Below are 143,496 nucleotides of genomic sequence, written 5' to 3'. Positions count from 1 at the left end.
AGGCGCACTGGTGGGGAGCGAGAGGCGACCCCTGGGACCCCGCATGGGCGGTGCGACAACCCCCAGCACCACCACCTCGGGGCGCCCTCTGGGGGCTCCAGCTCGCCCTTTCCCAAAATGTCTGCCACAACAACAGCAACAATTGTTTAGTCGTGTCCGAGTCCCAAGGACCAGACAGTCAGGCATTCAGCCTCTGAGCCTCCACTCATGGTTTATTTTGACCAATAGCCGCTCTATGTGGTCTCCTGGATAGGTTTTTGTTCTGCCCATTTAACTGAAGACTCTGGCGATAGAATTTGGGATCATCTGCATATGACGCATGTGCTCTAGTACTTTGCTACTGCCCCTTCCAAATCCAAAGCCCTATGCATTTTGAGCTATACTTTTTGAAAAAATAGCAGAGCAGAGCTAAGAAATATCTCTGCTTTAGGCTTAGAGAGCCCCAGCCAGTCAAAGGGGGTAATTCTGGGTTTTGTTGTTTAGTCGCTTAGTCGTGTCCGACTCTTCGTGACCCCCTGGACCAGAGCACGCCAGGCACTTCTGTCTTCCACTGCCTCCTGCAGTTTGGTCAAACTCATGCTGGTAGCTTCCAGAACACTGTCCCACCATCTCGTCCTCTGTCGTCCCCTTCTCCTTGTGCCCTCCATCTTTCCCAACATCAGGGTCTTTTCCAGGGAGTCTTCTCTTCTCATGAGGTGGCCAAAGTATTGGAGCCTCAGCTTCACGATCTGTCCTTCCAGTGAGCACTCAGGGCTGATTTCCTTCAGAATGGAGAGGTTTGATCTTCTCAAGAGTCTCCTCCAGCACCATAATTCAAAAGCATCAATTCTTTGGCGATCAGCCATCTTTATGGTCCAGCTTTCAGTTCCATACATCACTACTGGGAAAACCATAGCTTTAACTATACGGACCTTTGTTGGTAAGGTGATGTCTCTGCTTTTTAAGATGCTGTCTAGGTTTGTCATTGCTTTTCTCCCAAGAAGCAGGCGTCTTATAATTTCGTGGCTGTTGTCACCATCTGCAGTGATCATGGAGCCCAAGAAAGTAAAATCTCTCACTGCCTCCATTTCTTCCCCTTCTATTTGCCAGGAGGTGATGGGACTAGTGGCCATGATCTTGGTTTTTTTGATGTTGAGCTTCAGACCATATTTTGCGCTCTCCTCTTTCACCCTCATTAAAAGTTTCTTTAATTCCTCCTCACAGCAACAATGCAACAGCAGAAATCCCACCAAGCTTCTGTGTTGTGCATACAGAGATATAGGTGGCTAGAGAGAGAGAGAGAGAGAGAGGTATTCAAAATGTACATGGGCGTAGGCAGGAAGGGCACCCCCCCATCAAATAAATAATAATAATTAATTTAGAAATTGTAGAAAGATTTTGGACAGGTTTTTCTGAGCACTTGGAGTCTAAAGAAAGTACTGTAAATTAACTGTTGTTGTGAGAGTTCATTTAAATCTTCTAGACAGAGCCAGACAGAGGATGATGACAGGTGGTGGTCCTGTCCCCCCAACATAAAACCCGGCTATGCCCATGAAAATGTATATCCTTATATGTCAAGTTACATAGGGAGCCTACATGTGAGGCGAGGGTATGTGGCGATTATGCAGCTTGCATTGAAATGCAAAAGGTAACGCAGAGGCAGTGCTTGTTAATTCAAAACCGCAAGAGAGTCTTGTTGCCTCTTAAACGTTTATGATGACATGCTTTGTTTGTGTGGTCTAGAGCCCATGTCATCAGGTGCGTCAAATGTTAGCCCAGGTTAGCTGGCGTAGGCGCTTGGGTGTAAGGAGTGAAGCATGGGGGAAGCAAAATGCAAGAATGCAAACTGACAATTATGTTAAAAACTTGCATATGTGTAAAGCACAGTGATAGTCACAAAGAAGTGTTTGATGAGAACACAAACATTCTGGCGTTTGTAGCCTATTTAACAACTGTAATAGGATGAAAAAGACTTGCCACAGAGACACACTGGTCCTCAAAGCTATTCTTCCTGTGGCATGTTAAGCTTGCTGCTGAAGAGTTCTGGGAATCTGAATTCTTGCTCATTACTTTGTGATCTTTCAGTTGGTCTTAACTGAAAGGTGTTAATTAATCCTACTGCTATTTCTGAATTGTTTTCTAATTAACCAACAGAGCTCACTGGCACCTCAGTCAGCTTACACTGAGGCTATTGGAATACGTTTTATGTAGTAATATGTCAAATGGTGTCTAATGCATCTCTTGCATCAGGTCAACAGTGAAGCATACATGTTTCCTCTTTTAGTATGAGTGCATCTCGGTATGAGCACTGATACATGGCATGCATATAATGTGTGACAGGGAAGGGATGCATCATGCATTGTGACTAAAGTGCTTTCACCCAGAATACATTCAAGAGTTATAGGCAGGCAGTACAGCTGTCTGGGAGCTGGCAGAACTAGGCTGTTGAATGCTTCTTGTTTGTTTCTCGTGGCTTGATAGCTATTCCCTTGCAGCACACCTTTTGGGAATTAGTGGTTGATTATTTATCTGTTTCATCTCATTCCTAATTGGAAGGCAGTGTCAGTCACAGCAATGTTCCACAGTTGCATGTTTTTCTTGCTCCCCCTTTCTCCCCGAAATGGGGAGTGCATTTGTCTGCTTAGTTGACTTCCATCTTATATACAACCCTCTGTAGTTCTCTTGGCCACCTGAGTTGAGTAAAAAAGAAGGAATGCTTCTGACAGTATTTTATGTGTCACTGAGACTGCAGCATCTATCTCTAGGTTAAGATACTGCAATGTGTTATATGCCTTTAAAGATGGCTCAGAAACTGCAGCTGTTGCTTACTGGCACAAGTAGTTTCTGAGCTTAGTTCAAAATGCTGGTTGTGACCTAGGAAGCTTGGTGCTTCTCTGGACCTTAATACTTCAGGGACTGCCTCTCCTCACATGAACCATTCTTCCCTCTGCGTTCTTCATCTAAGGTCCTTCTCCATGTGCCCCCTCCAAGGGAGGTGTGTAGGGTGGCAACAAGAGAAAGGGCCTTTTTAGTGGTGGCTCCCCCTTTATGGAATGTTCTCTCCAGGGAGGCAAGCCTTGTGCTGTCTTTGTTCACACATGCTGGGCAAAAACATTGTTATGAATTTGGATCTAAATTTTCAGCCTTGTGCCACCCAGTTTTTCATCTTGTTTATAAAAACAAATTACTGAGATGATGCTTGCATCACATATACTATAACTTAATAGCCTTGGGTGCTACTTGTACACTGACAGCTTGCAAAACTGGAGCAGATTATTGAAATTAAGGTGACTTCCTGAATTGAATACTTTTATTCTGGTTGCAAAATTTGCAGGGCCTTGCATTTTTTCTTTAAAATTTGAAACCCTTCTAAAACAAGAACAAGAATGATGAAAAAGGAAGCACAATGTATTTTAGAAGGTGGCTAGTCTAGGATGTAACACTTGCACAATAGATATGATTGCATCATGCAGTTTGGTTTCACGTTTTGTTCTTCCAAACATGCAAATAATGCAACCGGATTCTCCATATAAAAGGAGTTCTGTTGCCTGCTGCCACAGTGTGCCTTGAATGTCTGCTATTTTTTCAGTATTGTTGCATTGCATATGAACTCTGTTGGCAAAATATTGAGTGTTTGGCATGCTTATATCCTAGAATGGGTTCCACACAGATTTCTGTTGTGAAGTGACTGCCCCAAAGACATCCTGCATGAGAAAAACAGTTACAGTAATCTGCCAAAAATAACAGAGAACATCCGTCGAGAATAAGCTTACCACCAGCTCCCTTCCCACTTTTAGATGCTAGTTTCCCCTTTTACTCTTCCAGTTCAATACCCTTAGTTAATCCCCATCTTCTTATCTTTTTCACACTCCTCTCTTGTTGTCACTCAGTTGTTTCTTGAATGCCTCGGTGTACATTTTGGCTCCTGAATGCCGAAAACCCAGAAGTAAGTGTTCCAGTTTTTTAACGTTCTTTGGAAGCCAAATGTCTGACCCAGCTTCCGATTGAGTGCAGGAAGCTCCTGTAGCCAATTAGAAGCTGCACCTTGGTTTTCAAATGGTTCTGGGAGTCAAATAGACTCCCGGAACGGGTTAAGTTTGACAACCAAAGTACTGTACCAGTGTACTTGGCTAACCAGGTCCCTTTAGAAATCATGCCTCAGGTCCTGATTGTTTTAATTAGCTGTGCACTGAACAATTCAGAAGAGGCCATTAAAAAAACACAAAAACTCCTCTTCTGCTTCTGTTTATCTCTAGATTATTATCCCTGTGGTCAGGGTCCTGTTGCTTTAAAAACAACAACAGTACAATGCCTCTGTTGACTTTTAGGTCCTAAATACTGCAGGTTATCAATATTGAATTTTACAGTGCAGAACGTCCTACTCACTTAAGTTTCAGATTCATCCATTTTGCAGTTTGCCATACAAACCATATTGGTTCACTGTGACCTCTGTTTTATAGTAAAAAATACCCACCTTTTCTCTCCCCGTTGTCACAGTAACTTCTCACAGAATGATTTTCAGCCTTCTGTTTGTAGTGAAGTTGGGTGTAACGTTGTACAGGTGTTGGATGACCTGTTTCTTAGCAAGTGAAAGGAAGATCAATACCAAGCAAACCCACTACACACAGTGACCCAGTGTTAATCTTTTAAAGCTGTATTGAGCCTGACTGGCCATCTTAAGAACTGTCGCAGCATCTGCCTCAGTTTGTTCTAGCCAAAGTATTAATATACCAGTCAAATAATTGGCCTTTCTAACCCAGAATTGTCAATGACAAACCTAGACAGCATCTTAAAAAGCAGAGACATCACCTTGCCAACAAAGGTCCGTATAGTAAAAGCTATGGTTTTCCCAGTAGTGATGTATGGAAGTGAGAGCTGGACCATAAAGAAGGCTGATCGCCGAAGAATTGATGCTTTTGAATTATGGTGCTGGAGGAGACTTGAGAGTCCCATGGACTGCAAGAAGATCAAACCTCTCCACTCTTTTTTAAAAAATAATATTTATTCAAGTTTTAAAGATTACAAAAAGAAAATTAGAAACAAAAAAAAAATACAGAAAAAATACAAACAGTTAGGAAAAGAAAAACAGCTCAAACTTTTACATAACTTTCTTTCCTTTGCTTATTTCCTTGACCTCCTCACACCTCCCTTTTTTGTATTCGAGTTCAATTAGATATTTCAGCAAATCCATTCCAAATTTGTTTTTATTCTAATAATTTATCTTAATATACTGTAATTTTACATTCTCGTCTTTCACCAATTAAAAAATCAATTTTTACCTAATCCTTTATATCATTTCTGCTAAAACCACATTACTTCATTCCAACATCCTTCTAACATTCCTTAATTTTACAATGTTTCTGTAGATAAACTTTAAATTTTTTCCAATCTTCTTCCACCAACTCTTCACCTTGGTCACGGATTCTGCCAGTCATTTCCGCCAGTTCCATATAGCCCATCACTTTCATCTGCCATTCTTCCCGGGTGGGTAGATCTTGTGTCTTCCAATACTTTGCGATAAGTATTCTTGCTGCTGTTGTTGCATACACAATCCTCTCCATTCTTAAGGAAATCAGCCCTGAGTGCTCACTGGAAGGACAGATCCTGAAGCTGAGGCTCCAATACTTTGGCCACCTCATGAGAAGAGAAGACTCCCTGGAAAAGACCCTGATGTTGGGAAAGATGGAGGGCACAAGGAGAAGGGGACGGCAGAGGACGAGATGGTTGGACAGTGTTCTGGAAGCTACCAGCCTGAGTTTGACCAAACTGCAGGAGGCAGTGGAAGACAGGAGTGCCTGGCGTGCTCTGGTCCACGGGGTCACGAAGAGTCGGACATGACTAAGCGACTAAACAACAAAACCCAGAATTACCCCCTTTGACTGGCTGGGGCTCTCTAAGCCTAAAGCAGAGATATTTCTTAGCTCTGTTCTGCTATTTTTTCAAAAAGTATAGCTCAAAATGCATAGGGCATTGGATTTGGAAGGGGCAGTAGCAAAGTACTAGAGCACATGCGTCATATGCAGATGATCCCAAATTCTATCACCAGAGTCTTCAGTTAAATGGGCAGAACAAAAACCTATCCAGGAGACCACATAGAGCGGCTATTGGTCAAAATAAACCATGAGTGGAGGCTCAGAGGCTGAATGCCTGACTGTCTGGTCCTTGGGACTCTTCCCAGTCCACACCTTTTGCCAGCCCTACTTTGTACCCCACTTGGGTGCTTTTGCCCAACTGCAATATGTCCTTGATGTGATCATGCCTCTTGCATGCCTGGGTGAGGTAAGTTGTGGGGTATGTGCACCTGAGTGTATGGAAACCTCTCGGTTTTGCATAGCTAAGTCACACCTGTTGCCCCATCCACTTCTTGCCTCTGGCGCCACCCACCTTTGACATGCAAACCATCACTTGATGCTGCAGTAATCTTGTGCTGGGCGAAATGTAACAAGAAGCCAAGTCTTTCCTTATTCACAATTTTTATTATTAATAGGTGTTGTTCCCTTGAACTTCTGTGCGCTTTCTTCCTTTTTAAAGCTTTCTTCTGCGTTTTTCTTTTGTCTCCACCGCAGGCAACATTGAGCATGTGAATTAACCCAAGGAAACTTGAGTTCCAGTATGTGGTATATTATGCAGAGCATTCAGAGTAAATATTCTTTGTCGGAGCGCTTGATCCGGACTATTGCAGCCATCCGATCCTTCCCGCATGACAATGTCGAAGACCTTATCAGGAGGGTATGTTGGAAGACTACAGAGATGTTTTAGCTCTGGAAGTTGTGCTTTGGAATCTCCTAAAAACCTCTGTATGTCTTGGTTCAGTTATATGGCTCAGCTACAGTCCTAGGCAGGATTTCCTTTGGGCTGCTGTTGGTTTCACTTTTAAACCAGGGTTAATGAGTTTAAGAGGTGGGGACCAATCCTGTGCATCCACAGTAATATATGGTGCATTTTTCTGCAAACTGCCTTCGGGGTGAGGGAGAGAGAGACACGGCTTTAGTGGTGTAACAGTTTGTTTCCCCTGTGGGATGGGACGGTAACCATTCATTTTATACTTTTATAAAAGTAAAGGAATGCACTTGAGGCCACAATAGTAGGAAGAAGAAGAAGAAGAAGAAGAAGAAGAAGAAGAAGAAGAAGAAGAAGAAGAAGAAGAAGAAGAAGAAGAACAACAACAACAACAACAACAACAACAACAACAATTTATTTGTACAACAACAACAACAACAACAATTTATTTGTACTACTACTACAACAACAACAACAACAACAACAACAACAACAATTTATTTGTACAACAACAACAACAACAACAATTTATTTGTACCCCGCCCATCAGGCTACAACAACAACAACAACAACAACAACAACAACAACAACAACAATAATTTATTTGTACCCCGCCCATCAGGCTGGGTTTCCCCAGCCACTCTGGGTGGCTTCCACAAAGACCAAAAATACACTAAGATAGTGTGGCATTAACCTGCTTCCTGTTCCTAGTGAACCTAGAGCAGAACATCACTGTCTGGGAATGGCCAGCATGGGTTGCTTTTGCTCCATTAGAGGAGAAATATCTCCTTACTTCCTTTTAACTTTTATTTCCCCCTGCTTTTCTCAAGCAGGCCAGAACAAATGTGCTGTGCTGTAACTAACCACACAGATACCAGTGGTTGAGCATGTAATAGACACTTGGACTGAAGTTGCTCTCTGTGAAGTATGCATTATGTCATACAGCCAAGATACCCCAGATCTTAGATCATCTGTACATTGTGGCCACTGCTGTATTTTGGACTACAACCGTAAGGATGGGAATCCTCCTTTCTGATGGGTGAGGTTATGTCGGCTGTGCCTGCTTGCTAACCCGCCCTTGATGCATCTTAAGTGTAAATCTAAACTACTGAATATTTTTAGAGTGTATGTACAGCAGACAGCTTACAGTGAGTAGAGGCAAGTTTGGAAGAGCATTAAAACAATTTTACTGGCCAGATAGCTGTTCCTTGTTACCCACAAATCTGGGGGAGTCAAGAGGTGATCCATGTGGATTTGGGCTCTATAAAGGAGAAGGGAGGATAGATGTTAATTTTAGTCTCAGTGTTAAATAGTATTGAATAGTGTTCCTCAGACCAGTTTAAATGTGACATTTCTGATATTCAAAACAATATGTAGTCAGTCTTTAACTCCAAAGGGCAGTGCTAAGACTACTTCAGTTTCTGATTTCTCAGCACTTGTAGTCACAGAGCTCCACGTTAGGTTTGATTGATGCTGCCAACTGCTTTGCTATGTTAATTCCCAGGTACTTAGTCTGCCAGAGCCCATTAAATGTACTATAAGTCAGCCTGTTGACCAAAGAGCCCATGGAAGCTGATATGGTTCTTGATGTTTTTTTGCTATCCTCGTTCTTCCTCTCCCTGCTGTTAAATAAAATATAAGATAGTAATCTTTCCAGAATGCACACGGTAACAGAGTGTTGTACATAAATAAAAATAGCTAGAGGCTTGGGCCTGAATCTGTTTGGTAAGACAGAAACACAAGGGAAGGGAAAAGAAGAGGGAGGCCTGTTTGGAGACGCCAGAATTAAGAGATTAGCTTTTTAAAGCAGGTGTTTGAAAATACAGGTGGTGACCATTTTAGGCAAGTTCAATTTACGTGTGACCACCGACGTGCGGGTCCTTTTGGACCCATGATAGGACAAAATTGGGACAGAGTGGGCTTATGCATGTGGGGGCCAGGAACAGAACCCCCATGCAAAACAGTTGTCTCCTTTATATTATAATTCTCTCCGGGAATGAAGGGGGAAAGCAAGCTTTGGCTGAAGGCTGGGGTCAGCTGATCACTTGACTATGGCTTCTCAGTATGCCGTACATCTGAAGTACACAGAAGAAAAACCCTTCAGGTTCAATTGTCACTCAGTTCCCCTGAGTACAACCTGTGTTGCTAGCAATAAAATCCATTTCATTAAATATGAGCAATCCATACAGTTCCTTGTGACATGAGGAGACCCCAAGATACTGGGTATATGGAAAAAGGCCACAGTCTGAACCTGAGCTCCTTGTCTCTTTGGCTGTGTTCTCCATAGTAGAGTCTAAAGAGTAAAGAGGCTGCTGTTCTTTACTTTCCTAGCTTCCTCAAATAAATGGAGCAGGCCTTGCGGGAGGCAAGTTCTCTCCCATTTTTTAGCCGCCTTTGGAATGCTATGGCAATAAATAAATAGCTGTGAGAGTAATAAATATGAAGAGACTGATATGGATTTGGGGTTTAGATTTTTGGCTTAAATCACAGAGACGCACCATAAATATGAAGTACCCCAATGTACTTAATTCGTTCCGGAGGTCCGTTGTTAACCTGAAACTGTTCTTAACCTGAAGCACCACTTTAGCTAATGGGGCCTCCTGCTGCTGCGCCGCTGCCGGAGCACGATTTCTGTTCTCATCCTGAAGCAAAGTTCTTAACCCAAGGTACTATTTCTGGGTTAGCGGAGTCTGTACCTAAATCGTATGTAACCTGAAGCATATGTAACCCGAGGTACCACTGTATTGCAAATGTTATTCATGATCCACTGAGATCAGAAATAAATAAGCTGGCAGAACCTCTCTTACTGTGCTTTCCCGATTTGTGTTCTTCCAGGGAGCGGATGTTAACTGTATGCACGGTACCCTGAAGCCATTGCACTGTGCTTGCATGGTTGCTGATGCCGACTGCATTGAGCTGCTCTTGGAAAAAGGAGCTGAGGTAAGAAGAGCCTATTTAAGAACAGATCCAGCAAACATGACAGATGTGAGGGGGTTTGTAGAGCACTTCTGAATGTTCAAAGGGGTTCTTATATGTTATCCTTGTGATAGACCACTGTTGTAAATAAAAATATGCCGTTTTCCCTTATGGGGTATCTAAGAGCCCATATAGAGTCCTTACATAGGTTCCCTATTGGTAGGAGAAAATAACAGAGGCCAACCAGAGAATATTGAGAAGCAAAGCAGCTAGTAAGCCTGATCTTTATTGATCTGTTGCAACAGGGTGCTCCCCTCACACGCAGGAGAGGAAGAGGACCCCCAAAATTGCTGTGCAAGGGCTTATAAAGACTTTGAAATTCCCATGCTGTAGATCAAGACCACCCCCAGAAACATTATGCATTCATCACAGAAGGGGTGTAACCTAAGACCACCCCTCAGATAAGGCAATCTAAAACAGAACATTTGCATGTTGTTTTCTCCTGTCACTTTGTTTATTTCCTGTCTGGCAGGTTACTTGATTGGATTTCCTGGGGAGCCTGGGCAGTCTTTTGTAATGATAAGGCTCACACCCTTATTCAAACACAGATTAAGACAGAATTTGTGAAGGAAGAGACAATGGGGAGGCTTTTCCATTTTGACCATGCAGAGAAACATTTGCTCAGTTTAGGAATCAAAATGGTTCCAGGTTGGCTTTCCTGTGCTGATCTATGTACGTGTGGTTATGAACGTTGCCATATATCTAAGACCATAAAATTCCTATCACACCACCCACCCACCCACACACACACACACAAAAATCCTGATCACAGTATTACATATCACACAACTAGATTGAGACATATTCCTTTAGGTGCAAGAGCTAGGAGGGGGGAAAACAGGGTTTTATGTGTTTTCAAAGTGGTTTGCCTTCTGGGGGCTGAGGTCGAGAGGTAAGGAAATGTGCCATTTTAGAAATCATAAGGTCAAGCCCTCTTGGGCATAGTGAATGGCTTGCACAGTTGTTGGGATCCTGACCATTATTTTGAATAGGTGGCTGGAGTTTAGCTCTCTGGCTCAAAAATTATTTGCCTGATTGATTGACATGGCCCAGTTTATAATAATATAATAATATAAATTTATTATTTGTTCCCCAGCCACTCTGGGCAGCTTCCAACAAAGATTAAGAATACATTAAAATGTCACACATTAAAAACTTCCCTGAACAGTTTGGTCCTGTGCCAGTTTGATCATCTGTTGAATTATGGGCAGTCTGGGTTTCTTCTTTTGGGGGGGGGGTTGCTGCCCCTCATTAATAGTCACATTCTCTTGTGTGTGTGTTTCAGCATCGCCTTTAATTCTGACAAAAGTTTTTACTGGTAGGAAAATGACAAGGCCACGAGACCAAATACGTCGTCATCATCATCATCCTGGGTTTTAGAATTCCTAAAATGAGATTATAAAAATAAGATTATCAAATCTCAGTGGCTTTTAGGTTTGGATCCAAACAGCTGTCTATGAATAAAAGGGCTCCTTCTTTCCATAGAAGGCTTTTATTTATTTAATTTATAAAATTTATACACCACTTGAATGTAAAAAAACAAAAATACCCACACAAAAATCCCAGTTCAGAGATCCTGGTGGTAAAGTGAAGGGAATAGATTTGCTTCCATTTCCCCCTGCAGCAACTCCCCGTCCCCTTACTGTTCTCTCTGGTGTTACATCATTTCAGAGCAGACATTTGAAGGCCACAAAGGGAATTATCAAAAGTCTACTTCCTCTGCCTTCTGCTGTCAGGAAGAAAGTCTGGATCCAAGTTAAGTTCTCAAGGAATTAGTGAAATCACACAAGTTGCCATCCTCTTACGGAGCTCAAGGCCTGGGGAACGTAGTAATCTTGCCTGTGCTGGATTACAACAAGCCTTCCTCTCCTCCAGCATTCTTTCTTTGGCAGTGGTTAGTTAAATAGCATCCCTCCTGAATCCCTGTTGTGCACTGCTTAGAAACTGCAGTGACGGAATCATTTAAATAAATACTGGCCCCTGGAATCTCACACACAGAGGAAGATGGGAGATGGCTGTTCCCTTTTCATTTGCTGTTTCTAAAAAATAAGGGCCAGAGCAGCAGCATGATACTTGAGACTTTTCTTTTGAGATCTGCTTCAGAGGAAACTCATTGAATGGGTCCGGTACAGTCATACCTCGGGATAAATGTGCTTCAAGTTAACAGCGCGTTACTTCCGGGTTTCGCCACACGCGCATGCGCAGACGGTCAAAATGACATCGCACGCATGCGCGGAAGTGGCAAAACGCAACCTGCGCACACGCAGACACAGGTTATGTTCGCTTCAGGATGTGAACGGGGCTCTGGAATGGATCCCGTTTGCAACCCAAGGTACAGTGGTGCCCCGCAAGACGAACGCCTCGCAAGACGGAAAACCTGCTAGACGAAAGGGTTTTCCGTTTTGGAGGCGCTTCGCAAAACGAATTTCCCTATGGGCTTGCTTCGCAAGACGAAAATGTCTTGCGAGTTCCTGCGGGGTTTTTTCCCTTTTTTCCCCCTTTTCCTAAGCCCTAAGCCGCTTATCAGCTGATCCGCTAAAAGCCGCTAAACCGCTAATAGGGCTAATCCGCTAACCTGTCAGTGGGCTTGCTTTGCAAGATGAAAAAACCGCTAGACGAAGAGCCTCACGGAACAGATTAATTTTGTCTTGCGAGGCACCACTGTACCACTGTATGAGAGTGAGGATCACGGGACAAGTGTTTCGGCTGATGGAGATTGCAGTGGAAGGATTCCACTACCCATCTTTCTTAGCCACATTTTGGGTCATTTTCCTCTTGCTGATAATAAACTCCAAACACATGAAGAATCCCGTCTCTGCTTTTTCAGGTCAATGCCCTTGATGGCTACAACCGAACAGCACTTCACTATGCAGCGGAAAAGGACGAGACCTGCGTAGAGATCCTATTAGAATACGGGGCAAATCCAAATGCACTGGATGGCAACAAGGACACGCCACTACATTGGGCCGCCTTCAAGAACAATGCTGAATGCGTCCGAACACTCTTAGAAAGCGGCGCCTTTGTCAATGCTCTGGATTACAACAACGACACCCCCCTTAGCTGGGCAGCCATGAAGGGAAACCTGGAGAGTGTGAGCATCCTTCTGGAATACGGGGCAGAAGTCCGGGTGGTCAATATGAAGGGGCAGACCCCGATTTCGAGGTTGGTTGCCCTGCTGGTCAGAGGACTCGGCACCGAGAGGGAAGACTCCTGCTTCGATCTCCTCCACAGAGCCGTAGGACACTTTGAGTTGCGGAAGAACGGCACGATGCCCCGCGAAGTCACGCGGGATCAGCAACTCTGCGAAAAGCTCACCACCCTGTGCTCCGCCCCGGGCACCTTAAAGACGCTGTCGCGCTATGCTGTGCGCCGCAGCCTGGGAGTCCAGTTTCTGCCAGATGCCGTGAAGGAGCTGCCTCTGCCAGAATCTCTGAAAGAGTATGTGTTGCTTAAATGACAGCTAAAGCCTCGCAAGGCTCTGTTAAGAGCTCACTTTGGTTGACTTACTGTGCAGCTCCTTTCCTGGTGCTTTCAACTGACTGTAGCAGCGATGTGAAGTAGTTTTTTTGCAGATCTGTGTGTAACCGCACAGGGGATACTGGTTCTGACATTGGCTGGTGGTTTCCCTTAGTTTCTCATTTTTCCCCTTCTTTTCTTCACCGAGAGAGGCTGGAAGGTGTAATGTCTGGTTCTTGAGAAAGAACCCTGCTCTTCGCCTCCTGCAGCAGTTCTTCCCTGAATTCCTAGATCTGATTTCTCCTGAGAATCTTTTGCACAAAGGGAAGGTGGAGCCACGTATCAGGCTGAAGGAGGAGGTGGTGGTGGGGAAGGCACAAAAGCCGAATTATTGGTGACCTTCCTGCTTCTAGCTTTACACTCTTGAGTCAGCAGGCCTGTCTTGCCATTTTATTTTCTGCTGCAAGGTAAAGTAGCTTGATGGATTGGAACAATGGCAGCCCTTCTCTGTTACACTGCCCCCTTTGTGTCTCTCCTATCCATTCATCAGATTGGCAGGAGAGGGAGAATTCTCTCCAAAGTAGTGGATCATGTTTTGATACTTTGGCCAGATCTTCATGTGCAGCAGAATGAAATTCCACAACAAATCCCAAGGTGGTAGTGGACTGTCTCACTTCAGACTATAGGTGGAGAATATGATTAATGAATGGCCCTTGGTTGGGAGTCAGGTTGAGGAACCAAACTCCTGCAAGTAGAAAGCAAACACCTCGGGGCAACAAGTTCTTCAGCAGTCCTTTATTTGCTGTCCGAATGTAAAGTGATAATGTAAAGCAAAAGCAGTGTGCAGGTTCAAACCAACACTCTGAGATGATAATCTTCCTTTCAATCATGTTCTCCTGCATGTTTAGATCCACCCTTCATTGGGGAAGGGTTCAGCTGAGCCCCAGAAAGCAGGCCAGTCAGACTAAATCACAGTGAGATTTTTCTTTAAAAAGTCAAGTAGCAAGATAGGTACAAGAAGTACATGTATGAGATTTGTACCCTGAATGATAAGGAAGTTGGTTGCTGTCTACATAGTGTGCTCGTGTATCTTATTTATGGTTTTAGAGCTTAGAAAGTATATTCTTCAGTCTCCTTGCAGTTTGAAAGTGGGTCTCAGCGCCCTGTGTTGAGCCTCATTGAACTACAGTTCCCATCATCCCTGCCCATGCTTGCTGAGGCTGATGAGAATTGTAGTTCAGCAACATCTGGAGGGTCATAGGTTTATAGCTATTCAATTAATTTCTGGTTTGCTGCCACATTACTCAATTTCAGCTGTGCTTTACTTTGTTTTCCTTAATTAGCAACAGAGTGTTCACGGGGTAGGGGATATTTTAATACTTAAAACACTGCTGCATTCAAAAAAACCTCTAAAGGTTTCAAGGTGTTTCCACCCATCCTTTAGTGTCCAAGCAACAGTAAAAGTTTATTACTACCTGCAGCTATGAATCCTGCATTTATTTACAGCAAATTGATTAGAGGACAGAAGCAACATCTGAGCCCACGTGCTGTCGCAAATCTCCCAAGGTTTTGGACCAGCTTTTGTTTGCTCAGTCCAGTTCTTAAACTCCGATAGCTGACACACAGGGTTTTCCCTGATTGTAAAATTATAGCTATATTTCAATTTACACTCTAGGATAACCTAATTTCCTTAGATCACGGGGAAGGATGGATAGCCCAGTGATACTGTTGCTTGAAGGCCCAGCTCCCTCTACTTTCAGCCAAGGCTTAAAAATGAAATGAAATTTTCTGAGGATAGGAGATGCTTCTAGGATTCCCTTACATCCCTCAGGATATCGCTGTTGGTTGGGTAGGGAGTGTGAACTAATTCTGAGCAGTGAATGCATCCAACTGGGCAGTGTGGGACTGCTCTAATCACTTGGTAAAATGAACAGTGTCCTAAGCCATGTCGGGTGGTTAAAAGGCTGTTTCATATAAGGAGAGCCATAACCTTATATGGAGATGTAGTTCTTTCCATTCACAGGCAATCCAGAAACATTGCTCCATACTTTTAAGAACAACCGAAATCATGTCTTCCTTATAACAGTGGCAATGCAGTTGCCATCCACTCTGGGAACACCTCTCTCCCATTGAGTTAAGCCTACCTGAGTACATGCTGGACAGTCAAGAAGCCACTTATTGGGAGTAACAAATCATGCCATGAGCTCAAAATTCCCTTTGCCCAAGTGTTTGGTTGCTATGGAGGAAGAAGGTTCGTTAGGTGAGCAAATAACTTGTGTGGAGTATTAAAAGTTTGCTAATTAAAAATGGTGGTGTAGAAGCAATTTATTTTGCAGTGTGTTTTCATTGTGAGAGTGTCGGGCTGCTGGCCTCCTGCTATTTCCTCTTGCCATCTCTCCAGCAGATAGCTGTCAGATTGCCGCACCACTACGAACCCAGAAGTCTTTCTGGTGTGCACAGTATGGCATAATACAGCAACTAACCTGGATTCTATTTAATGTGGAGTGGGTTTTGCCAAAGGAAGAGGATGACAACATCAAGCACTTCCCATTTCAGTAAGGATAAGTAGCTGGGAAGAAATGTATACAAACAGTTCCTGCCTCTATCATGTTCTGGAGTGATTTATTTTTTTTAACTGCTATTTTTTTTAAACTGTGCATCTAACACCACTGCCAGTGAAACATTTCCCTGAGTTTTACTGTCAGTTTTGTAAGTTCATTAAAGGTAAAGGGACCCCTGACCGTTAGGTCCAGTTGCGGACGACTCTGGGCTTGCGGCGCTCATCTCGCTTTATTGGCCAAGGGAGCCGGCGTACAGCTTCCGGGTCATGTGGCCAGCATGACTTAGCCGGAGGCTAGATTGGCATTTTCAAAGTAATTTGCTGTTTTTCAGGTGACTGTTTTTACCTTTTTTTTTTTTTTTACTAGGGAAGAGAATATATACAGACAGCACCGTCCAATGTGGAAGACAAAACTCCCTCATGTATGTACAGGCACATATTTCTGAGTGCACATGCAAAAAAGGGGGCCAGGGTTAGATGCAGGGGGAAAGAGAGGAAACACTCATTCAGCAACTCCCTGAGGTACTTCAGACATAGTTACTAAAATTCAGTCCTCCCACCAGATGAATTGCAAGAAGGCCTTTTCTGCTAAGGCACTGACTTGGAGGGCTGCCTGCTGCTGTTGCCTCTACAGTGGTGCCCCGCAAGACGAACCCCTCGCAAGATGGAAAACCCGCTAGACGAAAGGGTTTTCTGTTTTGGAGGTGCTTCGCAAAACGAATTTCCCTATGGGCTTGCTTCGCAAGACGAAATGTCTTGCGAGTTCCTGCGGGTTTTTTCCCCCTCCCCCCCTTTTTACTAAGCCGCTAAGCCGCTTATCAGCTGATCCACTAAAAGCCGCTAAACCGCTAATAGCGCTAATCCGCTAAGCTGTCAATGGGCTTGCTTCGCAAGACGAAAAAACCGCTATACGAAGAGCCTCACGGAACGGATTAATTTCATCTTGTGAGGCACCACTGTACTTTCTGGAACTTGGTAGGAGACACTGCCTGGTGAAAACCTTTTTGTAATAATTTCCCACCGTTGCCATTTCATAGGGTTACTGTTACTTTATTATGTGTGCATTTTATTTCCCTCTGTGTGTGTGCTAATGTGCAGGAAGCCTGGAGGGAGGGAGATAACCAGGAATGGGTTTTCATGTGTAGGAACTGCAAGTTCCGTTCAGCTGTGCCACTGAATTCCCTTAAGTGTTGGCTACATTTTGCACCAGCTTTGGGGTAGTAGACTTTGGGACTGTAGTCAGGAACAAACTAGAATCTACAAGCCTGAAGTCTGCCTTCCTGTTGTACGGTTGCACTGTTTGTAGCTAGCTGGGCCATCAATTAGCAGGTTGGAGAATAAGCATATAGCACTACAGCGGTACCTCTGGTTGCAAATGGGATCTGTTCCAGAGGCCCATTTGCAACATGAAAAGAACACAACCCGCAGCAGCACGGGTTGCGATTCGCCACTTCTGCGCATGTGTGTGACGTCATTTTGCACTTCTGCGCATGCGCAAGCAGCGAAACCCGGAAGTAACCCTTTCCGGTACTTCCGGGTCGCCACGGGATGCAACCTGAAAGAACGTAACACGAAGCAGACATAACATGAGGTATGACTGTACAAACCCCAGTGTCTGCATGTAGCTTTGTTCCATGTGTCTAAGGGCTGCTGTTGCACTTTTACATACAGTGGTACCTTGGGTTAAGTACTTAATTCGTTCCGGAGGTCCGTTCTTAACCTGAAACTGTACTTAACCCGGAGCACCTCTTTAGCTAATGGGGCCTCCTGCTGCCACCGGAGCACGATTTCTGTTCTCATCCTGAAGCAAAGTTCTTAACCTGAAGCACTATTTCTGGGTTAGTGGAGTCTGTAACCTGAAGCATATGTAACCGGAAGCGTATGTAACCAGAGGTACCACTGCATATTTATGCACTTAATAAGGGTGGTTTCAAACGATGTTCACAGTGGCTGTTTTAAATCCATGGAGGTGGAGATTGCCCCAAATAAGAAGAGAGGTGTGTGTATTTTGGCAAATGGAAGAGTTTACATGCAGTCTAGTTTAGTACAGGTGCCAGCAGTATTAGAAACTCAGATATATAAGCTAGGCCCCAATGGGTCATTTTAAACCTGGGTTACAGTCACCAAAGTTGCCATTTTGGGGCCAGACAGCTCAAAAACTGTATTTTTCAAGATGACTTTTTAGTTCCTGCAATTCATTCTGATTGTGCAGATAAAATATAACTGGTAGAATTCTACGTGATGTGATGCTAGTGTGTGAAAACAGTCAAGGATCCCTAGGCATGCACCATCAGATGGTGGAGACTTCAGGCACCATCCTAGCATCTGGGGCATCTTGACTCAGTCGCAAGTGGCTGATAGCCTGGTGCAAAATGTGCCTGACAAATTTTGAATGCTGGGTGCCAGTTGGCTGCTTGGTTTTTTAAAAATCTCCCATACCTGCAGTCCAACTCCCCCTGCATTGTGCATGTTACTGAAGAAGAAGGAAAAAAGATGGTGTTGAAATGGCAGATCCAAACAGCAACCTCTAGTGAAACAGTTCCCATTTTATTGTCAGCATTTGGAAGAGCTTGAATCACAAAGTTATAATTTACCCCAGCTGTGGGTTCTGGGGTACCTAACACTGTTCAAAGGAGAGGGCCTGATAGCAAAAATAATATATTCAGTCCAGTCCAGATTTCAACATGATGAACTTAAGCTGAAATGACCATTCCTGTTTGAAATCCCCACTCCACCCTCAGACAGAGGGCCACCTAACCTTATAAGCACCAGTAAAGCAGAAGAAAAAGTAGACCTGGTGCCTGAATAGAAGACCACCAGGAGCCCCATGTCAGCTGTCCTGAGCTTTCTAAAAGGAAGAGTAGAATATAATAACATACATTTCCCTTTAACTCATTCATTCACATATTGCAGATATGGCACTAGGTGACATTTGGTGTTGCCTCCTCCATTTGTGGCAGGCATGCAGTCCCAGTCATTACACAAAACACTAGATGAGACAGCTGCATGCTAAACTGGGGAAGGGGGAGTGGGAAAAAAATATACTTTGTTTTAGAGGTCTCCTTAAGTGTCATAACTAAGAGGGAGAGCTGCTAGCTGTTCACAGGGCGCCTTCTCCGGATACTCTCTTGCGAGTGATATGTTCTATTTGAGCTGTCTCAGAGGTATCCAACTCAATCTTGTACTTGGCAAGAATCTTCAAGATGGGACGAAGCTTCAGCCACCACTGTGTTCTGGGGATGCGGTGCCTGTTGGAAAGAGAGAGAGATCATGAGCGTTTCAGGACACACCTAAGAACATCAGAAGAGCCTTGTTGGAGCAGTTCAAAGGCCCATCGTAGTCCAGCATCGGAAGCCTATGGAAAGCTTTGGAGCACAATTGATTCCATGGCTCTGACACAATCGGTCACTTTGCAAAAAGGCTCAGCCTTTTACAGAAACATTGTAAAATTAATAACTGTTAGAAGAATGTTGGAATGATATTATATGATTTTAGTAGGAATGATATAAAGGATTTGGGAACAACTGACTGTTAATTGGTGAAAGGAGGAAAAGTAAAGTTACATTATATTAAGATAAATTACAGGACTAAAATTTTAAAAGAGGGAAAGGATTTGCTGAAATGGATAATTGATCTAGAATACAAAAAAGGGAGGTGTGAGGAGGTCAAGGAAATAAGCTAATGAAAGATAAGTAATGAGAAGATTTGCTGTATTTTTTTTGCTTTTTCGTTTCTGTTTAATGGATTTTATTTCTCTGTTTTTTCATGTTGTGATGTGTTGTTTTGTTTTTGTTTAATGTGGTATTTTTACTTTTTCTTTCTGTAACCTTTAAAACTTTAATAAATATTATTTTAAAAACACACACAAAAAGGCTCAGCCTTGGGGAGTCTTTAGTAACCACTTCTGCATATATTTTTTTTATTGAGGTTCTTGGACTTCTAACAGATATATTGTGGATTGCAGATTACCCTGACTGCAGGTGCAGATTCTGCCTCGCCTGAGTTTACAAGACAGAGGAGACACTTACTCAAAATCAGTCTGCTCTTTGAGTTCGGAGAGGGGCTGGAATACAAGGGCCCGTCTGCGCATGCCCAGAAGGCAAGCTGAATCAGGGCTGTTGGCAAAGATACGACCTGAAAAAAGAAATCGTGGGAAATGCTCATCAAATTCATTATCTGGAAAAATGAGGACTAGCATTTTTTATTGCTTAATATTCTTAGATACCCTGGAAAGATTTTATTCTGAAATGCAGACTAAACATTAATAAATAGTTCAGCAAAGCAGTAATAATACTCCCAAGGAAGTCTTCGGGAATTTTAATATCTGGGTGTATTTATGCCTGTTCGTGTGAAAGAGATTGGTGGCGAAAAGTCCACAATAAGTTATATAGTAAGTTACAAGTTAAAGTCAACTATTAGTCTACAGTTAAAATGCAGAACCTTCCGTTAATCATAATAATCCTTGACTACTCTTGAACAAAATTTCTTAGGGTGGTGAGCAATTGACAATAAAATTAAAATGATGGCAAAATCTGTACTGGTTTTATATTGGGGGGGACCCAGACACACCCCCTCCCCCACAATTTGCTTTTAATGCATTATGTAGCCCTGGGAAAAGTTCAGAGTGAATTTGCCAGATTTCCCCAAGTATTAGGATGCATGTAGGATTGTTACTATTTGGGAATGGTTCAACTGTGTGAGATGAGAAGATTAAGAAGAAATACAGTGGTGCCCTGCAAGACGAATGCCTCGCAAGACGAAAAACCCGCTAGACGAAAGGGTTTTCCGTTTTTCGAGGCGCTTCGCAAGACGAATTTCCCTATGGGCTTGCTTTGCAAGATGAAAACGTCTTGCGAGTCCCCCCCCCCTTTTTCTAAGCCGCTAAGCCACTAATAGCCGCTAAGCCGCTACTAGCGCTAATCCGCTCATAGGGATGCTTCGCAAGACAAAAAAAAAAACCCTGCTAGACGAAGAGACTCGCGGAACGGATTATTTTCGTCTTGCGAGGCACCACTGTATGAATTCATCAAATTTTAAAGAACATAATAAAGTATCATGTCAGGAGAGATCTTAACATACTATGTCAAAATCCATGTTTGTGAGCAGATATGCAGTATAGCAAGAGTATAGGGCAAAACACCAGAGTGTTCTGGGTGATGTTGTATTAGTTATCACTGCTGAAGTTTTTTTTAAAAAATATTGATGATTGTTTACTGTTTTATTTTGTTTGTATTTTTATCAATGCCACAATGGGTGATAGCTAGCTAAAACCATGCTATTTAAGTTCATTAGGTCTTCTTTAAGTTCAGTAGGTCTTCTTTGAGTATGATTAACATTGGCTATCACCCACTTATTGCGCTTTAAATAGCATTCATAAACCACCCTGAGAACCTCTGTTGTTGAAGGGAATCTAAAGGGTTAATAAAGAAAATAAACTTGGCCCAGAATTGTCTCCATATACATTCTAAATGTATATCTAATGAATATTATATACAATACTATATACTCCATATACAATGAATACTAGGTAATAAATTCTTACAGTCCTAGAAGGCACCATTCCCCCCCCCAGTTGCTCTTATTTTAATATTAATTAGAAAATATGAATTAATTGGTTAATTATCAGGAAGGACTTTTGTGTATGTGAAGAAAGCGTTAACTGGTAAAATCTATACACACAGGTCCTGATGGGTGACCACAGTGCGTTCCGTGGAAATCTTTAGTTAGGCAAGGGATGCAGAATATGGAAATATTTCTAATGCAGGATTTGTCCCATCTCTTTCCCCACTCTCCATGGTTTCTTTCTGAAACGGCTGCAGCCAAAAGAAAAAAACTGATCTCTTGATTTGTCCTCCCCACCCTTGCCTCCATGGTATCTGCGTGAAAATGGCTGCCACCAACCAGCAAAGCACAAACGAGCAAGGAATCTGGTTGTCTGGATATCTGAATCTGCAGAAAGATTAGCAAGGTTTGGGCATAATTCTTTACGTGTGGAGAAGTGAATTTTCGGATAGTGGGAACTGCGTGTACAGTCCCCTGCAAATGTTGGACTCCAACTTCCATAATCCAGGCCCATTGACCATGCTTTCTGGGTCTGATGGGAGTTGGTGTCAAACAATTATTTTTCAGGGCTACAGGGTCCTCATTCCTTTAACAGCATCCGGCCAAATGCCTCTGGGGTGTCCACAAGCAGAGAGCCCTCTCCCTTGCTGCCCATTCTATAAACGATATTACCATCCATTAAAATACAGTTTTAGCCAGAGGGTCTTCAAGATTGGCTTACAAAATCAATCAAACAAACAAAAAACTCGCCAGTAATGAAGCACAATACAGTGCATCAGTTGAACATTAAAAATATAACTGAGACCAGAATCACTACCGTATTTTTCGCTCTATAAGATGCAGTTTTCCCCTCCTAAAAAGTAAGGGGAAATGTGTGTGTGTGTGTCTTATGGAGCGAATGCAGGCTGCGCAGCTATCCCTGAAGCCTCTTCAGGGCAACGGGAGGAACGCTCCCCCTGCCCTGAAGAGGCTTGGCATGGCTATCCCAGAAGCCAGAACAGCAAGAGGGATCGCTGCTTTCGTTGTGCAGCGATCCCTCTTGCTGTTCTGACTACGCTTCGCTGGAGAAGCTCTGCGCAGCTTTCCCTCTCTGCGCAGCGCCCCTTCAGCGAAGCGGGAAGAGAAACGGAGCCCCTTCCATTTCTCCTCCCGCTTTGCTGGAGAGGCGCTGCGCAGAGAGGGAGAGAATATTTTTTTCCCTTGTTCTCCTCCTCTAAAACTAGGTGCGTCTTATGGTTGGGTGCGTCTTATAGAGCGAAAAATACGGTAATTCGCCAAAGGTGTGGGAATGCTGCATTCAAAATACTATGCAAAGGGTTAATGCTATAGCATAGAATCTTGTGATGTCATAAATATATATACTGAGGAATTTCCCCCCAGTTTGTTCAGTTATCACTGTATGTGGAGCTTTAGCTGTGAGAGCAGCAAGTGTGTTGTGTTATGCTGCTGCCTGCCTCAGTCTGTAAATATCTGTCAGTCTCAGATACAAATTCATGTAAATCTGTTTCAGTAACGTAAGTATCAACTACCTCCCTGGTACATTCAATCCGACAAGAGCAAGTACAGCAAGTCAAAGCCATGATATTTTTAAACTTTAAAAGCAAGTGTTGTGTGGTTTTTCTAAGGGGGGGGGGAAGAGAGCTATTAAAAGGGCGGAACAGCCCGGGGCAACTTCTACACAACCCTATAAAGTACAGTGGTACCTCAGGTTACAGACGCTTCAGGTTACAGACTCCGCTAACCCAGAAATGTTAAGAGCTTTCCTTCAGGATGAGAACAGGAATCGCACAGCGGCAGCAGCGGGAGGCCCCATTAGCTAAAGTGGTGCTTCAGGTTAAGATTAGTTTCAGGTTAAGAACGGACCTCCAGAACGAATTAAGTTTTTAATCCAAGGTACCACTGTATAGTTACAAAGACTCCCTCATAGTCACCTGAAAACAGGAGTTTTAAGCAGGGCTGTAGATCTGTGGTTGTGTACCTGCTTCACATGAAAAATATCCCAGATTTAATCTCTGGTTGATCCCCGTTGGGAAGAAGAAGAAGAAGAAGAAGAAGAAGAAGAAGAAGAAGAGGAGGAGGAGGAGGAGGAGGAGGAGGAGGAGTTTGGATTTGATATCCCGCCTTTCACTCCCTTTAAGGAGTCTCAAAGCGGCTAACATTCTCCTTTTCCCTTCCTCCCCCACAACAAACACTTTGTGAGGTGAGTGGGGCTGAGAGACTTCAGAGAAGTGTGACTGGCCCAAGGTCACCCAGCAGCTGCAGGTGGAGGAGCAGGGAATCGAACCCGGTTCCCCAGATTACGAGACTACCGCTCTTAACCACTACACCACACTGGCTCTCTAAAACCATCTAAAACCCTAGAGAGCACAACCTATCAGTGACCCGTGGACAACACTGAGCTGGCTTTGATAGCTCAAGTAGCCTATGCAGTTTTAGAGGGCGATGCCTCTTTCCAAATTCATTAATGGCATGATGCAACAGGGAGAAACATCTGGATTCTGTTCTCTCTTTTTCCTATCCCTCATTCTCCAGCAGCCATAGCTAACTACCTAGTGTAACAGGCTACCCAGTCAAAAGCACCCACATACCATGCCTGGAACACTCTTTAATCTTCCCGGACATCCACGCCACCGCTTTAGCACCCATTTTCGTTCCAAAGTTTCTGTCAAAGGGAGTTGGTGAGCCGCCCTGTGATGGGTAAAGGGAAAGTCAGCTTGATTGTCATTGAGATTCATAGTGGCAGGAATAGCTTAAAAGGTAAAGGTAAAGGGACCCCTGACCATTAGGTCCTGTCGTGGCCGACTCTGGGGTTGCGGTGCTCATCTCGCTTTATTGGCCGAGGGAGCCGGCGTACAGCTTCCGGGTCATGTGGCCAGCATGACTAAGCCGCTTCTGGCGAACCAGAGCAGCGCACGGAAACGCCGTTTACCTTCCCGCCGGAGCAGTACCTATTTATCTACTTGCACATTTTTTTTAATACCTTTTTATTCAAAATTAAAACAAAACATATTATCCAGAAACATATTATCCTTATTCCCCCCCATTTTTCCTCCCTCCCCCTCCCTCCCCCTCTGTTCCAGTCTTTGATTTCTCTAAAAATGCTGCTTTCTGCATGTTACACAGTTGTATAGATCCTCAAACTATTTAGCTGATTATTATCAATAAAAAGTTTGTGAATGCGGGAACACCGCTGCTGCCGCTTTGCCGTGCGTGTGGGGAGGGCTCTTCCCCCTGCTAGCCCATTCTCCATCTTGGGCTTGGGGACGGGCCCCAGACTCCACCTCAGCATAAAAGACTCCAAGTAGGCCCGGGACACTGCTGCTGCCGCTTTGCCGGTGAGTCTTGGGGAGGACCGCTCCCCCTGCAAGCCCATTCTCCACCTTGGGCCTGGGGGTGGGCCCCAGACTCCACCTCAGCATATAAGGCTTCAAGGAGGCCTCGGAACACCGCTGCTGCCGCTTCGCCGTGCGTGTGGGGAGGGCTTCCCCCTGCAGGGCCACTCTCCATCAGGCCTTGGGGCGGGGGCCTACGCTCATCACTGCCGCACCTTTGGGGACATTGGTGCTGCGGCAGCGGTTGTTTGAAGTGTTTTTATATGTTTTAAACTGTGTGGGTTTTTTGTTTTGTTTTGCTTTGTTGTACCACCATAAGCGGTGATTTTTATCCATGTATTTTTATTTTGTTTTGGTCTATTTTGGGTTGGGGTGGGGTGGTTGTGGAGTGGGGTGGGGATTGGCTTTATTTTCGTATAATTGTTTTTGTTTGTTTGCTTTTATATTCTGTAAATGGAGGTGAGTCTGAGGCTTGGGATTCCTACTGTGGAGGGGCAAGGGAGGTATGGCGGTGGGGGCAGATGTCATAGGCGAAGGGGATCGAGATACAGATATGCTCGTACCCCTTCCAATCTGCGCCCCATCCCGAGAGACGAGGGTAGGGTGAGCAAGGATTACTCACCTCCGTCACTGGTGTTGTGCAATGCCAGGTCTATAGGCAACAAAACCGCCACCCTGCGAGATTTCTTCACCTCGCAGGGGGTTGACCTGGCATGTGTGACTGAGACCTGGGTGCGCGAAGGGGATACTGTTACCTTACGAGAGATGGCGCCCCCGGGTTTCTCCGTCCTCCACCAGTCGCGGACTGTGGGCCGGGGGGGAGGGGTGGCGTTATTAATCCGGGAAGATTGTCCTTTCAGGGCTCTACCATCGCCATCGATCCCCGGCATTGAATGTGTTGGCCTAGTGTGGGGCTCCGAGGTGAGCTTGGCTGTCTGGCTGGTGTACCGGCCACCCAGCGCACCAGCAGCCACCCTGTCAGGCCTGCTGGAGGCGGTGGCCGGCTGGGCCTTGGAGTTCCCTAACCTATTGGTATTGGGGGACTTCAACATCCATGCTGATGCCACTCCCTCCTCGCAGGCTCTGGACCTGGTGTCTTCCATGGCGACACTAGGGCTCTCCCAGTTTGTTTCGGGCCCCACACATCAAGCAGGCCACACGCTGGATCTGATCTTTGGCATCGGTATAGATGTGATCATGTTTCCTTCGATGAAGGTGCCATGGTCTGATCACTATGCCCTGAAAGCCAGGATTGACGTTCCACCCCCACCCTGCTTGGGTGGCGAGCCAATTTGGGCTCGCCCGCAAAGGCTGATGGACCCTGATAGATTCCGTCAAGCCTTGCGGGGCCTTTCTCCCCCTGGCGACTCATTGACTGAGCTTGTTGAGGCCTGGAATACCCAGCTCCTGGCAGCCATCAATGAGATCGCACCTAAGCGCCCTCTGCGACCCCGCAGAAACCGGGCTCCCTGGTTTACCGAGGAGCTCCGGAAAATGAAGCGGGACCTCAGACGGCTAGAGCGAGTATGGCGGGGTGCCCGTGACGGAGCCTCAAGAACATCTTATAGGGTTTTTATGAAAACCTATGAGATGGCAGTGAAGGCCGCTAAGAAGTCTTACTTCTCGGCCTCCATTGCATCCGCTAGCTCTCGCCCGGCGCAATTATTTAGTATAATTCGGTCTTTAACGTCCCTCGAAGGACAGCCAAATTTAAATAACAATTTGACACACAGCTGTGAGGCATTTGCGAGCTTTTTTGCGGAGAAGGTCTTGTTGCTCCGCCATGACCTCCCTGCCAATTTGGATACAATAAAGGAACTGGAGGCCCCTCGACTGCCCTCGGGTTCAGTATTGGACCACTTTGACCGGATATCCCCAGCCGATGTGGACAGACTCCTCCGAGCTGGAAAGCCCACCACATGTCCTCTCGACCCGTGCCCGTCCTGGCTGATTAGAGCGTGTCCAGACGAGGTGCGGGCCCCCCTGGGGGATATCATCAATCTGTCCCTTGGCACCGGGACATTCCCAGGGGAACTGAAGGAGGCAGTGGTGCGCCCGCTCTTAAAGAAAACATCATTAGATCCCTTAGATCTATCCAATTACCGCCCGGTTTCGAATCTTCCATTCCTGGGTAAGGTGATTGAGAGAGCGGTTGCTGAACAGCTTGGTAGGTTTCTGGATGAAACATCAGCTCTGGATCCATTCCAGTCCGGCTTCCGCGCTGGTCATGGGACTGAGACGGCTCTGGTCGCCCTAACAGATGATCTCCGCAGGCAGCTGGATCGAGGCGGGTCGGGGCTGCTGATTCTTCTAGACCTGTCAGCAGCCTTCGACATGGTCGATCACGAACTCCTGGACCACCGCCTTGCCGACGTGGGGATCCAGGGCACAGTCCTTCAATGGCTGCGCTCGTTTCTCTCCGGTCGGGGACAGAGGGTGGCGCTTGGGGGGGAATTGTCATCCCACCACTCCTTGGTGTGTGGTGTGCCCCAGGGTGCAATACTCTCCCCAATGCTTTTTAACATCTTTATAGATCCCTTAGATCTATCCAATTACCGCCCGGTTTCGAATCTTCCATTCCTGGGTAAGGTGATTGAGAGAGCGGTTGCTGAACAGCTTGGTAGGTTTCTGGATGAAACATCAGCTCTGGATCCATTCCAGTCCGGCTTCCGCGCTGGTCATGGGACTGAGACGGCTCTGGTCGCCCTAACAGATGATCTCCGCAGGCAGCTGGATCGAGGCGGGTCGGGGCTGCTGATTCTTCTAGACCTGTCAGCAGCCTTCGACATGGTCGATCACGAACTCCTGGACCACCGCCTTGCCGACGTGGGGATCCAGGGCACAGTCCTTCAATGGCTGCGCTCGTTTCTCTCCGGTCGGGGACAGAGGGTGGCGCTTGGGGGGGAATTGTCATCCCACCACTCCTTGGTGTGTGGTGTGCCCCAGGGTGCAATACTCTCCCCAATGCTTTTTAACATCTTTATGCGCCCCCTCGCCCAGCTTGTCCGGAGTTTTGGGCTGGGCTGCCATCAGTATGCTGATGACACCCAACTCTATCTGTTGATGGACGGCCACCCGGACTCTGCCCCAGACACACTGATCAGATGCTTGGAGGCTGTGGCTGGATGGTTACGTGGGAGCCGGCTGAAGTTAAATCCTTCGAAGACAGAGGTCCTCTGGCTGGGACGGGACGACAGGGGGCTGAGGGGGCAACTCCCATCTCTTGCGGGGGTGCAATTAGTGCCAGCACCGTCCGTTAAGAGTTTGGGTGTAATCTTCGATACCTCCTTCTCCATGGAGGCGCAGATTGCAGCTATAACAAAGGCGGCATTCTTTCATCTCCGCCAAGCTAAGCAGTTGGCTCCTTACCTCTCACGCCCTGACCTAGCCACTGTGATCCATGCGACGGTCACCTCCAGACTGGATTATTGTAACTCGCTCTACGTGGGGCTGCCCTTGAGACTGACCCAGAAACTCCAGCGGGTGCAAAATGCTGCAGCGAGACTCCTTACGGGGTCTTCGCTTAGAGATCACATTCATCCGGTGCTATACCAGCTGCACTGGCTCCCGGTGGAGTACAGGATCAGGTTTAAGGTGCTGGTTTTAACCTTCAAAGCCCTATACGGCCTAGGGCCCTCGTACCTACGGGACCGCCTCTCCTGGTATGCCCCACAGAGGAACTTACGATCTTCAAATAAAAACATCTTGAAGGTCCCAAGCCACAGAGAGGTTAGGCTGGCCTCAACTAGAGCCAGGGCTTTTTCGGCTGCGGCTCCAACCTGGTGGAACGCTCTCTCACAAGAGACAAGGGCCCTGCAGGACTTGACATCTTTCCGCAGGGCCTGCAAGACAGAGCTGTTCCACCTGGCCTTTGGTCAGGGCGCAGCCTGACTCCCTCCTCTGGCAATCTTTACAAAACTTTAGTTTATGGTTGCCATCAATTTTGATTTTAATTCATTTTAATCCATTTTTATACTGTTTTATAATGCTGTACTGTTTTAGTGTTGTTAGCCGCCCTGAGCCCGGCTTCGGCTGGGGAGGGCGGGATATAAATAAAATTTATTATTATTATTATTATTATTCAAAGCCAGCCAAGGAGTCCAGTTCGCTTTGTTGCGTCTTCAAATACTTTGTAAAGGGTTCCCATTCATCTTTAAAGTCACAGTTATCCTTGTCCCGTAGCTTGTATGTCAGTTTTGCCAGTTCTGCATAGTCCAACAATTTTTCTTGCCATGATTCTTTAGTTGGGGTTTCTTCAGTCTTCCATCCTTGTGCTATTAAAACTCTCACAGACGTTGTCACATACATGAAGATGTTTTTCAGCTTTTTTGGCAGATCTTTCCCTATCTACTTGCACTTTGACATGCTTTCAAACTGCTAGGTTGGCAGGAACAGGGACCGAGCAACGGGAGCTCACTCCGTTGCGGGGATTCGAACCGCCGACCTTCTGATCAGCAAGTCCTAGGCTCTGTGGTTTAAAAGCCTCCAAATGGAAGATCGATTGCAGCAGGAGTGGCTATGGGCCTTGCACAGCCTGGCAGAGGAAGTGACCCACCAACCGCTCCAGGTTTATCTTTCAATCTCAGCAGCCTGGTGCTCAGCACTTGAAATTGGGTACTAAAATCTCTGTCCATATACTGTGATCAGGACATAAATCCCTCTGTCTGCTCTTCACAGGGTAAGAGAGCCATTTCCCACTGCCCCAGTGCTGCAGAGAGGTCCTAGAGACTCTCCCTTTTATTATAGAGTCATAGAATTGGGAGGGACCCAAGGGTCATCTAGTCCAACCCCCTGCAATGCAGCTAAAGCATCCATGACAGATGGCCATCTTTCTATGAAGAGTAAAAAAAAAAAGAAAGGCATTTCTCCACCTCTGATGCTGGTAGAGAGGCCTTGTAAGAGTGCTTGGGAGACAGAATTCGGTGGCAGTGTGTGTGTGTGTTGTGTCTGTGTGTTTTCCCTTTGGAACAAAACATAAGACAGCGTGGGTCAACTAGCGGCCTCTAGATGGGACCAGTCCTTTGGGGCTATTTCGGTCTTCAGCCCAAGTTCAATTTCTCTGCATTCATGGAACTAAAAGCAGTATTATTTGCTTGAGCAGCTGTAGCGGTATAGCCAGGCTCCAGACATACCTGCTGCATGTGTCCCAAGACGTTCTTCCTGGTGTCAAAGACGCCTTTCCCTTCCTCAGAATACAAGTTGTATATGAACTCGGTGTTATAGTGCTCATTGCACTTTTCATTCCTAGAAAGAGAGAACACACCCAGGATGGATAAGGCAGGAAGACAGGTCTACACTGATTGAGAACTAGCTTTAAAAGAAAAGAGATGGAATGGTAGAACACAGTGCTAAGAGAGGGGGGAAAGCCTCAGGTGATTTGAGCTTTCTTCAACTACTTTTGCCTGGCTGGAATGTGTCATTGTACTATGAAAATGCCTCTTGCTTGGCTGGCTGGGTGGAGGGACGCGCTGTGTGTGTGTGTGTGTGTGTGTCTGTCTGTCTCTCTCTCTCTCTCTGTGTGTGTGTGTGTGTGTAGAATTTTCTGTATTTTGTATGAATGTAGACCCAGGATTCACATCCATTTGTCTGATTGGCTAATGGGCCCTACAGCTTAACGGACTAAATATTTCCCTTGTTCTGCGGCCTGTTTATACTGGAAATGCATTATTGCTCCATAATAAACTGCTTCTGCCCACCATAATTTTATTCTGACCTTAGCCTGCTTTCTCTTCTAGTATAAGCGAAAGTCAGTGTGGTGCTGGCAGTGATGGGAGACCCAGGTGCAAATTCCTTTACGGATTAAATCACTTATCAGATTGTGCAGTTAAAGCTGGCTTGGAGCAACAAATGCATTTCCTCCCCCAAATCAGTCATCTTCTTTTTTGCAATGAGTGCCTGGAAAACATACCGGAAACTCTGGAACAACAATTGCTTCCTTATCTAAATGTTCCCCTTTCAAAATGAACCATGCTGAAAAGCTGCAGAAGCAATGATGTTTTAGAACCCAGCTCAGAATAGAAAGTTATAAGCACACATGGTTAAAGCTTAAAAGAAGAAGAAAACTGCTTCCACCACTTCTGCAATGGTATTGCCCATCTTCGCTCTTTTTAGCTAACGGAAACCACTTCTGAGCATCCAATCCCCAGCTGTTTGATGGCTAAGCCTAGTAAGATACCTCAATATGAGACCTCTCTTCACTGTGGTCTTCATTTTCTCAGTCAGATGCTCCACATTCATCTGTTTACCAAAGAGAGAATCATGGTTTCACTTTCCGTCTCTGAAACTACACGTGAGCACATCTCCCAGCTATCATAGCTTTTGCTGCCAAGTTCCAGTCCCCATCATCATACAGTCAAGACTTATTTTCTATAAAGGAGTATTCCTGGAAAGACTTTCCTGCGTGAAGGTGGGACATGCAAACTTTGCACTAAAGCCTGTGACGTCACGTTTTGGATTGTGAATATGAAAGGAGTAAGATTAAGCCACTTAATAAAGTCAAACTGCAGGCCCAAAACTATTCACATTAGTGACTTCACACGTTTGTCATCTGCACATACAGTTGCATAGTGTTACACTGTGAGATGCCTGAGATTCACTTTCCTCCTGAACTATAGGTACGCATTTTCACTCTTGCCTCTGAAAACATTGGCTTTTAGAGTATGCAAGAGTAGGAATTGCCCATTCTTAAAGAAGATTAGCCCCTATGGGTTACTGTAAATTTTTTCAATATGCAATTACAGCCGCAAGAGTGTTACTGGCCCAGAAATGGAAACAACAAGAAATACCGACCGTGGAAGAGTGGAGAATGAAACTGTTAGATTACGCAGAGCTAGATAAATTGACAGGGAAGATTAGATACTTAAGAGACCAAAAGTTCATCGAGGACGGGGGGAAATTTGTGGAATATCTGGAATACTTAAGTGAGGGACAGATGATGCTTAAGGGATTTAAAGAAGCACTGTGAAAAAGTAAGAAGTATTGTCTAAACTAGGGAATAGGAAAAAAGAGATAAACAATGTCAATATAAATTTGAAAAATGTGTAATTAAAATTATAACTATGGATGATTTACGGAACAGCTGAGGGAAGTCCCAAAGAGAAATAAGTTGTGAAAAACGATGTGAAATTAATGTATTTTGTTTTGTTTTATTTATTGATGTTAATTAACAAAAATTTATATGTAAAAAAAAAAGAAGATTAGCCCCTATGTTTACGCATGAGTCACTGACTTCGGAGCAAGCCTAAAGAAGTGACTCATGCAGAGATACAACAGGCAACCTTTTCTGTAGGCAGGCAATTCTGTTAATGAGTCTGAATTGGAAGTGATTGTAAGAGGCAATTCTGCTGTGTTCTTCTCTTGGGAGTGACTGAACACCCCGGTCACATCCAAAGCAGAGACTGGACAGAATTACCTGCTTCCAGTGAAGGCAGGAACGCTCATGCAGGAACGCTCCTCTCATTTATTCTCATGGCACACAAGCAGTCCTCTCACGGCATACTGGTGTTGCCCCAGCGCACAGTTTTGGAATGACTATTCAGGTATTTACAGCAGAGGCTGCTAAGAGTGGAGAGAGGAACTCAATCTAGACTATGCTGCACTCCCAGGAGCTTTCAAAAAGGAAACAACCCCCTCTGGCCTCTGCAAACAGTTCTCACTTCCAAGTCATGGATGGTGAAAGGATCCTCATAAATATAGGCTGCATCTGCTCCGGCAGCCAGTCCCGCCATGGTAGCCAGGTAGCCGCAATATCCTCCCATGGTCTCAATGATGAACACCCGCCTCTTGGTGCCAGCTGCAGACTGTTTGATACGGTCACAAGTCTAGGGAATTAAACAAACAAATGGCATCCTGCTCAGAAAGACAGAGTGGGGCAAATTCTCTACATAACTTTTTGGCAACTCTTACGTTTGCAAGTTAAAAGAAGGTAAAAGGTAAAGGGACCCCTGAACGTTAGGTCCAGTCGTGGCTGACTCTGGGGTTGCGGCGCTCATCTCGCTTTACTGGCCGAGGGAGCCGGCGTACAGCTTCTGGGTCATGTGGCCAGCATGCCTAAGCCACTTCTGGCAAACCAGAGCAGCGGACGGAAACGCCGTTTACCTTCCCGCCGAAGGTATTTATCTACTTGCACTTTGATGTGCTTTTGAACTGCTAGGTGGGCCGGAGCTAGGGCCAAACAACGGGAGCTCACCCCGTCGTGGGGATTCGAACCGCCGACCTTCCGATCGGCAAGCCCTAGGCTCTGTGGGTTAGACCACAGCGCCACCCACATTCCTAAAAGAAGATATATAATTATTATTATTATTATTATTATTATTATTATTATTATTTATTTGTACCCCACCCATCTGGCTGGGTTTCCCCAGCCACTCTGGGCGGCTTCCAACAAAGATGAAAAGTACACTAAAATGTCACATATTAAAAACTTCCCTGAACACGGCTGCCTTCAGATGTCTTCTGAATGTCAGGTAGTTGTTTATTGCTTTCACATCTGATGGGAGGGCATTCCACAGGGCGGGCGCCACTACCGAGAAGGCCCTCTGCCTGGTTCCCTGTAACTTGGCCTCTCGCAGTGAGGGAACCACCAGAAGGCCCTCGGAGCTGGACCTCAGTGTCCGGGCAGAACAATGGGGGCAGAACGATATAAATGTACAACAACTGTCTTGGACTGAGTCAGACATACTGCCTTCTCTCGACTGATAGCTGCCCTCCCAAGATTTCATGGCAAAGAAGGGGTCTTCCCCATCACCCAATATTCTCTGAGCTGAACGTGGCAGGGTCCAACCTAGAACTCTGCCAATGAGCTACAGCCCCTCCCCGTTGCTTCTGAAGACATGACACAGCTGAATGCCAAATTTGACCATTGAACTGTCTATTCTGGCTGGCAGCACCTATCCAGGGTTTTATCAGGCGGGTATGTCTTTTAATCAGAGATGCCGAAGGAATAACAACCAAATTCTGCATCACGAAAAGCTGATCTCAGCAGCCTATGAAAATCCTCCAAATTTGCAGTGTATTTCTACTCCTGGAGAGCCACTGCCAGCCAGTTTCGACAGTAGTAAACTAGATGGACCAATGATCTGACTCAGTTATAAGGCAGCTTCCTATGCTGTTGTATCATAAAACACTACGTTAGGCAGGTGCCACACCCCACCTGGCCCTGCATGTATTGAAATTCATTGAGCTTGGAAGCCAATGAGTGCCTTACTGATGTGATGGTGTTGAGGGCTGTGTCTGCACCAATGCTGAAGTCAGAGCCAGGAACGTTGTTGGAGACGGTGGCAGGAATAACACAGAGCGGGATACAGAGCTCTTCAAACTTGGCTCGGCCTTCAATCAACTCCAGGCTGCCGGTGAAAGCCTACATAAAGGGGAAAGAAGAAAGCCTCCATTATTAAGATGAGGAAACTGTGGCCCTCCAGATGTTGTTGGACTCAAGGGTGCACAAAGTGGGGGGCAGAGGGGGCGGGCTGTCCCAGGTTGCCACTCCGGGGGGGGGGGTTGACAAGATGGCCCCTGCCTCCCCCCAGCTGTAGAGCGGCTGAGGGTGAGCGCAGTCAGTATGGGCACCCCTCTCACACAGCAACCATAGGGGCTGCTGCGCATGTGCAGTCTGTACGGTCGCCCATATGGACAGTGTGCACAGTCCGTATGGGATGCTGTGTGTGTACAGTCCGTACAGACGTCACGCGTGCGCCACTGGGCGGTTTGTCCCGCCCCGGGTGCCGGAGAGGGTTCCTCCGCCACTGGTTGGACTGTATCTCCCATCATCCCTGGCCAATGACCATGCTACCTGTGGCCAATGGGAGTTGGGGGTCCAGCAGCACCTGGGCAGTTCTCCATCCCAGCCATAACCTAACTTTCATCGGAGCCCACCCTGTTCTATCTTAGGATTTGGATGTTGGACAAAGAGTGCCTCTTCCAGCCCACTGTCAATGGTTGTCATGTTGTGCCTATAGGAATGTTCTGTGGAATGTGAAAACTGACATACTCATTCACCAGTCTGTTAATCCTATCAACAGTGCTTTACTTCTGTTATAGATCTTGTACTTTAAAGAGCCTAAGGCATGCCAGAGACCTACCTCAAAGCCACCAATTATGATCAGCCCATGGATGTTAAAACTGGCGATGTTGTTGCTGATTTGCTCAAAGTACTTCTTAGGTAGAGTCCTGTCATTGTAGAAGAAGAATCAGCACTGTGTTTTTGTTTAATCTCTTATTCATTCGGATGGTTAACATCAAGCAAAAAATGCAGGTATTATAAAGCAGTACAGTGGTGCCCCGCAAGACGAATGCCTCGCAAGACGAAAAACTCGCTAGACAAAAGAGTTTTCCGTCTTTTGAGGTGCTTCGCAAGACGAATTTCCCTATGGGCTTGCTTCGCAAGACGAAACCTTTTTCTAAGCCGCTAAGCCGCTAATAGCTGCTTATCCGCTAAGCCGCTAATAGCCGTGCTTCGCAAAACGAAAAAACCGCAAGACGAAGAGACTCGCGGAACGAATTAATTTCGTCTTGTGAGGCACCACTGTAATTAAAATAACGAAATCCACGCCAATAACTAAAACATAATACAGTGGCTAATACAACTTTGACTAACGGGTCCCAATTCAGTTAAGGTTCTAAATGCCTGGCTGAGTAAATGCAATTCTTTTTACAGTGGTGCCCCGCAAGACGAATGCCTCGCAAGACGGAAAACCCGCTAGACAAAAGGGTTTTCCGTTTTGGAGGTGCTTCGCAAAACGAATTTCCTATGGGCTTGCTTCGCAAGACGAAAGTGTCTTGCAAGTTCCTGCGGGTTTTTTTTCCTTTCCTCCCTTTTTCTAAGCCGCTAAGCCGCTTATCAGCTGATCCGCTAAGCCGCTTATCAGCTGATCCGCTAAGCCGCTTAACAGCTGATCTGCTAAGCCGCTTATCAGCTGATCCGCTAAACCACTAAACTGCTTAACAGCTGATCCGCTAAGCCGCTTATCAGCTGATCCGCTAAGCCACTAAGCCGCTTATCAGCTGATCCGCTAAGCCACTAATAGCGCTAAGCCGCTAAGCCGCTAATGGGCTTGCTTTGCAAGACGAAAAAACCGCAAGACGAAGAGACTCATGGAACGGATTCTTTCCGTCTTGCGAGGCACCACTGTATTTGTGCCTGAATGTTGTTGATGTGAGGGGAAAGGAAATGGGAGTTCCACAGATGAGGGCTGCCACTGAGAAGGCCCTGCCTCTTGTCCCCACCATCACTACCATTGACAGGACTACCCCAGCCAATCTTTTTTTGTTTGTTTGTTTGTTTTAAATTTTTAATATTTTTATTAAGTACAAATTAGAAAACATACATATTCACAACAAAAGAAAATACAAAAGAAAAAGAAAATACATCTAACCAAGGGAAAAAAATTAGAGAATATTTTGTCTCTTTTCATATTTGCAGTTATTTATACCTCTATAAAATGCTATTCACAATAAAGCAGTGAAATGAAAGATAAGATATCAGAAAAAAGAACAAAGAAAATATAAAGAAATAAAAGAAAAAGATCGTAGGTGGAAGTACTTAAGTACTCACAATACATAGCCGTTTCCCATCTATATTTATATTCAATTGTATAATTTCATCTTGTCCTTATCTACCTTGAATAAAGTGGTTTTTTTAAAAAAAGAAAGACTTCCACTGTTTACCTCACGTGTTTTTAATAAACCGTTCGTCAGAACCTCTGTTCTTCATATTTTCCCTTTGGATTTCCTTAGTGTCTCATTCTGTAGTTTTTACCGTATTTTTTGCTCTATAAGACTCACTTTTTCCCTTCTAAAAAGTAAGGGGAAATGTGTGTGCGTCTTATGGAGCGAATGCAGGCTGCGCAGCTATCCCAGAAGCCAGAACAGCAAGAGGGATTGTTGCTTTCACTGTGCAGCGATCCCTCTTGCTGTTCTGGCTTCTGGGATTCAGAATATTTTTTTTCTTGTTTTCCTCCTCCAAAACCTAGGTGCGTCTTGTGGTCTGGTGCGTCTTATAGAGCGAAAAATACAGTATATTACGTACAAGATTATTCTAAACACAACCCAGCCAATCTTAAAGCATAGGCCAGCAGGTACTGGCGAAGGCACGCCTTACATTCCTTGGGCCCTAAGTTTTATATGGCTTTGGACAAAGGTGCCAACACCTTTGGTTGGGCCCAGTGGCTAACAGGCAGTCAGCACAGGGTTTTAAGGATCAAAACGATATAATCCCATCTTGCTGCTTCACTTTACAACCTGGCAAGTGGCGTTCTGCCTCAACTGCAGCTTTCAGACTGGGTTAGATTTAGCCAGTCCACTCCCCACTTGGAAAATGCCTTGCTGAGTGGTTCGCTGAGGATGCAACAGAAGCAGAGAAATAAGCTTTCTTCACCACCATCGTCACTACCACATGGTAGACACGATGGTGAACTCTTGTTCATCTGTGCCACCTCTGCCCCAGCCATCATCTGGTCAGCTGCAATGCCAGGAGCCCCTCAAAGAATCAAGAAGCCTTTCAGACTCCCTATAAATGAAAAGGCCGCATAGGAGGGATCTTGTCAACAGCCAAACTTATCTTACCTTTCCATGGCAAGACAAGGGCTTTGACAGGAGCACCAGCCATGCCAGCTAGAAAAACACCCCCGAGAATTCAGGAATCGCTCTGATTCAGTAAGTCTTGGGAGGCAGGCGATGGTACCTTTTGATTTCACTCACAGAAAGTTCCATTATCCCCAGTAACTCTCATTTTTCAGACAGTTAGCCTCTGCAGGGGGACGGGCAATTCTGCTGTGCTTCAGCAAAGGATATGATATGAGCTTTCAAATATCCCTGATGCAGTCACAGAAGAACTTCCCAGCTTCAGGGGAGGCTGCCTGATGCATCTCTGCATGAGTCATTGCTCTTTCCAATCAGCCTCCGCTGACTGAGGTAATTCTGTTTTGCCTCTGCATCCAGCATCATTGCAGCATCCAGACACACCACCTATATACAAATGCAGAAGCCTCTGAGGAGGCTGCTGGGTACATTCTTACACAAATCAATGCTTTGAGCTTGTCTTCTTCCAACCAGGAGTACAGTGTCTCCTGTAGAAATATGGAGAATTGTCTCCAGTGGCTCTTCCACACTCTAAAAGTAAAAAAAAATAGGCAGGGATGACTAACCTGTTGCCCTCCACATTTGTTTGTTTTTTTGCTGGACTACAACTCCCATCATCCTTAACCAGTGACCTTACTGAGTTGGAATCCAGGAATATCAGGAGGGCCACAAGTTAGCCACCTCTGCTTAAAGCTATAAAAGGGACGTGGTTTTTTTCAATTTTATAACAGGAAAAAGTTTTTCTCAGCTATGTATACCAGCTGTGTTTATTTATTTTTTTATTTTTTCTTAGCAGCTGTGTTTACTTTTTATTATTTTTATTGTTTTATTTTTTCTTAGCAGCTGTGTTTATTTTAAACACAGAGTACATCCGTCCATGGACACCTCTCCATAGCTGTCAACTTACAGATTTGAAAATAAGGGACCAGCAGCCTCGAAAATAAGGGATCAGCAGCCAAAATAAGGGATTTTAGTCAACCACCTGAAATACGAAGTTAAAAGGGACCAGATAATTTTGGAGAGCAGCGCCGGTTTTTAGCCCTTTGTTTCCAGAGGTTGCTGCTCAAGCTGATGAAACACTGCAATTAAATAGCTACAAGCAGCAACCACTTTTCGCGCAAAACGAAGTCTAAGCTACGAAGATGCTACCCCAGGCAGAGACGCTCAGTTTGGCGGCCGCGAGGAGGATGGGGGCGGAAGGGCCCGAGGCTCATGCCAGTCCCGGCGGGGAGGGGCTCCCGGGGGCCGAGGCTGGTGAGAGGAGGCCGGAGGGGGGCGGGCCGGGCAACCAAGCAACACAGTTGGAGCCTCCCTCCTCCCTGGCCGGCAAGGAGAGGAGCTGCTTCCTTTGAAACCCGGGAAATTTAAGGGACATCATCAATAAGGGACAGCAGCAGGACACGGCGCTGGGATAAGGGAGTTTCCCGCCAAATAAGGGATGGTTGACAGCTATGCATCTCTCCCCATCATAATACCTTTTGGTTCCAAGACTCGATCCACCTCTCCCAGTCCAGCCGCCGACTCCTCCCCATCCAATTTCTTCAATCTGGAGAGGAAGGATGGACGAAAGGGTTTCTTTAGCTCAAGGCAGCTCTTTCCTGAGCCACTGGTCAATTGTGGAACTCTCTTAGAAGAGAGTATTAATCCCTCAGTTGAACAAAACAAATACCTTTCCTTCGGCTAGGCCTTCAAACCCGTCGTGCACAGCCAGCATCCTATGGCCGTGGATCAACCCAATTCTAACAGTAGACCTCACGGCTGCATTCATGCCAGCTGCTGGTGCCCCTACATTCATCACTGCCAGGTTGTAGCCGCTCTGCAGAGAAAGAAAAGGATTGGGGATAAAGTCAGAGAGGGCTTTGGATGTACTTCAAAGCTCACCCTGTTGGGGGATTCTGGGCTCCACAGAAGGAGCTGGTCACATGGACAGAAATAATGATGATGATGATGATGATGATGATGATGATAATAATAATAATAATAATAATAATAATAATAATAATAATAATAATTTATTATTTATACCCAGCCCATCTGGTTGGGTTTCCCCAGCCACTCTGGGTGGCTTCCAACAAAATATTAAAAATACAATAAAACATCAAATTAAAAACTTCCCTAAACAGAGCTGCCTTCAGATGTCCTCTAAAAGTCAGATAGTTGTTTATTTTCTTGACATCTGATAGGAGGGTGTTCCACAGGGCAGGTGCCACCACCGAGAAGGCCCTCTGCCTGGTTCCCTGCAACCTCATTTTTCGCAGGGAGGGAACCACCAGAAGGCCCTTGGAGCTGGACCTCATTGTCCAGGCTGAATGATGGGGGTGGAGATGCTTCAGGTCTACTGGGCTGAGGCCATTTAGGGCTTTAAAGGTCAGCACCAACACTTTGAATTGTGATCGGAAACGTACTGGGAGCCAATGTAGGTCTTTCAGGCACATGAGAATAAAATCAGCAGAAAAACACCAATAAACAAATACAGACTGGTTAAAAAGAAAGATAGCTCATGTTACAACTGTTAAGTTGTGGGTGAACATATCAGACGACACAGCGATTCTTCAAACAGCTCTTGTTTATTCACAGGCCAGAACAGAACTGAACTGAAGGGTTCAGTCAGCCTGCTTATATAGGGCTCCAGTACAACATAACTGTAACAATTTTCTAAAACTATCCAATCACTGAACGTCACTTTTGATCCCTTATTTGCATAACTATCTACAGTATCCTCCTGCTGGCCCAGGGTGAGAACTTCAGTACATAACAACAACGGCCTGTCTAAGCAGTTCTCAACAGGATATGCAGACCTGCCTATACCAAAACAAAGGAAGCTGCTTCGTAGAAGGTCAGGTCTTCACGGTCTCAGACAGAGAAGGGTCTCTCCCATTGCCTCCTACATGAATCCTCTTATTTAGAGATGCCAGGGATCAAACATGGGACTTACACATACAAAGCATACCACTGAGCTATGCCTTCTCTCCCATTGTATGCCCCTTCCCCCCCCCCTTACCTTTGCAGAGGGTGGGCGAACATGGGCCAAAATCTTGTAAACATTCCAGTTGTTTTGGAAACTCCTGCAGGGTGAATCAAATTATTAGGAGCAAAGGAAGAAGCCTTCTAACCTAGGCTAGTTCAAGACTGTCTACCCTGACTGGGATTGGCAGGAAATCCTTCCCAGCCGTTCCTGGAGATGCGAAGGACTGAATCCAGGACCTTCTGCATGCCAACCAGATGGTCTGTCACTGAGCTACGGCCACTTCCCCTTCCTAAGAATAAAAAATAAATTTCACAGAGGCCCCAGAAGGCCTTGTTCAAATTGTAGCTCCAACTTACCTTCCCCTAAGTTTAAGAGCTTCATCAAACCGTCCCTCATTCATCGCTGTTGTGACATCTTTAGTCTGTTGAAGGAAGACGATAGTGACAAATAATATATATTTTTAATAACAATATTTATTAAATTTTCCATTTTAACAATCCAATTAAATCCACGTTAAATACATTCCAAATGATAATGCAATCAAAGAGTCCAAATTTTATGCCAAATTATAAGTCTTTGATTTCTTACCTGCCCATAAGGTCCCAGGGGAGGTAACAATAATATAATATACCGTTATGAAAACAACTATTTCAAACGGAACAGAACAATATACATTCATCAAAATACCTTAACTGTCAAAGGTGCGTTTTCTTGTCCCACCCCCATAAATGCACATGCCAGCAAACAATACGTACTACTTGGACGCACTCCATGAGAGGAAGACGGACAGCTTGGTTACCAGAGAGGCTGACAACACATGCTGGAGTATCAGGAGTTCCTTCCAGTAGCGCCATGACAGCTTCCACTCCCATCCTGCTTCCCTGCAAGACGGAGAACAGAAAAATGATTTTGTAAAAAGGGTTTGGGGTTTTTTTTGTATTTCTGCAAACACCTGAGCATGTCAATACTTAGGGCTCTCGTACTTAAGGGACCGCTTCTCCTGGTATGCCCCACAGAGGACCTTAAGGTCCATGAATAATCCTGGTTTAGAGGTCCTGGGCCCTAAGGAAGTTAGCTTATCCTCCACCAGGGCCAGGGCCTTCTCAGTGATGGCTCCGACCTGGTGGAACGCTCTGTCCCATGAGACCAGGGCCCTGCAGGATTTAACCTCCTTCCATTGGGCCTGTAAGACAGAGCTATTCCGCCTGGCTTTCAATTTGAACCTGGCCTGATCTTTTGTTCCCCTTCCTTCCCTCCTCCTCCCCTTTTTGTGAAGATTGCCCGCTCTGGGATCCCACAGCTAATTCTCCCCTGGTCTCCTCGCTGGCCCAAGTGGGACTAATTTAGCCAGCTAGCCCTGGTGATCATCTAATGTTTATTGGATGGATTTCCCCACTAAATTTATTTTTGATTCTTGATTTTATTGTTATTTACGCTTTATACTGTATTTTATGCTGGTTTTTTGTAGCATCAATGAAGTGTTTTAAATTTGTTGTTAGCCGCCCTGAGTCCGGTTTCCTGAACCGGGAAGGACGGGGTATAAATAAAAAATTATCATTATTTATTATAATACTTCCCTCTTGTTTTACAGTGGCCTAATTTTGGCTCCAATCTGGCCAACACTTGCCACCTGAGTTCATTATTAGAGGGAGCGATAAGTAATTCGTAATTATGTTATCGCTAATTACCGTATTTTTCGCCCCATAGGACGCACCGGCCCATAGGACGCACCAAGTTTTTTGGGGGGGAAATAAAGAAAAAAAAAATTATTTCCCCCCCAGGCGCTTGTGGGGCTGGCAGCGGGGAGAAGCGCTCTTCTCCCCGCCGCCCGCCTGCAGATCAGGTCCGGGGACAGAGGGAGGACGCGCTGCGCCTCCCAACTGTCCCCGGAGCTTGCGGGGCAGGCAGCGGGGAGAAGCGCTCTTCTCCCCGCCGCCCGCCTGCAGATCAGGTCCGGGGACAGAGGGAGGACGCGCTGCGCCTCCCAGCTGTCCCCAGAACTTGCGGGGCTGGCAGCGGGGAGAAGCGCTCTTTTCCCCGCTGCCTGCCTGCAGATCAGGTCCGGGGACAGCTGGAGGACGCGCTGCGCCTCCCAGCTGTCCCCGGAGCTTGCGGGGCAGGCAGCGGGGAGAAGCGCTCTTCTCCCCGCCGCCCGCCTGCAGATCAGGTCCGGGGACAGCGGGAGGACGCGCTGCGCCTCCCAGCTGTCCCCGGAGCTTGCGGGGCTGGCGGCCGGGAGAAGCACGCGTCTCCCCGCCGTCAGCCTCCAAACCACATCGGGAGACAGCGGGATGGCGGCGTTCCGCCTCCCCGCTGTCCCCCGACCTTGTGGGACTGGCGCTGCGGCTCTCCTGAAGCCTGGAGAGCGAGAGGGGTCGGTGCGCACTGACCCCTCTCGCTCTCCAGGCTTCAGCGAAAGCCTGCATTCGCCCCATAGGACGCACACGCATTTCCCCTTCATTTTTGGAGGGGAAAAAGTGCGTCCTATAGGGCGAAAAATACGGTACCTCCTGCTGTGTGAATGGTCACCGAGGGTTTTTATCATGTCAAACTTTGCCAAAAAATGCGACAGGCTGCATTTCGTGGCCTTTTGTCCCCACAGTTTACAACATGACACAACGGGCTCTAGTCCAAGAAAGCTCATACCTCAACTAGTCTGTCACGAGACCCTTTGCCCTTCTACAGAAGTGTAACATTCCCCACCGGCAAGCAATTAATTCCAGAGAAGTTAACAACCTAGAGACAGCGGGACTGCATCAAGTGTGGGGAACCTTGGGGCCACCGGCGTTGCTCCCATCAGCCCCAGCAAGCAGGGCCAACGGCCAGGGATTATGGGAATTGTAGTCTGGCAACATCTGTAGTCTAATTGTAGTCTGCCAACATTTCTGGGTTAGCGGAGTCTGTAACCTGAAGCGTATGTAACCTGAAGCGTATGTAACCTGAGATACCACTGTACAGTGGTACCTCAGGTTAAGAACTTAATTTGTTCCGGAGGTCCGTTCTTAACCTGAAACTGATCTTAACCTGAAGCACCACTTTAGCTAACGGAGCCTTTTGCTGCTGCCGGGATTGCTAGAGCACAATTTCTGTTCTCATCCTGAAGCAAAGTTCTTAACCCGAGGTGCTATTTCTGGGTTAGCGGAGTCTGTAACCTGAAGCGTCTGTAACCTGAGGTACCACTGTATTGTTTACAGGCATGTCATCTATATGAAGCATCAGAAACAAAACTGCATTGCTTTTTACCAGAATGCGATCAAAGGCAGAGGGGGTCCCACCACGCTGCACATGTCCCAGGATAGTGACTCTCGTGTCATAGCCCAGGCGTTTCACAACCAGCTGCAGAGGGAAGAGAGGTGCAAAAAAAAATGACATTATCCCTTCAAAGTTAAGAATATTCACTGGACAACAGAGGGAGAACCAGGGTTTTGTTACTCTTTGAGTCCTTTGATTGTACAAACCCGCCCTTTTTAACTGTGCAGGATAATAATAATAATAATAATAATAATAATAATAATAATAATAATTTATTATTTATACCCCGCCCATCTGGTTGAGTTTCCCCAGCCACTCTGGCAGCTCCCAATCAAATGTTAAAAACAGTACAGCATTAAATATTAAAAACTTCCCCGAACAGGGCTGCCTTCAGATGTCTTTTAAAGATAGAATAGCTGCTTATTTCCTTCACATCTGAAGGGAGGGTGTTCCACAGGGTGGGCGCCACTACCGAAAAGGCCCTCTGTCTGGTTCCCTGTAACCTCACTTCTCGCAATGTGGGAACTGCCAGAAGGCCCTCAGCGCTGGATCTCAGTGTCCAGGCTGAACGATGGGGGTGGAGATGCTCCTTCAGGTATACAGGACCGAGGCTGTTTAGGGCCTTTAAAGGTCAGCACCAACACTCTGAATTGTGCTTGGAAACGTACTGGGAGCCAATGCAGACCTCTCAGGACCGGTGTTATGTGGTCCCGGCAGCCACTCCCAGTCACCAGTCTAGCTGCTGCATTCTGGATTAGTTGTAGTTTCCGGGTCACCTTCAAAGGTAGCCCCACGTAGAGTGCATTGCAGTAGTCCAAGCGGGAGATAACTAGAGCATGCACCATTCTGGCAAGACAGTCATTCTGCCTCCCAGCGAGTATTTCAGCTCAATCTCAATGTTAGGGCAAAGGACACTGACACAGACACTCCAAGCAGAAACAGGATTGCATCACCCACACTTTTAATGTCTTCTGAGGTGATCGGCTTGCCATGCTTGTCAATAGCTCCTTCAGCCACAATAATGATGTTCAGCCTTGAGCCTCGGGTTCTTGTCTGTGGAGAAGAAAAGAGGGAGAGAGAGAGAGATCCACTTTAAACCATGTTCCAGGCTTGGTTTGGAGACAGAAACTGCCTTGGACAGCCAAGAAAGGCTGCCGGGAACCCAACCTTGGTGATTCTCCTGGACCTCTCTACAGCTTTCAGTGCCATCAATCATGGTACTCTTCTCTGCTCAATTGCTGCTGCCATATCCTTAATCAAGGCTGGAGACAGTTTTGTGCAGCCTAGAGAGGGCCTGACTGTGAAACTCAGGCTACCCTAGGTTTGTCTAGCTTCTCCAGCTCACCAGGCCCTTGAGGTGGCTTCGGACCTGTGAGGATGTCCCATTGTTTTGGTGCAGATTTCTTTCACTGACTCCAAATACTTCAACAGATTTGCTTTTTTAAACATTTTCCAGCTAGTACAGTACACAGCACCAACATATTACAGCACGGTGGGCTGCCCTGAGATATTGGCTCAAGATCTCAGTCTTTGGCCTAGGGAAGGGGTTACTTCCATACCTAAACAACGAGGAGTTTACCAGCTCATGGATGAAAATTATGGTTAGAAAAGCCACTTGGCTTGGTATGCCACCTTCTCTCCTGTACCATCTGGGTTATGATACTGCCCTTGAATCTCTGAGGCAAAGGATCTGGGACATATCACATAGTGATCTCTGATCTCAATCTCATGTTAGCTGTGGCCCATTAGCAATAGGAATTCACTATGGGTTTGAGTTTCAGACACCTGCATATCTTTTGTCTGTACCAACATATCGGCGTCTTTTCACCGAAGCCAAATTAAATGTATTCCCATCAGAATTGTTAAACGGCAGACTGAGAGGTATCCCTTATCAAAATAAGATCTGTGTATGCTCTCAGAACGTCGACTGCATGAGGCATATTTTATTGCATTGCAGACAATAGAATCAAGCTAGGGAACTATTGATTAAACCACTATTGGCAAATCAATCGGAAGCCAATATAAAAAATTAGAAATTACTTGAAAGAAACAAATAGGCCTAGGATTAAATTAAGTTATAATTAAATAAATGGGATTTAGAATGTTAAGAAAAGTGAATAAGATGGACTATAATTGGAAATTGTTTTAGTTTAATAATGATATTGGAAAGCTGTTACTTTTAATTACAAGGAAACTCAGAAGGGAGGGATTTGAGGAAGTCAACCAAGATGTTTAAAAGGTTGCATTTGTGAAGAATTAAGTTTGTTGTTATTGTTTATCTGTTTATTGTTCCCCCTTCCCCCCCTCTTTTTCTTACTTTCTTCTTTCTTCTTTTTTCTTTTTCTTTTTCTGTTTTTGTGTATCATTTTGCTTTGTGGTTTGTGTTATCACTGTGGAAAATCTAATAAAAATATTATTTTTTAAAAAATCAATCGGAAGCCTACTATATCAAATATTTTTTGGACGACAAGTCCAATGATATCACAATGGCCATGGCAAAGTTTCTTTTAGTAGCCATACGAATCAAAGATCAACATACCCATGACTAAACAAATAATGCTTCAGGTTCCCTTCCCTGGGGGGTCTGTATGAATCTGTATTTTATTTATAATCCATGTTATGGGTCATTGGACCGCAATAAAGATTATTATTATTACCTCAGTTAGCCTCCTGCACAAGTGATCTTCCCAGTCATCCTCTGGTGGAGATTCTGGAATGAAAACCCAGTCTGCACCGCTTGCCAAGGCTGTTACAAGGGCTAGGTAACTAGAAGAAGAGATAAAAGCCAAACAATGAGCCATTATTGATTTGGTACAAGATTTAAACCTAGCAATAGTGCTTGAAAATTCCAAGCAGGAAAGGAGCTTTCCTAAAGGTTACTTATGTCTGATTGGAGACTGATCCATATCATCCTCTCTCTGGGGAAACTCAGACTGCACTCAGACTGGACAAATTTGATCTTTCTGAATTCCAGTACCAACTGGATCCACACTTCCTGGGCTAGTGTGTGGATCAGAATGTAATTATCCTTCAGATCAGGCATAGGCAACCTTCAGCCCTCCAGATGTTCTGGACTACAATTCCCACAATCCCTGACCACTGGTCCTCTTAGCTAGGGATCATGGGAGTTGTAGGCCAAAACATCTGGAGGGCCAAAGGTTGCCTATGTCTGCTTCAGATCATTCACTTCATTGATTTTGGCACCACCTTAAAAAAAATATATGATCAAAATGCATTTTAAAACGTGACATTTGAGAGAAATAAGAATAGAAATTCCTACCCGCAGTGACGACCCATGACCTCCAGCACAAATGTCCTCTGGTGACTGCAAGGCAAAACAAATAATAAAGCATTGCGAGTATTTTTTTTAAAAGAAATGCTTTAAACATTCCAGAAAAGATTTGAGTTTTGTATGTAGGGGAAAATTAGGGATAGCTTCAGCTTGTGCCGTTTGCTCATCATTCCACATCTTGGCACGAGATTTCTTACTGCGAATATTTATCCTTTTTGGTTTTGTTTTCTTTTTCTTTTTAATACTATCTATACAGATTCTCACATACTTAGAAAGGCAAGGGATTGCACAGGCTCTTTTCGGAAAAAAAGAGAGTCCCAGGTCACTTCAACTGTTACCAGGAAGGTCCTCAAAATACCGCATTTTTCGCTCTATAAGACGCACCAGACCACAAGACGCACCTAGTTTTTGGAGGAGGAAAACAAGAAAAAAAATATTCTGAATCTCAGAAGCCTGGCTTCTGGGATAGCTGCGCAGCCTACATTCGCTCCATAAGACGCACGCACATTTCCCCTTACTTTTTAGGAGGGAAAAAGTGAGTCTTACAGGGCAAAAAATACGATACCTCATTAAAACATGTACAAGCAGTGGTGGAGGGTATGCTACCGCCATTCAGGTTGAGCACAAGGGACACGCCCCCAAGGGGGTGGGACCAGTGCCGGTTTAGGTTTGATGAGGCCCTAAGCTACTGAACGTAATGGGTCCCTTTATATGTCCAGCTGTCCTTTGTCAACAACAAATTGTCGCTGTTTTTTGTGTTGAATATAGGCCATGTGGTAATTTATGGACCTAATAGGTATCTAAAGCAATTTGCACATAACAAATAGGAGCCTACACAACACAAAACACTGTTGCTCTATGTAGGTTTTATTTTATTTGTTTTTTATCTTACATTTTGGAAATGTACATCCAGGTTTTTTATCCTTTAATTTTTTTGGGGGGCCCCCTAAGCTATAGCTTGTTTAGTTTATACTGTATATATATCTTAAATAGGTAAGGGTAGGTTTTGTGTGTGAGAGAGAGAGGGAGAGAGGGAGAGAGAGAGAAAGAACAAGAAAATACAGTGGTACCTCTGGATACAAACGGGATCCATTCCGGAGCCCCGTTTGCATCCTGAAGCGAACACAACCCGCGTCCACGCGTCTACGTATGCGCGGGTCGTGATTCGCCGCTTCCGCGCATGGGCGTGACGTCATTTTGACCGTCTGTGCATGCGCAAGCAGCAAAACCCGGAAATAACGCATTCCGTTACTTCCGGGTCGCCGCGGTGCACAACCCGAAAGCGCTCAACCTGAAGCAACTTCAACCCGAGGTATGACTGTATTTTTAAAAAATTCTACAAGAGAGAGTAGGCAAACTGAGCCAAATTTTGCCTGTCTTTGCAAATATATTCTTTCCCATTTTATATGCTCCTGCATGAGGAAGGGCAAAGAGCTTCTGCAATTGCTCTGCAACTGCCGTCTATATACACTTTCAAGCCTAGTCTTAAGGGCTAGGACTTTGTTTTCTTCTCTTTCTTCAAGCTGCAGAAAGAGATTCTCATGGGGCCATTCAGGAGCTGTAGAAATCAAAGGGGCCTGCACAATGCCCACAAGTCTCACCTCTGAGCAGTGGTGGTGATAGCATCCACTATTTCCATTATCCTGTGGAGAGCGGAGTCCGTGCCAATGGTCATGTCAGTGCCACAAAAGTCGTTATCAATAGATCCAACCATGCCAACAATGTTTAGGTAACTAGACTTGCTGGCTTCTTCTGCCGTGATGCCACCTGGCAAAGAACCAATGGAATACCAGCATATGATATAATTACACCATCCCTGAAAGTTCACTCTTAGCCTAAATCTAGCAATAAGAAAGCAAACATTCTGCATATTCTCCATTTATCCTGCAGGTCAGAGCAAGGGTGGCTAAGCTGAGGATCTCCAAATATTGTTGGAGTCCAACTCTCACCAGCACAGGGACTTACTGTGAGGGGGGAAATTATTTGATCCCCTGCTAAATTTGCCCGTTAGCCCTCTGACGAAGAAATGACCAGTCCATAATTTTAATGACATCCTCGGACAGCTCTTTGGTCTTGGTCATGGTGGATTGATGGCTTCTGTTGACAGGTGTCTTTTGTACAGGTAATGTAATGAGCTGGGATTACAGGTAAGACCTCTCCCTTACAGCAGGTGCTTCTAATCTCAGTTCGTTACATACAGTGAAGATACCAGGTAGCCTGACATCTGGCTGGTTGACAGGGGATCAAATACTTATTTCACTCATTATAATGCACATCAATCTCTGACTTTTGTCTTCTGGGTTTCTGGGGGTTTTTCCTGTTGTTATTCTGTCTCTCACAGCTATAATAAACCTACCATTAAAATTATGGACTGGTCATTTCTTCGTCAGAGGGCAAACGGGCAAATTTAGCAGGGGGTCAAATACTCCCCCCCCCTCGCTGTAGCGTTCAGTTTTTAAGTGGCAATACCTGTCTTAACCAGCTCCTGCAGCAAACTGGTCCATTCTGCTCGGAAGGTATCTGCTCCAGTCAAGCTGCCGTCTCCCCCGATCACGCACAAGTTTGTGATTCCTCTCTTCACCAGGTTGCGAGCAGCCTTCAGGCGTCCTTCGCGCGCACGGAAGTCCATACACCTGGCACTCCCGATGACGGTGCCACCCTAGGTGAGGGGACAAACCAGGTGAGAGCTGGAAGACAACATTATGGCCACCTAACTTAGGTGCTGCTATGATCAAGAGGAGTCCCTCCAGCAAATCTGGAAGAAGAAAAAATCGAGGGAGGGAAAAATACTTTAGGTCATAGCTACTGTTAAGTTGTGGGTGAACATATCAGACGACACAGCGATTCTTCAAACAGCTCTTGTTTATTCACAGGCCAGAACAGAACTGAACTGAAGGGTTCAGTCAGCCTGCCTATATAGAGCTCCACTACAACGCAACAGTAACCACTTTCTGTAACTATCCAAAACAAAATAAAAAAATTCCTTCCAGTAGCACCTTAAAGACCAACTAAGTTAGTTCTAGGTATGAAAGCTCATACCTAGAATGAAAGCTCATACCTAGAACTAACTTAGTTGGTCTTTAAGGTGCTACTGGAAGGAATTTTTTTATTTTGTTTTGACTATGGCAGACCAACACGGCTACCTATCTGTAACTGTAACTATCCAATCACTGAACGTCACTTTCAATCCCTTATTTGCATATGTGGACCTGAGTGAAAACTATCTACAGTATCCCCCTGCTGGCCCAGGGTGAAAACTTCAGTACATAACAGGTAACATGACAAGAAAGCTGCTTCAGATGAGGGGGGGAATCCCCCTCGGCCCATGAACAAGTACTTCTGAATACTTTAATTACTTTCTATTGGTAGAAAAGGGTCCATATTTTGCAACCTTGCCTTGTTTAACCATTGTGTCTATGGTATAAATCAGTGGTTCCCAACCTTTTTTTTGGCCATGCCCCACCTAAGTATCTCTAAAATCCTGTGACATATAATTCTTATTATTCAAAAAGTGAACTATTAATGTGGAAGAAGCCTAAAAAGCTATTAACTTGGTCTAACTCATTCTCGAATTGCCCGCATCAGAATCAAATTGCGCCCCTGACGGGTATAAATAGTTTTAGTTGCTACATTCCAATGCATTCACATACCTGTGGTTTATTTATTTTGGTTTGATTTTATGTCTGTATTTGTTCAACAGTGAACTATTATTGATATGATAGCCATTTTCAAATATCTCAAGGGCTGTCAACCTGGAAGAGAGAACAAACTTTTTTTCTCCTGGTCAGGAGGGTAGGACTCGAACCAATGGCTCCAAATTTCAAGAAAGGAGTTTTCGACTAAACATGAGGAAGTACTTTCCAAAAGTGAGAGATGTTTGACAGTGGAACCTCCTTTGGGAGGCTGTTCCTTGGAGGTTTTTAAGTAGAGGTTGGAAGGCCATCTGCCATGGATGCTTTAGCAGTGGCGTAGCGTGGGGGGTGCAGGGGGGCCGGCCGCACCGGGCGCAACATCTGGGGGGGGCGCGCTCGCCGCCTCCGGAGTCGCCGAAGAGCCTCGGGCGCAGGCTGTAGCAGAGCCCCATGTATCGCGGAACCGACGAGCTGTGCGTGTGTCCGGGCTGAAGGCATCCAGCAGGCAGCGGCTCTCAGCACTCACCGCGGTCCCCACGTGTCAGGACCAGGGAGGACGCGCCAGGCAGCCCCTCCTCACAGCCCCGCCGCCGCTGCCGCAGCTGCTTCTGCAGCTGCTGGGCCATGTTGCATTTTCCTCGCCTCTCTGCCCTCCTCCTCCTCTGGGCAAGTGGCGTCGTTTGGGCGGCAGCGCCAGCGGCAACTCGCCTCAGATCACCTGACACGGACCCCCCGCCGCCGCCGTGGCTACCTTACCGTAAATACCCCAGCCCAGGCAGCAGCAAGAAGAAGCTGGCAGCGGTGGCAGGTTAGGGGTTAGGGGCGCAAATTACTTGCCTTGCCCCGGGTTAGGGGGCGCAAATTACTTGCCTTGCCCCGGGTGCTGACAACCCACGCTACGCCGCTGTGCTTTAGCTGAGATTCCTGCATTGCAGGGGGCTGGAGTAGATGACCCACGGGTCCCTTCCAACTCTCTACAATTCTATGATTCTACATGGACTATGCATATTGCCATCAGATCCTATTTGACAACACTGTATTTTGCAGAATCTTGTATAACTTTAATATGTAAAAATATGTATTAAAAATAAGTTGACCCACATGGAACACATCTTTCCAGAAGAGCAAGCAAAAGTTCATCCTCTCTTGCTCTCCTGCCAAGGATGTCAAGGCAGCAAACATCATTCTCCCCCTTCTCCCAGTTTCTCCTCACAACAAACCTGTGAGGTAGGTTAGGTTGAGAGAGGGTAAATGGTTAACAACAGCATAGCATCCAATACTATCAGGGAAAGAGGATAGCTTAGGAGACATAGGCTCCATTACTCTCTCCCTGACTCCCCATCTGTCATTTGTTTTTTTGTTGTTTTTTTATAATGATATTTATTAAGTTTTCCAACATAAGAAAAATTAGAAAAATTACAAAAATAGAAAAAAAGAAAATAAAAGAATACACAAAATACAAAATAGAAATAACAAAGAAAAATCAAGAAAAGTTAAAAACTAAATCCCTCTTTCTATATTCTTAGCATTCATTTGCTTATTTTCTTGACTTCCTCACACCTCCCTTTTTTGTATTCTATTTAATAATTGGTTCAGCAAATCCATACCCTCTTATTTTATCCTTAATTTCTTATCTTCACATATTATAAACTTCAATTTTTCATCTAAAATCAATCCATTTTTACATATTCCTTTGCCTTATTGCTAAAACCTCTTCATTTCATTTCAACATCATTAACATTCAATAATTTTATAGTTTTTCTGTAAATAGTCTTTAAATTTCTTCCAATCTTCTTCCACCGACTCCTCTCCCTGGTCTCGGATTCTGCCAGTCATTTCTGCCAATTCCATGTAGTCCATTACTTTCATCTGCCATTCTTCCAAGGTGGGTAAGTCTTGTGTCTTCCAATGCTTTGCGATGAGTATTCTTGCTGCTGCTGTAGCGTACATAAAAAAAGTTCTATCCTTCTTTGGCACCAATTGGCTGACCATGCCCAGGAGAAAGGCCTCTGGTTTCTTCAGAAAGGTATACTTAAATACCTTTTTCCTTTCATTATAGATCATCTCCCAGAAAGCCTTAATCCTTGGGCACGTCCACCAAAGGTGAAAGAATGTACCATCAGTCTCTTTACATTTCCAACATTTATTATCGGGCAAATGATAAATTTTTGCAAGCTTGACTGGAGTCATGTACCACCTGTATATCATTTTCATAATATTCTCTCTTAAGGCATTACATGCCGTAAATTTCATACCTGTGGTCCACAACTGTTCCCAGTCAGCAAACATAATGTCATGTCCGATATCTTGTGCCCATTTTATCATAGCAGATTTTACCGTTTCATCCTCAATATTCCATTTCAACAGCAAGTTATACATTCTTGATAGTATCTTAGTTTTGGGTTCTTCCCCATCTGTCATTTGAGGTGGCTGCTTCACTTTGCCTCATGGCTGGGCTTGCCCTGGAGCTTATTTATTGAGGTAAACAGATCCCAAGTCCCACTCCACTCAACTACAGTTCCCAAGGTACTCCAAAAAGAGGCAATGCCTGGAAAAGCTATGACCTCTAATTCTCAGGTTCATTCTTTTGAGGAAAATGGCCGGCCCGATCGCCTGATTCAGGAGGAAAAGGGCTCAAAAATGCTACACCTCCCTGCTCTCTCTGCCCACCAAATAAATCCTCCTCACTGCAAAGATCAAGGCATCTTCACCACCACCAAAATCCATTAGCTGCAACAGTTTGAAGAGTTTTTGTAGTTGAGAATTTCACCCAGTTAACCGTTATGTGTAAAGGGTTTGCAAGGAGAGATCAGGGCATTTTTTCAACCGGAACTCAGTTCTGGCACCTCTCAGGTGGGCGCAATTGCCATTTTAAGAGAACAAGGGAGTTGTTCATGGTGAGTTCTGACACTTCTTTTTCTACAAAAAATAAAATAAAAATACACTGGGAGAGATAATGCATGTTTGCTACATGTCATCCTCTATCTCTACAGTCTGGATGCCTAGAGAGAGTTGTGGCCAGACCAGAATCTTCTGCAATTCTTGTTTATGAAATTCAAAAAAGCCCCGACTCATGCAAGTATGGCTGCAAGCAAAGGTCAGCTCGGGTTTCGAGTTATTTTGGGTCTCAGGCATTCATTGTGACCCCAGCTATGGCGATATCATTACACTTGAGATGACAACTTTGCCAGTGACCCCAACTGGCGAAAAGGTCAAGATGTTACAATAATTTTCCTCGTGACAGGAGCCCCTCACTCAACCAGCCGGTGACTTTCCTCAAACTGGAGAAGGAGCAAAGGAACTTCTCAAAGGGGAAAAGAATAACCTTAAAAAAAAATAACACTGGACTGACCACTTTGATATTACAAGGTTAAAATCAAAATCCCACTGGGGATTATGTCATGTATAGTGTCATAAATAAAATAAAGTAAACCTTATTCCCCTGTCAAAAAAACACACCCCTGGGGCAGATTTGATGGAGGCACAGGGGACTGCAGAGGCAAAGAAGGAATAACAAAACAACCCACCACCCTGCCCACTTTCTCCAATGCAAGTAGAAGAACTTGGCTGAGCATGTCTGGATCCAACCCAACAAAATGCAAACCATGCCCTAATTCTATAGCAGCTTTCCTGAAATATACTCGGAGTCGAGAGTGGATTTAATGCTCTTTATTCAGCACATAGTGGTGAGGAGGAATGGAAGTTCCCCCAGAATGTCTGCTTTATATACATTATTTACACAATGGGCCCCACGTGATTGGCTAATTCTGGGATTCTCCTGTAGGCCAATCAGGTTGCAGATTCACTTCCACCTGGAGCTGGATTGGGTGACTCCTGTGGACCAATCAGACTGCTGCTTTCTGGATCCTATTGTTCTAGGACCAATCAGACTGCTGCATTTTGGATCCTATTCAACTCAGTACATAACATTTCCCCAACCTAGTGCCCTCCAGGTGTTTTGAACTACATTTCCCACCAACTTCAGCCAGCATAGTCAATAGTCAGAGATGAAGGGAGTTATTGTTACCACATAATACTCATTCTTCATTTGTAAGCAATTGATCACTTAGTGTGGCAGCACCCACACTATGGTCCCATTCATTCTTTTTGGCACTTGCTAAAAACTTTCTGGTTTAGGCAAGCCTACCCAGATATGCAGGGATGCGGGTGGCGCTGTGGGTTAATCCACAGAGCCTAGGACTTGCCGATCTGAAGTTTGGCGGTTCGAATCCCCGCAACGGGGTGAGCTCCCATTGCTCGGTCCCAGCTCCTGCCAACCTAGCAGTTCGAAAGCATGTCAAAGTAGATAAATAGGTACCGCTCCGGCGGGAAGGTAAATGGCGTTTCCGTGCTCTGCTCTGGTTCGCCAGAAGCGGCTTAGTCATGCTGGCCACATGACCCATGCTGGCCAATAAAGCGGGATGAGCGCCGCAACCCCAGTCGGTCACGACTGGACCTAATGGTCAGGGGTCCCTTTACCTTTACCTTACCCAGATATGCAGAATGCTGACATGTGTTTTAATCTGGTCTTCAACTTAACACTGATTTAAAAATTATTTTTGGGGGGGAGGGATATTTTAAATAACTGTTTTTAACAGTTCTTTTTCTACTGATAATTCATTTTATTCTTTTTCTAAAATCCACTTGGAGGATTTCCGTCTTTGCTTTTTTTAAACAAAGCAGTATATACGTTTTGTGAAATAAATAAACGGTTGAAAGCATCAGGGGGGCACCAGGCAGTGGCGTAGCATGGGGGGTGCAGGGGGGGCTGGCCGCACCGGGCACAACATCTGGGGGTTAGGGTTAGGGGGCGCAAATCCACGGGTTAGGGGGCGCAAATCCACGGGTTAGGGGGTGCAAATTACTTGCCTTGCCCCGGGTGCTGACAACCCACGCTACACCACTGGCACCAGGCGGTTCTGTAGTATCATAAAACCCTGAAATCTTCGCACTAGTGACACCTAGGGTAAGGAGGACAGGTCTGAAGCCTCTCACACCCTGGGGGACAAAATCCAGGGGACCGGCTTACCAGTTGCAGCATCATGGACACACTTTCCCATGTTGCTTCCTTAATATTGTCACCGCCATCCACAAGCCCTTGGTAGCCCTGAAACAAAAGTCAGAAGAGATTATTTAAAAAGAGAAGCCTTTTTGAGCCTCCATCTCCTCTGGAGCTGGTTAACTCAAGAAGATAGAGACACCATAGCTGTGAGCTGCTGCTACAGCAAACTACAGTGGTGCCTCGGGTTACATACGCTTCAGGTTACATACGCTTCAGGTTACAGACTCCGCTAACCCAGAAATATTACCTCAGGTTAAGAACTTTGCTTCAGGATGAGAACAGAAATCGTGCTCTGGCGACACGGCAGCAGCGGGAGGCCCCATTAGCTAAAGTGGTACCTCAGGTTAAGAACAGTTTCAGGTTAAGAACGGACCTCCAGAACGAATTAAGTTCTTAACCTGAGGTACCACTGTATACTGAAGAAGAAATGTTAATGACAAGATGCAGTTGAAGTACATTGCCAGGCTGGTGCATTGTTCGACCTCAGGATATTTCCAGCTCCATATTTGTCCTTGTGAGTTGTGAACTGTGCTATACTACTTGTGGCTTGTACGAGCCCGCTGTTTTATTTGATTTGTTTTGTTGTGTTGTGTTTCATGATGGGCATAAAGCCGAATAAACATTTTGATTGATTCCAGCTCCTTTAGCCACTGTAGCAACATTGAACAGGTAGCACCTCAACTAATAATAATAATAATAATAATTTATTATTTATACCCCGCCCATCTGGCTGGGCTTCCCCAGCCACTCTGGGAGGCTTCCAACAAAATATTAAAATACAGTAATGCATCAAACATTAAAAGCTTCCCTAAACATGGCTGCCTTCAGATGTCTTCTAAAAGTCTGTTAGTTGTTGTTCTCTTTGACATCTGGTGGGAGGGCGTTCCACAGGGCGGGTGCCACTACTGAGAAGGCCCTGTGCCTGGTTCCCTGTAACCTCACTTCTTGCAGGGAGGGCACCACCAGAAGGCCCTTGGAGCTGTACCTCAGTGTCCAGGCTGAATGATGGGGGTGGAGACGCTCCTTCAGGTATACTGGGCCAAGGCCGTTTAGGGCTTTAAAGGTCAGCACCAACACTTTGAAGTTTGATCCTAAACGTACTGGGAGCCAGTGAGGGAACCGCCAGAAGGAAGAAGAAGAAGAAGAAGAGTTTGGATTTGATATCCCGCTTTATCCAGGCCCTCGGCGCTGGACCTCAGTGTCTTGGGTAGAATGATGGGAGTGGAGACGCTCCTTGCACAGGGTCTGTGGGGCACCAGGGTAGCTGATCTGGTATTACCACTGCAATGCGACCTATGGCGACTCTAATAGTCCTGTTTGGTCTAGCAGCAGCAATCAGCAGCAGAGTTAACAAAATAATAAGCCCATTTGCAGTACCATTTGGGTCGGAAGATGGAGCATCGTATTTGTGAATACTCTCCAACAGAAAAAGCTCACTGTGAGTACAGTGGTGCCCCGCAAAACGAATGCCTCGCAAGACGGAAAACCCGCTAGACGAAAGGGTTTTCCGTTTTGGAGGTGCTTCGCAAAATGAATTTCCTATGGGCTTGGTTCGCAAGACGAAAATGTCTTGCGAGTTCCTGCAGGTTTTTTCCCTCCCCCCCTTTTTCTAAGCCGCTAATCCGCTAATAGCCACTAAGCCGCCAAGCCGCTAATAGCTGCTAAACCGCTAATCCACTAATAGCGCTAATCTGCTAAGCCGCTAATAGCCGTGCTTCCCTTTCCCCCCCTTTTTCTAAGCCGCTAAGCCGTTTATCTGCTTATCCGCTAAACCGATAAGCCGCTAAAAGCCGCTAATAGCGCTAATAGCGCTAATCTGCTAATTCGTCAATGGGCTTGCTTCACAAGACGAAAAAACCACTAGACGAAGAGACTCGCGGAACGGATTAATTTTGTCTTGCGAGGCACCACTGTAAGTGGAAGCCTAGTACAGGTGGGAAGAGATGGAGCTTGAACGTTCCTCTCTGGTGTGTGCGCGTGCGTTTAGCTTGCAGGAATTTTACACGAGTGCAAGTTCAAAAATGGTTAAACTGCAGCCCCCTGAGGCTTCAAGTGGTGCAGCCACTCTAGAAAATAGAGGCATTCTATGCTTTAGAATGGAATGTCCCTATTTTCATGTTGAATATGCTATCTCAGGATTTCACACCTCATTCTGCTCCATGAGTCAACCAGGTCTTAGATACAATTCCTACTCAAGTAAAGAAAGGCAGCAAATTGACCTACCTCATGAACAAAGTACACTTTGGCCCCAGTGTATATTCCCACTCTGACCACTGCCCGGACAGCAGCATTCATGCCTGTTCAGAGAGAAGGGAGAAGAGAGGTCACAATACTGGTCCACAAGCAAACTGGATGACAGCATTGCAGAGGTAGACAATGGACCACAGCTCTTGTCATGCCTGGCAGGGGCTGATGGGAGTTGTAGTTCAACACCATTTCTGGAGGCACTACACTTTGCTAATGTATTGTATAAACAACAATACATTACATATTCAGGTAGGTAGCCATGTTGGTCTGACGCAGTTGAAATAAATAAAAAATTGTCCAGTAGCACCTTAGAGACCAACTAAGTTTGTTCTGGGTACAAGCTTTCGTGTGCACGCATTTCGTATGCAGATACCGTATCTGAAGAAGTCTGCGTGCACACAAAAGCTTATACCCAGAACAAACTTAGTTGGTCTCTAAGGTGCTACTGGACAATTTTTTTAATAAATTACTGTACATACTTATCTGAGATGAAACCCAAGGAGATTCTAGGGGGCTCTGTCTTCTACTTTACAATCAGAGAGATTGAAGGGAATCTGATTCTGTTCCAACCATATCTAGTTCTTACTGAATCACAGGAGAAGCCATGGGAAGATTAACAAGACCTACTGGGGGCTTAATTCAGAATATAAAGGAAACAGAAAAGACTAGTGACTCACAGCTCTAATCTCCTCACAAGTATGACAAGCACCCACATTGCTCTAGGTTTGCCAGCAGATTAATACTTATTTATATGCCCAGACATTGTAAGTTTTGTTAATGATTGTTCTAAGCTGCTCTGTTGTTTTCAGCTATTTTATTTGTTTGATGGTCTATTTTAGAGTGCATTGCTACTTATTTTTAGGGAATAAGCTTTTTAGGGAAGTTTTTAATGTTTAATGCTGTATTGTGTTTTTAATTTTGGATTGGGAGCCGCCCAGAGTGGCTGGGGAAACTCAGCCAGATGGGTAGGGTATAAACATATTATTATTATTATTATTATTATTATTATTATTTTATGACTTGGTTGGTTGTAGTGTACTTATTCTGAATGTACTTCAATTTGGTGTTGAAGGGCAGATTAAAAACATTTTCATTAAATAAATAAAATAAATTTTGGAAACTGCCATTTGCAGAACAGAAGCACCATGTGGATGAGGGAAGATGAGAGTAAGGATGTTGGAGAATTTTACCAGAATAGGGAGCGGAAATTGACGATGTTCATTTCGTTTATAAAACGAAAAACAAGTAATTGCTTACTTCTCCCCAATTTGAATTTTTTTCTTTACATTAAAAGTAATGTCTTGGAATAATGTAACGATCAATCCCGCAAATATAATCAGTAATCACTGTTGTCGTTTATAAAACGAAAAACAAGTAATTGCTTACTTCTCCCCAATTTGAATTTTTTTCTTTACATTAAAAGTAATGTCTTGGAATAATGTAACGATCATGTAATTAAGTGTGTAATTAAGCATATAAAATTCCACTACAGCAGACAGAATAATGTGGTCTTTGTTGAAAACGGAAACAGTGCTGCTTGCAATGAACTCAGATCAGAACAGAAATTGACCCCTTCTAACACCCGTATAGTTAAAGCTATGGCTTTTCCAGTAGTGGTGTATGGAAGTGAGAGCTGGACCATAAAGAAGGCTGATCGCCGAAGAATTGATGCTTTTGAATTCTGGTGCTGGAGGAGACTCTTGAGAGTCCCATGGACTGCAAGAAGATCAAACCTCTCCATTCTGAGGGAAATCAGCCCTGAGTGCTCACTGGAAGGACAGATCCTGAAGCTGAGGCTCCAATACTTTGGCCACCTCATGAGAAGAGAAGACACCCTGGAAAAGACCCTGATGTTGGGAAAGATGGAGGGCACAAGGAGAAGGGGACGACAGAGGATGAGATGGTTGGACGGTGTTCTCGAGGCTACAAACATGAGTCTGACCCAACTGCGGGAGGCAGTGGAAGACAGGAGTGCCTGGCATGCTCTGGTCCATGGGGTCACGAAGAGTGGGACACGACTAAGCGACTAAACAACAACAACAAAACATCCCTAGATGGGGGTGCCTCTATTTCTACAGAGCCCTGCCTTATTTGCCTGGCCTTGATGCTACTGTGACATTCAATTTATAACCAGCCTACAAAACTGAAGCTCCACTGATGTACAATTGTTGTGTTTCCTCATATATCTGTGCTGCCCACATAGAGGTACTGGTGGTCTCCTGAAGAGGCCTATGACGTTGCTTAAAATCTCCCTTGAGCAGACAGTAATTTTAATTATTGCTTCGTGTTGCTTTAAAATGTTTTCATGCTGTTGTATGCTGCCCTGATTTTTGCAAGTGGACGGTCTAGAAATGCATTTGTATAAATGTATAAATAAACGTGGTAAGTGTGTGATGTGGAGCCTTTATTATGGCATCATCTGACCCTTAAACCCACTCTGCTGTCTCTCAGCCTCCTTGGCGTACGTGTCGTTTCTTACTGCCTCAGGTCAGTATTGTTGACCCAGACTCAAAAGTCTCCCATGATCCTACCCTCAGATGATTTGCACATTTTATTTTTGACCCGCTGACATTTAAAACAAGTTCCTGAGGTACCCCCTCTGCCAGGCCACTGTGCTTGCTGGCTCCAAAATATACCACACCAGGAGAGGGACTGTAATTCAATACCACTGCATACCGCCCCCCCCCCAAATCCTCTCTAAGTCATGTGACAGCTTCACAGACAAGCTGTGATCATGGATGCAGCTGAGGAAAACTTCGGCTACAAGAAGGCTAAGGTGGATGCCAAACCCCCAACGCTTTTAAACCTTTCTTCATATTATGATTATTATTATTATACACAAGTACATATATCTCATTACCTACTCGGTCACATTCAAAAACACACATACCTATAAACATTTATAATAAACATATATCAATATTGATCTAAAACCATATTCTCTTTCTAAAACCATATCCCCCCAATCCAGCCAAAGGACCTGTCTTCAAAGGATTTAACTTCAACCAGCTCCCACGTAACCATCCAGCCACAGCTTCCAAACATCTGATCAGTGTGTCTGGGGCCGAGTCAAGATGGCCATCCATCAACAGATAGAGTTGGGTGTCATCAGCATACTGATGGCAGCCCAACCCAAAACTCCGGACAAGCTGGGCGAGGGGGCGCATAAAGATGTTGAAAAGCATTGGGGAGAGTATCGCACCCTGCGGCACTCCACACACCAAGGGGTGGCGCGACGACAGTCGTCCCCCCCCCCCAGCGCCACCCTCTGTCCCAGACCAGAGAGAACAAGTGTGGCCATTGAAGGACTGTGCCCTGGATTCCCACGTCGGTGAGGCGGTGGTCCAGGAAGGGCCCTGCACTGTGTAGTAGTGGATAACTTGCAGGCAACCATTGACCTAATTTCATGCAGCACTGGGTTCCCCCTATCTGGAAATGGCGAGTGGAAATGGACCCATCCATTTCTGGCTCTAGTGCTGCCCTCCAGGTATATAATCTATGGCTCTCCAGATGTTGTTGGACTCCAACTCCCATCTTCCCTGATCATTGGTCATGCTCTCTGGGGCTGATGGGTTATGAGAAATGAGTTCAAAGGCCTGGAAACGATGCCTTATGAGGAACGGCTAAGGGAGCTGGGCATGTTTAGCCTGGAGAAGAGGAGGTTAAGGGGTGATATGATAGCCATGTTCAAATATATAAAAGGATGTCACATAGAGGAGGGAGAAAGGTTGTTTTCTGCTGCTCCAGAGAAGCGGACACAGAGCAATGGATCCAAACTACAAGAAAGAAGATTCCACCTAAACATTAGGAAGAACTTCCTGACAGTAAGAGCTGATCGACAGTGGAATTTGCTGCCAAGGAGTGTGGTGGAGTCTCCTTCTTTGGAGGTCTTTAAGCAGAGGCTTGACAACCATATGTCAGGAGTGCTCTGATGGTGTTTCCTGCTTGGCAGGGGGTTGGACTCGATGGCCCTTGTGGTCTCTTCCAACTCTAGGATTCTATGATTCTAAGATAGAAAGGCTGCATAATGCTACCACATCAGCTGTGCAGCCTGAGGATAGATGCAGGAGTGAGCCAGAAACATCCTTCCATGAAACACATCCCTTTGACCTTCCTTAAAACCATCACCTCTTTCACATAGTTCTTGCAGCCTTGTTGGGTTCTGCTTCCACATATGCCTTAAGGGAAGAGAAGCATATAGGGTGCCCCCTTCACATGTTGTTGACTCACATCAGCCCCAACCAGCATGGCCAATGGTCAGGGATGATGGGAGTTGTAGTCCTTCTGGAAGGCACCACATTGGCCACCATTTCTTACCACCATGAGACTAAGATTTCTCAAAGCTTTTTTTGTGTCCATTAACCAAGCATGGCCTATCTACAGGGCAAGTGCGAGCATCTGTCTCAGATACTAGCACCAATCTAGTCATTTTGTCACCTATCATTTGAAGCTAGATATGCCCATGCTTTGATCTGCTAGATGTTAAGCTATACCTCTGGGTTACATCAGCAGTTATTGTTCGGCATCTGTCTAGACTGCAACAGCCCTTCATAAAACACCACAACTGTGTAGAATACCCACCAGTAATAATAATAATAAATTTTATTTATTCCCCAGCCAGAGCTGGGCTCAGGGCAGCTAACATCAATAAAATTTCAGTAAAAAACATAATAAGAAAAAAAAATAAAATGCAGGTTAAAATGCAGTTTAAAATGCAGCCTCATTTTAAAAGTCAAAACCATAAGGGGAGGGAAACATAAGGGTCAGTTGAGTCCAAACCAAAGGCCGGGCGGAACAGCTGTTTTACAGGTCCTGCGGAAAGATGTCAAGTCCCGCAGGGCCCTAGTCTCTTGTGACAGAGCGTTCCACCAAGTTGGGGCCAGTACTGAAAAGGCCCTGGCCCTAGTTGAGACCAACCTAACCACCTTGTGAATGTTGTCATTTGTGGACCTTAAGGTCCTCCACGGGACATACCAGTAAAGTTGTACTATAGGTACATAGGTCCCCAGTTGGGATTTCCAGGAAACCAGCCAAGGATTAGGTTTCTTCTCCATACTGCGCTCCTGTCCACAATCATACATACTGAACTGCTGCATGCATGGGCAGTGGGTTTGTGATGTAGTATAGCTCTTGTGAAGTCATGTTGCCAGGCTGTGTTATTGTGACAACGCATTTTGCAAAAAGCCTCTCAAGTTATCACATCAGATCAACAGCAGCAGTTAATCTGATGTGAACACACACACCCTGCCGCCTCTTGCATATTAGTAGTAGCTCTTCCACCATCAACACAAAGTCACAACAGAATGGCAACACCACATCACAAAGTAGTATGAGAGTAAGTCCTAGCCTGGGTCACACTGAGTGATTTAGTAACAGTGGGTGGAATTCAACATGGCGCTCCAACAAATCTTTTGCCCGTACCAGTATTCTAGCTTGCCAGATGGAACAACACCCCTCCATGCTCCATGAGGTTGGGGTCAGGAGAGACAGTTTCAGGGAGCATATAAGGGACCCCAAAATCCTTGTGTACCTGTCCAGTGTCGGGGTTCTTCAGGTGAACCCCACCCAAAGTATTTCTTCCTTGCAAGCCTTTCATTTATTTTCCTTTCCTTCCCTGTTAGCTCCCCAATTCTCTTCTTCTTGTTGTTGTTGTTTGAATTTATGTATCGCCTTATACCCAGATATATATAGAAGACAGTTTGGAAACTGCCGCTGGTGCAGAATTCAGCGGTCAGGCTGCTCACCAAAGCAAGACAGTTTGAAAATATTACACCAATCCTGGTCCAACTACACTGGCTACTGATAAGTTTCCGGGCCCAATTCAAAGTGCTGGTTTTGACCTATAAAGCCTTAAATGGCTCAGGACCACAATACCTCAAGGACCACCTCTCTTCATATGAACCTACCTGGACCCTGAGATCATCTTCCGAGGCCCTTCTTTGTGTGCCTCCTCCGCAAGAGGTCCAGAAGGTGGCAACACGAGAACGGGCCTTCTCTGCAGTGGCTCCCTGTTTGTGGGATACTCTCCCCAGGGAACTTCGCCTGGTGCCTTCACTATACAGTGGTACCTCAGGTTACATACGCTTCAGGTTACAGACTCCGCTAACCCAGAAATAGTGCTTCAGGTTAAGAACTTTGCTTCAGGATGTGAACAGAAATCGTGCTCCGGCGGCGCAGCGGCAGTGGGAGGCCCCATTAGCTAAAGTGGTGCTTCAGGTCAAGAACAGTTTCAGGCTAAGTACAGACCTCCGGAACAAATTAAGTACTTAACCCGAGGTACCACTGTACACCTTTAGGCACCAGGCAAAAATGTTCCTTTTCAACCAGGCCTTTGCCCGACTTGATCTACATCCTATACCCTTTTTTAAAATGCTAGCTCTTGGGGGGGGGGGTTATTGGGTTGTTCGTTTTGTTTTGATTTTATGTATTTGATGTTTTATGTGAATTGCCCCGAGACCTTCAGGTACAGTGGTACCTCTGGTTGCGAACGAGATCCATTCTGGTGGCCCGTTCGCAACATGAAAAAAGCGCAACCCGCAGCAGCGCGTCTGGGCATGCGCAGGTTGCGATTCACCGCTTCTGCGCATGCGGCAAAACCCGGAAGTAACCCTTTCTGGTACTTCCGAGTCACAACCCGAAAGAAAGTAACATGAAGCAGACGTAACATGAGGTATGACTGTATAGGGTGGTATAGAAAAACAAACAAACAAACAAATAAAAATATACCCTTATATATTAGTAGCAGTAGTATTTCCATTTCTTACACACCCTTCACCATAAGGGTACAACAATTTAAAAATACAATATTAAATGAAATTGCAAGTCCCTGGAGGCAGGAATGGCCTTTTTTCTATTTATAATACTCTGCCAAGTGATATGTTCACTCGTAATGCCGTCAACAGCATGTATGCAATTAAAAAAAAAAAAAAATCCATCTTGAAACTAAGACGGGACTTGGACACCAAAAGAAGATATATGAGTGCAGATAAACAAAACAGAGCTCTGTCTATGTGTGTGTCTCAAGGTCAGGAAAAGGAATATAAGGAATCGTCTGCTGAAGAACTTGACAAGTCAACATGTTTGAAAAAGGCACCTGTATTTTGCTGTATTGAAAACTAATAAAACTATTTTGGAGGGGATTTTTTTTTTTTAAGCATTGCATTGCATTTATTCACACCCCAGTATCCACATCCCCAATTAATCAACAGACATAGATGTAGGCAAACCCAGATCAGGAAGAGATGCCGTGAACTGAAGATTTTGTAAGAGTATAGGCGGAACAGCAAAGAAATGATGGTTCAAGACACCTGAGGGTAGATTATGTGAGTGTTCATTTTGCTAAGGAAATGCTTGCAGGATGAGGGTGGTAGGTGGGCAAACTGCGCTTGATGAGCTACAAATGGCTTTCAAGGCTCTTTTAAAAAAGGCAATACAAATAATATAAAAGAGAAAAGCAAGAAGGCAGAGAACTACTGAGGTGAAAGGCTGGAGGCAGTGTGGGAGGAGAAAGTCAAAGTAGGGGAGACAGAATAGAAAAGAATGAAAAAACTGCTCCTTACTGGATGAAAACCAAAAGTCCATCCAGCCGATCATTCGGCTTCCAACAACGGCCAGTTAGATGCTTCTGAAAACTCCCAAAGCAAAGACATTTACCTGTTACAATTTGCAACCGAGACCAGTTCCACTTGAGTCATCTTACCAAGTTCAGGGAAATTCTGGATGATAAAAAGTGCCCAGACATGAAAGCCCTTTCCTGGTGATTTCTGCCTATTGGCTTTTTTGCCATTAGCTCCTCAGAATATAAAGGGAGACCCCCCAACACTACAACACACACACACACCAGCAACCAGTCCACTTACCCTGGGCATCTCCTCCAGATGTCAACACCGCGATGGCCTTGCCAATCCCCATCGTGTCGGCGTGCTCATGTTTCACCATTGTTTGCGACATTCTCCGGGCTGGAAAGTCAACAAGAAGAGTTTCTTAAAGATGGGGGAAATGCCCTTGGTCTTCGGTGCCTCCTTGTCCTGCCACAGGGGCCACAGCTGGGTCCGGAGTGCTCCTTGTAGCCCTCTGTTGTTGCCTTTCAAAGTTGACACCCCGCCCACTCTCCAATAAATGACAAGTGGAAATGTCAGCCTGTAAATGATCTCCAATGCAGTGTCAGCCACACCTAATCCTAAAGGGCGCATGGCCACCTGTCACGAGTACCAATGGACAGCGGAAATGTCAGGCTGCAGGTACCAACCACTGTTTTGAGGGCTTTTGGTGGCTTCAAAGTAGGGAGATAAAATAGGTAAGATTTTAAAAAGCGGCTCCGAGTTGTAGTCTACTTAACTTTGACTTGGAACAGACCCACTGACATTAATGGCCAGGACTAACTTAAGTCCATTGATTTTAATGGGTCTACTTTGAATAAGAGTGAGTTTACTACAACCTCCAGGCGGCAATCCTCAAAACACTTACCTGGGAGTAAGCCCCATTGAACTAAATTGGATTTATGTAGGCCTGTATAGGATTGCACTGTAACATCATACTCTCCAATATTTCTCCGATGAAAATAGGAACATCCTAAGGAAAAGCGGGTGGCGCTGTGGGTTAAACCACAGAGCCTAGGGCTTGCCGATCAGAAGGTTGGTGGTTCGAATCCCTATGACGGGGTGAGCTCCCGTTGCTCAGTCCCTGCTTGGCAGAAGCTAGCGGTTTGAAAGCACATCAAAGTGCAAGTAGATAAATAGGTATTGCTCTGATGGGAAGCTAAATGGCGTTTCCATGCACTGCTCTGGTTTGCCAGAAGCGGCTTAGTCGTGCTGGCCACATGACCCGGAAGCTATACGCCGGCTCCCTCGGCCAGTAAAGCAAGATGTTCGCCGCAACCCCAGAGTCGGTCATGACTGGACCTAATGGTCAGGGGTCCCTTTAACTTTAAGGAAAAGCGGGGCATTCAGAGATCAAATCAGGAACCAGGATGGCTTCTGTAAATTCGGGACTGTCCCTGGAAAATGGGGATACTAGGAGGGTCTGTTATTGCTCAATAATCAGCAGAATGAAGTGCTTTGGAAATCCAAGTGCAACAACGTTAAAATCAAGTTTCACTAAAAGATTAAATAAAAATTGTTCCGGGGGGTGGGGGTGGGGGTTTGAAATTATGGGTGGTATTCAGTTAAGTTTTACTCATGAGTACACTCACTGAAATGAATGAACATGACTGAGGGACCCATTCACTTCAATGGATCTGAGTGAAATTTGGTTGAATATAATCCTATGTCTTCTCCAAACAGGCTATGGAAAACCAAAGTTGAACAGCGACAGCTTTACAAATACAGATAAACCATGCAGGGAAATGAATGCGCATCTAGGTCAAACTCGTTTACAGAGCACTGGCATTGAAAAAGGATTTCTGTCATGTTCACAAATAGATGCCCTCCATTACTTTGGGATCAATAAGCAGGTTATTATGTAATCATACGATGAGGAATTATTCCTTCTTGTTCCCTGCACTTAACTTCTTTGTAGAATTTGCAAGCTCTTTGGATCTGGGCACCAGAAAATGAACTTTGACGGAATGAATCCACAGATTGCAAAGGAGCCAACTCATTACAAAGCTATTTATTTACATGAATATTTCAAAAGCTAAGTTAAATGATTCGGTTGGGAATACTTAAAAACCAGCACTGTTAATTTGTGATTTATAGAACTGTAATTTCAGACATTTTGCAGTTTGAGGCGAGGGACAAGATGGGACCCTCCTTCATTCCATGTAAGAAGGAGTTGAATCTTACACAAACACTGGCAGTGTTCCCTAGCTACCACAAATTGATGGCTTGTTGAAGGGCAATGTGTGTGGCACAGACATAGCCATCCTCCAAACTCTTTGCCTAAACTCTCTCTGCCCCTGGTCTTCACATCAACCACCTGAAGTGATTGCTTCACTCTGCCTAATGATAGGGTCGTACCTGAAGCAGTGGCTTTGAATCATCTTGATTTTTAAAATTAGAAAATAATAATAATAATAATAATAATAATAATAATAATAATAATAATAATTAAGAAACCAACCGAAATCAAAATCTTCCATTGTTTATGTAGAAATATGTACACATGCAACCTGACAACATGCGCCTCCACCTTTTAAATATAACTACCCCAAGAACATGGTACGTAGGTGGCGCTGTGGGTTAAGCCACAGAGCCTAGGACTTGCCGATCAGAAGGTCGGCGGTTCGAATCCCCGCGATGGGGTGAGCTCCCGTTGCTCGGTCCCTGCTCCTGCCAACCTAGCAGTTCGAAAGCACATCAAAGTGCAAGTAGATAAATAGGTCCCGCTCTGGCGGGAAGGTAAAACGGTGTTTCCGTGCGCTGCTCTGGTTTCTCCAGAAGCGGCTTAGTCATGCTGGCCACATGACCTGGAAGCTGTACGCCGGCTCCCTTGGCCAATAAAGCGAGATGAGCACCGCAACCCCAGAGTCGGCCACGACTGGACCTAATTATCAGGGGTCCCTTTACCTTTACCCCAAGAACAGGGAGCTCAGATATTTTATAGCAATATACAGATGGGCATATTTTGCAGGTATTTTAACTTTCTGGAAAACATCTACTTTTGCATATTCGGGGAATGGAAACTGTATGGAAAGCTGGGATACAAATTAATGAAGAAATATCTGCTTTCAGTGGCTTGAGCTTTCAGTGCCTCTGCAAGTTTGCCGCTGCACATCTTAAAAAACAACAAAAGTTAAGCAAAGCCTCCTAGCAGCAGAGCTAACCTTGTAGTGGAACTGGTATTTTGTACTTTGCTGGTACAATTCCTCCCCACGCTCACAGTGTGGCAGGGATAGAGCCCATCTGTATCTCCCGGGATGCACTGCTTAAATGTATTTACTTTAACAGAAAAAGGGGAATGCAGGCAGCATGTAGCAACTGCGTGCCTCAGTCCTATTTGAGTTTTATTACCTAGCACATCCCAAATAAAGATGCCGTATCTTAAGATGACTACTCCGTGATTGCAGTTGGTACCTTTCCCACTTAACTCTACGGGCACCTGGTATGGAAGATTCACAGTGACATTGCTAGGAAACCAACACACCTTGCTTTCCAGGTTGCAACCACTAGGCTGATGACTTGTTGTTTGACAAGAGACTGGGCCAAAGGCTTCCACATGCAATGCTCATTCTGAGCACAGCATGTTAGCTAGTATGCTCTGCAACACAGCTCGGGAGTCATTGACCCGTATGAAAACATCTCACTTAGAAAGCCAAATCTATCCTCATTGTAAAGACACCGAGCAAGAGCCGGCTCACTTGCACTCTACATTTTTATTATGTAGGACACTAGCTTACCATAAGGCAGAATTTGGCCTCTAGTGCATCTGATAAGCTCCTAAAGGCTTCCACATGCAATGCTCATTCTGAGCACAGCATGTTAGCTAGTATGCTCTGCAACATAGCTTGGGAGTCATTGACCCGGATGAAAACATCTCACTTAGAAATCCAAATCTATCCTCATTGTAAAGACACCGAGCAAGAGCCGGCTCACTTGCACTCTACATTTTTATTATGTAGGACACTAGCTTACCATAAGGCAGAATTTGGCCTCTAGTGCATCTGGTAAGCTCCTAAATTGCATGGCTGAAAATTTCTAGCTCGCATGGTTGCAGCATAAATGATAAAGCCAACGTCTGTTACAAGAGCTGAGGCTAAAAAGAAACTGGCATTAATATGGGGATTTTTCTTCTTCATTTTGCAGAGTTCTCTGCCCCTACTCCTACACTAACCTTCCAATAACAACTCCCCTCCCTCTTCTTATTTTGTAAAAGTAAGGCAACACCAACACTCCCTTCTCTGCTGCTGTTTGCAAATAAAGCAAACTAATACAGTCATACCTTGGAAGTTGAACGGAATCCGTTCCAGAAGTCCGTTCGACTTCCAAAATGTTTGGAAACCAAAGTGTGGCTTCTGATTGGCTGCAGGAAGGTCCTGCAGCCAATCGGGAGCCGCGCCAGACGTTCCGAAAACCAGAACACTCACTTCCAGTTTTTTATTATTTGGGAGTTGAAACGTTTGGAAACTAAGCCGTTTGTCAACCAAGGTCAGTGGCGTAGCGTAGGGGGTGCAGGGGGGGCCCCGGCCGCACCGGGCACAACATCTGGGGGTTAGGGTTAGGGGGCGCAAATCCATGGGTTAGGGGGCGCAAATTACTTGCCTTGCCCCGGGTGCTGACAACCCACGCTACGCCACTGACCAAGGTGTAACTGTACAGGGTTTGGGGAGATTCTCTGACGTTCAGAAGAATTGTTGTAACCTGCCCTGGGACCTTAGAGTGAAGGGTATGCAATAAATTGTAATACTGGTGATTTGCTTCTAACAAATCAAACATAACTGAATTGTGAGATGAAAGAACATTTGCACTTAACTTGTGCTACTCTTTTCATACCTTATCAGTGTGGTGAAATTAAGGTTCCCGAGTTTCAAAATTATGAAGGTTGGCTGTTTTCACACTTACACTGTTACCTAGAAGAAACTTTATTGGTTTGCATTTGGAATTTAACCTGAATTACTCTATATATGGCTAAGTGCACAATGACCTCTGCCTTTCTTCTACTGCTCCAATCGGTAGTATTCAAAGATTTAATTTTGTGTTTACCGGCAAAAAGCCCAATCAACCTGCTTCTACCCCCTAACGCTGCCACCTTGCACTATGGTCTAGTAAATTCTTACAATCTAGGTATATATTTGGAGAGACCAAATTATAAATACAAGAGGGCAATGCTGCCCATTCAGTTGAACCCCTTCTGGTCACAAATTAAAATGAAGAAGGAACATTGCTGCCACCTTCTGGATGCAGTGCAAATTGAGCTTTTGGATTTCCTGTTGTAGGGCTAGCAGCTTCATTGAACCAAAGGGTGAACATCTAGGCTTGTGTTTCTGAAATTGTGTTGCAATGTGCACTAGTGCATCACAAGAGGGTTTGAACTGCACTCAAAACATTCTCGGTCAAAACAGAGAAGCCCCTTGGCACACTGATCAGCCTTTCACTCTGTCAATGTATGGAGAATACCATCACCGTAAGGGAAGAAGTACATTTGCACTGGGATTTCTCAATACAGCCAGTGCTACAGTTCCCAAGTGCTTTGAAGGTGACTCGGAAACTACAACTAATCCAGAATGCGGCAGCTAGACTGGTTACTGGGGACGGCCACCGAGACCATATAACACCGGTCTTGAAAGACCTACATTGGCTCCCAGTACGTTTCCGAGCACAATTCAAAGTGTTGGTGCTGACCTTTAAAGCCCTAAACGGCCTCAGTCCAGTATACCTGAAGGAGCGTCTCCATCCCCATCATTCTGCCCGGATGCTGAGGTCCAGCGCCAAGGGCCTTCTGGCGGTTCCCTCATTGCGAGAAGTAAAGCTACAGGGAACCAGGCAGAGGGCCTTTTCGGTAGTGGCGCCCGCCCTGTGGAACGCCCTTCCAGCAGATGTCAAAGCGATAAACTACCTGACATTCAGAGGACATCTTAAGGCAGCCCTGTTCAGGGAAGTTTTTAACGTGTGATATTTTATTGTATTTTTGCTTTCTATGGAAGCTGCCCAGAGTGGCTGGGGAGGCCCAGCCAGATGGGCGGGGTATAAATAATAAATTATTATTATTATTATTATTATTATTATTATTATTATTATTATTACTACTACCCAGAAAAGCTCATTCCAAACCCTGAGCCTTACTGAGTGTGAGATACTAAGTGATATTAGCTGAATGAACTTGCAATGAAGACAATTTCCTATTGCTCTGGGGACCTATTTTTTTTATTCTTACACTGAAATGGAAACAGTGGTACCTTGGTTCTCGAATTTAATCTGTTCCAGGAGTCTGTTCGACTCCCAAAATGGTTCAAAAACCAAGGTGCAGCTTCTGATTGGCTGTAGGAGCTTCCTGCACTCAAAGCCGCAGAAGCCATGTCGGACATTCGGCTTCCAAAAAACGTTCGCAAGCCGGAACACTCACTTCCAGGTTTGCAACGTCCAGGAGCCAATTTGTTTGGGAGCCAAGCCGTTCGACTACCAAGGTGCAGTGGTACCTCGGGTTACATACACTTCAGGTTACATACGCTTCAGCTTACAGACTCCGCTAAACCAGAAATATTACCTCGGGTTAAGAACTTTGCTACAGGATGAGAACAGAAATCGTGCTCTGGCGGCGCAGCACTAGCAGGAGGCCCCATTAGCTAAAGCAGTGCTTCAGATTAAGAACAGTTTCAGGTTAAGAACGGACCTCCAGAAGGAATTAAGTACTTAACCCAAGCTACCACTGTATACCTACTTCAGCGTAAGAATAAAGTGTGACTCCAATTTTAAATAGAGCTGGGTGGGGAGAAAAATGGTATCCCTCTGGTATTAAACATTTGCAAAATACTGATCTCAACAGATGGATTTTTCAACAAAAAGATGGGTAGCATGGCGTCTTCTTAAACTCAGAGGATGGTATCAAATATTGCGCAAACTGGAATTATCCATCCTTCCTTCTTGCAGCCCCCTGAAATCTGTTCCAGGGGGTCTCCCCAACTCTTTGGAGAATATTGTGGGGGGGGGGCTGGAGGAGAGGAAGGGGAAGTCCTCTTGCACTAGCAAAATCTGTTCCAAGTATTGATGGACACTACAGGATGCAACACAGATGAGATGGGACTGTCTCTGAAAGCATGAGTGAGAGGGGTGTAATATAAATCTTGTAAATAAACCAGCACTTTAAAAAGAAGTCCACATTATTTATACAGGGTACTGTTACAGTTAAATGCAAAGCGACTGCAAGGAAATATGTTTCGGCTGTAATCGAGGGCTTGTCCTTGTTGACGGAACTTTTGAAGCAGGTTTGTAAATTGACATTCACAAGGCTGCCTGTGGCAAGTGAGATTCCCTTGTAATCGACCAAGAAAAGGAACTTGCATAAACTGGAGAGTTTGTTTCTTCCCTCTCACTTTAATGTACCATACATTATTATTAATGTAAATGGGCACCTGCAGACAGGCAAATTGCTACTGTTTTGTGGACTTTTAAAGGCTTCTCCAAACAGGAAATATGGTTCATCTTGTCATAGCTGCAAGCATCCTCCTCTAGCATTTTCTTAATTCAGTAGCATTTTCTTAATTCAGTATCACCAAATGTATAGCGACTTTGAACTTTCATTTAGTGCAGCGTTTTCCAAACTTGGGTCTCCACCTGTTTTTGGACCACAATTCCCATCATCCCTGACCACTGGGTCCTTCTAGCAAGGCATGATGGGAGTTGTAGTCCAAAAACAAGGGGAGACCCAAGTTTGGGAAACTGGTTTAGTGACAAGCATGGAAAAACCTCTCTTCTATAGCAGGCACTATCTGCCAATCACAACTCACCTGTTCATACCTCCTAATCCTTAAACCAAAGGGCATGCATTTATGTAGAATGGCTGGTTTCTTGGGATCTTGGGTCATCTGTGGAGAGCGCAGGGGTGGGCAACCTTTAGCCCTTCAGGTGTTGCTGGACCACAACTCCCATCAGCCCTGACCATTGACCATGTTGGTTGGGGTTGATGGGAGTTGAGAGTTCAACAAAGTCAGGAAGGCGACAGGTCTTCTACCCTGGCGGTTAAGTCTTTTTCTAGCTTGGTAAGGAGCTGTTGGCGCTGTGGGTTAAACCACAGAGCCTAGGACTTGCCGATCAGAAGGTCGGCGGTTTGAATCCCCGTGACGGGGTGACCTCCCGTTGCTCGGTCCCTGCTCCTGCCAACCTAGCAGTTCAAAAGCACCTCAAAGTGAAAGTAGATAAATAGGTACCACTCCGGAGGGAAGGTAAACGGCGTTTCCGTGCACTGCTCTGGTTCGCCAGAAGCGGCGTAATTATGCTGGCCACATGACCTGGAAGCTGTATGCTGGCTCCCTCGGCCAATAAAGCGAGATGAGCGCCACAACCCCAGAGTCGGCCATGACTGGACCTAATGGTCAGGGGTCCCTTTACCTTTAAAGAGCTGTTGATCCGTGAATTTTTATTAAAAAATGTATTAAGAATTCCAAATTCAGACGTTGGGAGGTCCCCTGGAAGTGCCAATCAGAACCACCGTTACAGTGATGGGCTAGATGGAACAGTTGTGTGATCCAGTCCATGGAATCTCATCAATGGCAATGGGTAGGATGAAGGCCATACGGCACTGGAGTAAAAGTAGAGCAAAAGTAGGGAAATGTAGCCCTTGGGACTCTGTAGAGGCCTAGCCTAGCCATACTTTGCACCCTCCTTGAACCTTTTCATCTGGCTGCAGTTTTCCTTGAATTCTGATGCTTCTTGCTGGCTTGGCTGAGGGAATGGCGTGTTGAAACTGGTGAAACAAAGGTGAAATTTACATTCGTTGTGCTTCCTGTTTTTGCCTTTGCTGGCATGTGGACCCCTAAAAGTTGCCCAGGAGGAAAGTAGTGGTCTTTGGGATGAAAAAGTCTCCCCACCCTAGAAACAGTGAATGGGTCAGTTGCTACTGAACCACGACTTAAAGAGCTAACTCAGAACCCCTGGAGATGTCAACCTCTGAATGAGAACTACGGGGCATATTCTCCTTTGAACAACTCTTGCACAGCCCACTTCCACACATTAAGTTTCCCTTAAAATTGGATCTAACTCTTCTGAATTCTCCGGTGAAGACTGGTGAAGCATCATGGTTTCACCTTGGGAGGCAGAGTTGTTGGAACTATTCTAGGAAGAATGGTGAGCTGACAATCTTGGCCCAAAGAACAAGAAGAAACCATATGCAAGCTTTGATTCCCCCCCCCTTTTTTTTTGCTAAGTGAAGAAATTGTCAACTGATGTCTGCCTGCTATCTCTTTACCGTGTGTGTGTGTGTGTGTGTGTGTGTGTGTGTTTAGAAGGTTCTACCCACAAGCCTGGCATTGTATCCCTGCTTGAATTAGCTCATACTGCTACCAAGGCATTTGCTAAGACACAGCAAGAGAGATCCATCTGTGAATTTAAAAAAACCAAGCAGAGTAGGGGAATCGCAAAGGAAACAAAGAGGTAATTGCTGGCACTACTACAATACCTTACCGTCTCATTTTACATTCATAAAACTTGCCAGGATAGCATTCTCCTGCACAGTTTTACAAAGCAAGCTACAATTTCAAGCAGCAACTAATGGGCAGACTGTGACGCTTTTTATCCACTCTGGAAAGCTCATAATACCACTAGTGGCCATGACCTTTTATTTTTAAGATTTCTTCATGCACTAGCCTAGGATACATACATATAAATTTCTATCAAGCTCTTCCTGAAGTGTGAAGTAGATATAGGCACCAGGCCACCTAGTATTCTTCTTGGCTAAACAGAGATTTGAAGCAGCCTTGGCTCTTCCACTGAGCGGTAAGATTCTATTTGTGGTGTTCTAAAGTCCTAAGATGTTTTATGAGGCAAATTAAAAATAAAAATCTAGAACATGAATCTACACTAACCTGGTTGCTCTTCTTTTTCTTCAGAGAATGAGTAGAAGGTAAAGAAGAAGATAACAGCTGCAAAGGTAAGTGACACTGAAATGAAAAGACTGGACCCTACTACAGAGAGGTCCAGGGGAGCCCACATAACAGAACATGTGTGCTTTCCTGTGTGATATTTATAGATGCTGTGTTAGGCCTCTAGACAGCTGCCTCTGGCGTTCCTCACCCTTATTGGTGGATATTAAAGTCATGACCTTTCATTGAAAATGTCCCAGTCATGTTGTCATGCAACTGTAAGGTTCGGATTCACCCTTTCAAGATTACTTATTTTACATCAGGAATGGATTTTACATGTTGCTGTGGCTGTGCATAATAGAATTAGCAAACTCCCTAACATATAATGAATTTATATAAGGGGGGGGGGGAATATGAGTTCAAGATCTGTAAGCACTGTGAGCCAAAACTTGCACCAAGGAGAAATAAAATTAACCTGCAGTATAGATATAACTTGGCCTTGATGATAGAAAACCCTGCCCCACCCAAAAATCCCAAAAAGGACAATACCCAATTAACTATATGATGAAGATGACATGTCAAGGAGAAGTTTGAGTGCATGCGTACAGTGGTGCCTCGCAAGACGAAAATAATTCGTTCCGCGAGTCAGTTCGTCTTGCGATTTTTTCGTCTTGCGGAGCGCGGATTCCCCGGGTATTAACAGTTTTACGAAAAAGGAAGCAAACTCGCAAGACATTTTCGTTTTGCGAAGCAAGCCCATAGGGAAATTCGTCTTGCAAAGCACCTCGGAAAACGGAAAACCCTTTCGTCTAGCGAGTTTTTTGTCTTGCGAGGCATTCGTCTTGCGGGGCACCACTGTATCATAGAGAATATCTTCCATGCTGGAAATGCCTTATATGAAAAATTGTGAAACTCTGGGACAGCAACCTCATTCTCCTCAAACCACATACAAGGAAAGCTCCACTGAGAAGTTTTCCCCCTTCTCCAACCACCCTCCTCCTCCTGAACACACACACATGCCATCATAAATGCTCTGACAAATTCACATCCTGTTTTCAATGGCTCACTCAGCATTGTAAAAAGACACACACACACACTGTATCACACTGTATCATTACTTTCTGCCCAACAGAGGCAGTGATGGCTACAAGATCAATCTTAGACCCTGAAAAGCGTGTTGAATAATGGAGCTTACTCCTAGGTACCTGGAGCAGGATTGCAAACTTTGATGACCTTCAAAAAAAAAGGATCAGCCAATTTCCAAAGGGAAGGACTTTCAATGGGGAATATATTCCTTGGGGAAGCGGCCATAATTCTGTTCTAGAACACATGCTTTGCAAGCAAAATGCAACGCTGGGGAAAAGGCTTGCCTAGAATTCTGAAAAGCTGAGAAATCCCCCACCAGCCCTTGGAAGACAACCCAGCCCCTGCCTCACCCAACATCCAGAACCCATCTATTCAGATGCTCCCCCCCTCAAAAAAAACACCCCATTCTGGAGCAGAACCACAAGCTACCATCAGAAGCGCATTGATACAATACAGACACACAGATGCATACTTGCAAGTACGTACACACAAATATATACATGCATTGTTGTTGTTTAGTTGTGTCCGACTCTTCATGACCCCATGGACCAGAGCACGCCAGGCATTGTCTTTTGTCCATGGAGTTTTCTTGGCAGGGATACTGGAGTGGCTTGCCTCCTCCAATATACATGCATAAAGGTAAAGGGTAAAGGGACCCCTGACCATTAGGTCCAGTAGTGGCCGACTCTGGGGTTGCGGCGCTCATCTTCCTTTATTGGCTGAGGGAGCCGGTATACAGCTTCCGGGTCATGTGGCCAGCATGACGAAGCTGCTTCTGGCGAACCAGAGCAGCACACGGAAATGCTGTTTACCTTCCCACCGGAGCGGTACCTATTTATCTACTTGCACTTTGACGTGCTTTCAAACTGCTAGGTTGGCAGGAGCACGGACCAAGCATCAGGAGCTCACCCCGTCACAGGGATTCGAACCGCTGACCTTCTGATCGGCAAGTCCTAGGCTCTGTGGTTTAACCCACAGCGCCACCCAGGTCCCATACTTGCGAGTACACACGCACAAATATATACATTCATTGTTGTTTAGTTGTGTTGCACACCAGGCATTGTCTTTGTCCATGGAATTTTCTTGGCAGGGATACTGGAGTGGCTTCCCTTCTCCAATATACATGCATACATACTTGCAAATATAGAAACATACAGGCATACAAACATGAAAATATAGAGAGACACATGCACAGTTGCATATGCATAGCCAGGATTTTTTTGGGGGGGAGGCAGGCTTTGGTGATCATCTCAGATTTGTATTGATTTTGATTGCCCACCCCTTGACTACGCCCATGCATATGCATAGATACTTGCAAATAAATACATACATACACACACACACGCATGGTTTCATACTTGCAACTCTATACACACATACTTGCAAATATATACATGCTTACATAGGTTCTTCCAAATAAATATACAGTACATATACCCCCACCCGCCCCGCATGCATATGCATGCAACCTCCTTTGCTAAACTACCGGCAATTCCACCCCCCCCGCCGCAGCACGTGCGCATGCGCAACCCTCCCCCGCCTCCTTCCTACCAATACCCTTCCGAAGACTCTGCGCGCGCGTGGGTGTGTTCCTTTTCCCCCCGCCCCCCTCTGAGCCAACGTTCTCTCCTCCTCCTCCTCCGCCGCCGAGTCGTCGCCTGCTTCTGTTTCTTCTTCCCCCGGAAGTGGGCGGGGCGGGAAAGGGCGGGGGGAAGGAGGGAGCAAACCGGGAGGGGCATTTCCGCTTCCGGTTTGCCTTGAGGTGTTCCCGCCTCTTCGAATCCGGTCCTGAAGAAAAAAAAAAAGAAAAAAAAAAAAAAGGAAGAGTGTGAGGGAAAGAGAAAGAGCCCCGGAGCGCTTGGAAGAGGAGGTGGCGGCAAGAAAGAGCCTTTCGCCTCAGCTCCCTCCGTCTCGGCCTCTGACTTCGCTTCCGGTAAGCTGGTTGAGGGGGGGGGAGGAGGAAGAGTCAGGGGTTGGTAGTCATGGCAACTGCCCTACTACCCCCCCTCCCCCACCGTTGGGGTCCCCCACCTTTTCTCCCCCCACCCACCCACTCCGAGACCTCTAAGGCCTGGTCCGCCTCCCTCACGGACACCCCCCCCCTTCTCCTCGCTTTCTTTTGAACCCGGCAAGCTGGGAGAGAGGGAAGCGTGGCTGGCCGAAGAGGCGGGCGGGCGGGAAAGTGCCCTGTTCAAGCCTCGCCTCGGACAGCGCTTGAGAGGGGGCGGGGGGGGGGAGTTCGCTGCTGGCTGGCGCTTCTGGTGGTGGTGGTGGTCGTTGCTGCTGCGAAAAGTGCGCCTGTTTGAAAGCACAGTGGTACCTCGGGTTACAGACGCTTCAGGTTACAGACTCTTTGCAATATTCAGTAAACAAATTCCAGTTCATTCTTTCGCTATACAGTGGTACCTCGGGTTACAGATGCCTCAGGTTACAGACGCTTCAGGTTACAGACTCTGCTAAGCCAGAAATATTACCTCGGGTTAAGAACTTTGCTTCAGGGTGAGAACAGAAATTGCGCAGCGGCAGCGGGAGGCCCCATTAGCTAAAGTGGTACCTCAGGTTAAGAACAGTCTCAGGTTAAGAACGGATCTCCGGAACGAATTAAGTACTTAACCCGGGTACCACTGTACAGTGGTACCTCGGGTTACAGATGCTTCAGGTTACAGATGCTTCAGGTTACAGACTCTGCTAAGCCAGAAATATTACCTCGGGTTAAGAACTTTGCTTCAGGGTGAGAACAGAAATTGCGCAGCGGCAGCGGGAGGCCCCATTAGCTAAAGTGGTACCTCAGGTTAAGAACAGTTTCAGGTTTAGAACGGATCTCCGGAACGAATTAAGTACTTAACCCGGGTACCACTGTACTGTAAAGGCCAACTCTTACCCAAACGGGCCTTGCTCCCAATTAAGTGCAAGCCGCCTAAATGCAGTTTAAATAATAATAACTGATTATTTATATCCCGCCCATCTGGCTGGGTTTCCCTAGCCGCTCTGGGCGGCACCCAACAGAATATTAAAAGCATGACAAAACATCAAACGTTAAAAGCTTCCCTAAACAGGGCTGCTTTCAGATGTCTTCTAAAAGTCAGGTAGTTGTTTATTTCCTTAACATCTGATGGGAGGGTGTTCCACAGAGCAGGCTCCAATTAAGTGCAAGCCGCTTAAATGCAGTTTAAATAATAATAACTGATTGTTTATACCCCGCCCATCTGGTCAGGTTTCGCCAGCCCCTCAAGGTGGCTCCCAACAGAATATTAAAAACACAACAAAACATCGAACGTTAAAAGCTTCCCTCATCAGGGCTGCCTTCAGATGCCTTCTAAAAGTCTAAACAAAATAAAAAAATTCCTTCCAGTAGCACCTTAAAGACCAACTAAGTTAGTTCTAGGTATGAGCTTTCGTGTGCATGCACACTTCTTCAGATACACTGAAACAGAAGTCGTGCATGCACACGAAAGCTCATACCTAGAACTAACTTAGTTGGTCTTTAAGGTGCTACTGGAAGGAATTTTTTTATTTTGTTTTGACTATGGCAGACCAACACGGCTACCCATCTGTTTCTAAAAGTCTGGTAGTTTTGTTCTCTTTGACATCTGGTGGAAAGGCGTTCCACAGGGCAGGTGCCACTACCGAGAAGGCCCTCTGAATCGAACTTCTCCCCTATCCCTCAGAGGATAGCTGAACTGACTTACTGAAATCTCTTGCTTTAGGAATCTCTGGGAAAGGAGGAAGACCTCTGGGGCTGCTGGGCAGGATCAAGGTATGGAGAGAAGGCTACGTTCTGTATTACAGCTACGTACATTTGCGTTTTGTTTGTACTGTGAAGCTCGGATGGAAGGTGGTATTTAAATTTAATGCACTGTGGTGATAATATATTCTCCGTGGCTTGACAAGAGGTAACCCACCTGCGCGAAGAATTATTGTATGCACTTAACAGCTGAAGTAAAGATTTTGACAGGTGCCACCCCCTCCCTCCCCACCTGCTGGATTGTGCCACGATGAGCCATTGAATTGAATATCCATTTGAAGTCAACTGCAAAAAGGAAAGGAGACCTGCTGAAGCTGCAGGAGAGTGACCTTGGCTTTTTCGTGTGGGGTGGTTTCGTGTGGGGTGGTTTCGTGTGGGTATGAGTGTTCAGGTAAGAGATGAGGGGTGCAGCTCATCACCACCTGGCTTGCTTTGTACTTCATTTGATTTTATTTATTATATCTCTATGACACCTTCCGCTCACACAAGTTGCAAAGTGGCTTACAAACAATAATAACAAAAGCATAATAGAACATCAGAAAGTTTGACTTTATAGTCACTGCTGCTGTGTCCCTTGAATCTATTGTAGAAACCTAACTGCACTTTATTTATTTAGCAGGATTTATGTACTGCATAATTCTCAAAATTCCTTTGGTGATTTACATAAAAATGAATTATGTATGATAGTGTAGGAAAAGTAATCTGCTATGTCTTCACTCTGCACGCAGTATTTCCATCTTTGGTGGCTGTGTTGTTTTGACTGGAATTGACAGACTCAAAGAAAACATTCAACTTAGATTTCTCTTATCAAAATTGCAAGAATTCTCTTAGCTAAATGGCCTTGTGAGAACAGGAGGGGGGAGTCAGAGGTTAGGAGATAAAGCATCCAATCATATATGTAATGCAGAGCTTTCCAAACTTCATGTTGGTGACACACTTTTTAGACATGCATCATTTCGTGACACAGTATTTCAGTTTTACTAGCAACCTGGAGTTTAAACTAACCCCTTTCCAGCCCCAGGAGAAGTTTGGGGAGTGTTTGTGCGACACACTGCAGCCGACACACTAATGTGTCACGACACAGTTTGGAAAGCTCTGATATAATGTATCCTCCATGTTTTGAAGCATTGTCTCCAGTGCAGTGTAGTAGTTCATTTAATTGCAAAATCATGGTAATACAGGACAATTAGTTGGGTGACCACACCCTGAAAAACTAGTTCCACTGCCAACTTTTAGTCAGTGGAAAAGGATAGTGTGGATTATTTAGTTTCTTAATGATGCAGTGAGTATAAAGCTGTATTTCAACCACTGGCGGAGGAAGAGGAGTGCGGGGGGAGCGCACCACCTCTGGCAGCACAATCCTGATGGGGTGCCATCGCGGCTGCCCCCCCTTCCCACACTGGGCACCACGCCTCCACCTGCTCTCCACCCCCTGGTGCTGGAGCATGAAGCTCCGTCACTGATTTCAATTGTGCATCAAAGAGTCTGGGGCCTTTGACTTGTCAGAATGGTCAGAGGAGAAGGGTTCTGAACTGTAAAACGTAGCTATGAACATTTGCAAGTTGGTGATATGCATGAATAGTGATGTTAAATTCTCGAGAATAATGTTTTGAAGAATATTCTCGAGAATATTCTCCAAAAGATTATTCTCGAGAATTTAACATCACTAGGCATGAACATAATACTAATACGATTGCACCCTTGTTTAATTAGAATAAAACTGCATTATTAATCCCATTTTCTTGAGAATAAATCCCATTGAACTCAATAGGACTTACTTCTGAGTAGACATGGTAATGAAAGAGCTAAAACATTGTATTCTTGATTTCTGAAGAGTAGAAACAGCAATATTTAAAAACTTTTTATTTCTCTTTCACTGTTAAAGTATATATATTTTTTTCATACAATGTGTGATTACAATGCTTTGTTCTAGACTTTTTCCAACTTTTTTACTCAGGAAATTGGGTATTTGTACTAGACAAACGTTCCATGGGGTTTGGTCTATATCCTTAATATGTTATACATCTTGCTCTTTTCAGGCACTTGAAACTTCTATCATATGAGTCAGTTATGTGAGCAGTTCAGGAATGGGTGAGTGTGTGCATGTTATACCAGCCCATTTTGTCTTGCACCCTTTATCATTATAAAAGCTACATCAAATGAAACTCCTCAATAGAATCTCCATGTCTTTTCAGACACTTTCAGACCTACTTAACAGCCCAGTCTGGAGAAATCCTGTGCTGATATGCAGGAATTGCACATTAGGATTTTACCCAGTTTATGCTCCTGCTTGAGCTTTAGGATCTGTCTCACTCTAGTTTTGTAACCAGCAGCTTCCTCAACCTCGCTGTGGCATGCTTAATATCACCTTGCTTCTTAGGGGGTTGCTCTACATGCTATGTGCTTGCTCTGCATCCTGTGTGCATTTTTTGTTCCCTGCAAACATATGCTGGCCATCAATAATAGTAAATGAGCCGGTGCAGCGGTAGTGAGAGGTTTCTGGCAAGTTGGAGAAGATCACTTATTTTTCTCCGTTTGGCAAACAGATGATTAGATTTTAGCCACTGCAAGGTTAAAGAGAGGGATTATTTTAGCTCAAGGCTGCTGCTTATCATCTGAATGTACTGAAATGCTACCTACCGTCTCTCTTAAATTTAGCTTTGTGAAGAATGTAAATTGTACCTTTTGAGATGTGAGAGCTACAGTTTGTAGTACAGGTATTGCTAACCTTTTTGAACCAGTGGGCAAACCTTGAATTTTGAGAGAGTTCTGGGTGGCACCAGTCACAAAATAGGTGCCCTTGGGAGTGTGGCATACCATAAAATTAGGTAGCCATCCCTGACAACGTTATGCTTACCATAGGAAGCCAGCTATGAGTCCTGCCAAAGTGTCTGGGGTACCAGTTAGAGCCTAATTTGTGGACACTGGGTTGACAATCCCTGTTGTAGTATATATGGTTGCTCAAGGTGTTTGCCAAGTTACCTTGATTTCTGTATGAAGCTTGTTACAAGTGTGAATAAAGTTCATGCATGGTCTCTTTCTGGTGTTTTCCTTTCTTGGGGTTTGTATTTGCTTCTTTGGCATTTGTTATTTCACTGGTATGTAGTCCACAGGGAATTTCTCCGGCCGAAGTCCCAGCTGCGCCACCTGGAAATTCCTGTTTGCTTAACAGGAGCTTGCAGAAGTGAAAACCTCTCTTGAATTGTGTACACTTTCTTTCCTGCTGAGAATCATACACTAAGGAGCTTTTCCCTTTCAGATGAAACTGCTGATTGTATGAAGATGGAGGCTGGAGACTATGGGTTAGCTAATCACACTTCTGTGTTCAAGACTCTTCCTCTACAGCAGAACGCTCTGTCAGGAGATCAGCTTCCATTGTCTGGCAACAAGGTTTGAGAATGAGCTGCTTTGATTTCTTAGCTGTATTTTTTTTTTTAACTGTATTTTTGCTCCAAGAGTAATGAGGCTAATTTTTGCTCTTTGAATTATAACACTTGGCTGCAACCTCAACTTCTCAATGTTGATTGGTTGGTTGGAAGTGTTGCAATCTACTGGCTGCTGGAATGGGGGTGGCGTTCCATTGTGGTGAAAGCCCAAACCCCACTCAAGTGGGCAGTAAGATACCACTGGCAGAATGTGGTGTTTGGATTGCTGGTTCCCTTTAGGATTGCTTTGCCTTTAACTTGGTTGATTTCAATATATACCAGATAGAATGAAGTTGGGGACATATCCAGCTGTTCTAATGGAGCTTCAGATAGTTATCTCCTGCAAGTTTGTTGTTATTATTATTAAAATTTTTATGCCACCTTTCATTCATAGATCTCAGGGCAGTTCACCATGAGTGTGTGAAGATGAATTTGCATTCAGGACTACTGGGTTTATTATTTCATACCATAAAATAAAGTAAAACTTCCTACTGTCAATTAGAATTAGACAGCTGCATAATTACTAAGCGAGTTGGAAGGGCAGAAGTCATGTAGAGGTTTTTAAGGAGATAACAGAAATCTCTGGGTTAAAGCTGACCAAAAGTCCAGAGGTAGCATTATTTTCAATTTATGATGGGGTGGAAGGTTCACAGGCTATGAAGGACTTGCTCACAAATTTATTGACAGCTGCACGAATTATTATAGCTAGGAAGTGGAAGGGGCAAGCATAATATAAAATGGAAGAATGGTATAAAGAGATGTGGGATATAGCTATTAATTATAAATTAACATGTGCCTTAAAGTAAGGCAGGGAATATTCAGGAGAAATGATTTTGAGGAGATATGGAAGGGTGTAGAATTTGTGCTGTTAAAACAGAAAGGGGTCAAACCATCGCAAGAGATGTTGCAATTTTGGGAGGTTGGATAGTTACAATGGAATGTTCTCAGTGGTGGGGTGCACTTTTTTATTCTTATATATTTATGATTATTACTTTGTCAAAGAAAAAAGTCATGTTGACAAAGAAGTTGAGGTTTATAATGTGTCACTACTGCATAATCCCCCTAAGCTGAAGGCAAGCAAAAGGCATTATTAGTTGGCCATAGGTATGTGATTAGTTCTGCAGCGTTTCCAAACTTTGAATGCAGCATTGTATCCTAAATGTGCTGTTCTTTACATTTGCATAATCTTTCTTTAGGATATTTTCAAGCTGCAAAATTCTAGAGGTTCTCCATATATTTCAGGTCTAGTTTCACTTATAATGTTGTAGCTAATGGTAATAAGAGTTCGTAATAGAAGGACTGTGCAACTCTTATTATCATTAGCTACAACATTATAAGTGAAACTAGACCTGAAATATATGAAGAAATATATGAGAACACACACACACACACACACACACACACACACACTTTCCCCAGATCCTTCCTTTAAATATATTCTGATTTTATGGTCTCTTTTGTGCAGTTTTCATCAAACAAGTTTGATCGTCTGGAGAGGCCTTTTACTTGTCCGACTGGAAATACTTCCTGCAGTTTCGGCTACTATTCAGGTAAGGCGAGGCTGATTTGGGTTCACTTGAGAAACCAATTAAAAGCTTTTAAAACATGCGCTGATTGTAACACTGCAGTGAAATTTCCTGCTGCCTTGCTATAGTTTATGGTTGAGTCTAAACTTCTACTGTATAGAGGAATGCATTTGACCAAAGTAAAATGGGATGCCTTATTCCTATTGAAACTTTTGAAATATTCCTTAAGAAATAAAGTGTCCTACTGGGTTCTTATCCAGGTCCATCTAACCCACTATCCTGTATTCTTAGGGTGGAATTCAGCATTATGCTAAGTTGATTGCTCTGTCAGTGCAAGCATTTCTGCCTGCCAGACAGAAAACCTCCCTCCACATGCTATACTGGGGGTTTTCTGTTTCATTGAATCCGGTTCACAGTGGCCAATTATATGCCCAAGGGTATCCTACAAGCCAGACATTAGTACAGCAGCTCTCCCCCCCCCCCCTCGGATGTTCCACAGTACAGCCTTTGATACAAAGCCCTCATAACATACAGTCTTTGATACACAGCCATCATAACAAGCAGCTATTTAAAGCTTAGCCTTCATTAATTTGGCTAACACCACCCTATTGATGATGATGATGATGATGATGATGATGATGATGATAATAATTTATTTCTACCCTGCCCATCTGGCTGGGTTTCCCCAGCCACTCTGGGCGACTCCCAACAAAATTAAAAGCATAACAAAGCATCAAACATTTAAAACCTCCCTAAACAGGGCTGCCTTCAGATGTCTTCTAAAAGTCATATAGTTTATTTCCTGGATGTCTGATGGAAGGGCATTCCAAAGGGCGGGTGCCACTACTGAGAATGCCCTCTGCTTGGTTCCCTGTAACCTCACTTCTCACTTTAAAGCTGTCCAAGTTCCCTTCCATTCCCTATATGCTTCTTGATTTAGTTTAGTGTCTTGCAGTGAGCATGTTAAATTATAGGACCCTGTTCTGTATTCTTGGGGCCCAGTTTTATCCAGAGCAGACTGTGGTCCAGAGGCCATGTTCATTTTGCAATGCAGACTATACTTGGGCTCCGTGATAAAAGTTGATGTTACCAGCAATAAAGACTTAACAGTTACCGAGTACATGCATGTTGCTGTACTTTACATGTACACATAACACACTACAAACATGATGCATTTTGTCTCACTTTGATTTTTCTGCGTAATATTAAACTGTGAAATGCTTTTGCTTTTGAAATGTATGAATAAACCTGGGAAGACCTTTTACTACATTTTTGCTTATAATTCAGTACAGTCTGTAATATGGGCTGCCAGGTGACCAGACCTGGGTTAACCAGTGGTCTCCTCCCGAGTACCTGTTAATTGGGATTATGTTGCCGAAAATCATGCAGGTACTCTTAAAAGAACAGGCTGCAGTTCACAACCTGAGCAACTAGCTTGCTAAATAGTGAGGCAGGCTTGTTGCGGTTTTACCGGTGGAATCTCATTTGAAACTTCTATAGCCTTTTTAGTTCCTTGATACTATATAGGGAAATGCAAGTACATTCATGGAACTCCTCTGAAGCCCTGTCATGCTTGATACAATTGGGTTGTTTGTAATGAATAACTTGGGAGTGAATCGGTTAGCTTTTCATTTATTGTTCAACGCTTCTTTTTCACAGGACCTCCATCCCCTGAGAGGTATCAAGCAGCAGGAGTGCAAAGACCATTTGGAACAAGTGCTAATGGAGAGTGGAGGAATTGTGATTCTACTCTGGGTCCCGTTTTACAGAAGCCTAGAGCAAACCGCAGCGTATATTTTGATGCACGCAAAAGTCAAAGGTACATTAGGTTTCACTAGATTTTGTTCTGTATTCATAAAATTTAGCAGTGGGGAGTGTATGGAGTTTATATATGGAGTTTATATATTTTGATTTTTGTATTGTAAGCGGAAAACTATGGCGTGGGAATTCTTAATGATAATGAAAGCCTGCTCCAGAATATTCCCCATCTGATGGAAGACGATGGATTGTCACAGTGAGCCTGAAGTTATTCTCTTCAAGAGGAGGAGGAAAGCAGCTACCTTTTAACTTTTCCAAAGTATGAGGCAGCGAGAATAGGGTTTCTCTGGCTTTCTGCTTGGGCTTATGCAGCATGGAAAACAAAAATCCAAATAGCTTTATAGTACTGGTTTACTAATCTAAAACCTTGAATTTTTTCTGCAGTGCGACATCAAATTCCTTTGCAGGGAAATCGAATCACCATTGCCATATTTCTGCATTTGAAAAATCCTTTCCAATTAAGTCTGTTACTAGTCCATCATGGAGTGCTCCATGCCGTCGGAGCTTACTAAGTCCCAAGAAATCCCAAAGGAGATCCATCAGCACCGCAGAAGAGGTAGGTGAAAGGAAAAAGAAGAGAGGATAAAGTTTCCTGTGTGTGCGGAGCCCTACGCTTTGACTTCTCATGGGTTTTACAGATTTATCCCTCCCCTCCAATTGTTTTGTGCTGGGGGTGACATCTCTCATAGTGTTCGGCTTAATTTCCCTATTGCCACAGAAGGGTTTGCTAGACATTCGCACGTCTCTGACTACGTTTGACTGATCTCTCTGATCTTGGGTTGTGGGGGAGATAGGGCCTAGACTAAGAGGAGTAGAAAAATCAGGGGTTGAGTAGAGTAAGGGAAGTACTTGGGAAAGGAGTCCTTGGAAAGGAAGGAATAGATGGATAAAAGAAAGGGGAAGAGAACATGAGTAGGGAAGAAAGATAAATCTACAGATGTGAAGACATGCCCTTAGACCAATTAGTAGGTGTGTCCAAACAAATAAGCCAAATCATACACTATTATGTTTTGCTGTTCACAGTGTTGCAGTGCTGGGAAGAGGCATTTTATTCTTCTCTACGATCCTTTTCTTTGAAATCTTTAGAGCATCTGACCCTGATCTTTGGTTTCATCTTGCATATTGGGGTTTGTGAATTTTGGAATTAAGCAGTGTATTAAAAAATACATAAAAAGATTTTTGCTTTTCATGATGTATGTCTTTGTCACAGAGGCTTAAACCATTAGGTTTTTTGTTTGTTTGTTTGTTTGTTTTAAAGTGAAAACCTTTGGTGTCAAGTAGATAAATATGTGGACTCTTTCTATACTACAGGATGTTGCATGTCTCTGCAGAGCCAGGATTGAACTATTTGGCTGGTTGAAATATGTGTGGTTATTTCTCCACAGACAGTTCGAGAGGAAGAAAAAGAGATTTACAGGCAGCTGATTCAAATGGTTACAGGGAAGAAATGCTCAGTCTCAAAGTCCTCTTCGTTGTTGTCTCTCAACCTGTGAGTCTCTGAAATACGCTGCTAGCTCATTATCTTCCTTGTGTTTTCAGTTTGTTGGTGGAAGCCCTGATCTTTTTTGTTTGTTTGTTTTCAGACCCAGATGCGCAGTTTCCAATAAAAACCTTGTGAAAGAAGCTGAAAATCAGAGTAGGAAACCTTTTGAAGCTTATTGCCCCACCGCAGGCAACCAATCATCTGGTGTTCTCAGGACTCAGGAGCAACACTCTCACAAACCACTGCCCCATCCAGTCCATAATTTCCCTTCACGTGTTACCTTTGAGCCCAAGGACACCAATACAGCAGCTCGGCAAAATAGTGTGTCGGCATTGGATGTGCATTCTGAAGGTGAAAACAATAGATGAGAATTAGACTCTTCTTCCTCCTGCTCAGCCCTTCTTAGTTTTTACTTTCTGAAGATCATTAACAGATTGTTGCAACATATTTGTAAGATGGCCTATATGTTTCCTTGCATTCCATTCCCAATCTCGTTTACGTGGAAGTAATTTCCACATTCAGATGACCTGCACTCAGGATTGCAACTTAAGGCAATTATTATTATCATCATCATCATCATCATCATCATCATCATCTACAATCACGTAATAAACTGATAGCTAAACTGGAACCCACAAAATAAAATGGGAGGATCTGGATGGTATGGTTTTGTTTTAAAGAAGTTCAATCATAAAGATTAATATCTAGTATTGCTTGTTCTTCATTTAGGATCTGACTCTGTCATAATGCTCAATGGCCAAGACTTCAAATCTCCAGCACCAAGGTAAGTGTCTTCCTTGTGCGGACCACAGCTGAGAGCAAAATAGAGGGATAAAGATTCTAACAGAGAAAGTTGTGTTCAAGTCCTATTGAAATTGATAGGTCAAGTTAGTTACATTCACCTTAGCAAGCTCTGTTAGTGGAAGCCCTGTGCAAGGACTTCCACTTGCACAGCAGGGCTTCCCTCTCTCCTTCGTGCACCCACCTGATTTTGTGGGGGGTGGGGTTGGGAGAACCCATGAAAGGCAATGGTGGAGAAGACATAGGATGTTTTGCCTGGAAGCCAAAAATCTTGTACAGAGGGAATGTTCATCATAGGGTGAGGTTGAATTCAACTCAACACATTTATTGCCCAGTGGGACTGTTATATTACTTTTGTCCCTTCTGGATTTGGGCCTGATGGTTTAGCATTCCATGTGTTTTGTCTTATCTGAATTTATTTTGCCAGTAGGTTTTAACACTGTTATTGCTCAGATGACAGCTTGTAGTAGTAGCTTGGCTACTCAGTGAAGATTTTGATCAGTCCACAGCTAGATCGTGGCCCTCGTTGGGCAGGCATTTTGGGTTTCAATCCAGCAAACCATCTTGACCACTTTTTCTGATCTGCAACTATGATTTTCATAAGGTTTTTTTTTTTGTTGTTGTTAGTTTGCTTTTCAGTCTGTAACTTCACAATCACATTTTGTTTGTGCTTCCAGGCGTGAAAGTTAGGAGGCAGGAAATTGCAGGGATCAGGGTATTTATAGATGCATATACTGTGTATATCACATTTTAAATATTATCACTTTGTATTAAAGAAGTACCTAAAGCCGTGGACAATACTGTAGTAGTAAGGTAAAGGTAAAGGACCCCTGACAGTTAAGTCCAGTCACAAACGACTCTGGGGGTTGTGGCACTCATCTTGCTTTACTGGTCAAGGGAGCTGACGTTTGTCCGCAGACAGTTTTTCTGGGTCATGTGGCCAGCATGACTAAGCCGCTTCTGGCAAAACCAGAGCAGCACACGGAAATGCCGTTTACCTTCCCACCAGAGTGGTACCTATTTATCTACTTGCACTTTGACGTACTTTCGAACTGGTGGATTGGCAGGAGCAGGGACCGAGCAACAGGAGCTCACCCCATCGCGGATCGGAAGGTTGGTGGTTCGAATCACCCCATGGACAATACCGTAGTAGTAAAACACATCATAAAACAATTCAAAAGCAGAGCACAGAAATTCAATATAATATGCTCTGTAGGTGGCAGTATGTGCCAAGTGTATGTTAATGGCCAGGGAGTTCATGGGTGAACGAGTAGACTTACTCTCACAGAGTAAGAGAGTAGTAGTAATAATAATAATTTATTATTTATACCCTGCCCATCTGGCTGGGTTTCCCCAGCCACTCTGGGCGGCTTCCAACAAAACACTAAAATACAATAACCTATTAAACATTAAAAGCTTCCCTAAACAGGGCTGCCTTCAGATATCTTCTAAAAGTTTGGTAGTTGTTGTTCTCTTTGACATCTGGTGGGAGGGCGTTCCACAGGGCGGGTGCCACTACCGAGAAGGCCCTCTGCCTGGTTCCCTGTAACTTGGCTTATCGCAGCGAGGGAACCGCCAGAAGGCCCTCGGAGCTGGACCTCAGTGTCCAGGCAGAACGATGGAGGTGGAGACGCTCCTTCAGGTATACAGGACCGAGGCCATTTAGGGCTTTAAAGGTCAGCACAAACACTTTGAATTGTGCTCGGAAACGTACTGGGAGTGAGTGTGTTTGTGAGAAGGAGAGATCCTTCTGTCCTCGCTGCTACTGGCTTCTCCTGTAGCCTGTTTGCAGTGCCATCTTGTGAGAGATCCCAGCACTGCATCCCTGTCTGCGCTTTATTATGCAAGCCTCATGGTCCTTTCCAACCTTCTCACCCCTTCGGGGCTCCCCAGTGTCCCTTTAAGTTGAAATTTCTCTTCATTTGATTGCCGGCTGTGCAGCTGGACTGAGCAACCACCAGTCTTCTTTGTCACTTTTCTTCCAAGGATGGCAATACTGTTCGGTGGAATTTCAGCTAAAATAATCACCTCAGAGGAACAGGGACTACTATTTGTCAGATTAAAATTAATCGACGTCCCGCCCCCTTTTATCCTGAAGACCAGCTTTTTGATATAAATTTTATGTAAATTTTTTTTGGGGGAAAATGTTATTTTAGGGTATCGTGTGGCCCATGTCTTCTGCCCACTAACCCATCAATCGGAATAAGGGATTCAAAAGACCTTGTAGGAACAGGACTTGTCATGGTGCCCACATGTCCATGACCTGCCAACCCTGCGTGACTGCTTCCTTCCTTGAGCAATAGGAGCAAATTTTCATTTTGTTTGTAGGAGAGGTGCATGTATGAACAACATTATACGTGTCTACACCTGTGTCACAGTTAAGAACAATACTGTAATATAGGTTCCTTTCCAAAGAGGCACCATGGAATCCAAGAAGCCTAGATTCTCCTGAAGACCCTAAACACAAAACTTACTTGAATAGAGCGCTGTCTGTAAACTGACAGATTGAAACTACGGTATTGGGTTTAGGATTAAGGACAGGGTAAAATATTCACTGTTGTCACCCCTTAGAAATGGAGGCATGAGAATATATGTACTTTCTACTATTTGGGGCATGTACATATGACACACAGTGCTCTAAAACTAACTTTTTATATGTAAGAAATGTCATAAAAATTTATTTCAAGCTATATAAACTTGATATCAAAAGGCAGGACTTCTGGATAAAGAAGAGAGGGCACCTGCCACTTTTGTAACAAATAGCCCCTCTATTCTTCTCGGCTATTTCCCCACAGAATAAGCATTCTCAGTTTCTTGTATTCTTTTTCTTTCAGCACACCTTTCTTTGAGGCTGAATTGTGGATCAAAGAATTGTAAGTCATTTCATTTTTTTAATATTAATGATTGCATTTGTTTCATATAGTCATCATACCCAATATCTCCAAGAGTTTGCCTTCTCTTTAAGCACACAGTTTCCAGGCTGTTGTTGCTGCCTTCCCAACATGGGTCAAAGCAGCCATGATCTGTAGCAAGGACAATCAAAAGTTGTTGAACTACAGCTCTTATCAACCCTGACCATTAGTCATGCTGGCTGGGGCTGATGGAAGCTGCTGTCAAAAAACATGTGGAGATTGCCAGCTTGCCTAGCACTGTTCAGCTGTTAAGACCCCTGAACTCCTATTGGAAACAGCTGTCAAAATTTTGGATCCCCCCCATTTTTTGCTAATAAATGTTTACCTAATAGCTTTCTCCCCCATGCTTCTTGTCAGTCAGTTTGCATATGGTTTTATTATTGTTGAATGCAAGAGAGAAGCTGCTTTTCTAACCCCCTTCTAAACATCAGCATACCTGTGAGGAGTAGCCAGGACTACCCCAAGAATAGCCTGCAGGCCTGGATTCATAGAGAATGCCAGGGTGCATTGATTAATTGACTGTTGCTAGCTGCAAGGAAATTTAGTTTTGGGAAAGTCTGGTAGAAAGTAAATTCCCAATGTTCAGTTGTAATATTTTAAAATATTTTCATTTAATTAAAACAAGAACAGTGGAACATGTGAACCAAAAGCAAAGAGAAACAACAAAACTGAATGCAAACTAAAATTAAACATAAAGCATAATTTTGATTTTTTTAAAAAAATCATATTTGCTGGGGTAAATGCTGTTGATGTTGGGAGTAGTAACCTAACTTCACTTGTGACAGGAAGAATTTTCATTTCACATTCTACCCTTTCATCTTGGTAATCCGTGCCTTACCAAAGCCCTTCAGTAACACTAGGCAGCTCTCTGTGGCCTTTGTGACACTTGTGAATGGTTTCTGCATAAGTAGAAGGCAAGGGGCCTTTTGTGTAATCTGGTTGTGTAGTTAAAATGTACATAAGATAGATCTTCATAAGGGGTAAAGATGAGTTTTTACATTTAAACCAGTTGCTAGCAATAATGATAGGTAAAGGGTAAAGGGACCCCTGACCATTAGGTCCAGTTGTGGCCGACTCTGGGGTTGCGGCGCTCACCTCGCTTTATTGGCTGAGGGAGCTGGCGTACAGCTTCCGGGTCATGTGGCCAGCATGACTAAGCCGCTTCTGGTGAACCAGAGCGGCGCACGGAAACGCCATTTACCTTCCCGCTGGAGTGGTACCTATTTATCTACTTGCACTTTGATGTGCTTTTGAACTGCTAGGTTGGCAGGAGCAGGGACTGAGCAACGGGAGCTCACCCCGTCGCAGGGATTCGAACTGCCAACCTTCTGATCGGCAAGTCCTAGGCTCTGTGGTTTAACCCACAGCGCCACCCGCTTCCCAGCAATAATGATACCCAGGGCCAATTTTTTCTCCTTGGCAAACACAGCTCAGTTCTCTCTTCATACAAAGGTGCATGAAGGGGCTGGTGTGGATGTGCCAACAGGGACTTACGGGCATCCCAGTTTGGCAGATGGAGTCAGTCTGACCCAGCCCTCTCCATCCTTCACTTCAAAGTGGCCCTGCCATAAAAATTGATCAGGAGCCTAAACAAACGGTCAGATTGATTATATTTGAAAGTGGCAATGATGCATACGCCTATTGCTGCTAATGCTGAATTCTCAATCTGCTGCATACAACAATGTTTCTAGAACCAGCGTATATGATTCCCGAGCCCGTGAGAGATGGCGACAGATAGAAGAGCAAAAAGCTTTGGCATTGCAATTGCAGAAGCAGGTAAGATGTTCAAATGCATTTTGTGTGTGTTTTTAATAAACAGTCTTGGTTTATTGAATATTACATCAGACTTACAAATGCTCTTCATACCAAATATTACAAAGAACAATAAAAAAGAAAACTTGGTGCCTGCTCATAAATGGATTAAGTTTTTTTTTTTTTTAATGCTTATCACAGTTGGGAAGGCTGTCTGGTTTCTCCAGTTACATGCCTGTTGTTGCTAGTGATCATAATCGCTGAAACACCTAAAGTAAAGATGGATATTTCTCCCCCACCCAACTTTTATGACCTGTCTGTCTTGCTTTGAATTGCAAATTGATAAGCAAGTTATGGACCAAGACATGTTCAGAACCCTATTAAAGTCAAGTTTTCCTCCATTATATTTTCCACTGGTGAAGTTGGATTCTAAATTAAAATTGCATGGCTGAATCATACGTGCAAATATAAGATAGACACTGAAGTTGCAAAGTGAGATGTTCCTATCTTAGGGATGTGTCTTTCAGAGGCTGCAGAAACAGGAGTTTTTGGTACCTGATTCAGTCAACTTACATTTGCGAGTACCTCTCGAGAAGGAGATTCCTGTCACGATTGTGCCAGAAGAAAAAAAGTCCACTGATGGGGAGGAAGAGTTCCCAGAAATTACAGAGGTAAACTTTTTAATGTCAAATGTTAAAAAGCTTGATCGGCTTTGGAGATAATCTACAGAAACAGCTGTGATTATATGATAAAGCCGCTCCTCAATTGTTACTATTTGAGATTCTAGTTTGCAGAGATTGCATTAATGCTGTGCTCTAATAAAAAACAGAACATCTCTACACGTAGAAAACCAACCATGGGGAGAAGTGTTCTGGCTTAGCCTGCCCACATGACATGCTGGTTTATGTACGGTGGTTTTTGGAGAATTGTTTGTGCAGGCTCCTTCAACTAGTGGGGCCATCCACAAACCTAGCACTGTTCAGCTATTAAGACCATGATTCCAGGCTCTTATGCGGTCCTTGCCACAGGATCACATTCATCCAGTGCTTTACCAATTGCACTGGCTCCTGGTGGAGTACAGGGTCAAGTTTAAGGTGCTGGTTTTGACCTTTAAAGCCCTATGCGGCCTTGGACCCACATACCTACGGGACCGCCTCTCCTGGTATGCCCCGTGGAGGACCTTTAAGGTCCACAAATAACAACACTTCGGAGTTCCCAAGTCACAAGGTGGTTAGATTGGTCTCAACTAGGGCCAGGGCCTTTTCACTATTCGCCCCGACTTGGTGGAACGCTCTGTCACAAGAGACTAGGGCCCTGCGGGACTTGACATCTTTCCGCAGGGCCTGCAAGACAGAGCTGTTCCGCCTGGCCTTTGGTTTGGACTCAGTCTGACCCTTATGTTTTCCCTTATGGTTTTGATCCATGGGCCACTTTTAAAATGAGGCTGCATTTTAAATTGCATTTTAACCTGCATTTTAAATTGCCCCCCCCCATTAGGTTTTTATTGTAGTTTTACTGGTGTTAGCCACCCTGAGCCTGGCTCTGGCCAGGGAGGGCGGGGTATAAATAAATTTATTATTATTATTATTATTAGAGCTCTCTCTGTGCAATGAGACAAATATAACTAGTTATCTCAGGCAAAGCTTTTCAGCTGGAAAAGCCAAAACTACTCCCTGTATGCATCTCTCTTTGTTTTCTCTAGGAAATGGAGAGGGAAATAAAGAGTGTACTACGAAGTGGGAACCAGGATGAGGTGCTGAGCGAAGCCTTCCGGTTGACAATAACTAGGAAAGATATTCAGACTCTTAACCACCTCAATTGGCTCAATGATGAGGTAACCTGATCTTCACTTTTTGTACGCTGCAGTTGTTTGGTCCTTGTTTAAAATCTCCAAATAAACCAAGAAGAGCCTTTCTAGATCAGACCAAATCACCGTCTAGTTCAGCATCATGTTTCATAAAGTAGCCAACTGGAAGCCTGCACGCAGCCAGTCAAGAGGACAAGAGGGCAAAATACCCCTCTCCTATTTTCCTTCCCCCACATTTGGTAATTTACTGGCAAACTGCGTTGGAGCTTGAAGACAGTATAATTATCAGTCCTCATAATTATCCATTTTTGGCAGATCAGCTGGTCTTGGAATGACAGCTCCAACGCACATCAAGATCATAGCCCATAATATCCTGGTCTTGAAACGTGAGTTAGACCATGGTGTAGAAGGCCACAATCTGCATTCATAAAATGAGTCAGATTTTTTTTGGGAAAAAGACAAATCAATCAGCCTTGCAGCAGTTTGAGGTCAGCAGCCTCACAGGGTGCTGCCTGGCATAGCCTCGTGCGCATGGATTACATATTCGTCCTTTACTAGACACCCAGTTGCTGTCACCTCCCATGATCCCTCTTTCCTCTAAGAACATGGGCAAATGGGAAAGGAAGGCACAAAGAAAGGGGTGCAGGGGACGGACTCCTGCTCATCATCCCCCCCCCCCCCCGCTTGCAAATCCCTCCCACCTTCAGCAGCAAATACGTAATAGGTTTAGAAATCCTGTGTAACTTATGTTGCAAAATCGAATACACTGTGCAGGCTACTATATAGACATCATATTTTAGAGGATTGAAAGGGTTTTGAAGTACTTGCCATCCTTAACCTAATGAAGAATCCCCCCTCAAAAAAAAGCAGATACCTGCAGGGTTCATATCTTGCTATCTTTCACCATTTGCTTAATGAATATTTTTTTCCTCTTGAATGCAAAAACGCTATTTTGAAAAATTCTGTCGTTTCCTAACATGTATTCCTCTCCCTCTCAGATAATTAACTTCTACATGAATATGCTAATGGAAAGAAGTAAACAGAGGGGCTTTCCAACGGTTCATGCATTCAACACATTTTTCTTCACCAAGTTAAAAACTGCTGGGTACCAAGCTGTGAAGCGTTGGACTAAAAAAGTGGATGTATTTTCTGTTGACATCTTGCTGGTGCCTATTCACCTTGGTGTCCACTGGTGCCTAGCAGTGAGTATATTTGAGGGGTGTTTTGTTTATTTGTTCCAAGCTCTCGTTCTCGCTTCTGCTTCTCTGGAATGTGCTCCGAACAGCTTCTCAACGGCTCCTCTTTTGTAACGTACTTGTGAGCTAACATTTTCATAGGTAAGCTCAGTGGCTATAAAGATCTACAGGCTTATGGATACATTGAAAACTGCCACAGGACTATCATGTTGGTGCAGATACCATCAGTTTTGCTCGGCTACGCAAATATTTTTGTGTGGCTGAGCAAGATATTAATTCCTAAATCGGGATGGGAAATAATATCGTCCAAAACCAGTTTGAAGTTCACATTGTGATAATTGTTTTGTAATATTTGAGCTGGCAATACAATGTTACCTTGGTTGTCGAACCTACCATATTTTTCGCTCTATAGGACGCACTTTTTCCACTCCAAAAATGAAGGGGAAATGTGTGTGCGACCTATGGAGCGAATGCAGTCTCCTTGGCTTCAGCGATAGCAACACGAAGCCTCCAAAGCTCAGAGGGAGAGCTCCCCCCACGCTCCAGAGGCTTCACGTTGCTTTTGCTGAAGCCCCCGGAGTGCAGGGAACGCCCGCTGCGCTCCGGGGGCTTCATGCAGCTATCTGCAAGCCTTTGGAGCACAGCAGGAGTTCCCACTGCGCTCCAAAGGCTTGCGGATAGCCGCCTGGAGAGCGAGAGGGGTCGGTGCACACCGATCCCTCTTGCTCTCCAGGCTTTGCTTCGCTGGAGAGGCGCTGCACAGTTTTCCTTCTCTGCGCAGCGCCCCTTCAGCGAAGCGGGAGGAGAAATGGAAGGGGCTCCGTTTCTCCTCCCACTTCGCTGAAGGGGCGCTGCGCAGAGAGGGGGAGAATTCCCCCCCCCCCGGTTCTCCCCCTCCTATGGTCCGGTGTGTCCTATGGTCCGGTGCATCCCATAGAGCGAAAAATACGATAATCCGTTCCAGAAGACTTCAACTTCCGAAACCTTCGACAACTGAGGCGCAATGGGTGGTCGGCAAATTCCACTGAGAAAATGGGGAAAGGAGCCATGAGGCCTCGCAGGCTGCCACTTTTTGTTCCACTGCCGCCATGCCTTGCTGCTATTGCTGCCCCCTCCTATTGCCGCCACGAGGACTCACAGACCACCACTGATTATGCCACCATTGCCAGGCCTTGCAGTTTGTGGCAACTACTGCCGACATGTGCCACAGTCATGGCAGGCTGTTTCTTCCCCTTCTATTTCTGCCTCCTAGCAGTCCTGCTGGCAGTCCCAGATTATTTGTAATCACCATCTCTCATCACTGGATTGTCCTGAATACTGCCATTTGGTAGCCTAGCCCAAATCCCAAAGTCCTGTTGGGATGCATTTTGGCTTGCCTGCTGCTGAAGGTGACCATGAGGTGATTGATAATATCATCATCTATCAGTTTAAGCAGTAGCAGTTGCCAGGACAGTGTCCTGTTCATGTCTGCGTTATTACTTCCTTATTTCAGATATTGTGATAGATTGATATATCGCGATGTTTAGCTGGTGATATATCGCAATATAGAAACCCAGTTATCGCCCAACCCTACTCCTGAACTAAAGAGAAGTCTATATATTTGGTGAAGTTACTTTGGTGAAGGGCTTCATCTTTTCAAATTCTTGTTTTCTATAGACAGCAAGGCTGGATGTTTTCTGAATGCTTTCTAGAAAGTTTTGAGTGTGTCAGTGGTTTAATGAGATGTTCTGTCTTACTTAGGTTATTGACTTCAGGAAAAAAAGCATCACCTACTTCGATTCAATGGGAGGAACCAACACTGAAGCTTGCAAGATATTGTTGTGAGTGTCCCAATATCTTTAAATATATTCACGTTTTTCCCAGCCAAAGATGAAGAGAGGATGCAAGACCTTTGGGTGGATAAAATTAAATCCTTATTGCTGCGATTACATAAAGAAATGACTAAATCAAAAGGGATAGCTAACAGCAAGCATGCCCTGGTAACCCAAGGGGCCTTTGAGGTGTAGCTTCCAACTTTTTTAGAGAGCAGTAACATAAATGTTTTTTTTCAACTAGACAGACTTGCTGTTGAGCTACAGCCTCTGGGTTCTTATAAGAAATTGATTTATTTAAAATATTTCTACCCTAGCTGTCAGGGAACTGCCATCGGCTCAGAGGTGAGAGGGGGAGGGGCAGATGGATTACAGAGAGCCTCCAAAAATCGTGGGAAGCAGCACTTCCTCAGCGGAGGAAGGAAGCCCTGCCTCTAGTGGGGACGAGCTGCAGGGCTCAGAGGATGCAAGAAAGAGCCAGGACACCTTGCCTGAGCAAAGCGGGGAAGAGGGAGGTCCCCCTTTACCCAAGCCTTCCTTGTGCAGTAGGCTTTCGCGCACAGAGGGGAGGCGTCGGCTGGGGGTCAAGAGACTACTTTGCTGGGGAAAGTTTAAGGACCGCCCACTCTCAGATTCTGCTAGTGAGTGATATAGAATAGAGGCGTTCTGCATTGTAAATGTTTTGCACCAATAATAAAGCCTTTGAAAAGACCAGTGAGGCATCTTGCCTGATCGCTCTCGAGCAACCACACCGATAGGCATAACACTAGCCTTTTACTAAAAAGTGCTCAAGGCAACTTACAAGTTTGAAGTAAAATGTCAGTTACAACAACAGACTATAGTAAACCAAACAAGAATAGAAAGAGAGGCCTTGGAAATGGGATCTCTGAGCATAATGTTCTTAAGGTAACCCAGTATTTGATGGCCCTTTCCATCTGGAAAAAGATGCCAGGAAGACTATAGGGATATAGACTAAAAGGACATATGCATCAGAGACTGCAATATTTTCAACAGTTGCAGGAGGTACAGTGGTGCCCCGCAAGACGAATGCCTCGCAAGACGGAAAACTCGCTAGACGAAAGAGTTTTCCGTTTTGGAGGTGCTTTGCAAAATGAATTTCCTATGGGCTTGCTTCGCAAGACGAAAATGTTTTGCGAGTTCCTGCGGGTTTTTTCCCCTTCCCCCCCTTTTTCTAAGCCGCTAAACCGCTTATCTGCTTATCCGCTAAGCTGATAAGCCGCTAAAAGCCGCTAAAAGCCGCTAATAGCGCTAAGCCGCTAAGCCGTCAATGGGCTTGCTTCGCAAGACGAAAAAAACGCTAGATGAAGAGAGTCACGGAACGGATTCTTTTCATCTTGCGAGGCACCACTGTATTAAGTTTTCCCTAAAACAAATCAAGGGGGGGGGGGAATTAATCAAGTCTAAGAATGCATTGCCTTGTAGCTTTGAAGTGGCAATGGCCTGGAGAGCAATTTCGATCTCAATTGTTGATCAGATATTTAACTGCTTATTCAGGAATATGAAGCAGGCAATTCAGGATGATAAAACTTGGAAAATATTTAAAATCTCCTTTGTGAATTTTTAGATACCAGTGCAAACTTGTACACTTTTCAGTATCCCTGGTAAAATTAACCTCTATCTCAGATACTCTACCATTTATGAACAGACTTCCTGCCTTTAACATGGAAGCGGCTCATGACACACTGGCTTAGGAGCTTTGGGGTAATTTTGTTAGTTAAGTTTTGTTAGCAGCACTCATCACAATGAAAGGGAAAAGAAATACCGTATTTTTCGTCCCATAGGATGCTCTGTCCCATAGGACGCACCTAGTTTTTTTGGGGGGGGGGGAAATAAAGGAAATCCCCCCCCTTTATTTCCGCCCCCCCCAAACCAGGTCGGGGAAACCAAACCAGGTCGGGGAACAGCGGTATGGCGGCGCTCCGCCTCCCCGCTGTCCCCCGAGCTTGTGGGGCTGGCCGATGTCTGCCCAAAGCGCGGGGCGCTCTGCTTCAGTGCGCCCTGCGCGCTGGGCGGCAGGCTCCCCACGCTGCGGATGTCTGCCCGGCGCGCGGGGTGTTCTGCTTCAGGGCACGCCGGGCGGCAGGCTGCTATCTGCAGCGTGGGGAGCCCTGCGGGATGTCTGCCCAGCGCACAGAGCGCTCTGCTTCAGGGCACCCCACGCGCCGGGCTGCAGGCTGCTATTCGCAGCCTATGGAGCCCTGCGGGAACTCCCGTGGGCTCCCCAGGCTTGCTGATAGCTTCCCCAGGCTTGCTGATAGCACCGACCCCCCTCGTTCTCCAAGCTTCAGCGAAAGCCTGTATTCGCCCCATAGGACGCACACAGATTTCCCCTTCATTTTTGAAGGGGAAAAAGTGCGTCCTATAGGGCGAAAAATACGGTATATACACAGCAAAATGCATCTTAACACTTGCAACATATACAGTGTGTTAAATGGTTCACATTTATAATAAAAACAATTTAACCAGGTTCATAAATAGACCAAAAAGAAGCTCCATGTAGAATGCCAGTCGAAGTAGTAGGAAACTTATAAATGACATAAAGGTAAGTTTTAGCCATTCATGTCCTCTTTCAGGTGACGTAAATAAAAATAATGAAATTGGGGGATGATGTTAAGATTGGTTCCCTGAGCAGCATTTTATTTATTCATTTATTTAATTTATTAGTTGCTTTTTGGCCACAGCAACTCAAAGCAACTTAAAATATTTTAAGCAAAAAAGCAAGCAAACACATACATTAAAACCAGCATAAAAGAAAACATTTTTTTAAAAAAATTCTTTTTTAAATAAAAAAACCTAGATTAAAGCACGCCATCCATGCAAAAAGGCCATAGATAATTAAAAGCCAAAGTCCTGATGGAGCCTTCCTTGGGATGAGCATTCCAAAAGTGGAGGAGCCACCCTTGAAAATACTGTATTTGACTACAGTAGCTAATGCAAATGGAGTCATTTAAAGCTCCTTGGCTTCGTCTGCATTGTTGCACAACATTTAGACAAAAAGGAAAAAATCCAGATTAAAAAGTTAAAACCATGATTTAAATTCCAAAAGCGTATCAAGTAAACAACTGTTCTTCAAATAGTAAGCAGGTTCTTTAGGTTGGTATTATGGGTAATGTAGATGGGATTGAGGATTAAATCTGTGACCCCATACAGTCCAGCCCCTCAGGTGCCTGTCTGGCAATCATGCATTTGTGATTTTGACTGTAAAACCCACACTGGTTGCTCACCCAAGAGCCTCCGAGCAGCTGCTGAGAAAACCCTATTCCTCAACCTGTTCTCCCCCCCACCCCACCCCCCCGCAAATGGATAAGGTTTTAAAGAGGCAGAAAGTGTCTATAAGTGGCTCTTTTGCCATTCATGTTGGCAGACCTTCTCCAAAGGAAATCTGCTAACTGTGAAGAGTCATATAAAAGCCCAGAGGGTTCCTTTGATTATATGGGAAAGCCAAATTAGATCCCGGATTTGGTGACACGGTAGCATGGTTAGAGCAGGAGCCCTGCAAATTTGACCAGATGATGGCTAGCAGACAGGTAGGCCAATGGGACAGGGACTCGGCTTCCAGCTGATTGTCGCCCTTCCTGTAATTGCTTTTCCCTTTCTGTTTCCTTTCAGGAGGCTTTAATTGGTTGAATGCAGTGGGAGGATCACACCGGGAAGAGGGGACCGAGGTCCTATTCATGGTTAGTGACCCTTTCATGCTTTCAATCTTTAGAGCTTCCTGATTTTTGGTGAGTTTTGAATGATTTGCTTGCCCCTTTTTTAGAAAAGGGAGAGATTTATGGGATGCCATAAATCTCCTGTGGCTTAAAAAATGTATATATCCCATTTTTCAAAATCTGATTATACTGAGAAAATGATCCCGATTTATACAGAGGGACTGATCCTAGGCAGCAGAAGAATCGGAACAGAATTAATCCTAATTATGTAAGGAGTCTCAATTCTTTAAGGTAGCCAGGTTAGGAAAGATGTTTTTCTGCCTAAGAGCCCCCCCCCTCCAAGAACTGCTGCTGATCAGAATGGACAATATAAGCATAGATGGACTAATGGTGTGATTTGATATCATGCCGCTTCATATGTAAATACAATTTCCGCCCTTAATTAGTTACGCCACCCATGCCTTCTACCGATGTAGAGAATCAAGATGAGGTATGCTTTGTTATGTACAAGCAAAGCAGAAACAATTAGCCCATGTTTGCTCAGAATGAGATCAGACATGCACAAGAAGTGAAATATGAAGCAGGTGTGTGAGTCCTTTTTAATTTTCTCTCCTAAGATACAAAGGAAGATGCAGAGGGATGTGTATACAAGATATGGGTATATCTCTTGCAGAGACCATCTGTAGTGCTTTGGCGTATGACTGGTGTCTTTGTCATCTTCAAAATATTTGTATGCTGTCCAGCAGAAAATATTCCTTGAGAGAATCCCAACTTCTAAGTTAAGACGTTGTTGAAACTATATAATCCTATATAGTTTATAAATTTATATAATTATTAATTATAAAACTATATAATCCTTTGGACAGGTTCCCAAAGCACCCCCCATATGATATATTTATGTGCTTTTCTATTTTGAGAAATTTCTTACAGGGAAGTTGACATTTTTCAGACTGTCAAGTCGATACCAAGTAATACAAAGTCTTAATTTAAGCGTATTCAGTTTTATTTCCAAATAATGTTATTGCTTATACCCCTGCTATACTTAAGAGCTGCCTCTTTCATGCCTATTTAGAAATATAAAAAGGGATCCCCTAAATTACCATAGGCCAACCAATACAATTTGTGGGAATCCAGTGGAATTTTTTCCCCTTTGGGCCACAGACTCCTATGCCATATTACAGACTGCTTTTGTGACTCTCCTCTGTTTCAGAAGTGGCTTGCCATACAACATGGGGGCTGCAGTTCAAGGAAAAGCCCCCAGGCTTGTTGGGTACCCAGGACTAGTTGCATGGTTCTTGAGTAAAGTACCATGAGAATATGAGCCCTTGAAAATATATTATGAGTGAGAGATCAGGCTGTGTAGAAGGGAAGGGCCAATAAGACAGGAGGAAATTATTGTGTATTGTGCGTAAACAGCTGAATTTGTTTTTATACACCAGGGTGACACTTACATACATCTGGAATAAGAAGCAGTGGGGAGGGGGTTATGGCTGCAATCAGGTCTTTCATCCAACAGGGGAATGCATAAGGGGGAAAAACCCACCCAAAGTGATTGGGAACTCTTCGCTTTAGAAACAAGGTACAATATGTTAACAGGAAGAATGAGCAGCCTTTGAAACTTGCATATCAGTATCTCAAAACAACTGCCTTGGGCCTCAGATACATAGAACTGATGGTATTATTAGGCCATTTCTGACCTACCTCAATAACCAGAACATTGTCATTTCGTTGGACTATCATCTTTATGGGATTTAGGGGAAGTGGTAGGAAAAGGGTTCCAGAAAACTGCCGTAGCCAATAGCAAGCTATTGGAAAGCTTATTCTTTTTAACATTGGGGGAATGTGGATCTGCTCTGTTGTGGTATTTATCCTACTGGGGCTGCTTGACCTTATGTTAAATGCTAGACCCTAGTAGCTTCTCTTATCTCAAATGGGAAGGTTTTAAACTCTCTAGAGGCGCTTGAAAGTAGATACTACTTAGCGCAGCTATAAGATGTAACCAGGTGAGCAGACCTTGTGACTGTTGTAAACTACCATATAAATTTAGCTTAAACTGATAGTAACTTGTCCATCCTTTTCTCAAGGTAATAAAATACTTGATATGTGTGTACATACTGTGGGCTGGTTGCATAACATTGGTTACTGGTTGTCTGCAAGTCCTTCTCATGTCTGCATACATGTCCTTGCCACATTTTCTTTGCCAAGAGTTTCATTGTGTTTTGTGATCCACTCATATACGGACCGTTAGTGCAAATATTGCTTAGGATTAGAAATAAAACAAAATACTTGGGTACAGCGATAAGTTCAATGCAGAGTTCATTTTTCAGGGGGCTTTCTATCCAGAAAAGTAGTGCTGTCCTGTGAATTAAGGTCCAGAATTGGGCTAGGAGAAGCAATTCTGAAATTAAAAGTAATCCCCCCCCCAAATTAATTACTTAATTGGGTTTTTATCCTTTTTTGCTGGTTGTGTACTTGCTAAAAGTCTTCCTTCTTTTCAATCCTCTGCAGGCAGTACCTAAAGCTGGAAAGCTTGGACAAAAAGCGGAAGGAATTTGATACCAATGGCTGGGTGCAGCAGAGTAAACGGAGCCAGGTATTTGGATCCTACATAGCTGACCACATGAGTGTCTGAAATGCTCTTATCCTATTTCCACTTTCCTAAACTAATGGTGGACACAGGTGGCGCTGTGGGTTAAACCACAGGGCCTAGGGCTTGCCGATCAGAAGGTCAATGGTTCGAATCCCCGCGATGACAGGGTGAGCTCCCATTGCTTGGTCCCTGCTCCTGCCAACCTAGCAGTTCGAAAGTGCAAGTAGATAAATAGGTAACGCTCTGGCGGGAAGGTAAATGGCGTTTCCGTGCGCTGCTCGCCAGAAGCGGCTTTGTCATGCTGGCCACATGACCTGGAAGCTGTACGCCGGCTCCCTCGGCCAATAAAGCGAGATGAGCGCCGCAACCCCGGAGTCGGCCACAACTGGACCTAATGGTCAGGGGTCCCTGTACCTTTAAACTAATGGTGTGCTTGGCTCTTAAGGTTTTTGAGTGTAACTGTTAGATCAGGGTTGGCCTGGTGATGCAGCTTGCCAAGTCATTGGCAAAATTGGGCCCCTTTTCTGTCCACTGCATCGCTGGGCTGAGATGCTTCTTTATTCAGCCCAGTGCTGGGATGAAGAAATTGCCTGATCCTAGCACTGCAGTTAAGCGGTGAGTGTATATAATACACACAAAGAGATATAAGAGTGTGTGGTCTGTGTATGAGTTTGGGTAGAGCCTGTGTGTGTGTGTGTGTGTGTGTGTGTGTGTGTGTGAGAGAGAGAGAGAGAGAGAGAGAGAGAAAGCTAGCTAGCTAGCTGTAAGTAGTGTGGTTGGGTCCATGTGAGTGGCATGTGTACCTCAGGCTTAGCCAACCTTGAATTCTAGCCCTTGGGCCATAAAAGGTTAGTCATGCCTGTGCCAAAGAAAATAATGTGTACTGTGAGAAAATGAAATAGTATTATTTGTTTCATAGATAGAAAGGTGTGATGTGCCTCACACAATCGTCTGTGATCGGATGTCATGGGTAGGCAAACTAAGGCCTCGGGGCCAGATCCGGCCCAATAGCCTTCTAAATCCGGTCCAGGAATCAGCGTGTTTTTACATGAGTTGAATGTGTGCTTTTATTTAAAATGCAGCTCTGGGTTATTTGTGGGGCCTGCCTGGTGTTTTTACAGGAGTAGAATGTGTGCTTTTATTCAAAATGCATCTCTGGGTTATTTGTGGGTCATAGGAATTCGTCCCCCCCCCAAAAAAAAAATTAGTCCGGCCCCGCACAAGGTCTGAGGGACAGTGGACTGGCCCCCTGCTGAAAAAGTTTGCAGACCCCTGTTCTATGTGCTCAGAGTCTCTGATGCCGACAGCTTTCCCAACTACTATTACAGGCACCAACCACAAGAGAGGTCATGTCCAGCTCTCTTTCCTCCACACTTGGGACAAAAAGCGGCCATCAGTCCCCGTCCCCATCCCCCCCACTCCTCAATAGCACCTCACTTCTGACAGATAAGACTAAGGCTCCTGAATATTTTCCCTTCCTGCTCTCACTGCTCTAGCCTTCAGTTGAAAAAGCAGGGGAAATCATCCAGTGATGGAGAACAGGGAAGGGAAACAGTATGGAGTGACTTCTTTGCCAGAAAAAAGTGGGGGGCAAGTTGCAGCAGTTCTCTCATTGTCCTGAGCATGGGGTGAGAAAGGAGCAAGAATGGGTGCCTCTGATCATACGTACCTGTATAAGCTGTTGGAACTAAGAGTGACTACAAGCATGCAAAGATCTCTGTACATGGGCAGAGCCTGTAACATATTTCTGTTCTTTTCCTTGTTTGTCAGGATGGAAGTATTCCAGTCTTGCTATCTTGGCTGAAATACTGACTCATTTGTTCCCATTAATTCTGAAGACTCGCTCATGCATGGTGGGGTTCTTTGGGTTTCTTGAACCTTTCATTACCTTGTGCAGTTTATATCATAATTATTTGGTAAAGCTAACATGAGGTTTTTGTCTTCTAAATAGAGAGGGCTGGGTTTGTTTGTCTTTTAAAGGAGATCCCTCAACAGATGAATGGAAGTGACTGTGGGATGTTTGCCTGTAAATATGCTGACTGCATTACCAAAGACAAACCAATCAATTTCACTCAGGTAAGTTGGCTCTCCTGGCTAGTGGGCACTTCATGGGTAGAATGCTAGCTTATATTGTTACAGTGCTGTCTTCTAGTCTTAATTGTGCCCAAAGCAAACCAATTTTCAACCAAGAAAACCAAAGCTCAGTGGCCAGAAGAAGGAAAATCCAAGTAGATAATTTTCCATATATTTGCTTATCTCATGCAAGTCAAATTGTAAGATTGTGGTTTTCAATGACATTCTGAATGTATAGCTTGTAATAATTGTTGTACTAATTGTGCCACAAGAGAGGGAGCTGCATGTGTGCAGCTGTTTTGCTCCACGTAGCAAGATCCTTAAATTTGGATTCAGAGCCTTATGATATGGATAAGCGAGTTATGCCCTATGGTAATTCCAGGACTATAATCTATATTAAAAGTCCACAGCTACTTTTATGGTGACTTTTCAGTTTTTTGTTACCTTATCATCAGCATGTTTAAAAAGTACGGCACAAGAACCTGTTGCGGGATGGCACTGTGTTAGAATTATCTTCATCTATTACCTGTGTTGGAGGTCAAAATTCTCATTCTACCAACAGCAGGCCAGGTCTGTGTTACAGAATTAGTGCTTGTAGCAGTTGAAAGAAGTGTCACCTATATCTGCTCAGGGACAAGCAAAATTGTGGATGTGGGGTTAGGATAACCAGATCAAATTTGAAAAGTAACTTTTTAATGGATTTCAAGATCTGGTGGTACTAGCCCTGTTTTTGTGTTTAAAAACAGATCACTTGGAATATAGCTGTCTCAGTATGAGGCTTGCAGTTTGCCAGTGTATATCAAAGGATTACCTTGTTGTCATTTTAAGCAAGTATTGATGCTGTTGTGTTTCTTTTGTTAAAGCAACATATGCCTTACTTCCGAAAACGGATGGTCTGGGAAATCCTCCATCGCAAGCTGCTGTGATTTCATGCGAAATGCAGGACCCTTCAGAGACTACAAACCAGGCTATTGCCCTTCTTGGCCTGCATGGGTTTCCTGCTGAAGCTTAAAGACTGTGTACAATACATTTTGTGTGGTTTTCTTTTTTAGAAATAATTAAAAAAAATTAATGAATTCTATTTCGTGGAGCAGTGTGCCATGGAACTATTTCAGAAGCACACTTGCCTTTTTCAATCTTGGAACCCTGTTTTTTTACAAGTGACATTTGGAGATGCTGAGGAGTATTGACTTCCACCTTCAGTGAGTTTTCCTCTTTTTACACTCTCAGTCCTTTCGAAATGGCCAGCTTCTGCAAACACCTTGAAACCTTCCAGGCTTCAACTGTGTGGGGCGATTGTACTATTGTATTGCATTTACCCAGGCATGGAGAAAAATGGCTTTCATGGCATTCAGTAAGGGCAGTGCTGCATGTTACAATTGCTGCAGTTGGTCTTCTGCAGCAAATAAAGTCATGTGGAAGTACAACATGCATGTACATATGTGTCGGGGAAACCTGGTTGTATATATGTGTGTGTTTGTCTCTATAAGTTGCAGAAGAGAACATGGCTATATCCCCGCAGCATTGCCCTTAGTTCCTCGGTTATTAGGTGGAAATAAAATTGCCTGAGAATGGAAGCTCTGATAGACACCAGCACATGAGAAGCAGCTTGCTACATTTTTCCATCATGACTGTGACCTCCTCTTCAGTTGTGTAGCATGAGATGGTAAATGAAAGATGAACAATGCCTTTTCTTTGATGCTCGAGCAGAGGATCTTCCTAGCATTTAAAATCTATTTCTTCTAGTGAATTCTCTTCCAATTCAAAATCCAGAGGCAGCTTTCCACCTGTTGGGAAGATGAGTCATGTGTTGGCCGAGGTATCCTGCACTGAGAGCCTTCATTTTAGGTGCCTCCTCTATGACCGTCTCACACAGTCAGGCTGTGGGGATGGAATCTGATGCAGAGAGAAAGGGTAGAGCTTTGGGTTGTGAGGCACTTCGGGGGCCCTGTGCCCAAATGCCTGGGGTCAGACCCTATAAAAGCCAGCATCTCTCCCCATTGAGCTATTACCAGAATCTAAGGAAATCCTGACATTAGGAAGGACTGTTACATTGCATTCTTTATACAGAATAGGATTTGCAAATCAACTAAGCAGCTACACGCTGAATGGAATGCTTATCTGACAAGAGGATGGAACAGTTATTGATCGTCAAACCGTTTGTAGAATTTAGGTACAATATGGCGTTTAGAGCTTTTTTTATAATAATTGGTAAGCTGTTTTGATACCATATATATATTTATAAACCTTTCTCAATGGTGCAGCAGTGAACAAAAAAGTGTCTGGGTTTTAAGCTCTTTTATGTTTCCATTTAAAACTCCTACAGCTGAACTGAAATCCTGACCTTTTTTCCTCTCCTGCCCTCCACTTTCTGCTTCTGTTCCAGATAGCCATTAACGATGGCAAGTGGAGGACCTCTTCCACTGAGATGCTTCCTCTTCAAATCCTGCTTTTATGTGCTAATGCAGGATAATATAGAGAATCTGTTTAGTTCCTCTCTGAACAAATGTAAGCGGCACTGCCAGCTGCAGCTTGAGATTTAGCAGCAGGCAGAGAGATCTTTTACAGAGCCCAAAGCACTTTGAGTCTCGCTGATTGATGTAACTTCTAGTTCAGTATGAGAGGGACTCTAAACTCTCTGGTTCACTCAAAGATCTTCTCCAGTGCCACTGGTCAATATCACAGTCCACTGTGTGCAACTTCTCTGCAGCCATTTGTTTCAGTGGAGGCCCGCTGTAAACTCCACTTATTCTGTGATGGCCAAACTTGGCCCTCTAGCTGTTTTGGGACTACAATTCCCATCATCCCTGATTACTGGTCCTGTTAGCTAGGGATGATAGGAGTTGTAAAACAGCTGGAGGACCAAATTTGGCCATCATTGACTTATATTAATGGACATCAGCAGATGTGCTTGGTATCTGTACCTGCTGAGGCCAACAAAGGTGAGATGCAGTTGGAATTCAGGCGCAAATTATGTAGGACTACTAAGTTCACATGCCACACATACCTCTTGATGTAACATTTTTTTATTCTAAAGAATAAAGTAATGTCCTCTTGTATTTTTGCCATCAGATAGGGAACATTTTATATATTCTGTACCTGTAAACAATAGTTTTGTACAAATTTCATTGCACTTCCTTAAGTCGTGCTCTTCCTAGACAAGTTTGTACCTTTTCCCCTCTATCTGTGTTTTTTTTATACCAGGCTCTTTGGTGACCCTTTTTCTATGTTTTTCTCCAAGTGATCTGAAATTCTGTATTTTTTTTGTAATGTGTTATTCTTAAATAAACCCAGCTGTTGAAATAATAATTATCCAAAGTCTGGCCTAATGCATCTGTTCTCTGCCCTATGCCTATTATGGGGATCTACGTGATATCAGAAATGGACCCTTGCCAGTTTTCCCCCCATCCCTTCCTCTGTAACATGCATTAGGTAAAGGTAAAGGGACCCCTGACCATTAGGTCCAGTTGTGACCGACTCTGGGGTTGCGGCGCTCATCTCGCTTTATTGGCCGAGGGAGCCGGCATACAGCTTCCAGGTCATGTGACCAGCATGACTAAGCTGCTTCTAGCGAACCAGAGCAGTGCACGGAAATGCCGTTTACCTTCTTGCCGGAGCGGTACCTATTTATCTACTTGCACTTTGAGGTGCTTTCAAACTGCTAGGTTGGCAGGAGCAGGGACCGAGCAACGGGAGCTCACCCCGTCACGGGGATTCAAACCGCCAACCTTCTGATCGGCAAGTCCTAGGCTCTGTGGTTTAACCCACATCGCCACCCGCGTCCCAAGCATGCAATACAACTGACTTAAATTTATTCAGCAAAATGTTTCCCTGCCCCTGCTCCATATCACACGTACGGTAATTTTCAGCAGAATGAAACCAGGACACAAACAACTGCAACACATTTCGGAATAGAAACAAAGAACTTGGCTCAGGGAAGCTTTTCCAGTGGTGGCTCTGTGTGTCACCTTGCATTTGAACACAAGGCTGAGCAACAAAGAGACCAAAAAGCAAAAGCCTATTCAATGGCCAGCTTGCGTTTTCCTTTGCTCTCCCCTTTTAAAAATACATTTTATGTGAAGCTGTCTTTGAGGTTTCAGCTGGTGCTGTTTTCCAGCCAAAGAATGCTTACAAAAATCTTTATATTAGTGAAACAAGTGTGTACATTGCTGAAAACAACATACAAAAATGCATTCCATTCTGTGAAAATTGCATACAAAAATCCACTCACTAGGTAACGTTTTCCCCAAAATGCATTTATTAATTCATTTATTAATTAAGATATGCAGAAATAGGGCAGATCCAATTTAGGATTGGAAAATTGACAAACAGAGAAACCAACATTGTCAGATTCAGCCATCCCTGACTGCAAGTCATCTAAGATAAATACAGAGTTTTTCTAGAAGCTAGGTGGGGAAAAGCTTTGGTAGGTACGCTATTAACATTATTACAGAACAGTGCAATAGTGGGACTTTAAGGAGGCTTGAAGCTATATTGCAGGGTGTGAAGAGGAGACGCTGAATTTATTTTGTTCTTTCACTTTTAATATATTTTCCTGCATGCCACCGGCTAGGGATTTTCAGGTCATGTTGACTCTCTCCTCCTTGCAACATTCTCTTCCTAGACATGGGCAAGGCTTTACCTAACCCTTTCCAAGCAAACTATTCATTAGCATCTTTAATCTCTGCACACACATGAACAAGCAACTTCTGTAAGTGTACCTTCAGCTGAGCAGACAATATTCCATTGATTCCTTGCCACCACTTCTAACTCTTTCTCAAAGAAAATGGGAACTATTTATCCCAAATTCAAAAGATGCGTACCTTGGAGACTCTGCAGTGATCATGACATAGGCCACCCAAAACTTTATTTTGCCTGGCTGCTGATTCACAGGGGATTTGAGTCTGGAGCAAGTCTCTATAACTCCCATTTTGATTTTTTCTTTCTTTCACATGTAACTCTACATTTCTTTTTTTTTGTCATTCAAATATATAAATATATAAATTATTCACTTCTGAAACACACACACATTCATATCCTGTTGAAATAATAATAAAAAATAGTCCAGTAGCACCTTAGAGACTGACTAAGTATGACCGTAGAGACCGACTAATGCACACAAACGATTATACCTAGAACAAACTTGGTCTCTAAGGTGCTACTGGACTATTATTTTTTTATATATTTCGACTGCGTCAGACCAATGCTGAATCTAGATTCATATCCTGGTTTTTGTAACAGGCTTTATATACTGATGTATTTCTTAAGTCCAAAGCAATATAAAATAACATTGAACATTTGAATAACTTGTCTCTTTGCAATATTCAGTAAACAAATTCCAGTTCATTCTTTCGCTATACAGTGGTATCTCGGGTTACATACGCTTCAGGTTACATACGCTTCAGGTTACAGACTCCGCTGACCCAGAAATAGTGCCTCAGGTTAAGAACTTTGCTTCAGGATGAGAACAGAAATCGTGCTCCGATGGTGCGGCAGCAGCAGGAGGCCCCATTAGCTAAAGTGGTGCTTCAGGTTAAGAACAGTTACAGGTTAAGAACGGACCTCTGGAACGAATTAAGTACTTAACCCAAGGTACCACTGTATATAAAGTATATAAAGCTTGGTTTTTGTAACAAGCTTTATATACTGATGTATTTCTTAAGTCCAAAGCAATACAAAATAACATTGAACATTTGAATAACTTGTCTCTTTGCAATACTCAGTAAACAAATTCCAGTTCATTCTCTCTAGAGAATTTAGCATGATGCTTAATCCCACCTTGCTCCACTTCCTGCCATTGGGCTGCTTTATATCAAAAATAATTCAAATTTTGCAGAATTTGTGTTTCCTTCACTGCCCACGGACAAAGTATCCATAGAAGGAAAGGGACTGATTGACTGTCTTCTGGTGCTTCCACCTTCCCAAAGCAGGGTCCAGCATTGCCACCAGTCTCCAAATGGATTCAATATTGACCTTGACAGGGTATGCTCAAATACAGGGTTAGCCAAATGCCACCGCCAAGGTCTCTTTCCTGGCAACTCTATGAATATGGTACCTGTATGAAGAGCTCCTAAAGTTATGGCCAGCTGTAGGACACAACGCTGGACTTTCTGGTTTTATTCATAGCTTGACAAGCAAAACAACTGTTGCTCTGTACAGAGTTCTGGCACACCTAAGTCATCTGAAGGTACGCCAAGTTAGGTGCATCTAGAACACCAGTATTATCTACTTCTGATTGACAGAGACCATTCAAGATCTCAGAACAAGGTCTTCCTTTTCCCCAACTGCTGATATTATTATTATTATTATTATTATTATTATTATTATTATATGGCTTTTTTCGGAGAGAACTTGCCAGAACTTGGTTCTGGAACCTCTCGGGTGCCGAGAAAGAGGGAGGCACCACTTTTTCTAGAAAAATAGCATTTATTATTATTATTACTACTGTTGTTGTTACCCTAGGTTGTTGTTACCTAGGGTTGCCATATTTCAAACTGTAAAATTCCTGGTAAATGAGTGAGGTCCCAACTAAAGAAGAATGGCAACTTAAGCTGACAGAATATGCGCAGCTTGCAGACTTAACATATATACAGTAATAAGAGAACAAGAAGAGCATACATTTAGAGAAGATTGGAAAACATTTATTGAATATATGGGGGGAAATTGTGTACACTTGAAAACGCTGGCAACATTAAGATAAATTCAACAATGTTTTGATGGATGCAATAATGGAATACTGAATGGTTTAGTTTTTGTAAAATATGCAGGGATTTATGATATGCAAAATGAACCATGGAAAGAGAAGAAGGGAAGTCATTGATATTTTAAGGATGCTTAAATGAGTATTTTAAATTGTAAAACAGAAAATGTAATAAAAATATATATACAAAAACAAAAAACAGTCAACTTCCTTCCTAATTTTTTTTTAGGAAGACCCCAAAATTTTTGAGCTTTTTTGGGGGGGAACAAACCAAACAAACCGAGCTTTTTTGGCTTTTTCCACTGCTTTTCCCATCGCACTGCCCCACATCCGGGTTTTCCTTGTCATTTTGCAAATTCCGTGATGCTGTTTTTACAACTGGAAAACCAGGACATGCCAGGAACTTTCCTGATGTATGGCAACCCTATTGTTACCATTTCGCAGATGGACACTGTTGCCTGTCATTTGATACTTTAGTCACTAGATGGCTCTGGATTCTTCTAGGGAAGAATCAGAAATACTGTAGGATGGTTTTTGTTGTTGCTGCTGCTGTTATCTGTTACATTCTTTAGAGCAAACCTTCCTAACCCATGTGTCATCTGAGCCTTACAAGATGAAGCCGTGGAAGAGAAATCTTAAGCCAGATAATATACAGGGTTAATATGAAAGACCAGGAGCGCGGCCTCAGAGTCATTTTGGACTCACAGCTGTCCATTGAGGCGCAGGTTAATTTTGTGTCCAGGGCGGCTGTCTACCAGCTCCACCTGGTACACAGGCTAAGACCCTACCTACCTGCGGACTGTCTTGCCAGAGTGGTGCATGCTCTAGTTATCTCCCGCTTGGACTACTGCAATGTGCTCTACGTGGGGCTACCTTTGAAGGTGACCCGGAAACTACAACTAATCCAGAATGCGGCAGCTAGACTGGTGAGTGGGAGTGGCCGCTGGGACCACATAACACTGGTCCTGAGATAGCTGCATTGGCTCCCAATATGTTTCTGAGCGCAATTCAAAGTGTTGGTGCTGACCTTTAAAGCCCTAAACGGCCTCGGTCCTGTATACCTGAAGGAGCGTCTCCACCCCCATCGTTCAGCCCGGACCCTGAGATCCAGTGCCGAGGGCCTTCTGGCGGTTCCCTTATTGCGAGAAGTGAGGTTACAGGGGACCAGACAGAGGGCCTTCTCGGTAGTGGTGCCCGCCCTGTGGAACGCCCTCCCTTCAGATGTGAAGGAAATAAGTAGCTATCTTATCTTTAAAAGACATCTGAAGGCAGCCCTGTTTAGGGAAGTTTTTAATATTTAAGGCTGTATTGTTTCTAACACTCTATTGGAAGCTGCCCGGAGTGGCTGGGGAAACTCAGCCAGATGGGCAGGGTATAAAAATCATTATTATTATTGTTGTTGTTGTTGTTGTTGTTGTTGTTGTTGTTGTTGTTGTATTTGCAGGTTATGTGCTTTAAAAAAAGCAGAGTTGAAAATAAAGGGCGCACATTTAGGTTTGCCCTTCTTTGAATCTGTGGGATAGAAGATGCTGATTCCCCGCATCTCTGGCCGCCTCCCAGTGAAGATGTTAACTAAGTCGGAGGACGTGAAAGGGGATACGCGGTCCCCAATTCCTTCTCCCTCGTTGAACCTTTGGGCCTTTCATTTGCTTGTGCTTTCAGAAGCACACCAGACAGTGGGCCCTTTGTCTGAGGGGAAGGCCCGTTCCTTAGCAACCTCGCACCACCGACTTCGGAGGCAGAAGCACACAGGCCGGCCTACTTGGGACAGGAATGCGTCGTCGGTTTGGCGCTGGGAATGCCAGGAATGCAGGCCTGCCCGGAGAGCTGTCCTCGGCTAAGCCATGCCCTTGCAAAAGGATCAAGAGGTCATTCAGCTCCTGGGACAGAATGCCTCAGTTTTCCCTCAAAGAAATGGCTCCACGCCCTACTTTGCTGCAAGCTAAAGAGGGACGGAGACTGTGTGCATGCATGCCTCCTTGCATCTCGGCGTCTGCTCAGGTTTGTAATGTATCCCAGCAGGCCACCAAAAGGCCAGCTACATAAATTGTGAACAGCTTCTTTCTCGCTGAAGTCCCCATGCAGAAAACCTGGGAATTTGAATTGGACTGGGCGACTAGCCCCGCCTACAGAGAGTGAATATTATCAACCGCATATTTACCAGGACACAATAAAAATGAGGTCAGTGGCATACGCGCCAACATTTCTCCCATGAAAATAGGGACATCCTAGACTATTATTAAGGGACGCGGGTGGCGCTGTGGGTTAAACCACAGAGCCTAGGACTTGCTGATCAGGTTGGCGGTTCGAATCCCCGTGACGGGGTGAGCTCCCGTTTCTAGGTCCCTGCTGCTGCCAACCTAGCAGTTCAATAGCACATCAAAAGTGTAAGTAGATAAATAGGTACCACTCCGGCGGGAAGGTAAATGGCATTTCCATGTGCTGCTCTGGTTCACCAGAAGTGGCTTAGTCATGCTGGACACATGACCCAGAAGCTGTACACCAGCTCCCTGGGCTTTCCAGATATTATTGGACTCCAGCTCCCATCAGTCCTTGCTGGGGCTGATAAGAGTTGGAGTCAATCCTGTTCTACAAGAAGCTTATTCAGTTTCAGGTACTGTAGGGTGGTATCTATCAAAGTTTTACTCAAAGTATAGCTACTGAAATTAATTAACATGACAAAGTTAGGGCCATGAATTTCAATGGGTCTACTCTGAGTAAAAATTGGTTTAAATACCACCTTTTCTTTCTTGCAAAATAAATGAAAGGGAATGGATTTATGAATGAACACTTGCAGAAACAACACAGGCAGGCAGTAGACTGATGCATCCATCCCTACTTCAGGCAGAGACCAGGCATGACCTTAAATAGATTTAGACTCTCCAGTTTTAGCACTGACCTCTATCAGCCAAAAATAAAAGCTGTCAGTACCCACTAATTCTACTGAGCACCTAGGTAACGCACCTAGAAAACGAACCAGGAGGAATCTGGGAAACCTCCAAAAACCTATTTTGTTCTACTTCACTATCTTAAACCGAGTGATAAAGTTTTGTGTGTCAACAAGCAAAGAGTATAATCTGAAGGACTCAAGTAGAAGTTCCATATATGAATGGTGCAATCCTATGTATATTTACTTATTTTGGGATGGCTGCCTTTATCAGCTACAAAATTTGTATCTGAAGGAAATTGGACAAGATGCGAAGCTCAGGTATTCAGAAGTCAATGGATAATACAGTATATATGACAGGTTTATTATACAGTGAAAATTGAAATGTCAATAAATCTGGCAAAGTATCTAATGAAATATGATCTCTTTAACTCCCTACTCCTCTGATTTGTCAGCATTTTCAATGCAGGACTTAGATTTAGGTCACCTGAACATGTTCAGAGTGCTTTTCCATTATTGTTGACTAACCACAGTATGCAGATGTAGGAATAGGCCTTCCAAGCAAGTTTGAGCCCCAGCACCACTTATTATTAAAACGAACTGCTGACACTTAATATGGCTGCATTTCTGGAATGTGCACTACTAAAACATCATTATTTCAATTTTTAACTTGTTTCTTCTCTGTGATAGAAGAAGGATATATTCCCGCTTCAGCAGATTTTTTTGGTGGTGGTGGTGGGGAGTTCAACATGTTCAGATCTTTAAGGAACTACTATAGTTACCACATTCATTAATTAGGACCAGAATGCATCAGATTTGTGAAGAGGGCTTTTGGAATAAATTCCCATTAAGCCCTTCTGGGCAGTCTTACTGATTTCGAGGGACTTTGGCAACAGCACATGCTTTGGTGCCCAGCTGCTTGGGAAGATGACTTCAGATGAGATTAGAAGGTTATGAAATGTAAGAAGAATGCCAAGAGGAAAATAATTAGGAATAATCAGAGTCAAATGTTCCCTGGACTGTGTTGAAATTTGCAAGCAGAAAAGAAATCAGGGACAATCAACATAAAACCTGCAGCAAATATTTGTTGTGATAATGTGCAAAGCACAAGTTGAAAGAAAACAGCATTTTGAGGGTGAATTGCTTTGGATTTTTCTTACACGTAAACTGATGACCTCTGCTAGAGTTTCAGCTGTTTCAGATATACATGCCCTATATAGCTGAAATGCAAGTGATGCCTTGCATGTGTGAATCAGCTGTTGCAGATTTAGATCTGCAGGCTATCACAGCACTGGGTTACCCATTAGGCAAACTAGGGATTACCCATATAGAGTGCATTGCAGTAGTCCAAGTGGGAGATAACCAGCTCATGTACCACTCTGGCGAGGTGCAGGCAGGTAGGGTCTCAGTCGGTGTACCAAATGGAGCTGGTAGACGGCCTCCCTGGACACAGAACTGACCTGTGCCTCCATGGACAACTGTTAAGTCCAAAGTGACTCCCAGGCTGTGCACCTGGTCCTTTAGGGGCACAGTTACCCCATTCAGGACCAGGGAGTCCCCCACACCTGCCCTTCTCCTTTCACCCAGAAACTTGCTGGCCCTTATTGAATTATTTTACTCCTTCTGGTTGTACCAGTCGACCTCAAATGCCCATTTGCCTTTTGGGTCAATATATTAATTTGTAACCATAGTTTTAATGTGTTTTTATTTGTTTATTTGTTTTTTTGAAATAACACCTTTCTATTATCTTTGATATGGACTTTAAAAAAAATATATAATTCAGATGGGATGTGAAATATTGTGTTTGATGGATTAAGTGGTGTGTTTTTTTAAAGGAGTAGGGATTCTTTTCTCCTACATCTTTTTGTTTTTCTGTATATACTAAAACTATCATACAAGTTCAGGTTTTTTTGGGGGGCGGAACCAATTACAGTGGTGCCTTGGGTTACAGACACTTCAGGTTACAGACGCTTCAGGTTACAGACTCCGCTAACCCAGAAATAGTACCTCGGGTTAAGAACTTTTGCTTCAGGATGAGAACAGAAATTGTGCGGCGGCGGCAGCTGCAGCAGCGGAAGGCCCCATTAGCTAAAATGGTACCTCAGGTTAAGAACAGTTTCAGGTTAAGAACGGACCTCCAGAACGAATTACCGTATTTTTTGCTCTATAAGACTCACTTTTTCCCTCCTAAAAAGTAAGGGAAAATGTGTGTGCGTCTTATGGAGCGAATGCAGGCTGCGCAGCTATCCCAGAAGCCAGAACAGCAAGAGGGATTGCTGCTTTCACTGTGCAGCAATCCTTCTTGCTGTTCTGGCTTCTGAGATTCAGAATATTTCTTTTCTTGTTTTCCTCCTCCAAAAACTAGGTGCGTCTTGTGGTCTGGTGCGTCTTATAGAGCGAAAAATACGGTAAGTTCTTAACCCGAGGTACCACTGTATGGTCGTTGCAGCTGAGCAACATTGGAAGAGCACCAGGATAGGAAAGGCTGCTGCTGATTATTGTATAGCCTCATCTTTCTCTTCTTCAAAAAAAAATATAAACAAAATACGAGCATAAAAACCCTTCAGCACCACCCTGAATTGGAAGAAGTATTATGATTTTATTATCCGGTTTCTTTGCCTTTACAAGGCAGGTAAAACCAGAGATCAGCTATCATGGGATATCTGCCAGTCAGACTTGGCTTTGTCAAATGCCATGAATTCTACAACACAATCACTAACCACACTTCTGTAGAAATCCCCATGGGGATGGGACCGACTCTAGGAAATCCTGTAGCAAATTACCCTGACGATCCAATGAGCAACCCCCCCCTCCCCCCGGGCATCTTACTTTAGAGAAAGCTACTGAAATCTCCAATTCCCTGCCTTGGTTTAGAAGACCTTATGCTACCTGATGCAGCAAAATGCATTCCAGATTCCCAGGATGCCAAAGTACACATCCTGCTCTCCTTCTTCCCCTTTCTACCAGCCAGCCAGCCAGCCACCTTCTCTCTCGTTCAGGGTGGAATCTTGTTGTCTCATCCAACCCCACTAATTTCCAGTAAGCCCAGTCACCATTGAAGCCACAGGACCCTGTGTGAGCATAAGCAGGCTCAGACTGGCCTCTCAGAGCTCTGGCTAGTTTGCATCCCTCCCGCCAGCATTCCTTAGCCTGCTGTGCAAAAATAGAAGGGCAGCTTTGTGTGAGGTCACCAGGCTCACAAGGAAGTCTATCAGGACACTGCGGGTTGGGGGGGGGGGGGAACGACGACATTCCAGTTGCCAGCTATTTGGACCTTTTCCATTGTAAATACATTCCCTTTGGGAATCTCACTCCCCTCTTTTTCTCTCAAAGGGGTTGGAATCTAAAAGCATAGGAAAGGGGCAAACTGGTTTGCTTGCTTGCTTGCTTAGTGTTGGAACAAAGTAAGAGCCCATCTTGTAGGTGGCAACTGAAGGAAGAAAGAGAGATTTCAAGTTGGTCAGATTATTATCAGAATGAAATAACAGTTGTGGTTTAAAATATTTGTTGCTATTAATTTGAAGTGTAAAATGTAGAAGTTCACAGTACAGACAAGATATCTTAGCCTTTGTGGACTTATTTAAAAACCCAGGGACCTACCAAAATAGGTAGATATATGTTACAAAGCACAAGTGCAGCTCAGTGTGACTTACATTACATTGACCATTCCGATATCTTACAAAGGAAGCCCAAAGAAAAATATGATCTTTTCATTGTTGATTCTGTCAGTAATGCACATATATTTTTCATTTTCACTAATGTCAGGGAACTGACATCGGAGCGAGAGGTGGAGGCAAGGCTCCCGAGCGATGCAGGAGAGGGGAAGGAATTCAGCGCAACACCAGTAGAGAAGGGAGGGAGATGGAGGATTCGGAGAGGGGTCTCCAAGACTCTTCGCCCGAGACTAGTGGAGAGAGCACGGGCACGCCTCTGCCCACTCCTTCTTTGCGCAGAAGAGTCCCGCGCAGGGAGAGTAGGCGGAGACTTGGCGTCAAACAGCTTCGATGCTGGAAGAGGTTCAAGAAACGCCCACTGACGGATTCTGCAAGCGACTGAACAGCCACGGAGTGAGGGCTGTCAGCCGAGGCATGGTTAGCCAGGCAATCTAGCCGAAAGTAACGGCAACTTACGCACAAGTAACCCCTTATAACTATTACAACTAATTTAGCTATCAGGCTATGTGGCATGATGAATTACAAGTTCAAAGGCTTCAGTTGTTTCTGTTATTAGTTGATACTCAGGGGGCTTAAAAATAATGCCCCAAGCTTAATGAATATGTACAGTAAATATAGTACCTAATAACCTTACAGATGTGTTCTTTTAATCTTATAGTATAAAAAAGAGTCTTCTCTCTCTGGAAGAAGGCCCATCCCTCCTTCTTCCTCAAAGTAGAGCTTTTTTAGCTTGGGGGGAAGAAGGGAGGGTGTAATAGGGAGCACAGGGCATGGCTTTTGAGCTCCTCCCTTTCAAATACTTATCCCTTTATCTGAAATTCCGTTCCATGGTAAAGCTGTGCAGTTGTAGATGCTGAGGATATATACAGTACAGCTGAAATATACAAAGAGTCGAGTGTGGATTTCATGCTCTTTTTTCAGCTCATAGTAGTGAGGAATAGAAGTTCCCCTGAAATGCCTGCTTTATATACATTATTTACACAATGGGCCCCACGTGATTGGCTAATTCTGGGATTCTCCTGTGGGCCAATCAGGTTGTGGATTCACTTCCACCTGGAGTTGGATTGGGTGGCTCCTGCGGACCAATCAGACCGCTGCATTCTGGATCCTATTGTTCTAGGACCAATCAGAGCGCTGCATTCTGAATCCTATGGTTCTAGGACCAATCAGAACATAACAACAGCCCAGAGAATGAATGCAGGAGCTAATCTCTGCTTCTTCACATTTTTACCCCTTCCCCTTTTTTTGGCTTTTATTTTAGGTACTCTCTCCCTGAAGCACCATGACGCTTAAGAAAAGTTGGTCTTTTGTTAAGTCTTCCTTTCCCTTGTTGTGCTTCCTGCTTACAGAACAGCCGTTTCCAAACTGTGCCCAGTGAGAGAGGCTGAGGTATGTCTTGAAAAACTGCATGCACATGTTAGATGCTCGCCCAGTGCCCATCAGAGTGGGGTAAGCCTATGCAGCCTGCCTTCCATCTGCCAGAATACAGGCAGTGACAACATCATTCAAGACAGAGGCAGTGTGCACTGGCTATAGACTGGGGAGAAATTAGATTCGGTTCACATTTAAAAACAAACCATACATACTCTGCACTTTCTGGGAAAAAAGATGTGAACTGAAACATGTTCAAAATTTGCACGGCGCTGAATTTTACAGTGCAGCTCCCGGCAAAATGATGTGTACGAAAATGCATATGCTGGGATAAAGTGTTTCTCCCCTCGGCCCCTTTTTAATTGCAAGCCGATGAGAAAATGTGGAGAGCTGTGGTTTTGATCAGGAAAATTAAAAATGGAGAGAAATCAAAACCAACAGATTCCCCAACCCCTAGTCTTGCCTAGAGATCATGATCCCATGCCTCTCTGACTGGGGAAAGGAAACCTGGAGGCTATATTAAAAGACCTTTTCCTGGTTTGAAAGGAAGGTGCTTACCTATTGTTTGGGGTTCTGATCAAGACAATATATATGTATCTTTCTGAGTGGAAGAGTGAAGTGAGTCTTTGCTTTGAATCCTACCTATCAATGCCAGTTTTGCATTTAATGGGCTCTTCTGTGCCCACTAGCCAGTTAAGTTGGCAGTACTGCATGCCCCTGTCCTCATGCCAAGCTAAGCTGATTTCCCAGCATCGCACACCCCAGCTGTTTGCCTGCCTGACTAAACTGCAGTGCCAGCCATACTGGCCTTCATCCTTCGTTAATGAGGTGGGGCTGCTTCTTTAAATATTATTCTGTTTGAGCTTCCTACCACTCTGTGGTACAACCAGTGGCTTTCTCTCTTCACTTGGCTATTTATGGTCTCCATAATATTAACAGTAATTCACTGGCCTATGTTTGGGCTGTTTATCTTCCTCTGGGCAGCTAAGGCAGGGATTATAGGAAGCCTTTCACAGGCCTCGCGCTACAGATCCTACATATTTCCCTTTGGTTCTAGGGGCTCCCAAGAAGTCAACAGCTGGTGACAGACAATGGGCGGTGGAGTTGTTGACGTCCCCCTCCTACCTTCAAGGTACCACAATGACACCTGCTTGTCTGTGGGGTGAAGGAGAGGAGGGGCACAAGGAATTCAGTTGTGGGTCAGATGTGTGGGTGCTTCTTTGTCTCAGTTTTATCTAGCAGTCCACTATAAATATCAAATCTTCAAAACTCCTCTCACACTGAGAGGTGGCATCTTAGCCTGTGGTTGTTAGGCAATCACAAAAGGGTCTTTCTGGCACAGCACAGATGTAACACCCTGCCATCATCATCATCATCATCATCATCATCATCATAAATTATTTATACCCTGCCCATCTGGCTGGGCTTCCCCAGCCACTCTGGGCGGCTTCCCAAAAAAAAATTTAAATACTGTAATACATCAAACATTAAAAGCTTCCCTCAACAGGGCTGCCTTCAGATGTCTTCTAATAGTCTGGTAGTTGTTGTTCTCTTTGACATCTGGTGAGAGGGCGTTCCACGGGGAGGGCACCACTACCGAGAAGGCCCTCTGCCTGGTTCCCTGTAACCTCGCTTCTTGCAGTGAGGGAACCACCAGAAGGCCCTCGGTGCTGGACCTCAGTGTCCAGGCTGAATGATGGGGGTGGAGACGCTCCTTCAGATATACTGGACCGAGGCCATTTAGGGCTTTAAAGGTCAGCACCAACACTTTGAATTGTGCTCGGAAACGCAAGTCCACTGCAAGTCCACTGCTGCTGCAGCAGATCTCCGGAGAAAGGCAAACTTCTGCGTGGAAATTCATTGTGGATTCAGTGCCTTTGCAGATTTCACACAATGCTGTCCTCATGAAAATGCCGCCTGATATTCCCTCAATCTCATTTAATCCGGATTTACCGTCGCCCCCTCCTACTTTCCTCTTCTCCTTCTCTTTCTTCTTCTTCTTCTTCTTCTTCTTCTTCTTCTTCTTCTTCTTCTTCTTCTTCTTCTTCTTCTTCTTCTTTTTAGGTAACAGATTTTCAGCAGAAACAGTAAACCCAGATTAAATGGGAAATTTTTCAATGAGCACAATGTGATGTGGACAATGTGCAAACTGTGCTTGCATGAACACCACTGAATTGGCAATAAACTACCATGCCAAAGCACCCACCTTTCGCTTATGTACCACAAAACTCAGCTCGGCCTTCTCGGCCTCTTCCCTCCAAACCTGCACCTTCTGTTGTTTTCTTAGCACACACAGATCTCATTGATCTTGACAAACCTGCTTTCTACCCATTCAGACGCGGGTGGCGCTGTGGGTTAAACCACAGAGCCTAGGACTTGCCGATCAGAAGGTCGGCGGTTTGAATCCCCGTGAGCTCCTGTTGCTCGGTCCCTGCTCCTGCCAACCTAGCAGTTCGAAAGCACCTCAAAGTGCAAGTAGATAAATAGGTACCGCTCCGGTGGGAAGGTAAACGGCATTTCCATGCGCTGGTCTGGTTCGCCGGAAGCGGCTGTCATGCTGGTCACATGACCCAGAAGCTGTACGCCAGCTCCATCAGCCAGTAAAGCAATATGAGCACTGCAACTCCAGAGTCGGTCACGACTGGACCTAATGGTCAGGGGTCCCTTTACCTTTACCCGTTCAGAACACATTAGCAAGTTCCACCTCCTCTCCTGCTATTCTAAGCAGTCAGACAGCTATATCTGTAACAAAAGGAAGGTATCTGTAACAAAAGGAAGGTTTAGTACAGTGTTTCCCAGACTTGGGATTCCAGCTGTTTTCAGACTACAATTCCCATCATCACTGGTCCTGCTGGCTAGAGATGATGTGAGTTGGAGTCCAAAAACAGCGTGAGACCCAAGTTTGGGAAACACTGGTTTAGTACCTGGCTAGACCTGGCTAGTAGGTTTGACCAACTTTCGGCAGCCTTTATGGACCTGATAACTGTCTCCTATGCAAACCTCCACATTTTCAATGATGTAATATCGGCCAGAAATTAGAATGACAGTAGCTTGAAAGCTCACCAGGTGACCTTCCTAATAGTATTAGTCTTAGGGAAGATGCATGTACTGGTGAAAACAACAGGCAAAATGCATTAAATTGAGGAAAACTGCTTTGCAAAAATACGGATGTTAGGCAAAATTGCCAAAAAAGGCTGTACAATAGGAGAAATTCACACTAAAACATTGATGAATTTTTATGAGGACTTTTTTAAAAAAGTAAAATGTTTCAAAATGTGGAGAACTGAATTTAGGATTGTAAACATGAGAAACTGAAATGGACAAGGGTTGCCCATATCTATTAAAGATACACCAGTACAAGCAACACCGCTTTTAGATGTGAGATTCAGGTGCTTCCACATAGAAATAAGCCCAGTTTTGCACATGCAAACCTACCTGAAGATGGGCTGCGATAGGTAACTTGATGACAGCTTTCCCTAGGTCAAGGCCCACTCACCAAACTCCCCATTAATGACATTACACCCTCTACAAACAGGCGTTAACGCATAGGCATGAATAGATTCTCTGTTACATGCCCCAATCATTTATTTAACCTCCGAGGTGGCTTTGCCTCATCCCCCCGGCAGAAAGCAGAACAAAATGCTTTCTATTTATATTTCCTCCCAGACACAGGCTTCCTTGTCTCCTGGCTTTGCCTCTGACACCATTACACACTGTCGATTCTGCTGTCACTAGCGCGCACCAGTGCAAACGGACAGAAACTGAGTTAGGGCAGCGTAACATTGGCACACACAAGACCCAGATCCATCCCATGATGCTAAATAAAGCATGAATGGAGGAAACCACACGTAGGTAACCACAGACACCCCTCCCCATTGAATTCTCAGACCCAGAAATGTTTTGCACGTGCAGAAGCTGTATTGTCTCTTGGTTTTTAAGAAAGGGGGTTTCTAGACTTTCTCTGTACCAGGGGGTGGTGGGTGGACGGTAGACAGCCTTTCATAGGGCCTGGTTGAGACCAACCAGATAGCCTGGGGACGAGGTTAGGGGTGGGATGAGAGATTCAATTTACCGTATTTTTCGCTCTATAAGACGCACCAGACCACAAGACTCACCCAGTTTTTGGAGGAGGAAAACAAGAAAAAAATATTCTGAATCCCAGAAGCCAGAACAGCAAGAGGGATCGCTGCGCAGTGAAAGCAGCAATCCCTCTTGCTCTTCTGGCTTCTGGGATAGCTGTGCAGCCTGCATGCGCCCCATAAGACGCACACACATTTCCCCTTACTTTTTGGGATGGAAAAAGTGAGTCTTATAGAGCAAAAAATACGGTAGTTGGCATTTACAGGCCATTTTTTCTTAATCCACACTTTCCAAAGCAACATATAGACTTTTATGTTTAAACTGAAATTGATGTATTGGTGGTTACTTTATTTATTTATTTTTCCCCAATATAACAGGCTTTAGTAATAGTCTTACAATACATTACATATATATAGTACAGCTTGTAGAGTAAATTGAGATTTCAGTCATATACACGCAAAAATATGTATATTAGCATAAATTTGTCCTAAAGTGCTTGTGAATTTTCATGAGGATATTATTATTATTATTATTAAAATCACAAACTGATTTGGAAATGTGGAAAAGTATATTTAAGCTTGGGGGAAAATAGAAACTGAGAGAAACCAGTATTGACATACTCACCCATTTCTAGTTGATAGTGATCTAATTTATTTGCTTGTGTGTTTTATGAGATTTATATTGTGCCACATGTCTCCAAAAGAGCCTTCAAGGCAGTTGGAAGAATGGAAGCCCCAGTGTCCGCCACAAAGACACTGATCCTTGTGTCACCATTAATTTTCTCCCTCTCTAGGGAGTGGGGAGGCCCTGACTTGCAGCTGACATAGGATCTCTGCGATTGCCATTTGTCAACAAGACCCTAGAAGCATTTATAGTTCTTGGGCAACCAAGGCCAGAATCAACCTATCAGAGCAGGATCATGCAAATGTTCTCACAGACCAAATAAGAGGCTGCACCTCCTTTGTCTGGCAGCTGTTACCAAAAACAGCTTAGAGAGAGATACTGCTGCCCCAACTGATAGTAGACCATGGTTCAAAATGTGTACCCTTCCACACACCCCACACCCCGACACTAAGAAGATTAGATTTTTTTTTTAAAGATAATTTATTACAGTCAAAGGCCAGCTCGCATAACACAATAAAAACAGCGTTCATAAAGATGAAATATACAGTCAGAGCAGATTGCAGCAATAGCTCATGAGTTAAAATTGAGATATATACATACACCCATACAACTGAGATTTGGGCTACCATAAAAATTGACCCTAAGGCGCCCCAAAGGGTGACTTCAGCATTTCCCTTGTAAGCTATTTTATTCTAGAGGGTGATCTGTGCCTACAAACCTGGACGGAGAATCTGGCTACCAGCCAGGTCATCTTGTGATCTTTGCCTAGGAGGAGAGAATTAAGTTTAGACCTGTCTGAAAGATCAGCAAAGGATCAATGGTGCCTCTACGAATCTCAACATAAAAAAGGACATCTAAAAAAATATATGTTCGGGGCTTCCTATTTCCCCTAATGGGCAGGCGCAAAGTCTCTGTGCGTACGGGACTCTTCTATAGGAGCCTTCCAGAACCTGTGAGGGCAAGGCAGAGCTTCTAGCAAGAGTGAAAGCCCTTCTTGGGTTTCTGGATGTAAGGAAATAGAGATATGTTGCTGGAGCGGCTACGTATCTCCCGTTTTCTATGATTCTGAGAAGATTAGTTTACCTGGGCTTCTAAGTGCCTGAAGCTCAATATCCAAAAAACAAAGATCATGGCCACTGGGCCCATCACCTCCTGGGAAATAGAAGGGGAAGAAATGGAGGCAGTGAGAGATTCTACTTTCTTGGGCTCCATGATCACTGCAGATGGTGACAGCAGACACGAAATTAAAAGACGCCTGCTCCTTGGGAGAAAAGCAATGACAAACCTAGACAGCATCTTAAAAAGCAGAGACATCACCTTGCCAACAAAGGTCCGTATAGTTAAAGCTATGGTTTCCCCAGTAGTGATGTATGGAAGTGAGAGCTGGACCATAAAGAAGGCTGATTGCCAAATAATGGATGCTTTTGAATTATGGTGCTGGAGGAGACTCTTGAGAGTCCCATGGACTGCAAGAAGAACAAACCTATCCATTCTTAAGGAAATCAGCCCTGAGTGCTCACTGGAAGGACAGATCCTGAAGCTGAGGCTCTAATACTTTGGCCACCTTGTGAGAAGAGAAGACTCCCTGGAAAAGACCCTGATGTTGGGAAAGATGGAGGGCACAAGGAGAAGGGGACGACAGAGGACGAGATGGTTGGACAGTGTTCTCGAAGCTATCCGAATGAGTTTGACCAAACTGTGGGAGGCAGTGGAAGACAGGAGTGCCTGGCGTGCTCTGGTCCATGGGGTCATGAAGAGTTGGACATGACTAAACGACTAAACAACAACAACAGAATCCCCTTGGATCAAATGGCACAAACTGAACTTTAAACTAAACAGTTTGTTTTATTCACAAAACATACAGAACATGGTATCGTATCCTCCAAGTCTCCCGATTTTCCAAGGACATCCCAGAATTGCAGAAGCCCTCCTGGCTTCTGACTGGATCCTGGAATGTCTCGTTTTGATGCCACACTCCTGTGCCAACCAGCTGGCACCTGCCAGAGCACGGCACCAGAAGACGCACACCCCGATTTTCATCAGTGGAATGTTGGAGGGTATGCGTTACTCCCCCCCCCCCCGGTGACCCAGAAACATCACAAAAAGGGCTTCTAAACTTGCCCTACTTACTAATGTAGGCAGTCAATGTCTCTTACATGTTGGAAGCCTAGACCAGTTTAAAATCAGCCTTATTTCCTTATTCCTTCCTGGAAGATTTCTTATGTGGGCTTTAGGTTAGCTTTCCCAGCTAACTCCAGCTGAAGAGCCTAAACATAGGACGTGGCTAAACCTTTATAGATCTTTGCCTGTGAAACTGACACAGTGCCTCTGCTGCACTAGGAAGCTGGAACGGGTGAAGCCAGGGTCACGAGGATCAGCCTTGGTTGCTCGTTTAGGAAGGAAGGGTGTGGAAGGAATGCAGGATGCAGGAAGGGCCACTAAGATTTGGGGGTAAAATGAAGGTCAACTTGAACATTTTATGCATTTCCTACCATTTAACATTAACCTTCCCAACTGTCCGCGACATTCAAATTGTTTTGATTCTAAAATACAGTAGACAGCATCTTAAAAAGCAGAGACATCACCTTGCCGACAAAGGTCCGTATAGTTAAAGCTATGGTTTTCTCAGTAATGTATGGAAGTGAGAGCTGGACCATAAAAAAGGCTGATCGCCGAAGAATTGATGCTTTTGAATTATGGTGCTAGAGGAGACTCTTGAGAGTCCCATGGACTGCAAGAAGATCAAACCTCTCCATTCTGAAGGAAATCAGCTCACTGGAAGGACAGATCCTGAATCTGAGGCTCCAATACTTTGACCCCCTCATGAGAAGAGAAGACACCCTGGAAAAGACCCTGATGTTGGGAAAGATGGAGGGCACAAGGAGAAGGGGATGACAGAGGACGAGATGGTTGGACAGTGTTCTCAAAGCTACCAGCATGAGTTTGACCAAACTGTGGGAGGCAGTGGAAGACAGGAGTGCCTGGCGTGCTCTGGTCCATGGAGTCACGAAGAGTCGGACATGACTAAACGACTAAACAACAAAACCTCGGGTTACATATGCTTCAGGTTACAGACTCCACTAACCCAGAAATAGTACCTTGGGTTAAGAACTTTGCTTCAGGATGAGAACAGAAATCGTGCTCCAGCGGCGCGGCGGCAGCAGGAGGCCCCTTTAGCTAAAGTGGTGCTTCAGGTTAAGTACAGTTTCAGGTTAAGAACGGACCTCTGGAACGAATTAAGTTCTTAACGAATTAAGTTCTTAACCTGAGGTACCACTCTATCATGTTCTGAATGCTGGTTAACATATGAGAAAAGGTTTTGGCAAAGGAATGGTTTCTTAGAAAGCCAGACTTTGGACTTGCAGCATTAATATTTACGGCAATTGTGTCAATTATAATCTGTAGGCACTTCATCAAACATCACATGTTGAATGATGGGTTTCACTATCACAAGATGTAGTAGTGATGGCCACCAACTTCGATGGCTTTAAAAGGGAATTAGAGAAAATCATGGCAGGTGAGGCTTCTAATGGCTCCAAGTTGTAATGGCAATACAGTACCTCCAATATTGGAGACAGCATGGTTCTGAATGAATGCCAGCTGCTGAGGAACATGAACAGAAGAGGTTAGGGTTTAAAAAAATAAAAACCATGATACCCCAAGATACTCTGCCTGTCAATTCTGCCTTTGAAAGCCCAGTAATGTTTGGACATATGGCAGCCCTATTGTCCACTATGGAAACAGAATATCAGACGCTCCAAGTGTCCCTATTTTCTATGACAGTCCTAGATTTACAGAAGCTGTCCCAGTTTGTTATTTGATCCTGGAATGTCCCGCTTTTCCTAAAGACATCCCTATTTTCATCAGAGAAATATTGGAGCATATGGTATTATGCAACGCTTGAGCCAAGGAGATAAGTAACTACACAACCTTTAGAAGACTTCTAAAGGCACTACTATATGGGGAAGGTTTTTTAAATGTTTTATTATGTTTTTATATATTTTGGAAGCCACCCAGAGTGGCTGGAGCAAGCCAGTCAGATAGGTGGAGTATAAATGATAAAATTGTTATTGAACAGGACATCCCTATTTTCATTGGAGAAATGTTGGAGGGTTTGGAATATTGGACTAAATAGGCCTTTGGTCAGATCCTGCAGGGCTCTTTTTTTGAGTGGCCTTCATACACGACAACCAAAACGTTATTTACTGAGGGGCTCATGACTGGAGGAGATGAAGGAATTTCTTTGCTGGTATTACTAGATCATGGGTTGGCAAACTAAGGCCTGGGGGCTGGATCTGGCCGAATCACCATCTAAATCTGGCCTGCGGATGGTCCAGGAATCAGCATGTTTTTACATGAGTAGAATGTGTGCTTTTATTTAAAATGCATCTCTGGGTTACCGTATTTTTCGCCCCATAGGACGCACCGGCCCATAGGACGCACCAAGTTTTTGGGGGGGAAATAAAGGGGGGAAAATTATTTCCCCCCCAGCGGCTTGTGGGGCCGGCAGCGGAAAGAAGCGCTCTTCTCCCCGCCGCCCGCCTGCAGACCAGGTCCGGGGACAGCGGGAAGACGCGCTGCGCCTCCCCGCTGTCCCCGGAGCTTGCGGGGCTGGTGGCGGGGAGAAGCACGCGTCTCCCCGCCGTCAGCCTCCAAACCACATCAGGAGACAGCGGGATGGCGGTGTTCCGCCTCCCCGCTGTCCCCCAACCTTGTGGGGCTGGCGCTGCGGCTCTCCTGAAGCCTGGAGAGCGAGAAGGTCGGTGCGCACCGACCTCTCTTGCTCTCCAGGCTTCAGCGAAAGCCTGCATTCGCCCCATAGGACGCACACACATTTCCCCTTCATTTTTGGAGAGGGAAAAGTGCGTCCTATAGGGCGAAAAATATGGTATTTGCGGGGCATAGGAATTCATTCACCACCACCCCAAAAAAATAGTCTGGCCCCCCACTAGGTCTGAGGGACAGTGGACCAGCCCCCTTTTGAAAAAGTTTGCTGACCCCTGTACTAGATGTTTAAGGCACCAATTGCTACTGCCAGAAAGAATCCATTTTCACCACCAACAAAAAGAATAAAGCAGTAAATAAATAACGTTGAGAACTATCAGAAACTTATTTTCTGCAGTGAAATATATTTATGCCACCCACACCCTCATGCCCAGAGGAGGTTGCTTTTCTCAATAGTCTATTTTGGAATATATAGCTAAGTTAACAACCCACAAACCCACCTGTCCTCAAAGGTCACAAAAGCAGTATTCTCTGCAGGGGCAGGACTCCGCGAGTTTGAGAATTATAGCTTAGGAAGCCAAGTGGGTGGAAAGTTGTTAACACTCACTGGGACAGAGGATGGAGGAAGCAAATCACCCCACCCACAAGCAATGGAACCTTGGACATTGTCTCCACACTTCAGACTGCGACATTGAAGGGAGCCAGGTGAGACTTCCTTGGTGCCAAAAGAAGACATTTCACACCTTCTGTTATTTTCAGTCAAAATAACCAGGGCATTCGAAAGAAAATATACTCTGGCTTGAAAAACAAACTTCATGTTTATGCTTTCCATGGTATGATCTTCCAAACCAATCAGGAGAGGAAATAAGCAATTATTGCTGTTCTTTGAATGGGTCTGTGTGGGGAACCAGGGTTCCTTGCAGCCAAAGATGCTCCATTTTTCTTCTTGTGGTTGACACGTGGCACAGACTGGTGTGTCCTTGTGTAACCACCAGTGGCATTAATCTACTGACAACATGTTGGTGGAGTTGGGATCCTATTAAGTCAAGGAATCTGGGCTAGCATAGTCAATGATATGGGAAGATGGGAGTTGAACAACATTGAGAGGGTCACAATACCCCCAATACTTAGCTTACTTTTATTTCTCAAAGCCCATGGAATCAAGCACTTCAGCGGTGATAGTAGTAGTGATTGCTCAGGTATGTGCAAACTCCATTCTGAAACCTTCCCTCAAAATATATTTTAACATTTTACCTTGCCTCTTTTCATAGTCAGTCTGGGGGCCTTTTGGTAGCCATTAATTTACCGTATATTTGAGCTTTAATTTTTACCAGGTTCATCATTTTACAAGTTTACAAGCTAAGAGAAAGAATGCAATATCCCTTACCAGGACTGAATATCTTATAGTAGAATTTGACCATACTACTTAAGGTCCGGCTTCCAGGATATATTCCTTTCCAGCTGACAAAACAGCAAATTCTTTTATTCGTTAAAAGGGCTCTGGGAACATGATATTGGACAAGTTGTATAAGATGATGCCTGGACTAACTTGTGGAATAAAGAACCTGTAAAATCCGTCTCTGCAAATGCCAGAGAATGTTCCTTAAGAAGGATCCATTGCTGGTACCTAACTCCACTAAATGCCACCTAGTTCAGTTCTGAGTGTTATAACTGTTATATATGGGCTATGGGGCTCATAAATACATAAGTGTTGGGAATGTCTGACCAATGCATCATACTGGACCATGATTTTTAAGGAGATCATTGTGATTACAAAGCAAACTATATCACTCAGTTGGCACTTCTGAATATATAGGAGGTGGAAGAATGAAGATGTCAAAAACAAATCATTTCTATAAGGCTGGAGACAGAAAAAAAGTTTGAAACTGTCAGGTACACTTACTTTGGATGTGCGGCACCACAGATTTTGGAATAACAGTATTGCAGAAAAAATGGATATTTACTGCAAATTTAGCCAAGGGGAAAGCAAAGCCAATGTACTTTTTCTTTGCCATTTGGAATCCATTTATGAATGTATTAAAATGTATTAAAATGCCTGGACCAAAACTAGATGTGTCAAATACATTTCTCCAGTTGTAGAGAACTGATCTTCTCCTGAAACAGAACATAAAGGAAATGGCAATTATTCACACAATCTTTTTATACAAGAATACATGGATATGAACATGCTTAGTGAAACTCTAGTGTGTGTGTTACTTGTTGCTGTTGTTGTTTAGTCGTTCAGTCGTGTCAGACTCTTCGTGACCCCCTGGACCAGAGCACGCCAGGCACTCCTGTCTTCCACTGCCTCCCGCACTTTGGTCAAACTCATCGAGAACACTGTCCAACCATCTCGTCCTCTGTTGTTCCCTTCTCCTTGTGCCCTCCATCTTTCCCAACATCAGGGTCTTTTCCTGGGAGTCTTCTCATGAGTTGGCCAAAGTCTTGGAGCCTCAGCTTCAGGATCTGTCCTTCCAGTGAGCACTCAGGGCTGATTTCCTTCAGAATGAAGAGGTTTGATCTTCTTGCAGTCCATGGGACTCTCCAGAGTCTCCTCCAGCACCAGAATTCAAAAGCATCCATTCTTCGGCGATCAGCCTTCTGTGTTACTTACCTTTGCTTATTGTTAATTACCTCTTCATCTGTACAGCATACCATTGTCCTATGTTTTTTGCAAATGTAAGAAAACTTTGTATGCCATGTTAATGCTTAATAAATTTGAGAATTAAAAGCAACAACAGCGAGTCACCACGTTGTTTCTGGGGCAAAATGTGCTTCTTTGCTTCAACATAATTTATTTATCAGAATGCAAGACTTTTAAATGTTTGTTTTGCTTCTACGGTTAAATAAAATAACAAAGATGAGGATTTTCTATATTTCCATCTGCAAATGACTCCACAAACACAAGCTGATCTATTAAACAAAGTCCTTTCCAGTACCAATAGGAACTGGACAGAAAGGTACTTTGAGGCGCAGAATGAAGGCTCAATCCAGAATACATACCACGGCCAACTCAAAGAAACTCAGGAGCTATGAAGATCAGACCTTTGAGGTCTTCCATCTTTCTTTCCATTAGGTTGGGTTTTGGGAGAGGGTTGATTTACTAAATAAATTGAGCGTGTCTGCGTCTCTCTTTCCTTGCAGCTTGGTTTTGTCATAAAGCATATCCTCCAGCTCAGTGGGCTTAAACATTTCCAAGACCGCATCACACCTTTTAGGGCTGTCACATCGCAGCCCAGAGGTCTGGCCTTACGTGCCTGTATGTCCTGCCATGCGGCAGGAGGGAAACGAGAGAGACGTGGCTTGTCCCTCAAATTATTTCCATGGCTGTGATGTCCCTTCCTTTCTTCCACCCATGAAAATGAGCAGGAAAGCAAATAGGATGCCTAAGACAGGTCCATAGGGAGAAATTGGTGAAAAGTACTGCAACTAAGGGATGCGGGTGGCGCTGTGGGTTAAACCACAGAGCCTAGGACTTGCCGATCAGAAGGTCAGCAGTTTGAATCCCCGAGACGGGGTGAGCTCCCGTTGCTCGGTCCCTGCTCCTGCCAACCTAGCAGTTCGAAAGCACGTCAAAGTGCAAGTAGATAAATAGGTACAGCTCCGGCGGGAAGGTAAACACCGTTTCCGTGTGCTGCTCTGGTTCACCAGAAACGGCTTAGTCATGCTGGCCATATGACCCGGAAGCTGTATGCTGGCTCCCTCGGCCAATAAAGTGAGATGAGCGCCACAACCCCAGAGTCGGTCACAACTGGACCTAATGGTCAGGGGTCCCTTTACCTTTACCTTTACTGCAACTAAGTTGTCTCCGTGTCATGACTCCTGAACCTGACCCGCTTTACTGCCCCAGGGAAGGCTCTGGTGAGGGTGAAGATGCAAGCTCCTTAAGGAGGAACATTCAGCATCAGCATTTCCTCCTGTGCCCTCCTGTGGGGACATACCTCTTCCAATTCCCTCCGCTCTGAGGACGACTCCCCAGTAACTTCTTTGTCTCCTCTGTGTCACAAAAAAACAGAGACTATATTGTAGAACTGGACAAGGACCTGGTAAATGCACCACCATCTCCTTTAGGAGTCAGGGCTAACTGCTGAACAGGACTTGGAGCTGTGACTCTTCACTGAGACAACATCTTTCCTATTGCCCAAGATGTGGAGCCAGTAGAACTCACTTGGAGCTTTCCAAGGTCCTGATAAAGCCTGCCTGATGAGGCTGTGTCTTCTTCTTCTTCTTCTTCTTCTTCTTCTTCTTCTTCTTCTTCACCTCTTGCTTGCCTGTGATTTTTACCTGTGGGCTTAATGAGTACACTTCACCTGCTGTAATCTTTTCTAAGTGCTACCACTTAAGAGTAGAACTGAACAGAATATTCTCAGCACATCTAAGAATTTAAAGATACAGACCAGATCTCACTCTTAACCCTAACTTTCAGTGTGAGTCCCACTCTTATTTTTGTTTTTTTTCTCCTCCTCTTCTCCATCATTCTACTGCTTATGTTCTCCATGCAACATGGCTGGAACTTTCTCTACCGATAAGCAAAGGCCCAGTTGCCCAGAGTGGCTGGGGAAACTCAGCCAGATGGGCGGGGTATAAATAATAAATTGTTGTTGTTGTTGTTGTTGTTGTTGTTGTTGTTATTATTATTATTATTATTATTATTATTATTATTACAACAGCCATATTAGTGTGCTGGTCCCGTGGGCTAACTGAGAGGTGAGATCTGAGTCCAGTCCGAGGTCAAAGGTGCAGTATGGAGGCAGTCCGAAGAAGTTGAAGCTGGACGCAGGGCAGGTAGTCAGGTGAGGTCAGGAGCTCCGGCAGGATAGCAGGACAGGGTTCAGGCAGGAAATGACAATCAACAAAGTTGCTCCCGCAACTTGGGACTGAGGCTGGCTGGCTTTTATCTGCCCCGAGGCACAGGGCGGCCCTGATCCTCAGGTGACTCGCCTCTCCTGGCCTGGAGGTGAGCACTCCTCCTGCAGGAACTTAGTTCCCTCCGCCTCTCTGCCCTGAGCCTCTACAGCGCAGCAGAGGCTGGAGGGTTACCGGACCCAGAGGCAACCTCAGCTTCCCCTGATGGGGCTGAGAGTGGAGCACCTGCAGGCAATGGGTCCTCCATCACCTCAGGAGCCAGAGCAGACTCAGCTGGTGCCTGCACCTGAGGATCCAGTACAGGTGAGGACTCTTCAGGCTCATGTCCCAGCCCCGGCTCAGCTGGTTCTGGCAGCAGGGAATGCTGTGCAGGCTGGGATTCCTCAGGTTCAGCATCCTAATCCGAATCCCAGGCCATCACAATTAGGTTCTCTTCCCCTCTCAAGAACACACTGTACATAAATTCATTTCTTCAGAGAGAGCCAGTGTGGTGTAGTGGTTAAGAGCGGTGGACTCGTAATCTGGTGAACCGGGTTCGCTTCCCTGCTCCTCCACATGCAGCTGCTGGGTGACCTTGGGCTAGTCACACTTCTCTGAAGTCTCTCAGCCCCACTCACCTCACAGAGTGTTTGTTGTGGGGGAGGAAGGGAAAGGAGATTGTTAGCCGCTTTAAGACTCCTTAGGGTAGTGATAAAGTGGGATATCAAATTCAAACTCTTCTTCCTCTTCTTCTTCTTCTTCTTCTTCTTCTTCTTCTTCTTCTTCTTCTTCATACCCTTCTTTTCCCGCAACAAAGATCTTTAAGAAGGTAAAATGAGGAATTTCCACTGGTATTAGTCACTTGCTAGGCTGTGATACACTAGCTGAAGACCAAGTGCTCAGTTGGTATTCATTTAATAGGTGGAGGCCAGCCTTCTTCAATAGTGCTCTCCTGATGCTTTGGACTACATTTCCCATCATCCCCAGCTGGCTGATAGTCAGGGTTGAAAGAAGTTGTAGTCCAGAATAATGGGAAGGCACACTTTTCTCACACTTTCCACTAACTGCATTTAAAAGACCAGCTCTTTTTCAGATTTGGCTCATTGACCAAATCCGCTCCTTCTGGCACAAACATACTGCTGCACATATTCGCTCACCTTCAGAACAAAAAGAGCACAGCATTGCAGGCAGCTTAGGCTGTGGCTAATCATCCTGAACTGCCTTCAAAACATATTTAGCTCTTGTCTTCAGAGTCTAGACTAGAACATTTTAACAAGCAGCACCGGACATTTAGCTCTAGACAGAGCTCTCCCCTCACACAATGTTTTGGAGGCAGACCCTCCAAGTGTCCCTATTTTCCAGGGACAGGCCCAGATTTACAGAAACCATCCCAGTTTCTCATTCGATCTCAGAATGTCCCGCTTTCCCTTAGGATGTCCCTATTTTCATAAGAGAAATGTTGGAGGGTATGGAGTTAACTGATCCCAGAGCCATCTGAAGGGAGCCCTGTATAGGGAAGGTTTTTTATGTTTAGTATTTTATTATGTTATTATATATGTTGGAAAACGTCCAGAGTGGCTGAGATAATAATAATAATAATAATAATAATAATAATAATAATGATGATGATGATGATGCAGTAAAGGTAAAGGTAAACGTAAAGGGACCCCTGACCATTAGGTCCAGTTGCGGATGACTCTGGGGTTGCGTGCTAATCTTGCTCTATAGGCCGAGGGAGCTGGGGTTTGTCCACAGACAGCTTCCGGGTCATGTGGCCAGCATGACTAAACCGCTTCTGGTGAACCAGAGCAGCACATGGAAACGCCGTTTACCTTCCCGCCGGAGCGGTACCTATTTATCTACTTGCACTTCAATGTGCTTTCGAACTGTTAGGTGGGCAGGAGCAGGGACCGAGCAACAGGAGCTCACCCCTTCGCGGGGATTCGAACCGCTGACCTTCTGATTGGCAAGCCCTAGGCTCTGTAGTTTAGACCACAGTGCCACCCGCGTCCCTAATAATGCAATAGGACGTCCCTATTTTAATCAGAGAAATGTTGGAGGGTATGGGAAAGGCCATTAATTACACAGAGCTGGGGCCGCGTTACAGCAACAGGGCTGAAGGCAACTTGTTAGTCAAATCCGGAGGCAGGTAGCCAAGGTGTCAATCTCAGAACAGCTCAGTTGATGCCTATGATGCAGACTGGAGAGAAGGCATTTCTGGCTGCAGTGCCCTGTTTATGGAATGCCCTCCCCAGGGAGGCTTGCCAGGCACCAACCATGACGTCATTCCAGTGCCAGGCAATGCTGTTTGCTCAGGTAGAAACACCATCTACACCATGCATGTAAAGTACATTTAAAGCACATGTGTGATGGCCTGGGATTCGGACTCGGAGGCTGAACCTGAGGAATCCCAGCCTGCACAGGAGTCCTCGCCTCCAGAACCAGCTGAGCCAGGGCTGGGGCTTGAGCCTGAAGGGTCCTCACCTGTGTTGGATCCTCAGGTGCAGGCACCAGCAGAGTCTGCTCTGGCTCCTGAGATGATGGAGGACCCATTGCCTGCAGGTGCTCCACTCTCAGCCCCGTCAGGGGAAGCTGAGGTTGCCTCTGGGTCTGGTAACCCTCCAGCCTCTCCTGAGATGCAGAGGCTCAGGGCAGAGAGGCGGAGGGAACTAAGTTCCCGCAGGAGGAGTGCTCACCTCCAGGCCAGGAGAGGCGAGTCACCTGTGGACCGGGGCCGCCCTATGCCTCGGGGCAGATAAAAGCCAGCCAGCCCCAGTCCCAGGTTGCGGGAGCAACATTGTTGGTAGCCTGTTCCTGCCTGCACCCTGTCCTGCTCTTCTGCCAGAGTTCCTGACCTCACCCGACTCCCTGCCTTGGACCTTGCTTCAGCTTTGACGTACAGCATCCATACCGCACCCTTGACCTCGGACTGGACTCGGACCTCGCTGCACGGTTAACCCTCAGGACCAGCACAACATGGCTTCTCCCAGGACATCCTGAGAACAGTAGTTTGTTAAGGGTGCTGGGAATTATAGCCCTGAGAAGGGTAAACTGCAGTTCTCAGGATTCTTTGGGGAAAGCCATATTTCTGAAATGTACAGTGTAGATGGAACCATAATGGCACATAGTGAGAACTGGTTTAAATGAGATTTTTTTTAAAATTACTTTTTTTTTTACCAACAACCAAAACACAAACAGTGAGACCACCCAGGCGGCTGATACATTGGGTATACATAATCAATAATAACATATTCAAATCAACCATATGTACAGTTCTATATACATTAACACTTAACATTTAACTTTTAACATTTTAATTGCCCCAAATTGTTCAAACCTGCTGAAATAATTCAATATCTTCTCAAACCAATCCTCCTCCTTCTCATTGACCTTAAACCCTTTCATTCTGTGTATCTTCACGGTTAGAGCTGTTCGACAGTGGAATTTGCTGCCAAGGAGTGTGGTGGAGTCTCCTTCTTTGGAGGTCTTTAAGCAGAGGCTTGACAACCATATGTCAGGAGTGCTCTGATGGTGTTTCCTGCTTGGCAGGGGGTTGGACTTGATGGCCCTTGTGGTCTCTTCCAACTCTATGATTCTATGATTCTATGATTCTAGATATTCTAAAATTATAATATTTTTCAGTTTTTTCCTCCATTGGTTCACCCCTAACTCTTTTGCATTTTTCCAATTACTCGCTATAACTTTGGCTGCAATTACCATCAATTTTACCCATTTACATTCGTCTTTTGTTTCTAGCTCTGTGCTACTCAGGCTAATAAGAACCATTAATTTAGATATTTCCACCTTCCTACCCGCAATTCCCGATATTTCTATACCAATCTGTTTCCAGAATCCATTAACTAACGGAAAATCCCACCACATATGGCTTGAATGAGATTTAATCTGACCTGCTATATCTTTATACTGAATCTTTATGCTGCTGTTTGGTTCACTTGTTGCTTTGAACATGTGATTTGAGATTGACCTGATACACTGTCCTGGGAGTTTCTCGGAAGGGTGGTCTAACACATTTCATAAATAAGGAAATGCCTGACCTTTTGAGATACTCAGACTGTAGTGCTAGACCGGAGTCAGGAGCCCTTTTGGTCCCATGTAGCCAAATACAACTTCTGGCCATCTGCAATGATGGTGCTAAAGTTTGTTCTAACAAAGGAAAGTCTCTGGATTCCACTGCTCACTTAGAGACCTCAGGCTCCTGACATAGCCAGCTGGTATACCTATGGGGCCCGATTCACAAGCCTTGACTTAACAGTCCAGCTTAGATACAGTGTGGTGCTTTGTTCCTGTAAACATCGTGATTCTCGTTAGGGAACTGGAAAGTAAATACAGATATAGACATATAAAGACAAGGACAGAATGCACTAGGAAGCTGTCTGCTAGCTCAAGTCCCATTAAAATGAATAGGATCTAGTATGCTCTGGGTAGCTCAGTTGGTTGGAGTGTGGTGCTGATAACATCAAGGTTGGAGGTTCGATCCCCATATGGGACATTGACATATTCCTGCATTGCAGGGAGTTGGACTAGATGATCCTTGGGATTCCTTCCAACTTTACAGTTCTATAATTTAGAGGACAATTTTTTTAAAAGACAAATTTTGTACTATTTGGTTTGACTTTGTTGAATATATATTAAAATTTAAAAATCCCAGTAGAATACCAGATCAGTGTGAACTTAATAATAATAGTAATAACAATAACAATAACAATAGCAACAATAATAATTTTATTATTTATTAATACCATGCCCATCTGGCTAGGTTGCCCCAGTCACTCTGGGTGATTTCCAACACATATAAGAACATAACAAAACATCAAACATTAAAAACTTCCTCATACATTTCTTATAAAAGTTGTATAGTTATTTATCTCCTTGACATCTGATAGTATGGTGGAGTGTGGTGGAGTCTCCTTCTTTGGAGGTCTTTAAGCAGAGGCTTGACAACCATATGTCAGGAGTGCTCTGATGGTGTTTCCTGCTTGGCAGGGGGTTGGACTCGATGGCCCTTGTGGTCTCTTCCAACTCTATGATTCTATGATTCTATGATTCCACAGGGAGGGTGCCACTGCCCTGAAGGCCCTCTGCCTGGTTCCCTGTGACTTGGGGGAACTGCCAGAAGGCCCTCGGAGGTGGACCTCAGTGTCCAGGCTGAATGATGGGGATGGAGACTCTCCTTCAAGGTATACAGCCATTTAGGGCTTTAAAGTTCAGCGCCGACACTTTTAACAGCGCTCAGAAACACATTGGGAGCCAGTGTAGATCCTTTAGGACTGGTGTAATATAGAATCAATAAGTCAGCGGTTGGTTCTCTTGATGGACACATTGGGTCATGATTTACCAAACATTTGTGATGCATTAATGTAATAGTTCTATATTTTAAAGGTTTTTTGGGAAGGGGGCAGGGGATCCAGGCAAGAGACCCAGAGCTCCCTGGGTCACTTAATAACAATACCAATTCTCAGAATCTGGTTCTGCAACACCTGTATAGACGTAGCACCAAAGAGAAGCAAGTTAACTTGCATTGCAGCTAAAGCTTCAGTTTGGCAAGTCTCTCTCATTTTCACCTTAAAACAGCCCAGGTATGAAGATGCTGGCCCTTCTGAATCTGTCTCGTTCACTTTTTCCCTGTTCAGGTGGAGGAGTCTGGCTCCTGGCAGCTGTTCCTGTTGCACTTGGAGGCTGATGAAAAACAACCCATGAAGGCCAGTCTGTTTAAGTGGCATTTATATTGGTGTTCTGGCATAATTTTTATTTTTCGAAAGGATACCATCCTGCTCAGCAGTCTCATACAAAACTGTGATTGACATCGATGTGAATTTTGCTGGCTGACACCATCAAGGAACAAACCCATCAGAGGAATTAAAAATGTTGACACTGGTGGTGCATGCTGTCTGGTTCCTGTTTTGTTGGTGCTGATGCGCCTCTGTTTTCCACTCCACTTGTTCAGGGGTCTCTTTGCCCAAAGGATCCCTGCACCTCCAGAGCTTTGAGGTAGAAAACATCTTGAGCTGAGATTCGCAGGAAAAACGTAGGTGGTGCTTCCCTTTGATGGTATATGGATAGTATAATTCTAGTGTTTCATCACTAGATGGCATTGGACTTCATTATATCTGTTAAGTTGTGGGTGAACATATCAGACGGCACAGCGATTCTTCAAACAGCTCTTGTTTATTCACAGGCCAGAACAGAACTGAACTGAAGGGCTCCGTCAGCCTGCTTATATAGAGCTCCACTACAACGCTACAGTAACCATTTTCTGTAACTATCCAATCACTGAGCGTCACTTTCGATCCCTTATTTGCATATGTGGACATGAACTATCTACAGTATCCCCCTGCTGGCCCAGGGTGAGAACTTCAGTACATAACAATATCTGGCTGGAGTCAGGTGGTTCTGTTCTGCTCTTGTTTAAGAGAGACAATAAAGTTCTTGTCTGTTTTCCTGACTAGTGTGACTTCTGAGACTTCCGGTGCTTTTCCCCACTTGTGCTTATGAACTGCACCAAGTTGCATTCCAATTCTGTGTAACAGAAACATATGCTTTGCTTTATTTATTTAAAAATGTATACCCCGCATTTTCACGAATTCCATTCAAAGCAGCTTATGGAGTAAGACATCACAGAATACTTAACACATCCAAAACAAAATTGCAAAGAATGAATACTGCATAGCATATAACTACCCTTAGCAAGGCATTTCACAAAGTGGGTGCTATTACCAAAAGCCCATAATCTTAGTAACTGCCCACTATAACTCATTCAGCAAGGCCTCAGATGCTGAATGGAAGTACGTAGGAAGGAAAATTTGAAAGAAGACAGTCTTTAAGGTATCCCGGTCTCAAGCCTCGCAATTAAATACAAAGGATGGATATCTGCCCACCTTTGTAAGCCAAAGCAATATGATTTTATTGAGCGACAGGCAGCTGTTAATTGTGTTAAAATTAAATTGAAGGTTGTTAGGATTAAAAAAATAAATAAACAGAAATGTTTTGTGAACGTGATGTGAATGAAAGTAACGTCTGGAACTCGTTTCGCTGTGAGGTTATGGAGGCCAAGCAGAAGGGAGATGGGGAGACCAAAGAGTTGATAGCGCCACAGGTGGGGGCGTGGGAAGATCAGGCATTCGGCATTGTCCATTTGCTCCTGCTCTGTGGAACATCCACGTTATTTTCGGACCAAAATCTGGTTGGGGTTGGGTAGAAAGGGGAGGGAGAGAAATGCCAGCTGCTTCACGCTGTCTCTCTGAACGCCACTCTGTCCATTCAATGGGCCTCTTTGTTCCCAGTTACCTTTCCTCAAAAGTTGACTTTTCATATCCCATCTTTTTTGGGGGGGTCGCCTCTCCCCAGCCAACCACACTGAGTTACACTTATATACACACACACTTCTATAAGGGGTGAAAGGGGAAAAAACCCCCTCTCTTTTTGGTCAGCTGAACGGATAACAAAATATGTTTAAAATATGCTAAAGGAAGCATTGCGTCTGAGTACACATTAAACATGAAATGTCCCTTCCAACAGCACCTAGCTGTACAAGGAGCAACTGTTGCTGGCCAACATTACGTGGCCAATATTCAGCAAAGCACAAAACCAACAGTTTTGGAAGCAGCCAGCCCAGTTAATGTAAGGACACCAGAAGAGCCCATCTGGACCAAAGCTGCAACAGCCCTGCTGGTTCAGATCTTTCTTGTCTGTTAGTCTTCCTGTTTCCCACACTGCCCAATTAGATGAAAGCCTTTGTAGTGTATTGGTT

The 143,496-nt window shown here is 44.6% G+C and overlaps 3 protein-coding genes and 1 long non-coding RNA gene across 8 annotated transcripts in view; 3 read left to right on the top strand and 1 right to left on the bottom strand.

The window, feature by feature from the left end:
• The window catches only part of ASB8 (ankyrin repeat and SOCS box containing 8), a 15,695-nt gene extending 180 nt beyond the window's left edge, over positions 1-15,515 (top strand). The window contains exons 2-5 of one of the 3 annotated variants that reach the window (XM_081849062.1): positions 3,314-3,399; positions 6,546-6,708; positions 9,595-9,699; positions 12,563-15,515. In XM_081849062.1, coding sequence (XP_081705188.1) covers positions 6,592-6,708; positions 9,595-9,699; positions 12,563-13,192 — 852 coding nt within the window. In that variant the 5' untranslated portion in view covers positions 3,314-3,399; positions 6,546-6,591 and the 3' untranslated portion in view covers positions 13,193-15,515. Of the gene's footprint in view, positions 1-3,313; positions 3,400-3,586; positions 3,926-6,545; positions 6,709-9,594; positions 9,700-12,562 lie in introns of those variants that run through there. The other 2 variants (XM_081849063.1, XM_081849061.1) reach the window with 2 other exon arrangements.
• A 2,762-nt stretch (positions 15,516-18,277) lies between these two features.
• PFKM (phosphofructokinase, muscle) lies at positions 18,278-65,754 on the bottom strand. The gene is made up of 22 exons (XM_081848930.1): positions 65,534-65,754; positions 57,651-57,724; positions 55,395-55,472; positions 49,203-49,392; positions 48,335-48,500; positions 46,722-46,766; positions 46,099-46,207; positions 44,399-44,494; positions 43,433-43,525; positions 40,945-41,070; positions 40,546-40,610; positions 40,223-40,286; positions 38,891-39,037; positions 38,697-38,767; positions 34,725-34,812; positions 33,851-34,003; positions 32,301-32,465; positions 30,821-30,882; positions 29,778-29,889; positions 23,902-24,001; positions 19,780-19,885; positions 18,278-18,999 (listed from the first exon to the last, which is right to left on the bottom strand). The coding sequence occupies exons 1-22, from the start codon at positions 65,622-65,624 to the stop codon at positions 18,852-18,854; spliced, it is 2,349 nt and encodes a 782-aa protein (XP_081705056.1). The 5' UTR covers positions 65,625-65,754; the 3' UTR covers positions 18,278-18,851.
• A 12,247-nt stretch (positions 65,755-78,001) lies between these two features.
• On the top strand, positions 78,002-110,131 carry SENP1 (SUMO specific peptidase 1). 2 transcript variants are annotated; one of them, XM_081848935.1, is made up of 19 exons: positions 78,003-78,142; positions 79,917-79,966; positions 81,994-82,045; positions 83,214-83,344; positions 84,845-84,929; positions 86,565-86,724; positions 87,108-87,279; positions 88,109-88,212; positions 88,307-88,557; positions 88,936-88,990; positions 91,842-91,880; positions 93,611-93,695; positions 94,199-94,342; positions 95,374-95,505; positions 96,477-96,680; positions 98,415-98,494; positions 104,668-104,752; positions 106,730-106,825; positions 107,686-110,131. In XM_081848935.1, exons 3-19 carry the CDS (start codon positions 82,042-82,044, stop codon positions 107,746-107,748), a joined length of 1,890 nt encoding a protein of 629 aa, XP_081705061.1. In that variant the 5' UTR covers positions 78,003-78,142; positions 79,917-79,966; positions 81,994-82,041; the 3' UTR covers positions 107,749-110,131. The 2 variants fall into 2 exon arrangements, 1 of the variants encoding a protein (XP_081705061.1); XR_014153164.1 differs by lacking the exons at positions 106,730-106,825; positions 107,686-110,131 and adding an exon at positions 102,116-102,183 and having other exon boundaries at positions 78,002-78,142; positions 104,668-104,739.
• A 4,467-nt stretch (positions 110,132-114,598) lies between these two features.
• Positions 114,599-142,191, top strand: LOC309334633. Of its 2 annotated transcripts, none has more exons than XR_014153211.1 (4): positions 114,599-114,758; positions 121,345-121,472; positions 141,380-141,866; positions 142,130-142,191. It is a non-coding gene; the product is annotated as an uncharacterized lncRNA (long non-coding RNA). The 2 variants fall into 2 exon arrangements; XR_014153212.1 differs by lacking the exon at positions 114,599-114,758 and adding an exon at positions 115,497-115,523.
• Positions 142,192-143,496: the final 1,305 nt, after the last annotated feature.

This window comes from Podarcis erhardii (assembly GCF_964252035.2).
Source record: "Podarcis erhardii genome assembly, chromosome: 2".
Classification (NCBI taxonomy): Eukaryota; Metazoa; Chordata; class Lepidosauria; order Squamata; family Lacertidae; genus Podarcis; species Podarcis erhardii.
This window is presented reverse-complemented; position numbering and strand designations above follow the sequence as displayed.

Excerpts from the sequence above, each read along its gene's own strand:
- PFKM (XM_081848930.1), bottom strand. The coding sequence starts at position 65,624 with ATGTCGCAAACAATGGTGAAACATGAGCACGCCGACACGATGGGGATT. Across the intron at positions 46,767-48,334 it reads ATCACCACCACTGCTCAGAG|TCACCAGAGGACATTTGTGC; the intron begins GTGAGACTTGTG and ends TTTGCCTTGCAG. Across the intron at positions 38,768-38,890 it reads AAGGCCTAGCCGAAGGAAAG|ATTGAAGAAATTGGATGGGG; the intron begins GTATTTGTTTTG and ends CTTCCTCTCCAG.
- SENP1 (XM_081848935.1), top strand. Across the intron at positions 86,725-87,107 it reads GATGCACGCAAAAGTCAAAG|TGCGACATCAAATTCCTTTG; the intron begins GTACATTAGGTT and ends TTTTTTCTGCAG. Across the intron at positions 94,343-95,373 it reads AGTTCCCAGAAATTACAGAG|GAAATGGAGAGGGAAATAAA; the intron begins GTAAACTTTTTA and ends TGTTTTCTCTAG.